Here is a 144179-nt window from a genome sequence, read left to right on the forward strand (position 1 = left end):
TACGTTGTAAAAAATATATTTCAACACTGAGTAATGTATTGCTTAATTAGGAGTTTAAGACTGTATGAAGACATTAGGCATTACTGTCAGACAATAATGCATTGCGAAATGGTCCTTTTGTTTATTCTTCAGAAATACCAGGAAACATTACCTAACCCAATTTAAAAGAAAAAAAAAATGAACATTTTAAATGGTTATAGATCTAAGGAGAAGTCTAATAATAAAAAAAGTTCCATTTATGGTTTTAAGGTACACATGCAATTTATTAAACTCAACTCAAAAGACTAAACCAAACAACATGTTTGACTGGTTTGGTGCACTGGCAACCAAGATTGATTTTGATTTTACATCACAATCAGACAGAAACTTACAACTAACAGGCGTTCACTTAAAATGTCACTACTAGCTCAAAACCATAAAGCTTACAAATTATTGTCCTCTGAATGGTTCAGTCAAGCCCTGCAATATTTCCTCTTTGCCTGCAAAAAAAAAAAAACCCAACACACCTCTTTCCAAACTCTTCTGCCTTTGGTCAGATTTGCATGAAATCAAGATCTTCATGACAAATGAATTTGGATCATCAAACTGAAATGTGACACTCCCAAATAATCCTACACCAAAACATTCACTCCAAAACTTAATTTGCCTTTTATATTGGTTTAGTTATTTTTAAACCATTGTGAAACATCACTGGGGGTTTGCCTTTATTTCTTTAAACCGCAACATACAAACCTTAGTGAAAATGTTCAGCACATTTAATTAATTTGTTAATAATGTAAAACCTTATAACGAACTATGCAACTGGTGAAAACAAACGTCTAGAACCAATATGGTGCCCAACAACCCGAACACATGAACACCACTGATAGACAAATGAAGGAGCAGATAAGAGGACAGAGCCATCAGATCTCCTGAGAGCCTGTGACGGGACAGCGGGACGGGCGAGAGTCACACGCCTGCAGCAGATCCTCCTGGCAGCGCACACAGATGTCCTGACTGTACCAGTCACGCGTGGCCAGAGTGTGAGGAGATGTGGAGCTGGAGCCTCTGGACACCAGGACCAGAGGAATCCTGAGCAGACAAACACAGCTTCAGTCTCACACACACACACACACACACACACACACACACACACACACACACACACACATCAGGCTCCTGCAGAGTTCAGCTCCAGGTCTTGACAAACTATTGAGTTTTTGCGTCAGAAGGTCCATGAAAGGACACGTTTACTGTTAAAGAAAGGTCAAGTTTCCTCTTGCTTTTATCTACTTACTAGATCAGCTGATTCCTCTGTATTTCTGTCATTATTCAAGTGTGTAATCTTGTGTAACTGGTTCAGCCGATGTGCTCTACTCACCAGACTGAGTTCCAGGACCAGCGCTCGCTCCAGAAGTTTCTCTGGCTTTGCTCGCCATCTTTCATCACGATTTGCTTGAAGAAGCTCAGAGGCAGATTGACGCAGCGCTTGGAGGGCAGACGCATCTGATCCAGGGAACACATGCTAATGAACGGCCGGATAACATCGAAGGATTCAATACAGGAGACTCCAGCCTACCTCTAGACAACACCCGGGACACACAACCCTGCCAACACACAGCAGAACGATCACAACACGGCTTCATCACACACACAATCAGAGAAACGAGGGATCTGACCTCCGACACACAGAGCAGACGTTATGCCACGTGAAATACAGGCTCCTCGTCGCACAGCAAGAACAAACCTGAGGACAACAGACTTTGAGACCACACGTTATGAGCTCCTCGATCAGGATTGGAGGAGTTCTCACCCGCCAGTCCTGATATCTCTCACACGACATCTCCGTCACATCTCCCTCCTCCTCAGAGCGGTGCATCTTCATGACGTCGACGATAGTGGTGAGAACAGAGCCCCTGTTACTGCTCTTCACCTTCGGCAGAAGACAGGAATAGCACTTTAATACTGCACACATATCGGTCCTTAAAGCTGCTGTAGGGAACTTTTGGCGCTCTAGCGGTTAATAAACAGAGCGGTTTGCGTCTTGCGGAAGAACATTGTAGCCGGATCTACTTCTCTCTGTTTATGTCTATGAAAAATCACAAAGGTACTGGGTTACTCCGCCGCGGTACCCCCGAAGCAATCTAAAATAGTCCGAATATAAACACTTATTATAGGTGCACCCTAGTGATTCAGGACAAGCCAAAAACACGGTTTGGAAAATGGATTCATGGTGTACTCGCTTATTATATTCATTTTTCTACATTTTGAACACAAACAAAGTTACGGACCGCAGCTCTGATTGGTTGTTTTCTTACCGGGAGCGATGGAGTTTCTGCAAATGGCAATAGGACACTGGGAGGAGCCAGAGGAGCTTGATTTATTCACAGATTATCTGTCTCATATTCTACTGTCAGGACATAATGACAGGTTTAACAAATATGTAAAAAATATATTTTTACAAAAGTTACCTACTGCAGCTTTAATCATTCAAAACTAAAAAAAGTCTTCATCCTAATGTGACTTCAAAAGATGAGGGAGTCTATTCAAACAGAGCCTTCTGATGAGGGGGTTGAAAACAGCATAGAAAATACCCTATTACTTAAATTATGATGTTAAAATCTTTCATAAGTGCAAAATAATAGGCAGTTCATGACTCGTTTACAGAAAAACACCAAAGTGTGACAGATGTGGGGTATTTTGCTTATATCTAAAGTGCAGAGAGTGATGTGTTCCACCACAGAGCACATCTCCATCACATTCAACACAATCGAGACAAAGTGACGCACCACTTTGAAGAGATCCCGGCTGCTAGCAAAGGATCTGGTCCGGCGCTTTCCTGCGACGAGTCTGAAGTCTGACATGACTGCACATTCAGATGAGACGAGACATGTTTTTGCGGGAAAATCCCCACCACATTTAAAGGAAACCCCTTTCAATTTCACATCAAATAACTTCAAAAGCAAACATTGAAATGAACCGGTTAATCCTCAAATTCTCACTACTGTACTAACAGGTGTTATAAATTAACTGCTTCATGTAACTTCATTAAAATGCTCTTTTTAATCTTTTATTTGGACGTCAGTGTGACATCTTTCCTCATTAACAGGATACAACGCAACTGAAATCAAGATCTGACCTGTAGAGACAGCATCCTGCGCATCACTTCCTGAAGCAACAGCTTCCTGCACAGACGGGGAAAACGGTTATAAACTGCAGGAATGGATTAATCTGCTTCAAGTTTGCACTGGTGTAAGTGCTGCTGGGACTCATACATCGGAGCGTGTCCTGTGAGGAGCAGGCTTCAGGAAACAGCGCTCTTCAGCTTCATTAACGCTCAGGCCATCTGCTGCTCCAAGCAAACACAACGCTCGGTCATTTACCAAACTCAAATAAAATGTACAGTTCCTCTGCGAACACCGTAAGATTAAAGGCCAGCGGTGTCTGTACGTTTATCGTGGAGCTCGGTGTTGTTGGCCAGGCGTCTGCAGCGGTCAGTCGAGCGAATCTCCTCCATCAGCAGCTCGTGCAGACTGATCTGCTCTTTGGGCTTCAGGCCTATCCTGCGCTCGGACGCCTGAGGAAGAGGACATGAAGAAGACCTCTATGGGACACAAATGTGTCCCTCCACCACAAAACCAGTCAAAAGGCTCAATATATTGTAATGTATTGAATCTGAATCTAAATAAGCGCTCCACTGATGTATGGTTTGTTAAGAGGACAATATTGGATTTAAAAATCTGGAATCTGAGGGTGCAAAAATATGAAGAAAACCACCTCTAAAGTAATCCAAATGAAGGTCTTAGCAATGCATATTAATCAAAAATTAAGTTTTGATATGGTAGGAAAAGATATCTTCATGGAACATGATCTTTACTTAATATAATACGATGTTTGGCATAATGGAAAATTGATTAATTTGACCTATCCAATGTTTTTCTGGCCATTTCTTCAAATATACGTGCGTTACTTATGTTAATGATAAATTTAGGAATAACATAGACTGATGAATTGGCACAAGACGACATATGGTCACACGGTGTCAAACGTAAGTTTCTTAACTTACAAACTCAAATTCTCACCGGTCGCAACTTTGGCCGAGCACGGATGAACTCTAGAAGAGTCTGGTGAGGGTCTGGTTTTCTTTGGCAGTCTCCTACATCCTAAAAAGACAAGAACACATTCAGATAACATCACTTCAGTGGAGTCCTAATCAATCTATGGATTTAAGGAGCTAAACGAAGCCTGACTGCAGTGAGCTGCACTTTGCGCAGTGAGTAGCGTCTGCTCTGGATGTCCCGCAGCAGCTGGTCGAAGGGAGGGCTCTCCGCAGGCCGTGGACATGTGCTGGCCGTCCGTCTCTTATCCAGCGGACGCAGAAACACACCTCTGCTCAACTCATCCACCAGATCCCTCCACGAGGACACCTGAGGGAGACCAACACAGGACTCGGTCACACTGCATTTGAGACGTGGGACTTCTGAGACACTGCATCCAGGACGTTCTCAGCACACTGGGATTCTCCGACTGCTTTTAAGGTCTGGTGACCATCATACACGATGAGATTTTCTATGAAATCCGCAGACTGGCTCTTGAGTAAACTTACAACAGATTGTAAATCTGGTCAATAATGCATTACAGTAATGAGAATTTTTTTTTTCAAAATGGTCATGAACTGTCAAAACATTAAAAAGTAATAATAGTGATGATTGCAGTGCTGCTTACCCAGTCTGTGGTCACTTGTGCAACCAGTTGTGTCTCTGACTCGAACAGGTTCTGCAAACTCTGTTGAGAGAGGAGAGCGTGGCAGAAGCTTAACTTTGATAACGAATAGCTCTTTGGGTTTGAGACTTTAGTCGTTGCAGCTTTACAGATCTTCATGCATCAAGAGCTTGTAACACTCCAAAGAGAAAGGAAACAATTGAAATCACATCATATGACCCCATTAAAGTCAACGTGAATTCCCTATCCGCACTAAAACTGCACAGAGGTTTGTGTTAGGATGCAGTGCTGAGTTCCCTCACCTTCCTGGACTGCTGAAGGATCTGCAGATACTGACACAGGTCAACGGTGTGTGAGAACAGACTGCAACACACACTCCTGTAGTGTTTCGCTGCCTGACCCGGATCACACAGGCGCTCCTTACAAACCTGTCCACAAAACAGGGATCAGGCCACTCGTGTCTCAATCATTCACACCAACGCTTCAGAGCACTTCAGTACGTGGATGACGTCGGCGATGCTGCAGATGGGCCGCCGGCGGCCGAGGTTCACTTTGGTCATCTGACACACCAGGATCTCCAAGGTCTCGCTCAATTCACGCTCCACCTGCGTCTCCAGACCCCAGTCCAGACTCAAGTACACCAGACGGCCCACGAACTCCACGGCCTACAGACACACGCATCAATCACGGACACATTTATGATTATCAGAAGAAAATAACAGCCTACCTGTTCCTCGGTCTCGATCACACACAAATTACCTACAGAAAGATGGTAAATTCAAAATTAACGGGAAATTACAAAATGGTCCCATTTTATAAAAAACACTAAACTAATTCACCTACACAACTATGCAGTTTTTACACCCAAATCACATCAGGGTTTAAAAAGCATTTAAAAAACGATTTCAATTTGTAGTATTTTAATTAATACACTCCCACACATTGACAAAGTGTGTCAACATGGAAATTATATATATACACCTCGATGTAGATATGGTAACATTTTGATTCATGTGGCTGCAAAGTTATACATAATCAGCAGAACAAGTAATTACTTGTTCTAATTAATAATGTAATTTGCTTTAATAGATGTTCTTGATTTCTGCTTTTAGACCGTGCTTGGCCCACAGATTTCAACTGTACTTCACTGTAAACGCATTTGTTTGCAATGAATTGAAAGCACCACGAATATGCACTTGAAGATTAAATCCAGCATTACTTTAAACGCAAATATCAAATATATTCGTAATTCCTAGAGTTTACGGTTAAAAAATGTAAACTTTCGCAGTGCACACCTGGGTCTATACCGTGCTCTTACCGGTGTCTGTACAGCTCCTCTGCCGCAGAGAGACGCTCCCGTCTCGGGAGAACAGCACCGCCTCAGCGGCCGGAGACGAGACGGTTCTCCGTGTTTGTTCAGCGGACTGATGAGAGAGTATGCAGCAGAGCTGATAACACAGAGCCCAGGCCTGCTCCTCACTCACTGGGTGATCCTGAACCTCCAGCATCTCCGCCAGAGACATCTGCTCGTGTGAACACCTGGGAGCTGTGCTCATCTCATACAGAGACAACTCCATCATCTCCTCGAGAACACGAGAGTTTCAGCTTCTCCACGGTCACTGCTTGAATAAAGATTACTAACACAACGACAAAAGCTTCCTTCAATATGTGTGCGTCACATTTCTTCTCTGTAATGAGCGTAATTAACTACACCTGAGAACTGAGTCGCTCTGATAACGAGTCGAATCATCTGTAATGAATCGGTTCGTTCAAACTGTGAATCAACCGGCTTTGTTTCCACCATAGACAGTAAAAAATGTTAAATCAATTATATTATACACAGGTGCATCTAAACAAAATAAATAAATAAAAAACTTTCTTATATTCTAGATTCATTGCACACACTGAAAGATTTTAAGAATTTTTTTAATTTTAATTCTGATGGTTATGACCTACAGCTTAGAAAATAGTATCTCAGTATCTCAAAAAAATTGAATATTTTCTTAAAGATCATTAAAAAAGCAGGTGTAATTATGCACTCAATACTTGGTTGGGCTGTTTTGTATGAATGACTGTTTCAGTGCGGCATGGAGATGATCAATCTGTCTCACTGCTGAGGAGTTTTGATAGCAGTCTTCAGCTTCTCTGTATTGTTTGTCAGATGTTACTTCTCTTCCTCTTCACAATACCCCATCGATTCTCTGTGAGGTTCAGGTCAGGTGAGTTCGCTGGTCAATCAAGCACAGTAATATCATGGTCAGCAAACCTCTTGGAAGGGGTTTTGACTCTGTGGACAGGTGCTAAAGTCCTGCTGCAAAATGAAATCAGCATCTCCATAAAGCTTGTCAGTAGATTGAAGCATAAAGTGATCCAAAATCTCCTGGTAGATGGCTGAATTGACTCTGGACTTGATAAAACACAATGGAGCGACACCAGCAGACGCCACGGCACCCAAATCATCTCTGACTTCAGAAACTTCACACTGGACTCTGTGCCTCTCCAGTCTTCCTCCAGACCTTGATTTCCAAATGAAATGCTAAATCTACTTTCTTCTGAAAAGAGGACTGTGGACCACTGAGCAACAGTCCAGTTCTTCTTCTCCTTACCCCAGGTGAGATGCTTCTGATGTTATTCTCTGGTTCAGGAGTTGCTTGGCTCTAGGAATGTGACAGCTGTAGCCCTCTTCTTGAAGACGTCTGAGTGTGGAGACTCTTGATGTGCTGACTCAGGCTTCAGTCCACTCTCCAAGTTCTTGAATCTGCTTTTCCTGACAATCTTCCCAAGGCTGTGGTCATCCCTGTTGCTTGTGCACCTTTTCCTACCACACTTTTTCCTTAAAGTCAACTTGGTAGCACTTTATTTTACAGTCCTGTTCCTCATGTACATACTATGTTATATTAATTACAATAACTATGTAATAACTAGGTACTAACCCTGAACCTACCCCTAAACCTAACCCTACCCCATGTAGTTACCTTGTGTTACCAGAACACGTACTGTAAAATGTTAGTACACGTACTGTAAAATAAAATGAACCTGTCAACTTTCTATGAATATATTTTGATACAGCACTCTGTGAACATCCAGCCCTTTCAGCAATGACCTTCTGTGGCTTCCTCTCCTTGTGGAGGGTGTCAATGATAGTTTTTTGGACAATGGTCAAGTCAGTAGTCTTTCTCATAATTGTGGTTGCATGTTCTAAACTAACCCAGGAGGTACCCAGTATTTATACTCAAAAATTAATCAAACTAATCAAGCTCAGAATGGAATATTCTAATTTTTTTAGATACTAAATTTGTAATTTTCCTAAGCCCAAATCGTAACCATCCGAAAAAAAAAAAAAAAAAAATCTTGAAATATTTCAGTTTGTGTGCAATTAATCTAGAATATAAGAAAGTTTGCTTTTTAAATTAAAATACAAAAAAATAAAGATCTTCTCCATGATATTCAAATTTTTTGAGATGTAACACAAAAAAATTGGTCCTAATGGTACACAGACCTGACTTCTGTTTCTTTCCCACACAACCAAGTTAAACCCCAGCAGGGCTCCTTTGTAAAAGAGATTTGAATATCTCAATGTGACATCACCTGGTAAAATAAAGGGTAATAATAAAAAAAAAAAAAGAAAAAAAAAAAGAATGAAATTCCACGATTATTATATATATATTTTTTTTTCTCATCAACAAAGTGAATTCCACTCACTCCAAAATTGTGAAAAAACAAAACCTTGCATACAGTTGTTTTCAGGTAAGGGGTTCTTGAACAAAACAAACCAGTTTTGAGGAATCACAACATTAAAAACTAGCAAATGAATCAAAATAAAATAGAAAGCTATTTTAAATTGTCAAAATATTTAATAATATTCCCATTTTTACTGTATTTTTGATCAAATAAACGCAGCCTCCATATCTTTCACAAACACTACAGATCCCAACTGGGGTATGCTAATACTTGGGGTGTGCCAACCACCCAAGCACCCTTAATTTCATTTTGTAGCGAAACATATTTAGCCTGCATTCAACTTCTATTTCCAGTGTTATGAAAGGAATACGAACCAACAATAAAGTTTGCATCTATTTCTGTCTATTATTTTATTACACTGTAATATATGTGAAAACATGAACCGTACTTTTTGCTCATAAAAGAAAAAAAACTAACCAATGAACCAAGCACAAATTGAGGTCATGTGACTGTATGCATTTTGGGTCTACTATCTCCATATCTCTGTTCTCTCACCCCACTTAACTGGAGCTTATTCTCTGCCCTCACAGGACTTATATACTCTTTCAGTTCCATCTGCATGAACTCAACTCGGAAAACAAGCTTTTTGGTTTGCGGCGTCCAATCACTGGAACTCTTTACAACACAACTTGAAGTTGCAGACCTTGGTGTCTGAACACCTTTAGATTCTTGATCAATGAGCTGAACAAGGAAGAATTTACTGTTTTGGATACAGTGTTTTGTGTTCTGCATCTTGGCCAGGTCACTTCTGTAAAATAGTTTTTTTTTAATCTCAGAAAGTTTAACCTGGTTAAATAAAGGACAAAAAAAGTAAAAGAAATAAACATGCAGTGTATACTGCACAGTTCGCAGTAAGTAAGTATGCTAGCATTCCATTTAGAACTTTCCAAGTGTGGTCTTTAAATCCATTCTAATTTAAGATCACTAAGATTTTAATTGGCATTTTTTTGTGACAAAAACAAGTTAAACATAGTACACTTGTAAAAATAGTTTAATGCATGTGATCCAGGGGCTAAATGAGTGAACACCGGTGCGGATAGTACTGAAATGCACAGTTAATTCATGATATAGCCTACGACATGGGGGTTGGAAGTACAAAGTCTGATTCTGTCAAGTTATTATATTGTAATACTACAGACATGATTCTATTCACATGATTAATCCAGAATTGATCAATATTAATAATAATAAAAAAGTCACACCAAAACAATGACTTACAAACACATCAAACACAATTCGAAACGTGATCTCCTCTAGTAGCCAGGAACAAAATACAGTATCATGATTAAAAAAAGAAAGAAAGAAAAAATGAACTTTCTGTACATGGTTATCTTGCTTAGAACAAAAGGAAAAAACAGCGGATAAAACAAGTTCAGAAAACAACAAAATAAGAATGTACAATTCACAGGTTTATTCATGTCATGATTACTTTGACTTCCTTCGTTTTGCCTGCGTGGGACTGGCTCCAGTGCTTGATTCTTGAAAGACAGAAGAAAGAAAATCATGTCAGCATTTATGGTAGCAGCAAATCAGAATGCTAGAATGATTTCTGAAGGATCATGTGACTGGAGTAATGATGCTAAACACTAAGCTTTGAAGTCACAGGAATGAATCACATTTGAAAATATATTTGAAATAGTTCAAGTAATTGTCCTGTTTTTGCTGTACTTTGGATCAAAACATGCAGGGTTGGTGAGCGGGAGAGAATTCTTAAAAAAAAAAAAAAAACCCTTAACCCTGACTGACTCGTGGTGTGTATATCGTGTATTTGCATCCATTTATATTGTTCTAGATGACAAACCTGCACCTTTTCCTGTGTTGGATGAGGCTGAGCCTGGCCTAGCTACTCTTTTTCTCTGTCCACTGTCGGATGCTTCCTCCTCAGGTTCCTTGTCTGTTCGTGAGCTTCGTCGACTAGGACCTTTTGCTTTCTCAGTGGTGGCCCTCGTATCCCTGCAGAAGGAAAAAGGGCAATGGGTATAAACAGAAAAAAAGAATCAATAAAAATGCCTATAGAATGCAGAATTGTTTTTATGCTGCATATATTCTCTAGTTCTCTTTGGAAATCAATTGTTGGTCTTAACACTGAAGAAAATGACCACAACTGAGGAATTCACACTTGCTGTTTTTCCTCATCTACCACAGATAACGTCCGTCCTGTTCATGACCGTTTTACTAAAACGGCCACGCTGCCCCGTGCACGGACCCGTGCAGGGAATCTACAGGTCTGCTATATACATACCTTGGGGCTAAGATGACGGGCGTCTTTCTTTTCTTTGCCCATCTGTTATAGAAGTGGAAAAACAGCGGTAAACTGCTTTGATGCTCAACAACATTTTTTTCCTCCTTCCCCATATTTGAGTAATGATCAAGAAAAATAATGATTTCATGAATCATCCATGATTATAGGGTTCATGAGGGTGAGTTCAATCAGATTATCCAATAAAATTAATCTCCTTGAAACACAATCAACAAATGGATTTATTTTAAATGAATAAAAGGAAAATGATGGTGAAAAAAAGATAATCAGTGTCAGAAAGTCAAGGACATTGCCTTACCCTTGCTCTGCTACAGTGGTAACCCCTTGTCCTGTAAATAGAGACAACTGAAATTAGTTTAGTGTTAAACACAGTGCATAGCGTTTTTCTATTTCTCAACTTCAGGCTTTATCCCTAGAGTTGCTCTGAGTTGAGCTGATACAAATCTGAACCAAAAGTGTTTGTTCAGACCAGGAGAAATGGTTCTGGTGCAGGACTGCATCACATAATCTTAAATTAGATTAGCATTCTCTAAAACCCAAAGTATACTTCAGTTTAAAAAAAAAATGTTAATTAGGGTATGCATACAGTGCATGTTACAGATATTTCATTAGCCTAATATGCTCAAAATAAAATTATGAAAAAAAAAGTGTCATTTTATTATTTCTCAGACAAAATGCTGCTCATTTCTTCGTGAAATTTAAAGTAATTTTTTTTAAAGTCAAATGAAAATAATTTGTAAAAAAAACACACATACACACAAAAAACTATTACCAAATAAAACAAATGAAAAATACAAATAAAATAAATTTATTCATATAAACAAACTAAGGCTTTGCCTGCGCTCTTTCCTAGCTTGGGTCTTCTTTCTCCCTTATATTTTTAAAGAAATATAATGTCCACACTTTCCAACAGAAGATGCACTTGAAGCAAAAACAGAATGATGCAACTACAGCTTTGTGAAATTATGCTATATAAAACTACATTAAAGCAGACAGGCTGAATGAGATGTAAAGTCACTCTCTGACAGCAGGTGGCGCTTAAGGTACAGCAGTTACACAGCATTTTTTCAGTTACCGCTGTAAACAAAGCAGTGCTGCATAAATTCTGCTTTAAGGTCCACTGAAATGCTTTGAATCACAGTGTTATTCTATGTGTTGAACTCATTTCAGCTGAAACGGAAAGACAGGGTGGGGAATATCAAGCAGTCCCAACCCCCTTTTTTTAAATAGCCAATAGTAGTAGTAATATATTTTTATTTACATTTATTTAATGCCATGTCAGCATCTTAGGCTATTTTAGAGATACCTGCAACTCTAGTTGAAAGAACTCAAAGACATCTTTTTCGGTGGCAACTTCCAGAGGGAAATAGCACAGTCACTGGACAAAAAAAAATTAGCCTGCATGTGTCATGCACCTGTGTTCATGTACTATATGAAATGTAGTGTACATTTGTTTGGTCATATGCATAAGTAAACTTTGGGGTTAAGGTAGTTCACATATTGCCAGGGGTGCCTTAACAAGGTTAGGATGATTCCAAGGGCCCTGATCATAAGGTACTAGCTCAGGGGGCCCAGGAACCATAGCAGTTCCCCTGCATATGACTACAATTTGCATGGGTAGAAAAAGATTTTCTTAAAAAGGTGTTTACCAGCTTGACCACATGAAGCTTGGTCTTCTTGTGGAGCTTCAGGATGAACTGTCAAGTTAAATAAAAACAAATTATTAAGATGTTAAAATCATTAACGTTTGACTAGACAACGAATGAATTTGCCTTGATACCATCAATTATTTACCTGAGATGCCAGGAGCATCTACAATTGCTTTTGTTTCAGCAGAGTCAGGTCCACTAGTCTCCACCAGTGAAGGCTGCTCTTCCCCAGAGAGCTGTGCGTTTGTTGCTGTGGAGGAGCCGGACGTTGTAGTGGGAGGTCCTGGAGCAGCAGTGGGTTCAGAAACTAAAACTGCAGGCAAACTAGAAGGTGGTGAAGAAGTAGCAACAGGACTAGATAGGTGAACCATTCCAGGGGTAGAGGCTGGTGGCGGCATATTAGATGATGCTGTAGAAGTAGGGACTGGTGAAGGAGTGGGCACAGGTTCAGGAGAAGACACTTTTGGAGAAAGTGCAGATTGCTGAGACACTATTTGAGCAGCTGGAATAGTCACTGGAGCAGTGGGCTGGAGTGCCGATACCATTTCAGATGTAACCGCACAAGAAGCTTTAGTTGTGGCAACATCCAAAGTCTTTCCAATCTGAGTGACAGGGGTCCGCTCCTTTTGATCATCGGAATTGCTTGAAGATATGCTAGGCGTGGTGCTTTTGCTTACAACAGTCTGGACTGGACTGCTTTTGGCTAACGATGTAGTTGGAGACAGGGGACTTCTGCCGGCAACAGCTGTAGCCCCTGGGCTAGAGCAAGCAGGTGGGGAAGCCAATAGCTGCTGAAAAGGTAAGGACATGCCATAATGTAACGCAGACTGCCCAACAGGACTAGATTTTGGGCCACTAGCTTCAGAGACACTCTCCTGTTTGGGACCTCCAGGTCCTGGCTGTTGAGGTGAGGGCACTACGTTTACATGGGGAAACTTATTTGTAGGTACTTGAACTTGAAGCTGCCCAATAACAGTGCGGCTCTGCTGAGTAGCAGCTATGCTGACAGCAGGCGAGGTTTTCAACACAGATGTTGATGCTTGCGCAGAGGGTTGTGATGTAGTTAACACTGGGGTAGGAGTAAGCTGGATATTTGCAGAGACTATGGGACCAACCATAGTGACAGGCTGAGACATGACATTAGCACTTGATGATACCGGCGTAGCTTGAAATATTGAATACACAGATCCTGCGATGAACTGTGGACGTGTTTGGGTAGGATTTTGTTGACGAATATCAGGAGGTCTTATGTTTTTATTTGGAACTGCCAGTACCTTGGATACAACAGCAGGAGGAACGACAGAAGCCGTGTTGGTAGCAGAGCTAATGGGATTAGAGGTTACAAAGACTGTGATCTGATTTTGTGGCGTTGTAACTGATGAGATGGGCCTTTGCAAAACAGTTTGAGATGCATTTGAGATGGGTATAAGGTTGTGATTTGAACCAACTGAAGGGTTGGGTATTGAAGTGAGACTTAGGAGCACAGTTTGGTTTGAGCTAACACTTGATACAGCACTGACAGACTGCAGGTTTGCACTGCTACTGGCTACAAGATTCGGACTTGATACTGAAGCAGGTTTAGGTTTCTGATCAGTTTCACTTGTAGACAAGGAGGTGGCAATATTTGTGCTCTGTGATACAAGAGGATTAGGTTGGTTCTCCTGAGCTGGTGGAGCATGAGGGCTTTCTTTCTGCACAGGTTCTCCACCCACTTGAGGATTATTTTGAGATTTCACGGACAAAGATGGGTTTCCTGTATTGTCTAATAGCTGATTCAGAGACGTTGGAGCATCTCTAAATGGTGTTACAGCAGAGCCATGGTCATGTTGCGGTGTTGTCCGAGGCTGTTGTTTATCTTCAGCACGCTGTTCAACCAAATTGCTAAGCTCTTGCCGTTTGGGTTCCTGAGAAGGCACCCGAGGGCTTGCCATTTTAGGAGTAGACTGCTCTCTAAACTGAACTGCCTGATTCTGCTCTGCTTGTGTAGTCACTACCTGGCCATCTCTAATTGCATCGGTACTACCAGGTAGGGTTTGCAGAGAATTTAAACTCTGTTGTGATTCTCCAGGTCCTGCTGATGGCAAAGATGCAGAGGTAGTTGGGAGCACTGAGTTGGGACTAACCATCACGTTCTGTGGACTAACCATCATTTGCTGTGGATGTGGAGGTGATGTCAGTGATGTTTTGGCACCCTTCTGTCTTCCTGGGCTTGGGGTGGCAGCTTTTCTATTTGAGGCAGGGCTAGATCGACGACTATTACTTGGACTAGCTCTTTTAATGTGCCCAACACCGGTCTGTTTGTCTTGTTTTCCTCCGGAGCTTACCATGCCACCACCTGATGGATAAGACTGTGGGCCATTATTGTTGCCACTGGTATTATTGTTGACAGGAAGATTTGCTAAGTTGGGTGGAGCCTGGCCAATTGCTTTAAGTGTAGTTGGGTTGAGTCCTTGCTGATCAAAACCTCGATTAAGATTTGGCTGCCGCGGTGGCAGAGGAATGTTAATTTTTGGAGGGAAAAGACCAGCGATTGAGGCATTCAGTCTCTCAGGGGACAGATTTATTTCAGAGGGTTCAGTACTAGGTGGACGGTTGGTTGGAGTTAAAGGGTGGTGATATGGCCGAGGACTGGCTCGGTTAGGGGTTTTAGGGCGGGAACTTTGGGAAGCTGCAGGAGCACTAGAAAAGTGAATATTATGGGAGCCAGCCATTGCTGACACTTGCTGGGACTGCTGTTGGGGACTTACTCCTGGCTGGTGGGGCACTGATAATGGCACAGATTTCATTAAATGAGTATTAGGACCTTGATTGGGAATCATTGGTTGATTTCCATTTCCTGACTGTTGACTAATTTCAAGGGGTCCCCGGTCCTGCATGCTATGGGTTCCAGGGGTTTCCTCTGATGGTGTTGGTTGTCCGACCTCTGAATGGGGTGTCCTTCTTGCTTGTCCAGTCAGAGTTGGATTTACCATGAGTGGCATTCCTCTGGCTTTATCAGGAGAAGGTGGAACACCTCCATGCCCTTGAAGATCAATCATTACAGGCATGTTGCCTGGCTGTGATACAGGCATTCTCTGAGATGGATCATTAGGATTGACTAAACTCTTTTGCATGTGCCCACCTTGCTGTAGTGTCATTCGATTTTTAGCTTCCTGATGCATTTTAAGCATCATCATCATTTGTTGTTGTTGCTGCTGATGTTGTTGTTGTTGCTGCTGCTGCTGCTGCTGTTGTTGCTGCTGATGCTGCGCCTGTTGTTGTTGCTGTTGTGGCTGTGACTGCAGTTGTTGTTGTTGATGTTGTGGTTGTTGTTGTTGTTGTATCTGCATTGACTGTTGTGAATGAATCTGGGTCTGGACATGATGGGGTCCTTGTGATGTTCCAGCTTGACCTTGAGGACCATGCATACTCTGCATCTGCATTTGTTGCTGTTGCATTTGCTGCTGCTGGATCTGTTGATGCTGTTGTTGCATCTGTTGCTGCTGTATTTGTTGTTGCTGCTGCTGCTGCTGCTGCTGTTGTTGTAACTGCTGCTGCTGCTGCATTTGCTGTATCTGTTGTTGTTGCTGCTGTTGTGGAGGCATAAACTGCATTGGCATTTGCTGTAATACCCTTTGATCTCCAGACTGACCAGGCAGACCTAAAGACAAAATGTTAAGTAAATAAAAGTTATGTAAATGTAAGAAATGATCAATCAAAAGGCATTAAATTGTTTACCTGGTCGACTAGCGAAATCAGAAAGTTTTGAGTTCGAGTCAATGCCACCCCCTTGGTCGCCTCCCAACCCTTGCATCTCTACTTCCTCCATTCCATGAGGCAGTGAATCCAGACCACTTAGACAGACACAAACTTTGTAATTCTATTCAACAGTGCAAAGTCATTTACTCATCTTCAGTGTAAAAAAAAAACCAAAACATAAATGTATAAATAAATAAATACAAATATTAAAAAGCTCTTACCACAGACTGTCAGTAGACTGTTGTCCTTCCTCTACTTTTGGCTTCTTCTTACGGGGAGGTTTCTTCTTTTTAGGCTTGACCTGGTTAGCAGCAGCAACCGCACCTGTTCCTTGCTTCCCACCAGGACCAAACTGGCTGGCAGAAATATCACTTTGGAGAAGATTTACTAACAAGGGACTGGTTAGTGTCACATCCTTGTTTACTGGAAATCCACCCACTTGCCCACACGGGCCGCCTATTGGCATCTGACCAGCAAACTGAGGATTGAAGGACATACCATGACCAGGAAAATGACCATTCCCAACCTGCATATGTTGAGAATTTCCCAACATACCCTGCTGTTGTTGTGGATTCTGCAGCTCTGGAACCATCTGTTGGCTGATATCAGCATTTCCACTACTATCTCCTAACTGGTGTTGATGACCAGCCTGTTGCTGCTGCAGCATCACCTGCTGTTGCTGTTGTTTTTGCTGAAGCTGTTGTTGTACTAAATGATGATTTCCCGGAAGTCGCATGTGAGACCCATGCATCCCTAATGCTTGGTTGGGGTTGCCATTCATTGGAATTTGCTGAGACTGTTGTTGTACCATTTGCTGATGGGGTTGCTGTAGCTGTTGTTGTTGCATTTGTGCTTGTTGTGGCTGCTGGTGTTGCAGCTGTAGTTGTTGCTGTTGTAACTGCTGTTGTTGTAACTGCTGTTGTTGTAACTGCTGTTGTTGTAACTGCTGTTGCTGTAACTGCTGCTGTTGCTGTAATTGCTGCTGTTGTTGTAAATGAGCCATTTGTTGTTGCTGATTCTGTTGTTGAGTCATTTGTTGCTGACCCATCTGAGATTGAAACTGCGGCATATTACCTTGAATATTAGGTGAAGGACCTCTCATTATCTGGCCTTGCATTACACCAGGTTGACCCTTTGGGCCAAAGGCCTGCTTGTTACCCTGTATCTGACTAGCTACAATGTGTTCCATCATAGCATTTTGCTGCTGTTGTTGTTGTTGTTGTTGCTGCTGCTGCTGTTGTTGTTGTTGTTGTTGCTGCTGCTGCTGCTGTTGTTGTTGTTGCTGCTGCTGCTGTTGTTGTTGTTGTTGCTGCTGCTGCTGCTGTTGTTGTTGCTGCTGCTGCTGCTGCTGATGTTGTTGTTGTTGTTGTTGTTGCTGCTGTTGCTGCTGCTGAAGCATTAAAGCCTGATGTCCCTGTCCTCCACCCAGCTGATTTTGGTTCTGCATGATCCCTTGACCTTGTGGTGGCATCATTTGCTTAGGAGGGGTCATTCCTCGCTGCCCGTTATTCACTGGCCTGGACAAAACAGTCTGGCCTCCTGTTTGGCTTTGTGCCATTTGACTTTGAGTGGAAGCTACAACCTGTGTTTGATGTTGTGATTGTGGTACACCCATCATTTGAGTCTGAAGACCTTGCTGAGGTTGTCCCATACTACCTCCTGAGGTGGTGCCTGGAGGTTGAGCTGGCATGCCACTGTGGTGAGTCAGTGCAGCAACTTGAAGGGGATTTGACTGCATATGATTTGGCACTGGGACCGATGACTGGACGCCTATAATGAGAATTCAGACTTGTTGAAACTCGATATATAGAAAGTGGACAAAACTTCATATTAGAGCAAAAGATTCAAAACAGTATTAAATCAATCCCCACATCTTACCAGTGTTTGCTATGCTCTGACTATTTTGTATTTGAGGTGTACTACCTGCTCCAGTGGTAGTAACCTGTCCTTGTCCGAAGTTCTGATTAACAGGAGCATTTTGGAACCCCACTGGCATTCGTTTGGGCATACCTGCAAAATATATAAATATTTAATTACAGGTAACCAAATTAATAACAAGACACACTCACTTCTACATTGAATTCTGAAAACACACCTCCCATTCCACCTTGAGGAACCTGTCCATGTTGTGGAATGCCCATAAAGCCGGGCTGAATGTTTCCTTGCTGGCCCATCACAGCTCTTCCTGGAGATCCAACACCTTGTGGGAAACCCTGAGGGGTTGTGGGACGCGGACCAAGTTGCCCCTGTCCCATCATTGGAGGTGTTCCAGGTGAGCCCTGTTGGAAAGGAGATGATGACGAACCAGGGGACTTGGCTGTGAGACTTCCTTGAGGGGCAGAGGAGGGAGGCAGAGGAGGCGGCGCTCTTGAAACAACTACACCTGGTGCTCCCTGAGGGACTTTGGGCTGAGGGGTTGCAAACTGGTTTGCCCCTGTCTGCTGCTGCTGCTGTTGCAACTGATGTTGTGCCATTGTACTGAAAACAGGTCCGGCCTGCTGGCTTCCAAATGGATATGGTGGTGGTGGATGATTGGGCGTCTGAACAGATGCCAAAGAGGGTTGACGCTGCCCCATTTGTGGCTGTGGTGGGGCTTTTCTCCAACCTGGTCCCATAGGACCTTGGACCGGTGGTGGTTGGAGAACCCCAGAAGGCAACTGGTTCCAGCCAGGGGGTACAGGCATCTGGTTGGAGGGGTTGAAAGGACCACGTGCACCACCTAGTTGGGCCATCTGAACCTGCTGTTGTTGGTGTTGTTGTTGCTGAAGTTGTTGTTGCTGAAGTTGCTGTAGGGCTGCTGGATTTAGCTGTCGATTTGCTTGAATGGCTTGCATGTGATGTCCTTGTGGGCCTAAGTTACTAAGTGGACCATGTCCTACATGAGGATGTTGGAGTTGTTGTTGCTGTAAGGCCAGCCCTGAAAGCATGGGATCCATTGTGTCTGAAAAAATGTGAACAGAAATGTGAAAATCATTACAGTACAGTATATCTGGCCAAACGTCCTTAGAATAAAAAATAAATAAATAAAAATTAACACAGAACATATGAAGCTCTATCCTCAAGAGTTCACTTAATACAGGCACTACAACTTCAACTTGAAACGTTTTGTTGTGCTTTTTCAACATATAGTTACATTTACATAGTGACTGATGCATGTAGTCATGAGATCAGAAGACTCACGTAAATCTATGGTCATGGGTGACATTTGAAATGCATGTTACAACAAGCTGTGAACCAGCTCTGAGTCGTGCCTGACAATTGTGCCTTCAATATAAATCTTAATACAGTCTGATTCAGAGAAAACAGAGTGTGAAATTACTTTTCAAAACAAAGTCCCAATGGTGCTGCAACTACTGCATTTGCCTTTATAGAGCAGTATGGAATATAAATAAGTGTAACTTTATCACTTCTTTGAACTAAATAATTGCCATTACCGGTCTGTGAAGGTGGTCTTGGTGCTCTTGGCTGCATTGGTCCAGCACTATTCGGTACCATTCCCTGTGCTGCCATATTAGCCCCAGGAGGCATCATGGACACCGAAGGGTTATTCATACGCATTCCAGCTGAAAAACAAGCATTTCTTCAGCATACACTTTCTTAATTAAATTATTAAGTAATCCTGAAAACCTTGATTAGTTTGTTCAGGTGTGCTTGTTTAGGTTTAGGCTGATGATACACACAACAAATTTTTGAGCAATTGTGTTTTTTATTTATTTTCCACTGAGAATGGGTAACAGATTTCTGTCTAGATACGTTAGATCTGTCGTGGGCCCTGTGTCTCACCTGGTTGCCCATTGATGCCAACATTAACCAAAGTTGCCCAGCAACATTGCTCAAAAAGTTGCTCAGTGAATCATCAGCATTAGAGAGAAACTCTGCAAGACAGGAGTTGAAGAAAGCCATTAAGTTAAGCACTTGTGCATAGTTACCCTGGCCCTGCTGCATAGGGAACACAACATCCATTCTCATCTGGCCAGGAGCACCAAGGGGTCCATTCACCCTCACTTCTTGACTTCGGCCCTGTCCAACCGCAACGTTAATGGCTCCTTCACCTGTATGAACCCAACAGGCCGATCAACAAATTGTGCCAATGACGTCAAGCATTAAAATCAGAGTTTCTACTGATATGAACAAGTTAAATTGAAGACTTTTTAAGACCTTTTTAATACCACCTTATATGAAATTTAAGACCTAACCCTGTGATGGAAATAAAATATATTACATACATTTATGTAATATTTAATGTGTTTAATGTGAAGAGAAAACAAAATGTCATTGGTGTCATAAATGCTATTTACAGTGAACTTTTCATATCAGCAGACAATATTCCATACAAAATATTCCCACATTAGTAAGCAATATTTTAATTAAATGTTCTTTTAATAAAATGTTTTTTATATTTACCTGTATTAAGGACTATTTTTTTTACCTTTTTAAATTTATGCATCATCTTTCATGCCAAATTCTTACAACTGACCAATTAATTTAATTTAGACTATAGGGCTGTTACCAGTCAAATAAATTTTTTTTTACAACTAAATTATAAATGCAATAAATAATGTTACGAGATTAATGTTTAAAATACATTTTTGAGCATACAAATAAGAATGTTGTGGGGGAAATGCATACTCTTAAACTACTAAATAATACTAAATACTAAACCACTCGTAAATTGCAGCAATTCACTTAATGAGTCATTTAGACCTTCATTCAACTGATTAGTTCAAAACGCTAAATCATTGCATATAAAACACCACTAAGTGTTGCTTGGAGAATGTGCAATACTTCTGCTGTGGTCTTTGTTTGGAACTATTTTCGCACGTGAAATAGAGCAAAACACTACACATTGTGTCTAAAATGTAAATTAGTTTGTTTTATTTATTTCTTAACGCCAATCCAGCATCTATGCTATATTCATAGTGAGAACCAGTTAACCCATACACAAGTTGATCCATACTTGTCTTACAAAGCCTTGTCTTTACTATGGCTGGTTGAGCTTCGAAGCTTCGCTAGTAATCAACACTGAATATTTGAAGCTTCAGAAGGAGGGGGCTAAACATATTCTTCTCTCTTATAAAAGCAAGAATCTCTGTGTCTGTCTGTCGGTTTGCATTTGTATTATCTCGAGAAGTGTTCATCAAATCATCTCAATTTCTGCATTTTTGTCTTCTCTTCCAGATAAACTGATTCATGACGTTCATGATGTTCACTCATGGTCGAGCCATAAGACTCTTTTCCACTATTGGGCAGAAAGGTTCTCTTTGCTTAACCGTTCCATTCCGTGTCGATCCGGGTCAGTCAGGACGGATACGGTTTCATTTTCCACTGTGGTGCTTATAACGGAGCTCTTTGGAATGCAATACAACTGCGTCAGTCATTGTCTTGGTAATGCAAGTGTAATATAAACAGTGATATGGACGATTAGCAGATATTTCTGTTTTTGGGACTCCTTATTCTGTAAGATTAGTAAATTAGCCAATTCTTTTTAAACGAAGGACTGCAGAAATGAGTACATCCTAGATTTAATTCAGGAAATATATAATATTCTAGCACTCAGTATGTCCTCCAGAACTTAAAGTATACTGTTCTGACCCTTCTTGGCACTGAGTGTTCAAGATCATGACAAATTTTCACATCTGTCCTGTTTAACTCCTGATGACCTCCTTAAATGCTCTGGTCTATAATGGGGAGTGTTGCTCAGCTGGTCTCTACAGAATCCCCCACAGCTGCTCGAGAGTGTTAAGACTGAGTGAAATACATGTCCACTGAAGGATCTTTACTTTGGGAGAATGAATATCTTCATTGTCCTGCTGAAAAAATGCCCAATAATGCAGGGAATGAGCGATTTTATTACATCACACAGTAGTGTATGAGTTCATGCCAGCGTTGATAAAGCACACCTTCAGCACTCATTCATCCCACTGAACGTCACTGTGGGTACCAAGCACTTCTCACTGTACTCCTCCTCTAGCAACACCAGAACATGTTGGATGCTTTAGGATCCGAAATGATTGACTTGGTCTCTTGAGACCAGAGTATGGATTCCCAGAAGTCTCTATTTTGTACACATGGGCCTTGGAAGAGGTTAAATGAGTTCATTTAGCTTTGGCTACAGTAGGTAATTCTAGTGGTGACAACTACCATGCATGTCACTTCTGCAGGCTGTGTTACTCTTTTCATAGCTTTTGCTGGCGCCGAGATGCTTGCATGTTATTTTTCCTGCTCTTTTTTTCTAGCAAAAATTCACTCATCACTAAATGAAAACTTATGAAGACCGGAGTATTTCAGGAGCCTTGTCACAAGTCCATTGTTTTTGAAAGCGGGTGCTACTTCTGCTATACTGTCACACTTAAAACAATCATTTGGTATTCCTCTTGTACCACTGTCCTCTTTTATGCTCAGAAATAAGTCACCAGGCAGTTCTCTCCCAAGACCTTCCACTGCTGCCAGCATCGAGTCCGAGTATGATTCAGTGGGCTATATAACACCTTTAACTGTTTTTAAAAGTTTTGGTTGAAAACACTTACCTGTTGATCAAAAAGAGACTTAAATCTATACACATTTTTATTTTTATTTAGTAACTTTTAGGAGGGTGTATGACGCATGAGGTCAGCTTTGCACATGCACTGCTCAAAAGTGACGCACACAGAAACGCAGTGGAGCGATCAAAACAAAACAACTGTTGGCACAAGCTACAATCAAGTGATTATTAAGTTTTGAACATGGATTGGAGCTTGAAAGATCAAAGACCATTTTTTATATGACTCCGACTGGATTCGTCTTAAAGGTGAAAGTCATATACACCTAGGATATCTCGGGGTTGAGTAAAACGCAGCCTACATTTCATTTTTGGGTGAGCTAACCCTTGACCCTTGAACCCGTGGTTCAGCCCGAGCAGCCTCAACACATCCGTACCTTCAATCTGCACCGAGAGGATGCCCAGATCCCGCAGCTGCTGCTGGTTGTTTTGAGCCAGGAGGCGCAGGCGCTCGGCTGCCTCTCGGGGGATGTTGAAAGTGACACGTACGCTGTTCCACGGCTCCACGCGCTCGGGTTCGAGCCTCTGAGTACCTTTATTAGACAATGAGCGGAGTACAGGAGCAATATAACTCAACTGACATAGAAACATAACATTAAAGACACCCAAAATATCAATGAAATAAAATTTGACTTTAGGGCTAGGTTTATGTTAGTTAGGTTAAAAATACAACCATGCAAAAAAAAAATTGACTACTAGTCCATACACTAAACACGGAGGAATGAGAGTATGACTCTATATTTATTAATTAAACATTAAAATTTTACATATAAGTCTAAACTTTTCAGAAATCCAATTTTCCAGCAGTAATGAACCATTTTCTTTTTTTCATACAAGTAATAATCATAGTTTGAAGCCAAATCTTGACCTAGTAAGAGCATATCAGGCATCCCGTGTAAGATGGTATCCAGCTTCTCCTGAAAGTCCTCGTCATTCATGTTCCCTTTGAAGGCAACAAAGATGGTGGAGGTTGTGGCAGGGCTGTGGGAGCCATCGTCTTCATCTTCCACTCCGGAGTCGTGATCCGTGAGCGGGACGGCTCGAGGGGATTGAGCATCCAGGGACAGCTGATGCGCCATGGCCCTTCACCAAAAGAGCTGCGTAGCCTCTGGAGACGGTGACACTGCTTAAAGAGGAACAACAACATCAGTCATCTGGGCCGGCTGATATGGACAAAAAAAAATTAGGATAACAGTTTTCATATTAGTCGATATCGATACTTTTCACGATAAATATCACATTTTTATTTCTTTCAAGTTCAAAGCCAGATTTTTGCATCAAGATGAAAGTTGTAGAAACCAGACCATTAATTTTACTTAAAATAAATATGCAAATAGAAAAATGTATATCTTAGTTTCTGCATGTTCTAACGAGTGACATTGTTTCAAATCAACAGATTTGGGTTGCCTTATAATATTAATAGTAATATCACTTTTTTGTCTCTTAGAAATGCACATTTGATACTAGGTTGAGTTAGGATGCAGAGGTAAATTTTTGTTCATTATCAAAATCAATAACATCTGTAAATATTGTAGCAACCTATGGTTCAATTTATTTTGACCAAGGTTTTTAAAATATATATATATATATATATATATATATATATATATATATATATATATATATATATATATATATATATATATATATATATTTTTTTTTTTTTTTTTTTAATTTATTTAGCATTGGTTTCCCATTGCAGCATACATTTAAATCATTATAAACACAGTTAAAACCACACATATAGCACCTCAATACCATGGCAAAAAAAATATAACTGTGTTTTTAGGCAGTCTGTTTGAATGAAAAACAGTAGTCTAAAAACATTGAGTATAAATGCACACATACTATAGTTTAAATCACAAATACGTACTATATTATTATGTATTTAAATTCAGTGTGAATATCCCAAATCTTGCCACAATGTCTTGGTGCAGTGAGTGTTACTACAGTAAATCCATGGTAAATGATGGCGATGTGTAGATTCTCGTTGCACACAGTGTTCTGCATGTGTAATTATTTAAATGCATAAATACAACTTAATTAGTTTAAAAAAATCTTAAAATAGCCTTATGTGAAATGTTTTTTCCCTTCAGAAATTCTGTGTATTTACATTTTTCTGGTTATCAAATGAAGGCATAAAACATTCATTTAATTTATCTTTTAATTATTTAAAATTAAGCAAACTTTATTTTTTGGTAAACAAAGGGGATTTACTATTCAAAATAAAACATGGAAGAAATGTTGTGTGACTATTCATTAAAAAAGTATGTTCGTTTCATTTTAATAGTAGTAGTAGTGGGCTATGTACATTCTGCTGAACAATAGTAATAGATTTCTGCCAAATACTTTTATTTTGACGGGTTTACCATTACAGTTCTGTGTATGTGATGTGACGCTAGTTTTACTCAAATCAAACGGTCAGATGCTCATGAAGTGACTCTCGGTGCAGTTCTGGAGATGTTGTTCATGTGTTCTCGTCTTATTTAGTGAGAAGACAGACGCTGAAATCACCGGAGCATCACGCGCGCTTCAGTGTCTGTAATAAACAAAGACGCGCTTCTGCTCCATTCATTAACACAGACACGCAGAACATGCAGGATTCATACCGGCTTAATATTTACAGATATTAGCCCATATAGCGATTTGATGTAACTGCAATGCCAAAGTTGATTTTGTGACACTGTTACTGTATGTTATTTTTAATGGGATGAACAAAATATACTTTGTGGTAAACAAACACTTGTGTAACATAAAAAAAATACATTAAAATCACAATTATAACCAGTGCACAGCAGCAGAGGAGCACTTATTAGCTGATTAGTTCATTTCTATTTTTTTTTTTATTATAAAATCACTATTATAGATAGGCGTAATTTGCGGGTGGGACATGTCCCCACCACTTTTTGAAAGTAATTGAAAAATATCTTGCGGAAGATATGTATTTAAGGGAAAAAAGATCAACAAATCGTTCTTCATTAGGTTTGGGAATTGCTCCGGTTCCATTAAAATCATTAAACAACTATAAAAAATGGAAAAATGCACAATACTTTTTGGGGAAGTCGTGGCCTAGTGGTTAGAGAGTTTGACTCTAGGGTCGTGGGTTTGAGTTTTGGGCCGGCAATACCATGACTGAGGTGCTCTTGAGCAAGGCACTGAACCCCCAACTGTTCCTCGGGCACCGCAGCATAAATGATGCCCACTGCTCCGGGGGTGTGTGTGTGTGTGTGTGTGTGTGTGTGTGTGTGTGTGTGTGTGTGTGTGTGTGTGTGTGTGTGTGTGTGTTCACTGCTGTGTGTGCACTTTGGATGGGTTAAACGCAGAGCACAAATTCTGAGTATGGGTCACTATACTTGGCTGTATGTCACGTCACTTTCAACTACTCAATGCTCAGTGCTGTTTATTACCTACTGTCAACTTAATTTAAAGGTAGGCAATATCAAAATCCAACATATATTACAGTATACAAATTTTCAGGTTCTGATTCTGGTTCCATTTAAATGAACTATTATACAATTTTTTACTATTTTACCTTCACTGAATGAAGGTAGTAAGTAATGTTGAGTAATGCTAGTCCATCAATCAGCATGTGCTTCAACTTTGATGTTTTTACACTATCAATAACATTTTGCTTTTCAAGCAGGATTAAACCGGTTGGCCAAATAGTCCCAAATTCAAATTAATGAACTATAAACTGTCATACTTATATAAACATTTATACACACTCTCGTTTCCGCTGCACGCGCTGAATTATAGTGACAGCAACTTGTATGCAGTAATTATGAGAACGAAATGTAGTAATTACACCACAAATGTTTTAACATAAACGTATTTTAAGCAAAAACCGTCCGGTTCCGATTTATGGCCGGTCAACCGTTGCATCCCTAGTCATGATAGCATTTTATTTAAAAAATGGAGTGCTTCCTTGTGCATTTTTCTACTCAGCTAGTTGCACGTTATATTAAATGTAATATCAACCATACTGTAATATATAAGCATTTGGCGCTCATGATCGCGCATAAAGCAGTTGCCTCAAAGCACCGGCAAAGTGATTCTGAACGTGTTGGGGGTAAAGAAGATATTTTAATTATTCATTAAAGGGGTCCTATTATGCTCTTTTACAAGGTCTTGATTTTGTTTTGGGGGTATACTAGAACAGACCCTCATACTAAGTTGTTCGAAAAACATATATTTTTCAGGTATTTTACATTATTACAACACCTCTCTCCCCAGTCTGGCATAAACGGCTTGAATAATTCTTGTATCAAATGAACGCCCCCCTTCTGAAATACGAAATGCACTGTGATTGGTTAGTTGCGCCAGTCTGTGCTGTGATTGGTTAGCTGTAGTGAAAATTACGTTTTTCCAACTCAGTCCTCTAGTAAATTAGGTTATTAAACAACAAAACTAACAAAACGAGTTGCACGGTGTCCCCCACCACTTTTCAAAGCAAAGTTATGCCACTGCTATTATAAAATATCAAAATCATCAAGAAATCAGATTGTGTCAAAATTGTACACTTTTTGTGTATGAAGTAACAAGTCACAAACTTTTCTTCAGTTTGCTACTAAATCACACAATCGCTGAAGTTCATCGGTTTCATATGCTAGAAAAATAATGCTACATTTAATTAGAGTGGAATATATACATTTTCTGCATATAAAAAGCAGATTTTGCACCTGTTACTGTTTTTTATGAAACGCTTGTGAATTAAATTAAATTATATTCCAGTTTTATATGTGCTTCTGATTACAGATAGCCTGGGTTTACACAAGATTTGTATTTTAAAGACAACCAGTTCGAAGGAAGAATAATTAGCTTTTTGGGTTAAAAGAATTTCTTAAAACGAAATTTGAATTGTATGACAATTAGAGATTAGACTGTACAGAAATTTAAATCTACATGTAACGCTAATAATATTCTATTCTTATTATATTATTTAAAAGCCCTTGCTACGTGTAAGGCGTTTAAGCTAACTGAGACTTGTTATAGCACTTATATATCATTGCTCTTTTGTTCTTTTAGATTGCTTCCACTGTCCTCATCTAAGTCGCTTTGGATAAACGTGTCTGCTAAACAAATAAATGTAATGTAATACACAATATACTCATAGTCACACAATCCTGATGTTGTTAACATTACTAATTTGAGAATAAAGTATAACAACAATAATAATTTGCAATGTTTGATGTGATACAATCTATAGATTAAATCACTATACGTTTTTTCCTCAGTTGGTCAGAACAAACGTGGCAGACTTGTTCTTACTTGTTCAGATGACAATATATGGTGAACAATCTTATTTGGATCATATATTCCAAGACGTAGGCTAGAATCTGTGATTATTAAGTATAGGATTGACAGTGGTGCGCGCGCTGGAGCCGTGCCAGAGCACGAACCACACAAGACAGATAATTCAGCAAACAGCTGCAACTGCAGGTTTTCAACAGAGACGGCGACAAAGAGGCAAAACTTACGTACTGCAGCTTTAATGGATTTTAAAGTGCTCACACTGCACACAGTCGCGGTCGTTTCCGCTGCACGTGCTGAATTAAAGTGACAGCGACTTGTTTGCAGTAATTATGATAACGAAAATGTAGTAATTACACCACAAATGATTTGAAGCACAATAGCACTTTTAGATAAAAAAGGCATTGATAGATGCCACTCATGGAGGTAGGGAAACAAAGTTCTTTATAACCGCAGGACTGCTTGTAATAAAGTTTTACATGCTAAAGAAAAGGCAGGAGAGCTGACTGTTTCTGTCCATGGTGATGTAGTTTACATCTTTTGCCACTTGTTTGAGCAACTGTGTTGTGCTGCGTGTAAGATAACATGGTGTAAAAATAAAAATGCACTTCATGATCAAACATTTAAGCGGGATACATATATTTTTTAAATGTCCAACAGGAGCACCACTACTGTATGACATCATTTCCTGTTAGGCTCTTGCTGCATGTTTTTATATTTGCTGGACAAAGATGTTTCAAAGATTAATAAGCAGTTTCCAAATAATAATAAATGATTACGCAAGGCTCCCAGGTTTAATCATTTAAATGAGTTTTTTTTGTTTTGTTTTTAACCAATACCTTAATTATTTTTTTATCACAATAAAGTTGCATTCCCCTAACATTTTTGCATAATTAAAAAGTTTATATTAAAAAAAAAAACATGCTTATCATGGAAGATTCAAATGTGCATATATGAACTGCATTATTAATAGTTTTTCACTTCACTGACCCCAAACATACTTCATACAGTATTTAATAACACACAATAATTCAATACAAAAGGAAACACTGACTGAACATGAGGTAACGTTACTTTCTGAGAAAAGCTGTAATGTAGTTTAAAGCTTTATAAAAAGGTACTGTATCAGTATAGAGCGGGTAAAACCATGACTCGTTGATAAAGTCCATGGTATTTAAAAAAAATATATTTCTTTGTTATGAACCCAAAACTACTCAACGTTTCTTTATCAAACAGATATAATCAACTGAAAGAACAACAACAACAACAACGATGATGAAATCGTGATAATGAGATGTCAAATACTGCCATCAGGTGCCTTTAGAAACACAGAAAAGAGTTTCACTGCAAACTAACCTGGAAACATCCAATACATAACCTCTAATAATATATTATTACTCTTGCGATTATCGATGACTTGACTGAAGAGCTTCACATGGGTTTATTTCTCTAGCATTAGCATTAGCAATATCAATATCAAAACAAAGACAAACCGCCTCATTTCATTTAAAGAAAAACAAAACAACATTAAGAAGACTTTAGCTCATGTGTGGTACACGCAGTCCTAACAATAACACTGCAGTGAATAAGTGAATAATCACAAGGAGTTTCCTTCTCTCAGGCGAACGTTAACTGATGTATTAGCTCTACAAACACAGTCAGCATCACTGCTCACTGCCTCGCTGATATCAGCCTCATGCTTCCCTGCAGCGCACGCGTTTACGTGTTAACTTCATGGTAATGTTTCTCTAAGGTGAGGAGGAGGTAAGATCTCACCGTTGTCAGTCCATCAGGAGCGGGTTTCTGCAGTAAACAGGTCTCTGCTAGCAGACGCTAAAGGCGCGTTCGCGAGGCGGCTGAGCACGTCAGTTCAACGCTGTGCGCGTACTCCCGCCGCCCGGGACCGCGCGCCCGCGAGAGAGGGTTATGATGATCACAGACTGTTGTGTTATGATAAAGTGTAAGGTTATGATCACAGAAATATCATCGTGCCAGAAAGATCGCTAGTAGCACAAAACAGTAGTGACTAAAGGGGCGGGGCGCAGTGACCGGAAGTGAAAGCGTTTCAAAGCAGCACTGCTCCGCTTCACTTGTTTAGGATCCTTGAAATATGTATATATATTTTTTTTATATAGAGAGTAATGACCAAGCCACTGAATATGAAAGAAGATTAATTTAGGAATTTTATTTTGTGGTTTATACATAAATATATTGATTCTTCACTTTAGTTTATTCATTTCAAATTTCTTAATGCAGATTAGTTATCACTAGTTTTACTGTATGCTTAATCGGCTTAATACTTTTTTTCTGAAATTGTAATGCAATGCATATATTCGGGTATTGTAGTGGGTTTTTTTTTTTCAAATGTATTCACTTTTGTGAGATTGTGACGTTTTATTATTATCATTATTAAGCTTACGTTTGAGCGTTTGACTCTTATTATAAATAATTGTATTAAATTTTATTCAAAACTTTCACTCATATGAAATATCTTTAATCCTTTCAGTTTAAGCACACGCAATGCATGGGCACGGGTTCATTACAAAATGAATAGGTATCAAGGACTGCTGCATGCTGAAATGAATGAGTTTGGAAATAATGCAAGGAAACTTCACTACATGTACATATTTATTCTCCATCGTGATCACTGTCATTGTTAAGCTACTAAACACAACAGTAGTGCTGTTATAGTGCAATAATATTCAATTAAGGCAGAAAATAACCAAATGTGCCCACGAACAGGAAGCTCACTTCACTTTTAAATAATCAACTGATCATCTCTCAGACATATGTGCGGAAACTTTAACTTATTTTACCGTTTCCACACCCAAGAGAAAATGTATTACAATTAAATAGGCCTACATCAACAAACTGACATCTACAATTCAACATAAAACTGTAAAAGGAAATAATCATGGCATATATTAAACTGCATCTGAAAGCATATTACTATTTTACAACAGCCGTTCTCTCAAACAATTATTAATTTTAGACCATCTCCTTAATGATTCCAGGATTTTTTGATCAGCTATTAAAATAAGAGCATTTTGTTACCACCCAAACCTCTTTAATCATTATATAATCGTTCATTCATTCGTAAATGGGAGCATTTACTCATGTAACATTCACTTCAAGTAACATTTCCTCACATTTGTGAGGACACTTCTTCATGAAAACTTCAAGATATTAAAAATACTTTAATTTGCCTTTATCTACCTCTAATTCGCACAAGGCATAATCCTACACAACCCTGACAGAACTAGTTAAAAATGAGGATACGCGTGACTGAATTTGTTCCTTATGATCTTATGAGTGAAGGAAAAGCAGCCAGCAGACGTCCAGCACACACAAAACACCTTCAATGCTGTTTGTTTGATGCTCCACATGAGTTTTTTTTTTTTTTTTTTTTTTAAGAAGTGTGCTCAGCTGGACTCTAGATGAAGGCTGATGACTGAATAAGCTAAATATGTTGATTTGTTTAAAATTTTCTGGTCACTACGTATTTTGCACTTTCTTTTGTGTCATTTCACAGTTTTAAATGGTTTACTGTAATTCCACAATGTGGAAAATATCAGTAATTAATAAAGAGTAGTAATAAATAAAGAGTAAGTATGTCCAAATGTTTTGACACATACTGTATTTAAGCAGTTAATAAAGCAGACTTGACTTGAACCAGTTTACCCAAAATTAAACCTCTCCTGAAAACACACTGACCCTTCTGATCATCCAAGAAGTAGAAAATGTTTTTTTCTTCATCAAAACAGATTTGGAGAAATTTAGCATTACAACCTTTGAGCGGTCTTTTACAATTTGCCATCATTGTGTGTGTGTGTGTTGCTGTTTTTTTTGGTGGGGTAGCAGGGACCAGCTCATTTCCATCTACTGGACATTGTCCATCTATTTTAGTTATCAGCTCTATCCTTGGAACCTCATAATCATTTAGTGCACAAATAAAACAGTAGCACAGAGAGTGTGTGTGTGTGTGTGAGAGAATCTAGGGCATGGACATGGAGAGAGCCAAGGCGTCAGTGCTGCGCGGGTCCTTCACACCGATGATCAGGTCATTGGTCCTCCGGGTCCCTTCTACCAGTGAGATGATGTCCACCTTACGCACATCATGACCCTTCTCCATCAGAGACTTCACATCCGCCTCAGCAAATTTAGCTGGACAGAGAACAAGAGAATTAAAATGGAACTCCACCCTCAAAATCACACATCTACAGTCAACAATCACACATCTACAACTAAAATCACACGTCTGCAGTCAACAATCACACATCTACAACTAAAATCACACGTCTGCAGTCAACAATCACACGTCTGAAGTCAACAATCGCACATCTGCAGTCAACATCTGAAGTCAACAATCACACATCTGCAGTAAAAAATCACACATCTACAACTAAAATCACACGTCTGCAGTCAACAATCACACATCTACAACTAAAATCACACGTCTGCAGTCAACAATCACACGTCTGAAGTCAACAATCGCACATCTGCAGTCAACATCTGAAGTCAACAATCACACATCTGCAGTAAAAAATCACACATCTACAACTAAAATCACACGTCTGCAGTCAACAATCACATGTCTGCAGTCAACAATCACACATCTACAGTCAAAATCACACATCTGCAATCAACATCTGAAGTCAACAATCACACGTCTGCAGTCAACAATCACACGTCTGCAGTCAACAATCACACGTCTACAGTCAACAATCACACATCTACAACTAAAATCACACGTCTGCAGTCAACAATCACACATCTGCAGTCAACAATCACACGTCTGCAGTCAACAATCACACATCTGCAGTCAACATCTGAAGTCAACAATCACACATCTGCAGTCAACAATAACACATCTGCAGTAAAAAATCACACATCTACAGCTAAAATCACACGTCTGCAGTCAACAATCACACATCTACAGTCAAAATCACACATCTGCAATCAACATCTGCAGTCAACAATCACACATCTGCAATCAACATCTGAAGTCAACAATCACAGGTCTGCAGTCAACAATCACACGTCTACAGTCAACAATCACACGTCTGCAGTCAACAATCACACATCTGCAGTCAACATCTGAAGTCAACAATCACACATCTGCAGTCAACAATAACACATCTGCAGTAAAAAATCACACATCTACAGCTAAAATCACACGTCTGCAGTCAACAATCACACATCTACAGTCAAAATCACACATCTGCAATCAACATCTGCAGTCAACAATCACACATCTGCAATCAACATCTGAAGTCAACAATCACAGGTCTGCAGTCAACAATCACACGTCTACAGTCAACAATCACACGTCTGCAGTCAACAATCACACATCTGCAATCAACATCTGAAGTCAACAATCACAGGTCTGCAGTCAACAATCACACGTCTACAGTCAACAATCACACGTCTGCAGTCAACAATCACACATCTGCAGTCAACATCTGAAGTCAACAATCACACATCTGCAGTAAAAAATCACACATCTACAACTAAAATCACACGCCTGCAGTCAACAATCACACATCTACAGTCAAAATCACACATCTGCAATCAACATCTGAAGTCAACAATCACACGTCTGCAGTCAACAATCACACATCTACAGTCAAAATCACACATCTGCAATCAACATCTGAAGTCAACAATCACACATCTACAGTCAAAATCACACATCTGCAATCAACATCTGAAGTCAACAATCACAGGTCTGCAGTCAACAATCACACGTCTACAGTCAACAATCACACGTCTACAGTCAACAATCACACGTCTGCAGTCAACAATCACACATCTGCAGTCAACATCTGAAGTCAACAATCACACATCTGCAGTCAACAATCACACATCTGCAGTAAAAAATCACACATCTACAACTAAAATCACACGCCTGCAGTCAACAATCACACATCTACAGTCAAAATCACACATCTGCAATCAACATCTGAAGTCAACAATCACACATCTACAGTCAAAATCACACATCTGCAATCAACATCTGAAGTCAACAATCACACGTCTGCAGTCAACAATCAGACATCTACAGTCAAAATCACACATCTGCAATCAACATCTGAAGTCAACAATCACACATCTACAGTCAACAATCACACGTCTGCAGTCAACAATCACACATATACAGTTAAAATCATACGCCTGCAGTCAACAATCACACGTCTGCAGTCAACAATTTCACGTCTACAGTCAACAATCACACGTCTACAGTCAACAATCACACGTCTACAGTCAACAATCACACGTCTACAGTCAACAATCACACATCTGCAGTCAACAATAATACGTCTGCAGTCAACAATGACATGTCTACAGTTAAAATCACACGTCTGCAGTCAACAATCACACATCTACAGTCAACAATCACATGTCTGCAGTCAACAATAATACGTCTGCAGTCAACAATGACATGTCTACAGTTAAAATCACACGTCTGCAGTCAACAATCACACGTCTACAGTCAACAATCACATGTCTGCAGTCAACAATAATACGTATGCAGTCAAAAATCACATGTCTACAGTTAAATTCACACGTATGCAGTCAAAATCACATGTGTGCTAAAATCACATATCTGCAGTCAAAATCACACGTCTACAGTTAAAATCACACTTCTACAGTCAACAATCACACGTCTACAGTCAACAATCACACATCTGCAGTCAACAATAATACGTCTGCAGTCAACAATGACATGTCTACAGTTAAAATCACACGTCTGCAGTCAACAATCACACATCTACAGTCAACAATCACATGTCTGCAGTCAACAATAATACGTCTGCAGTCAACAATGACATGTCTACAGTTAAAATCACACGTCTGCAGTCAACAATCACACGTCTACAGTCAACAATCACATGTCTGCAGTCAACAATAATACGTATGCAGTCAAAAATCACATGTCTACAGTTAAATTCACACGTATGCAGTAAAAATCACATGTGTGCTAAAATCACATATCTGCAGTCAAAATCACACGTCTACAGTTAAAATCACACTTCTGCAGTCAACAATCACACATCTACAGTCAAAAATCACACGTCTACAATTAAAATCACACGTCTGCAGTCTAAAAATCACACGCCTGCAGTCAAAAACACACGCCTGCAGTCAAAAACACACGTCTGCAGTCAACAATCACACATATACAGTTAAAATCACACGTCTGCAGTCTAAAAATCATACGCCTGCAGTCAAAAACACATGTCTGCAGTCAAAATCACACATCTGCAGTCTAAAAATCACATGCCTGCAGTCAAAAACACACGTCTGCAGTCAACAATCACACATATACAGTTAAAATCACACGTCTGCAGTCTAAAAATCATACGCCTGCAGTCAAAAACACATGTCTGCAGTCTGAAATCACATGTCTGCAGTCAACAATCACACATATACAGTATAAAATCACACGTCTGCAGTCTAAAATCACACGTCTGCAGTCAACAATCACACGTCTGCAGTCTAAAATCACACGTCTGCAGTCTGAAATCACACGTCTGCAATCAACAATCACACATTATAGTTACATTATATTTTAAAAATATTTCACAATTTTACAGTTTTTACTGTATTTATGACCAAATAAATGCAGCCTTGGTGAGCAGAAGAGACTTCTTTCAGATACATAAGTCAATACACATTTGGGCATTGTTAAAATAAAAATGAGTGTAGACTCTACACTATATTAGAGAAATGATGGAGAGCTTACAGTCCACCAGCAGGGTGTTGTTCTGGATGACGGGATGCAGTCTGCCATAGGACACGCTCTCACTCATGTTATTACGTGCAGACAAAACATTGATCAAAACCTGCAAAACACATCAGAGTATGGGTTGATAAACACTGATGCTAGGAGCAGAATGAAATGTGCTGGTGAAGATCCACACAGCTCAGTGATGAGTGCTGACCTGCGTGATGCCGCTCAGCGCCCGCTCGCCGTTAGAGGAGCCCAGCGCCACGTATGTGCCACACAGACCGATGGACGGCCGCACCGCGATCGGCGTCAGGAACGAGGCTGGCCTCTTGCCCGGCTCAATGCTGTTACGCTGAGGAGAACACACAACATCTTACAATCCTCACACACATCACTTAAAGAGGTCATATGATGTGATTTCAATGTTTCCTTTCTCTTAGGAGTGTTACAAGCTCTTGGTGGATGAAGAGGATCTGTAAAGTTACAAAGACTAAAGTCTCAAATCCAAAGAGATATTCTTTATTAAAGTTAAGACTCTGCCACGCCCCCCTAAAACACCTCGTTTAAACACGCCCCCACATCTCTACATCACTATGTGGGAAGATTTGCGTAACGCCGCTCAAATGTTCACACAAAGAAAGAAGGCGTGGTTTCAGTAACACAGTGTTGAAGCAGTCATGTCAGGGAAATGAGTGTGTATCTAGGAGAAAGAAAAAGCTCTTTATTTGGTTTTCCGAAAGTAGATGCATTCAGGAATCTTTAGGATTACCTACAACAGAGCAGCAATGCATTTTATGGACGACCGTTTCGTGTACCTAGGAAAGGAGATAATTCTGACTCTGCTACGACAATCTGGTGCGTCTGAATCAGCTACTGTAAGTATGTTTTGTTATTAGTTTAAGTATTTGCTATTGACTGTTCAAATGCGCAGTTTTGTACGTTGTGTGTGTGCGTGTCTGTGTGTGTGTGTGCGCGCGCGCGTGTGTGTGTTTGTGTGTGTGTGAGAGAGTGATGAGAGAGAGTGAGAGAGATAGTGTCACACAGTGGAGTCAGATTTAACTGTCCGTGGCTTGTGTACTGCAGACACATACGAGCTTCATCACCGTGTCTGTCACACCGCTCTGTTCTCCTTTCAGGCTTTAACTGATGGTAGAACTAAGAACATTATTAAAGCTGCGGTAGGGAACTTTTGACGCTCTAACGGTTAATAAACAGAACTGCTTGCGTCTTGCGGAAGAACAACGTAGCCGGAACTACTTCTCTCTGTTTATGTCAATGAAGAATCACAAAGGTACTGGGTTACTCCACCGCGGTACCCCCGAAGCATAAACACTTATTATAGGTGCACCCTAGTGATTCAGGACAAGCTAAAAACACGGTTTGGAAAATGGATTCATGGTGTACTCGCTTATTATGTTCATTTTTCTACATGTTGAACACAAACAAAGTTACGGACCGCAGCTCTGATTGGTTGATTTCTTACCGGGAGCGATGGATTTCTGCAAATGGCAATAGGACACTGGGAGGAGCCAGAGGAGTTTGATTTTTTCACAGATTATCTGTCTCATATTCTACTGTCAGGACATAATGACAGGTTTAATAAATATGTAAAAAATACATTTTTACAAAAGTTACCTACTGCAGCTTTAACTGTCTTTACATTTATTATGAAAGATGAAGCTCATGATTATGGAAAGGGGTGTTACATTTCCGTCGAGTATACAGTGAGACACTAACACAGGAGTGTCCAGTCCTGCTCCTGGAGGGCCAGTGTCCTGCAGAGTGTAGTTCAATACCCTTGCCTAGAAGTTTCCAGCAAAGCCACTGGAAGCAAACCTGCAACCTGTATCCAAAACGGCTAGTGCTAATCGACATCGCCATACTTACGAGACATCGTCGATATATGGTAATATCGTCATATCGCCCAGCTTTACTGTGAAGTGACCAGCAATCTGTGCTCTTTTTTTGGTCTGACTTTAAATTAGGTGGCTGTAACTACTATCTACTTGCATAAAAAATAATCACTATGTAGTTATTGTGTTCATACTGTATTGCAGAACAATTTTGCTGCTCTTGTGGTGGGATACAGGTGAGGTTTGGGACAGGTTAGGTGGTATGTGTAGGTTTAAGGGTGGGTTAAACTTAAAGGGATGGGTCAATGGTGTAGCTATAAATGTAATTACATGCAGGTATTTCCTAAAAATATAGTTAAAGTCAAAAGTTTACGTACACGTTGCAGAATCTGCAAAATGTTAATTATTTTACTAAAATGAAAAAATAATAGTTGAATTCATAAAAATGACCCCATTCAAAAGTTTCAAAGTTGAAAAATTCATTTAAAAGAAGTTATAGCAGGTAAAGAAGTTGAGAAGGTCATTTCATACAAGTATTTGGGTACAGTTACTGATGATAAACTAAGCACAAGAACGGTTATATTTACTGAGGAAGCCTGTTTTTTTTACCTGATTGAAAGCTGCAGAGCTGTGGGTTTTGTTGGGCCAAGAGAAGTCCAGCATCTGACTGTTCAGGAGAATCCCAGAGGGCGTCACAATGCGGCTTCCAAACGGCCGGTTTAGAGAGCTAGGAACAGAGGAAACATTCATTCAGTCATAATGCAGATTACAGTGGCCGTCCAGGAGCAGGACGGGAGATCCCTGGTACTGGATTTGCTCACAAGCACTCCATCACAGCCCTAACTAACACACCTCATAACAGACACGATCAAGTCATCGGTGCCCATGATCATGAGCTGGCTGGCCACAGCGCCCTCCTGCAGCTCGTATGACGGCGTGTAGAGCTCGGCCGCTAACGCCTGAGAATCACTGATCTTCTGCCGGAGCACAGCAGCCTGCTCTTTACTGTCAGAGACGGGACAGAAGACACTGTTGAAACACTGCTGCTGAAACAAACATGTTCTCTATTTCAGCTTTGATTCAATAATCACCTGAGCATCTGCGTCACCAGCTCAGAAACCGATGAATCGTACATGGGGTCTCCCAGTCCACTGGCTTGAGACAAAGCCATCTTCAGAGACTACATGTGGAGGAGATTAAACACAGGAATACTTTGACAACAGTGCACGAGCAGAAACGCTGTTGTGCACCAGTGTAAAAAGTCTTGAAATCAAACAAATGTTTACTGAAAAACATTCATTAACATTTATTTCAGCTAATCCCCAATGCAACATTTCTCATTTTCATTTAGTTTAACTTGATGTACTAAAAAAAATATAACTGAAATTAATTAAAACCATATGGACATATAAAAAAAACTACTTTTCACTATTCTTTTCTTTCCACTGACTTCCATTTATACACATGCAAAAGCAGGAGACAGGAAACGCAAGCTCGTGTGAAATTTAAAGTTCAAGTTCGGTGGACTCTGACCTGTGAATTGTGTGGGACTGATTCATTGATACTACATTGATAATACATAAAAACATCACCAAAGTAGTCCATGTGACATCAGAGGGTCCGTTAGAATATTTTGAAGCATAGAAAATACATTTTGGTCTAAAAATAGCAAAAACTACGACTTTATTCAGCATTGTCTTCTCTTCCATATCTGTTGTGAGAGAGAGTTCAAAACAAAGCAGTTTGTCATATCCGGTTCGTGAACGAATCATTCGATGTAACCGGATCTTTTTGAACCAGTTCACCAAATCCAACTGAATCGTTTTAAACAGTTCGTGTCTCTAATATGCATTAATCCACAAATGACTTAAGCTGTTCACTTTTTTAAGAAGACAATGCTGAATAAAGTCGTAGTTTTTGCTATTTTTGGAACAAAATGTATTTTCGATTCTTCAAAATATTCTAACGGACCCTCTGATGTCATATGGACTACTTTGATGATGTTTTTCTTATCTTTCTGGACATGGACAGTATACCGTACACACAGCTTCAATGGAGGGACTGAGAGCTCTCGGACTAAATCTGAAATATCTTAAACTGTGTTCTGAAGATAAACAGGTCTCACATGTTTGGAACGACATGAGGGTGAGTTATTAATGACATAATTTAGATTTTTGGGTAAACTAACCCTTTAAGATGCAGATTTTTCATACAGAGATAGCTCTATCTGCTTATTCTAATTATGCTCCGTAGCATTGAAACGAGCTTCAACTACGTTACATTTGTACCATCTCTTACGTCTAAAAATATTTTAAAGTCTGTTTATATAGAACAATGCATATGTTTTAATAACTGACTAGGATTTGTATTGTTTTTAGAAAATTGCGTTTTGTGATTGTTCATTGTGTGGTGATGTGTATATCTTTGTAACTTTGTCCTTTGCTGCATATCTTGACCAGGACTCCCTGTTAGAAGAGATATTGTATCTCAACAGGACCTTCCTAGTTAAATAAGTAAATAAATAAATAGTGGTTTGCCCGAGCATTGCAATTATTTCGCATTTACTAGAATTTAATCAATTAAATGGCTTTCCAAACTAATTTTTGCAGGTCTTGTGTGCAACATTATTTCTTCTGCATGGTTGCTACGTAAAAAGCTTTTTTCCCTTGAACAGAATAAAAAGATGCAAGTCTAAAATTACTTAATCAGAGTTAAAGAACAGAGTTAAAGGCATCTACTAAAGGCATGATACTCTGTAAAAAGCACAAAATACATGATACAAAGACCAAGAAGAATAAGAAATCGTATTATTACACAACATACATCACTGTTGCACTTTATTTAAAGCCATAAATCAACAGAAATGTGAAGTGAGTCGTGATGCTTGCAGCTACCTCAGCTATCCAGTGGTAAATGCTGCTCCTAGACACCTGGCTTGTGATGTTAAACCCCTCCAGGATGTTGAGAGCGGACAGCAGGGCGGCTCCAGCGTGGGGCGGAGGGGGAACAAACACCTGGTAGCCTGTCAGAGACACGCAAGGCAAAGCACTGCTCAACCTGGCCATTAAAACATCGCTGAGGTGCTCAAGACTACAGGACCTGTTGAACTTAATGAAAACCCAAGGCATTAAAGGCTTGAGGAAATGATTTTAACAGGCAACAGGAAAGTCCTAATTGTCACATTAACCCAGGCAGCAGTCTAGTGTACATTTATCTAATGATGTTTCCTTAAAGTAATAAGCCACGAGAGACCATTAAAGTGATTTTACAGCAGAGAAATGCATTCTTAAACCACTAATCCACAAATTTTCACCTAATTAAAATAAACCACTTAAATAAAACAGTACAAAACAAGCAAAACAAAAAACAAGTCAATCAAAACAAAAAAACGCCATAATCCATGTATGATTCGATCATTCATTTTTTAATCTAATAATGAAAGTAGAAAAAATCTGAAAAAGGCTCATTTTTTTCACCAGAAAGAAGCTCAAGGATTTGATCATTTTTCAAAGACAATTACATTTTGTAGTTATTTTGGACATAACGTTTCACAGAAATAAACATTGTACCATACGACTATAACTGACAGAGTAGCCCATTAAGTTATTTCCCCTCGATGGGGAAAAGAATCCAAGTGAAGATCAGTCAGTACTCATTATTAATTGAAACAATATTTAAACTGCTTTAAATATGACTGCTGCTCATTTCCTGTGCTCTTCGATACTGGTCTGCTCTTGACTGTAGTCGCGTCTGTCTGCTAATTATTGAGTTTATTTAACTCATCGTAATTTATTGGAACTGTGTGAACTTGTGTGTGTCTCTACTCATCTTAATTTTGTCCTGAAGGCTTATTACTTAAAAATATCCTGCTCGCACTTGGCAATTTAATGGCAGCGAATGGTGACTTTATTTATTTATTAATTTATTTTTTAAGCAGATGCATATCTGTCGTAAAATAATCCTATGCATCTCGTGGTGTATATTCCAAGCATTCTGAAGGTATACTGAGGGTTTGGTGAGAAACAAAGTGAAATGGCAAGTTATTATATTGTAACAAGGTGGCTGAATTTTGAGTATAATCGACCCATGGAAGGATTCTGTCCACCGATGTTGCTCCCAGCTACAATAACTGTGCAAATATCTTCCAATCTCCTGGTTGAGTCATTCAACTTGTCCATTAGACTGAAGGTGGTAACCTGAGGTGAGGCTTACGTTTATATCAAGTTGCTTATAGAAAGCTTTCCAGACTCGTGAAGTGAACCGATGTCCTCAGGTAGGCCATTGATTCTGAAGACATGGTAGAAAAGAGCCTGTGCTGTCTCCATGGCTGTAGGGAGACCCTTAAGGGGGAGTTAGTCAGCATGATTTAGAGAACCGGTCGATGATTACCAGAATGGTAGTGAATCCATCAGAGGGAGGTAGGTCAGTGAGGAAGTCAATCGATAGATATGTGGTTGTAACAGGCCAGAGGGCAGTTCTTTGGGGTCTTTTATTGGGCACAAATGGCTTGACTTAAGCAGTAACACCTCTACTCATTGGTGTCTACCAGAAAGAAGTTTGTAGCAGGTTTATTGTGCGCGAGATCCCTGGATGATCTGAGCGTAGAGTTGTATGAACCCATTGCATGACTCTCTGGCGAAGTGCTTGAGGTATGTAACGTTTGCTTGGGGAGGGTGAAGTCGGCTGATGGTGGTTCTTGCTGATGGGCGAGCTGAATTTCCTCCATGATGTCCCAAGTAACTGGTGCGATGATAACGGTTGGTGGTAGTATAGTTTCAGGTGTAACAGGAATGACAAGAGAGTCAAGACGTCTTGACAGAGTATCTGCTTTACTGTTCTTACTTCCGGGTCTGTATGTAACTGTAAAATGGAAGCGTGTGGAAAAGAATATAATTTTGCAGGTTGTCCGTGACGCTGGGAGAGTATAGCTCCAATGCCACTGTCAGATATGTGCACTTCGACCACAAAGGGGAGATTAGTGATGATCACCCATTCTCAGAGAAAAGCTGTCTTCCACTCATCCGGATCAGGTTGAATGCACTTCTTAAATCCAATATAATAAAAATATTTGCCTCTCCTTGTTGTTTAAGGGCTGCAGGAACCAGAGGGAGTGTGAGTAGCCGAACTTGACTGTTACTTCATTCAAACCTCTGTAGTCGATACAAAGATGAAGTCCACCATCCTTTTTCTCTACAAAGACGAAACATGCAGCGGCTGGAGACGATGAAGGGTGGATAAATCCATTGTTTAAGGCGTCTTCGATGAAACTCTACCATAGCTAGGGTTTCATTTTGGGTTAGCTTGTACACTTTTCTTTTTGGTGGAATGGTATTGGAAAGGAGATTGATAGCACAACCCTAGGGACGGTGAGGTGGCCTTCCCCTTGCTAAATACCTCAGCATAGTCATTGTAACAGTCTGGGACTTTAGTGGTTTGCTCGGTGACAGGGCTTTCAACACTGGTAGACAGGCACTGAGGTGAAATATCAGAGTGCATGCAATGGGTTAAGCTAAATTTGACCAACAGGTTTACTCACCATGATGCCAGGAAATAACTGGTTCATGGACTGATAGCCAAGGAAAACCTAGGATGATTTCATTTCTTGGAGAGTCGATTAAATAAAAGGAGATTTGGAGTTGAATGGGGTGAGTTTGTTTCATTATCTCCATTGGATGAATTATCAACTGCTTGGATCTTGATAATCATTCTTCCCGTAAGGAGTGTCATCAAAAAAGCACATCTCTGGTTATCAGAAGCAAACTTGTCTTTCTAGTAGACAAAATAAATTTCTACTTGTCAAATAAAACCTCAACATTTATCCGCTGAGCCATCAAATTGATCAGGCATGGCAAGGCTTACCATTTGTGGCATGGGTGGACGAAGTGAATGAATATAATGTGTCAAGTATTTATTGGTGTACTGCAGGCTTTCAACCAGTTGTTTTTGGTAGCCTTTGAGTACCTCGCTTTGATAAGAAAACACTGCTTGCAGCTCCGAAAATTCGGCTGGATACATATGTGGCAAAGTATTCTGTAATGGGGAGGCTGAAGACTAATGAGAATCCATATGCAGAAGTTTATTTAAAGGGAAATCCAGAATCAGCATCAGAAAATAGGCAGTTGTCTAAACACGGTCAATCATTCGGAATCCAAAACAGAGGGAAAATCCAATAATCAGAAGTAGAATCAAACAAGCAAGAAGTCATACACAATATCAACAGGCAATGGTACTAGAACGCTCAGTAAAGCAGTAAGACTGGCAATTCTTTGGAGAGATTGTTTGGGCAAGCTAGGACTGGAAGATATGGCCAAAAATTATATCTCTGTGTATTTTAATTTTTGCATTTGGATTTTAAAAAATCTGTATTTAATATCTATTTATTTCACTTACTTTCCAATGTTGTTCAACAAAACAATACATATTAAAGGCTATGAAAACAAATAAAGTTAAATGTAACCATGTAAGCCTTTATATTATGTGCAAAAAGTTGGTTAAAACCACATTTCATTCTAATATTGTAACATTACAATCTAAAAACAAAAATAAGACTTTTAAGGAAGTTAAATTCACTGACCTAAAAATGAAAATGAGAACAAAAGCACAGAGTTGTGTTCTATGAATATTCTATTGCAGTCTCTCTTTTTGGGTTTTCATGAGCTGTATGCCAAAATCATCAGTATTAAAACAATAAAAGACCTGACATATTTCAGTTGGTGTGCAATGAATCTAAAATATATGAAAGTTAATTTTTATCATTGCATTATGGAAAATAATGAACTTTTATCACAATATGCTAATTTTTTTAGAAGGACCTGTAATATATATAAATATTATAAAAGGTAATGACTTTTCGGATGTATTTAATTGTAAATCTCTTTGTAATCTATAATGACATTACATCTATTTCGTATTTTATCTATGTTAACCCTTCTTGGATATTAAGACAGGCACCTGCAAGTTTGGTCAAATTATAGATATTTGTGTGTGAACATACTTAAATGTAAGCATCATTCATGACCCCTTGTGTTTAATAAAATAATTAAGTGTCAGTGTCACACTGTCAGCTGATCAATGTGGAATTTGCCCCGCCCCTCCTGCACTCTGATTGGTTAGCTGACTAGAAAGTGACAGTGATGAGTGCAGTGTTTTATCCAAAGTAGAATGTTCTTCAACTCTCTGCGCGAGAAAAAAAACGCAAGAATGTTCTGCGTGAAAAAGACACTCGCGCTCATCAAGCTCCTGGCATTTTAAAAAACGCGCCACTACCATTGAGAACAACTGAAAAAATATGCTAGCCGCGGGTAAAAATGTTTGGTGGACACACGGCCTAAACGTAATTTTTGTGAAACTATCCCCAACAATTTTTTCAACTGAAATTATACCCCAAAATATAAAATAATAATATTAATTTCTTATTCATTTAATTGTTGTATAAAATTATTTCCCAATTTGCACTCATTTGTGACTGGGGTGTTAACTTTACGAGACAAAAGCTCATTCAGGGTTATTTCCCCCCCTATATCTAGTATTGTAAGGGCTGTCCTGGCCATCTTCACTAAAATCTGCATCTTAAGTGGCGAGTGACTTAACATCGGTCGGCATTATTTTAACGCGTGGTGGCGTCCCCCGTTAACTTATGGTAATTGTGTTTTAATACTGATACGGCAGTGAAAAGCACACAAATTCTGAACCATTTGGCTTTCGATAAATATGCCCTATTATGAAACTGATATAGGGTAAAGAAGAAAGGTTTCTATTGGTCTACTGTCTGGACTTTGGAGGCTTTGAAGGTCACCAGATGACTACATCTCAACTACTGCAGTATTTAAACATCTGTAGGTGCTGTTGAAAGCTGAAAGCGTGTGTTTACCCTGATAAAGGCTTTGCAGGGGCTTCTCTATGACAGTGGTGTAGTTTTTGAAGTCGTCCTCTGTCAACACACCTCCTTTAGCTTGAACCTGGCCACAAAAACACATAATATGATCTGTTAAATGCTGAATGATCTGTTATTAAACTCTTAAATAGCTAAAATGGTTTAAAAATAATAGCATATCACTAGTACTAAGATAACGATGGAGACGCACCACTGATGTCATTTCCTGTGTCAGGTTCCCGCTGTAGAACTCTGAGACTCCATTGGCTGCAATCCTGTCCAAAACCGCAGCTAAATCCAGCCGTTTGGTGAAGAGTCCCGCGGGGGGAGCCTGACCGTTCGGCAGGAACACGTCTCTGAACGCATCCGATACATTCTGCTCCTTCACTTCAGACAGCGCGTCAGCTGCGAGAGATCGTGCCAGTTAAACCACAGATATTACACGTACAGTCTTCCAGTGTACAGTGCGTGCTCTTCCAGCAGCTCACCCAGCTCATGCGTCAAATTGAATCCATTCCTTGCCACATCTGCGGCCATAGTGACCACGTCCTTCCAGACCATTCTAGAGGAGTGAGAAAACACTGATGATCAGCCATCGTTAACACTTATGCTGCGTTGGAAATCCTTTGTCTAGTTTGGTGTTCCTTGTTAAACTCTCATTGTAATGAAACACTTTTTATCAGCTTGTTTTCTTTAGCACTGGTTTTGTACTTCACTGGACTCATGCACCTCAGTGTGAAAAAATCATGCAATCCAATAGAAGGTGATATGGTTGGTCAATGCTTTCCTAATTAAACATCAACATGGATGCAACAGTGCATATTATAACAAATTCGTCAGGTTCTACAAGGTTCCTAGTCAAAATAAGCTGAGGTGTGAACCAGACGTTCATCTGTACCTCCCATAGAGCTGGTGAGCTTGGTGTAGTCCACTGATCATGCCAGGAACCGCCACTAACAGACCTGACTAACAGACAGAAAGACAGACACACATCACTGCAGAAACTGTGCTTGCTTTATTAATCCGCGTACAGTGTCATATGACGCACTTCCAGACAAGATGAAAGCAGATGAAGATAAACCTTTACCATTTGATTAGCGTGCAGCATCATGTCCTGGTGAATCCCGGAGGGAGCCGTCTCACGGAAGTCAATGACCCGGCTCTCATTCCTGCGCATGTCATGCACCAGCATCACGCCGCCGCTGGGAAGAGAATGAGACACATCTCTCACTGTTTCTCTTTCACCACCCACTAAATCCATTTCTCTAGCCCTGCACATGTGCCTTCCTGGAGTTCACCAGTCAATCTCCATGACCTTTCCAGTTAGAAGTGATTCACTGGAAAAGCATGTTTTTTCTGGCTAGACTTTCAATAGAACTCATTTAAACAATTACACCAAAAATGGACATTGCACACCATTTCACATTAATCTGTGACCAACACTCACAAAGAGATATCTGAAATGTGTCACAGCAGTCGAGGTGCTGCAGCAATGTACTGTACATAATAAAAAAAAATGCAATCTTTTATTTAAATCATGTAAATGTATTCTAACAGACCCTAAAATATAAGTTATAATAAGCAGAATATGGGCATCATAAATAGAGCTTTTCTAAATAAAATATTCAATTTTCCCATTAGAGTGGAACACTGTTTCCTTTTCTGTAATCTTCAAAGGGATATTTCACCCAAAAATGAGAATTCTGACCAAAACTTTGACACTTCGCAATGTTTTTTGTTCATTGAGACATGAATATCAATCAAGCTTTTTAATCCAAGTCTCCTGACGAGACACAATCACTTTATATGATGAACAGGTTTAATTTAGGCTTTTATTCACATATAAACATTGATCACATCAAGTATGGTAAGTGGGAGATAAACAGCACTTGCTTGATGCACAAGAACAAACCTTATTGCCTCCATTTACCAATTTTTCCTTTTAGGGTGAACCATCCTTTTAAAGGTTACCTTATAAAACATTTAAGAAAGAGCAACACCTAGTTGTTTCTTCCCATAAAACCTCCACCTGAATTACTGAGAGACCATCATGTTTCAAGAAATAGCTGAAGACACTTTTAACCCGTACGCACACACTCTGTACTTCTTCTCTTCTCTAACTCGCTTCCTAATCTAGTTGTCTAATAAAACCTGCTCTTCAACTGTTCCTCTTTTTGTAAGTGGCTTAGGATAAAAAGCAGCTGCTAAATACATAAATGTGAACAGACACCGCTGTGAAACTCGTACCCGCCGATGCCCGAGGTGTGGGGATGGATGATGCCCAGGCAGAGCGAAGCGGCTATAGCAGCATCAACGCTGGAGCCCTGTTTGGCCAGAACGTCAAAGCCCAGAGACGTGCAGCGGGCCACATCCGTCACCACCGCGGCCTGGTTATACACCTGAGGACAGAAGAGGCTAACATGAGGACAAGTTCTGTCCTGTAACACTCATCACCTGTCACAAGGTTCATTCTGTATTATTTTGTTGTGCTGTGTTCCTCCAGACCATTAGGGGGCAGTAGAAGCTCTACCATTTCTGAATAAAGGGATTAAGGATGCAGTAGAGTGAGTGGAAGATTCAGTTTGAACTCCACATGGTTTCTTGCTGAGCTGGTTTGAGATACATTTAGTTTGCTGTTCAACCGTAAATTTGATGTTTTATTTTCGTATTTGGTTTAATGCCTGCATGTTTACAACAGTACTGCTGTGTGAGTGCACAAATTAGCTGTTTTAATTTTGATGAATTATTGCAACTGCTCAAGGATTATACCCAAAGCATTCCCGGCCTCCTACTTCAAGGACTTCTACACTACAGAGATCATCTCATCATCAGATAAGACCGTTGACTTATTCATGCACTGCAACCATTGACCTGAACTGGTTTGGCTAATCTACAGTTTATGGGATATTCCCCTCTCAAGCCTTTGCACGTTCCCACTGGACATTGTTTATTTGTTTGTTTATTTATTTGTACGTCAGCCCATATGCACGTTTGTTTGTTTTTGCTTTGTAAACTTTTCTGGTATAGCAATTCCAGTCTTGAATAACTGGGACGGTTATAGTCCTTTTGGGAAAAAATATCCATCAAAATAATCTATTGGAATTTTTCTCTTTTTTTCACTTATTTTATCTTGCACCATCCAAAATGCATAAGTTGTAGTAAATAGCCAGGTTTTCAAACAAAGCTGCAAATGTGTGCAAAATTGAAATATCACAAAACATTTGCAAATAACCACAGTTTCCATATAATGAGTCCAAGAGAACAAAATAGTCACTTTCTGAAAAACTGGCACTAAATTTAAGAACAACAAAAAGTAGGAGAGCCCAATGAATACAATCATTTTCTTATATTACAAACCACTTGCACCTGAGCACGAGCAATTGAAACACAATAAATGCTGTCATTGATTTTGGAGATGGATGCTGCTGTTTGGTAAAGTTATAGTAAGTTAAAGTCCTCAATGGTCATATAAAACCACCCCCTTTTAAACCCGCTCGGTTGACAGCGAGCCGTTTCAGTGCATGTCTCTTTAAATGCTAATGAGCTCTGCTCATCTCTCTTCTGTGGAAGAGGAAAGGCCATTAGCAAATAATCAAAATAAATAATGTGTGAGGCTTCTGAACATACAGCTGGATCACAGACAGTGTGTCCCGATCCATTCGAGAGTTTTAACATTTTAGCAAGGCTTTGAGCAGGGCTTGAGCAATACGATGTCATATTGCTCAGAAAATCAAGACGTCTTGATAATTGAGACCATTTAGGTTTTTGAGGGATTAAAAAAAAAAAAAGTAATGAATGGATATTTATCATAGTTAATTCATGAAGAGCAGTGAGGGATTTCTCTTTTCCTTTGATTTACAACAGCGACAGACTGCAGCAGGTTTCACTTTAAGCGGCGCTGTCTCCCAGTTTTTGCAGTCATTTATGACTTTTTAACTTCTTTCAGACTGTGTTTACAGGTCACTCACCGATCACGGGTGTTTTGACCGTTTCGTGTGTTTTTGTTGCTGTACTTGCGCACTCTCTGAAGAGACTCTCTGTGTGCATGCATGAGCTGTGTGCCTGTGTTCACAGAGAATTAAGCTCTCTCTCTTTTTGTCTTATCATGAATAGTAGTGCTTCTCAGCACCTGTGGGTCTCCGAAGTAGATCTGCATGATGAGGGCCACGGTGACCCCTGTGGCGAAGGTCAGGCAGGCGGTGATGATGACGGTCAGCCCGTCCCGTGTGCAGGCGCAGTCCTGTGCCAGCGGGTCTCTGCTGGTCTCTCTCAGAGGAGACATGTCCCGACTGGCCAGGTCCGAGGCAGAGGAGGGCAGCCGCTGCAGTCGGGCCGACTTCAGGAACAGATCAGGGTCTGCACAGAGACGGGACAGGATTCAGCCGCTGTGAGGAGACCGTACTGTGATCAAACGCATTACCTGTGTCCTGCTCGCTGAGGAAGTTATCATCCTCCCTGCGTGATTTGAGCGTGTTGTCGGCTGAAGCTTCATCTTCTGGGAGTCTAGGGAAGCTGGTGATGCTCATGTAGTCCACAGGTGAGTACGCACCGCTCAGAGCCGTGTCCTTCTCCACCGTCACCCCTGCATCGGCTGCTGGAGTGTACATGATTCACCTGAAATCACCAACTGGAGTTCAGCACAAAGCTGATAGATCCACAGCACAATTATTCAGTATAACACACACAGTACTGCAGGGATGAGGTGTGTTTGTTGGCCAAAACCCGTAAACCAGTTGCATTCAGCACTTCTGGTTCCATCGTCCTTAAAGGACTCCAATCATGCCACTTTTTAACAAGATGTAATATAGGTTTAGCATTGGAGGGTTTTTGTTAAAAGTTAGCATTCGAATCATCACAATTAAAAGAACCAAAGACTTAAACTACTTCAGTCTGTGTGCACTGAATTTATTTAATAAACAAGTGTCACTATTTGAGTTGAATTAATGAAATAAATGAACTTGTCCATGACATTCTAATGTATTGAGATGCACCTGTACACAATGGGCAGCTGTGAGAGCATATAGTGACTTCTGTCTGCCTTCGTTTGACTGCATGTATTCGTATTCATTACTAGCTGACATGCAATCCTCTACCTTAAAGCATAAGGTTTTTTGCATTTTGTAAACTTCCTCTTTTCGTATAACTATGATGACTACTGGCATTGTACCCTGAACTGAATTAGTCAATATCTAATACAAAACAATCACAATCATCACTTCCAGTGTCACATTATAAATCAAGGCCTCCAAATCTTCTATTCCCTGACCGCAGTGAAGGCCTGGTGTGTTCCTGCATCACAAACAACAACAATCTGTCATGAAAACCAGTCGATATAAATCATAAACACTCCGTCATACCATACAGCGCAGGATGACGCTTCCTGGATTTAGGATATGACTGTAGTGTTCCAGATCAGCTCCGAGAGAGCGCAGGAGGATCCGTGTCGAGGGAACAGTGATAAATACACGCGTTATTCGTAACGATCACAATCAAAATAAAGCAGAGATGCGGTGAATTCCCCTCGGATCCGTGAAGGCTGTTCATACAGCAGCTGACTCAGTCTGTGCGTGTTTAACACGGATACACAGCACAAACCTGAGGAAGATCAGCTGACATCCTCAACGCCAAAGACGCAGGTGCGCGGGTGTTCACGCACACGACACGTTTACATCTTAATAGAACAAGACAAGATCTTGAGACGTTTCAGTTGTTTAACTATGCAACTTTAGTATTTTAATCTTACACCCCGCGTTAAAACGGGACGCAACGCCAAAGACGCCCGTCTGATGCTTCTGTTTACACCAGCACAATAGCAATAACGTTTTTAAATCCAGGGTTTTCATCATACTTACAGGTTTAATCCACAGTCCTGTTCCTTTGTCACATATAGAAGCTGAATTTGTGCATTTATTCCTTGATGAATGAATCTGACACTGCGCATGCGCGCTCCGGCTGAAGAGAAGCGGATCCTGCCGAGCAGGTTACTCCTCTGTTTGTGTCTACTTACTAAAGCACGAACAACACACACCGTGTTTCTCAGGAATATGGACGGTGTCGGTGTAATTGTTAATTTTACAGTTCAGCTATGTCTTATTTTTATAGCAACACAAACTGATTGTGTCTTGTTTGCATTCAATCGTTGTCAGGTGGAATATTTTATATACCACATATATTTACATATACAAACTATTTTATGTTTTACAGTAATTTACTTTATTCAGGCATTATTTCAAGTCTTTTGCATGAAGACAGAAGCATGCAGGTAAATAACGAGTCCAGATTGCAGTTGCATCCTGAGTGTTTATTGTAATTGTCTGGTACCTGCATTTCTGCAAGGACGCTGGAAACCCATCAGAGGATTTTGCATAGGTCTCTGGTGCCCATGTCAAATGGATGAAACAGTCGGCACATCATGAAAACCATGCAGAACAGTGAAAGGCACAATCACTATAGATATCATGATACACCAATCATTTTTTAATACTCTATTTGTACTTTGTTACTAAGGTGAACATCTCTTCTAATAACAATATGAGGAAAAAATACAAGCATATTTATTTTTGTAGTCTTTTCTTGTTTCATGTTTTCAGTCAACCCTTAAATCAAATAAATATCGCTATGAGGCCTAATGGATATCATTCTACTCCCAAAAGTTAAATGAATCATATTGAATACACACACACACACACACACACAGAAAAATAACACACGAGTGTACATTGCCCAGTTGTTGCGCTGAACAGCAGTGGTGGATCTGTTCAGAGGCCAGAGATCACTGAATGTATGTTCATTATGCGATATTGCCGTGTCCACTTCATCTAACATGTAGAACCAATGCAAATAGAAGACGAGCTTCAAGTGGACGATGTTAAGGACCCTTGTAAGGCTACAGGGCTTTGGATTTTCCTAGATACACCACTGACATTCGTACTGCACTCTCTGTGGAGTCAATATAAGTTTAAAAAGAAAACAAAGAAATAAAAGCATATTTAGATTTACATTATAGTTACATTATGTTGTTAATAGATAGATAGCCTACTACGATAATAGCTGTACAGATTTTGGCAGGTGATAGGAAAGACTACAAGAAGAACTCTTTAAATGATTCAACACTAATCTGACAGAAGAATAAAAGAAAATTGCATGTGAAATCAAATCCTCTTAATGCAAAAGAGCTCTATGGTGGTACTGACAACATGGCAAACGTTGGTTCCTATCATAAAATACCCAATAAGAACATGTGCTCAAGTTTTTGGAGCAACGTATGGTTAAACGATACCATGAAAACTGGAAGGTGATGTTTCAAAATTAAAATAATGCAAACACTGAACTGTAAATAGTTTGCAATTACATACATTTGAATGCAACTTTACCTCTTAATGTAGCTTTTTTTCTCCAACTCATGCATGTTGGCATCTCATTCAACATTGCAAACGAAACAGCATACAGCTAAATACCATGATTCTCCATACAACGTAAGACAGTGCAAACTTCTCAAAGTCTCAAAATATGTACAAACAGTCATAATTATATATTTTAAGCACCATTGTTAGTCTATTCATTACTGAATACACATGTAAGATAGATCACAACGTGGTGGATGCATTTCCTGTAAATGTGCCGAGAGTATTCGCTGACTATCAAGGAAGAGCACATTTTAGGATTCAACGTATGCGTTCGTGTGAGTGCATGTGTGCTGGGTCCAGCAAAAGAGAGACGCTGACCCAGCAACCGCTGACAGACATCAGAATACAATAAAGATGTCAAGCACATTCGTATAATCAGTATTTAAGAGGTATGATGAAATGCACATAATGACATTATCTGAAAAACGGATGTTTTGAGAAACTGAGAAATGGTCATGGGAGACGTTTTCATTTGTTGTCTCTGTGGTCACAGTGATTTCACACACAGTGAAAGCATTAAGTGCTGGACAGGGGAACTTTCAAGCTACACTGAAAGCTTTGCAGTGGACAAGCATATGATTTTTCTTTCTTTCTTTCTTTTTTTTTTTGTGGAGCATCAGGTCAGTCTCACAATAACTTGTATAAACATTGCATCCCAAAATCTAAAGTAACTATATTTTGCAGATTATGAAATTCACCAAACAGTAATCCTGCATGAAGCAAATAAAGAGTCACAATCGATACTATCCTGCACATTCTCTAAGCAATTATATCCACAGTCTACGGCAACCTCTCGTCAGCTCTAAGCTGATCTGTAAAGACATTGCACATTGCCCCGATACTCCTGCGATTGCTTCCTAATAGATTAGATGTTGACAGGGAAGCTATCATGTCATGTTTTACGGAAATGCTAAATCGCTATATCCCTAAAAGATAATTGAAAAAGAATAATTAGTCTTCTTAGTAATATGTTGTTGTTGTTATATGAGTACTATCCATGATGGACTCCTCTGTCAGTTTACATGAAGGCTCGTTTTCTAAATCTAGTGAGCTAGATACCTTGAGAAGCTGCCTCAAGAGACATAAATAAAAATATATATTAATAGAGTTTGATGGTAACATGTTGCCTTTTTGGTACTAAACGAATGACTAAATACACAAGCGTTTTGATGCTTACAGTTGATTCTAATAGAATTTAATGTTAGCATGTTGCTAAGCTAAGGCAAGGCAATGCTCTAATAAGCTCAAATGATCATAGCACATCTAAATATTGTTTGTAAATATCTATTTATAAATGCACTGGGGTATTTTTTCCCATTCAGACTATGTATAAAATTGACAGTGCCCACTTTCTCCACCATCTAGAATTGATTTCTTCTTTTTCTTGGAAGGATTCGGCCTTGTTTAGGTTTACTAGGTTTAGGAGCAGAGGTCATTCAAAAGCAAGCAATTAAATGAAATAGTTTGGGAGTTGAATTACTTTGGAAAGTTAGCACCACTATGCTGAAAATCAGGCAGCAACATCTGCTTTGAAATGACCTCTTAACAAACAATTCTGGCTAGATCTGTCTTAATCTGCAAACTCTCAACTGCATGCATCTGCTAACTATTCTTGCTCGCACTTTATCTACATACTTTTCATTCTTGCTGTCTTAAAGAGAACTTTTCATTGCTGTAGTAGCTTTTTGTTCTCTTAGTGTGATGTGATCTCAGGATCTTATTTCTATGAAGCATTCAGTGGTTGGATTTTTGACAATTTAACCTGATTATGTTTCAACGAATAGTGTCAATGTACCTAAAGTGTCACTGTTATACATTTAGAGGGATGTATGTCCTTTTCAGCTACACACCCAGATAGGGAAACTGATTTAGGTGTTATTGGAGGTACATGGCCATTTAAGCGAATACATTAATCGTCTTAGAGTAATTGTGCTTGGTAGTGGGTTTCCAGATAAGAATGAAAAGAGGATAAACTGGCTTGTGCTCAAAGACAAACCTGATTAATATGAAAATGAATAACATTATGGACATAACCAGTAAAAGCAAAAGGAGAACTTGAGAAGGTAGGGGATTCGTTGGGAGGTGTGGGTTATAATGCCCTCAATGTAAACTTTAATGCATCAGTGGCTGAAGTTGCGCTGGCACGGTTGGTGCAGGAAGGAGTTGCGGGTGTGGGTTGCGCGCCGTTGCACCTGTTCACGCACACGGTTTTGGCGCTGCATGCGGTTGCGTGCCAGTTGGCGACGCTCAGTGCGGGCTTTGGCCCTCTGGACCCTGGAGACCTGGGTGACTTTGGCCAGGGCCCCTGCCTGTGCGGCTGCTCCTCGGGTCACTCGTGTGGGCATGCTGCTCCTGGTCATTACGGGTGCTGCTGATTCAGACATCCTGCTGGAACAGTGCAGATAGGAGGAGGAATGGGAGTGTATATGAAAAGAGAAGATAAGATGGAAGACAAAATTAGGACCGTGTCCAAGTTTTCTTATTCAGTCAGGGGTATCCAGTCCTGCTCCTGGAGAGCCAAAGCCCTGCAGAGTTTATCTCTAGTTCGCTCCAACACACTTTGATCAGCTAACTCGGGTATGTTTAACTGGGGATGGAGATCAACTCTGCAAGAGGCCAATGAGGACCAGGACTAGACCCTCCTGGTGTAAGTGCTGACATATCCTAGTTCCTTTCCTGTTCCTGAAAAGCCAATGTCCTGCAGAGTTTAGCTCCAACCAACCCCAACACAAACATGCTTGCCTAAAGGTTTCAAGTGAAGATTGTGTTTAGTTGGTCCAGGTGTGTTTAATTAAGGTTGATAAACTCTGCAGGAAAGCGGCCCTCCAGGAACTGATTTGGACACCCGTCTTACAATATTTATTACCTACAGATGTTGAATGCATTGGTTTATAGATGTACAACAACAGTAATTAACAGCTAATTTAAGTGGTTGGTTTTTTCGGTTAGGAATGTCTGATCTTCATGATAAAGAGAGTATTATGGCAGTGTACATTTAAGAGGCAGTGTTCCCAATTCTGTAAACAATCATCCACCAGGTGGTACCATAATTCGTGAATTTCTAATAGGCTATGTCTGAAAGCAAAAAAAATCAGGCAATGGATATGCAGACAGCATTTTCACATGAAAGTACCCCCATAATTGATTTTGAACAGGTAGCTTAATAATGATCTACAACATACAGATACTCCGATATCACCAGACTCTGGTGATAACTAAGCAGATTTTTAATAATAGTAGTACAAATTACTTGTTAGAAATGACATCAAATGTGGGAAAGTGGGTCAAAAACATACTTTTAAACAAACTGACAGCCAACTACATCTTTCAGGCACCATATATATATTTTTAGCTCAACTGTCACGAAATAGAATTCATAAAATCGTGGGATATCATAGACAGTGAAGGATATATCTGAGCTGCCTTTAGAAAACGATCACATGAAGGTATCACAGCAGACTGGATGTGACTTGATAATTGGATTCGGACATGCCTTGTTGCTTTCTTATCTCTGTATGCTGGCTACGTCTTTCAGATGTATTACCATATTATGTACTAACTAGGCCAGGTCTAGGTAACTCTGGTCCTTGAGATCCACTGTCCTGCAGAGTTGAGCTCCAACCTTGATCAAACTGACGTGACTTCAGCTTTCTTGTAATCCTGAAGACCTTGATTAGCTTGTTCAGGTGTTCGATTAAGGTTGGAGCAAAACTCATAAGCTGCATTTCCGTTACCCTTCAAATACGCCTATTGGAAAGACGTCAATTTTATGAAAGCTCCCATATATTGCAAAAAAAAAGTTTTTCAGGAAATTGGAAAAATGATGATTTCACAAAATTGCAATGGAAACGGTTATTTCGCATTTTCACATGATCATTTTTTATGTGCTATGATCTCAAAGAAACCCCTCATACGTGGCCGCTCTCAAGTATAAGGGGCTTTTCTTGTCATTAATGCATGGATAACCTCTTTAATACAGTGAATTACAGCTCCGACACGGCCACTGTGATTGTGTTCATACGCAGCCGAGGCATGTTTCAGAAGTATCCCAAAAAAGGGTCTCTCTGCGCTGCTTCTCTTGAAATACACGCCTACATCTCCTTCGATTAAAAGTAAAGTCTATAACGGTGGCTGCAATATATGTAAACCTACCATTAATTATTGTGAGAGGAAAAAATTTAAGTTTTGGTCACATAGCATGGAAACAATTCAAACGCAGTCATTTTGCAGTGTTTTTTTAATCAATATTTATATAAAATATTGCAAAGGTTTTGCCCAAATCTGTAATGGAAACGCACCTATAGAACCCCTGAACCCAATAAAATGTCAACACCAGCAAGCAATAAATCAAGATTAATCTAGGGCTGTCCAAACTTGGTCCTGGAGGGCCTTCAGAGTTTACCTTCTGCTTGACTCAACACACCTGCCTGCAAGTTTCCAGTTTTCCCAGTAAGACCTTGATTAGCTGGTTCAGGTGTGTTTAACTGGGGATTGGAGCTTGCATGCATCTCACTGCAGAAAAGAGCGTAAACAGAAGTGAAATGTACCTGACACTGCCGGCCAGGCTGGTGGTGCTCTCTTCCTCCGCAGGGAGAGGGCCAGCGGAGACGTACACAGACATGCTGGGGTGCTCGATGAGGAGGTCCTCCATGGGGCTGGCCTCCGCCGTGGCTCCCTCTGCAGTAAAACAGGGCGGAGGGGTGACAAACCAGCTCTCATCCATGCTGCAGGAACATGATCCCTGCTCTCTTAACAACACATTCACTTCGACTGACTCAAGGTGAGAGAAGGAGGCGGGATCAGGAGGGGAGGGAGCATGTGCTGCCTGTGTCCTGCCTGCTCTACTCCTGCGGTTTCTGCAGGTGGGAGGAGAGGGGCTGCATATCTGAGATGCATGACATTCACTGCGGGGACGGCCACATGCCTCTGGCCCATCCTCACCTTCAGTGAAGTAGGAAGTGATAGAAGACAGAACAGGGTGTGTTCCCAGAATATGAAAGGTTTGGTTGAAGCCATGCGAATGGGGGATGCCAGTACCATGAGCACACATACCAATAAGAGGAATTCATTCAAATATGGACAAATGAGAAGGGATACAAAAACAACAGAAAAACATAGAAAATACTACCATTAGTTGCTTTAAGGCCCTTTTAAATTATCATGATCTATTCATCATGTACTACTAAGTCACAACAACCTGGTTCCAAAACCATAGCATAATGGCAGTCTGAAGAGAGGACGAGGTCAAATTTACCGAACCTCCCATAGACGCTAGATTAGAAACACCCTCCCTTCAGCATTAACTAGTTTTTTGTTTTGTTTTTGTCATTTGATGCAAATGTAATACAATACAAAGAATAGTGTTATAAATGTACATACATTTAAAAATACAAATTTGAAAAACTTTAGAGGATTCATGATGCCGTTTAAGCTTTCCATGGAGACGGCTATTCATGCTTTCATTACCTCTTGCCTGGATTATTGCAATTCCCTTTATTTTGGTATATATGTCCTAAATGGCATGCTTACAGGTTGTTCAAAATGCTGCGGCGAGATTCCTGAAGGGAAGAACATTTTTATTTATCATGCTAGCCCCTTTCTGAGATCTCTTCACCGGCTTACGATTCATTTTAGAATTGAGTTGAAAATTTTATTACTGGTGTGTAAATCATTAAATGACTTGGCACCTTCTTACATGTCCGATCTACTTCAACTGTACTCTCCCACCAGAAGTAAACTCCTGCAGATACCCAGAACACGGCTAAAATCGAGTGGAAAGCGAGCCTTTGAAGTGGCTGACCTGACACTGTGGAACAAGCCCAGACTCTATATTAGATCGGCTTCCACTTTGTCTGAGTTCAAATCATGTCTCAAAACGTATTTATTCTCTATTGCTGTTTGTTTATAATGTTCGGTTTTACTGTTTTGCTGCTATCAGTGTATTCAAACTTTTTTAATTTGATATTTTCTGTACAGCACTTTGGTCTTATAACTGTGTGCACTATAAATAAACTAAACTTGAACTGATGACTGTTGAACGTGTCAACACAGTTATGTATAAAGGGTCCATGGGACACAGTATTGCTGCACTTACTTGACCATTGGAGACAGTTGGGAGGGACTATCACAAATAATGGCTAAAGAGGGGGATTGTCACGGGAATTACACACTTCAAGCCTCAGATCCCAGGGGTTGATACATTTACCTGTTTAATCCAGATTACTATTTCAGGTAGTTTTACTAATTTAGGGATATGTAAGTGCCAATAGCCTAGTAGCTATAGTACTGAGGTTCTGGAGCACACATTGGCGCTGGCGCTGGCTCACGCAGCAGAGATAACATGGGGGATCTAGTATTTCTGAATTGTATTCATACTCATATTCATACTACAGTGAACATATTTAATGCTTTCAAATCACATGTAGTACCTGATAGACAGTATGCGATTTTGGACTATAGGTCCTTGCAAACTTTTTCATATTCACAATCCTTTCCTATTAAAGTTATGTTATGGATGCGAAAACCCCCCAAAAATCGAACCTGATGCAAATTGTTTTATGATGGATGAAAGTTTCTGTGGCAATGTGTAAACATGATTGCCACAACGTGAGGTCGTGTTTTTTTTTTTTTTTACAGGAATTATGGACTGTGTGCACTAACGTTATGATGGTAGTTGAACTGAAATTTAAAAAATATGCTAATTTCGTTGCTTTTTATGTTCACCATTAGCACCATTTACATTCTGTACATGCTGTATGGCACATTTTGAACTCAACGACACATGAAATTGAGCTGTGCAGCTAAAAGTATTTATATTTACATTCAAAGAGTTTGTTTTGGGCCTTAGAGTATCACATCTTTAGCTTAGCAAAATGCTATTTTTAGCATTTGATGATTGATGTGGGCTTTGCCTGAGGATTGCTATTTGCATGTTATGCATACATGACTGTTAAAGCAGCTGGTGGCTATGAAAAGCATTTCAGACCGGGCTCCATGGTGTTTGTGATGATGCCTCACAAGCTGCCAGTTAACTGGGTTTTGGAACCAAGCCAATGTTTTCCAAATAAATAAAGATTAATTCATTACATTCAGTAGATTTTTGCCTTTTTACTCTGACATACTCTTCAAATTTGAAACTAACTTAAATATAATTATTTTCTTGCCTTTATTTTGTTAACCGTATAGATGTAGGTCCCATTAAAGGCAGTGGGTTTTGTGGTTTGTGATGGACACTCACCGTGCAGACTGACCAGGAGCCATCCCTCTTCATCAGCCTCAGACACACAGGGCTTTGGTCCCTTCAGATCTGGAGTAACTTCTTCCTCGCTTCCAAAGAACAAACTGGTGAACCGCTGGAACATGGCTGCCTCGGAGGTCAAAGGTCACAGTTTTTTTTTTCCTGAGGGATAGGTTTTTTTTTTTTTTTTTAAATAGCTGTTTAATTAACTAAAGAGGCTAGTTTTTTTGTATTTTTTCAGTGATGTAACAGATGGCAGGTTGATCACAGGTGTACTGGCCTTTTTTGAGTCTTCAGAGAAGGCGCAATATAATATAAGGTCTCACTTGGTGCAGAGATCTACATTTGACAAAGACAGAAATAAAGAAGAACAGAACTGGTCAAGAAAACCATATCATAAAATAAAACTAAAAAAACAAACAAACATAAAAATAACATGTAGCAACCGTATGAGTACTGTTACATGATGGGGGAAGTCGTGGCCTAGTGGTTAGAGAGTTTGACTCCTAATCCTAGGGTTGTGGGTTTGAACCCCAGGCCGACAATACCACGACTGAGGTGCCCTTGAGCAAGGCACCCAATCCCCAACTGTTCCTGGGCTTATTAATAATTTACACACACACATATATATATATATAGTGCTGTCAAGCAATTAATCGTGATTTCTTTACATAATATGTGTGTACTATATATATTTATTATGTGTATATAAAAACGAGCACATGTATACATTTAAAAGTGTTGTTTATATATTAAATTTATAAATAATATAACATAAGAATATAAATGTACATGTAAATATTTTCTAAATATATACTGTATATGTGTGTATATGTATATGTATAATAAATACACACACAGAGAGAGAATTGGTGTTTGGGGTGAAAATATACTTTATGTGAAATATAACCAGTATCTATCTGTCTGTCTCTGTTCATCCATGTCATCAATTACATTTCAATCATTTTAAATTAATTGTTCCTGTAGCTCAATAAGTAGAGCAATGAGGGTTCGATTCCCCAGGAACACATGATAGGTAAAAAATAGATAGCCTGAATGCACTGTAAGTCGCTTTGGATAAAAGCCTCTGCTAAATACATAAATTGTATTTAATTTAATTTTAAATTAACGTATTCATTTATGTAAGAACCTTATGATCCTATTTGTTTTTGCATCTCATTCACTGAACTGGGAAAAAAAAGTCCCAATGGCTCCCCTTGCAGGCGAGCTTTAACCACTCGTCAGTGGGCGGGGCTTCAGATGCGCAGCCCTGCGTGGGGGTGACGTCACAGGCGCAACTGACACCGCCCTCGAAGACTAGCGGACAGAGTATGAACAACAGCAAGGAAGCAGGGTCATTTTGACAGAAATCAGCAAAAACAACCCCGTTTATGATCTATGGCTTTAGCAACAAGATATAAAAACAGCCCCCCCAAGATAAACCGAATGCATTCACCAAAGACGTTTCACGTTTACGTTTAATTAAAATGAATTTATCGTTCGTCTGACAGATACTGCTTGAAAAACAACACCGAATCCTGTGTTTACAGATGAATCCAAGGCAACCGTGGTCATATATTTTTGAAAAACGGCAAATAAAAAAGCATAACAGGAGTATTTAATACTGAGAGAGAGAAAGAGAGAGAGAGAGAAGGGTGAGGGTCACAGCAATGACAGATCGGATCAGGGTATTACCAGCTCTCAGATCACTCATATAACCACATCAGCTCTAAAAAACCACAATCTCTTCAGTGATAGAGCTGCTTTCATCGAGATCCGACGGTTTGTGACGAGGTGCTTGTCCATAACGCTAAAGATCAGAGATCAAAAACACTGCAAACAAAACGTTGACTTGAACACAATATTGTAATGAATGCGATTTTAAAACCACATCGACTGGCCTCGGTGTCTGCTGTGAATGCGATCTGTCACGAGAGTAATGATGATGATGTCGTATGACAGGAATGACAACAGAATAAAGCACCGTAAATACAGACCCATTTATGGAGCATCTACAGTTTTTGGCAGCTCTGCGCTTGATTTCTTCGAGGCAGGTCTAAACTAGTCCAGCTTCAACAGACGGACTAATAAATTATAAAATAGAAGAGAGGCAGCATCTTACCTGTCTTAGATGCAAAATTATTCAAGTTGTAAACGCGACGACCACACAATAAAAAAACACAAAAATCTTAAAGCATAGCTTTAGGTGTTCTTTTTGTATGAGGTAGTAATTTCACAAAAAAAGAAAAAGTGCTTCTTCTTAGAAGAAATCTGCGTGTAAATGTTGTTTTACACGTCGCTTCAGCCGTAGCATCTGCAGCTTGTGTTTGTGTTTGATGTTATTGCTTCGCCCAGCTGATCCGCAGATCACAATACAGACCGCGTACAAACAGCTGATTGAGTGACGTCACGGCGCTCGTAGCAACGGCCTGGCCCCGCCCACTGCGGCCGCTGCACCAATCAGAGGTTTACACCAGAGTGAAGCGGATAGAGTGTCCTCGACGTCATTGTAGTTTAAAACATCGCTTATGAAATCGAATAAGTTTACACCTAGCCTTAAAGCGGACAGCTTCTAGAATAGCTTGCGTTGTTTTGTTTTGCATAGAATAATTCTGACAAAGAATAAGGTTATTAGATACACATCTCTTCCATCTTTATTTGACCCTCTAACTTTAGCACTCACTATTCAAATTTTATTATTTAAAAAAAATCTAACTAGCTTTCTAATCTTGTTTTATTCTGTCTGTTTTATCTTCATTTATTATACAATTAACAAAAAACAAACAAACCAAAAAATACCTCTAACACAAGCTTGCTCTGTTCTATCTGTTGTCTTGTTATTTATTATATTATTTAAAAGCCCATGATACGTGTAATGTGTTAATCTAACTTATTTATCATTGCTCTTCTGTTGTATTTGATTGCTTCCATTTTTATCATTTGTAAGTCGCTTTGGATAAAAGTGTCTGCTGAATAAATGTAATATAAATGAGATGTTTCAGCTTTGCTAGATAAAAATAATGATATTAACTGTGTAAAGTCGTTAAAACTGTAGAGTCAGAGTTGTGTTTATGGACTGATTTCATAGGCTTTATATTATATGTAACCCTGGACCACAAAACCAGTCAGATGTATATCGTATATGTCACATTAATGTTGAATAAACAATCTTTCATTGATGTATGTTTTGTTAAGAGGAAGATATTTATCTGTATGGAACATGATCTTTACTTACTATCCTAATTATTTTTTGGCATAAAAGAAAAATGGATAATTTCGATACACACAGTGTATTGTTGGCTATTGCTACAAATATACCTGTGCTGTGACTGGTTCTGTGCTCCAGGGTCAAGGTCACAGATTGTCATTGCCTTTGGCTTGTCTGAGATGCCTGTTTGAAACATGTCCCTGGTACTGCAGGTAATATGATGGTGTTATGTGAGCTCTGTCTCTTTAAACAGGGTTTTTAAATATTGTCTGTCCCTCCCTCTCCACGTTCCTGCTATGGGGCGGGACTTAGACAAGATCAACCAATCACAATTCCTGGTCTGAAAACTGACATGTCAGCAACCTATGGGTATTTGGAAAGCCTTTGAAGTTTGACTGGCGTTTTCAACCTTCAGGATCTTTAGATAGTAACTCGTATTATTCTTATTTGCATATTTGTTCTAACACTGCAGACATGTAACAATTGTATGGTAATTACGCATTACTAGACGATATTAGCAATAACATTTTTTAATTGAATGTATTTTAGGATTATAGGAAAGACACATTTATAGATCAGGATATGGTAAAGACTTTTTAAGTGGCCTCTTTTGATTTGGGTCAGTTTATCTAGCAGCTCAAAATCCTAGTAATCACTTAATGTGCTTGTACCTAATAAAACATTTTAGTAACAGAGTGTGTGTGTGTGTGTGTGTATGTATGTATATATGTATATATATAAATATATACACACACACAGGAAACTTTTACTAGTTTCCATTCACTGCTATAGAAATTTACCCAATTATTACATCTTTTGCATCTGCGATAAAGGTCCTATCGTCTGTGAAATGTGATTTGTAACCATTCCCACAGTCCATATTCTAGAGATGATACTACTACATATATCAAAACAATGACACCTTTCCCATAATTCCTGCCCTTATCTGAGTCACTGGTGACTGGTCTTCTACACCCTGGATGGGGTTGTCCTTAATGAAATAAGAACAATGAACTTGGACATGATCCTACATAAAGCTGCTAGAACAATAATTAAAATGAAAACTGAATGAGCAGAGACAAAAGCCTCCAGCCTGTGCTTTTATCTCACACCTGCCCTCAGAATCAAACAGGTATGACATGTGATATTACATATTGAGCAAGCAGTGTGTTCTTGTCATTAACTGGGATGTTTTACAAGCATAAATGTTTACACACACACACAAACACACAGAAGGACTCTCCATAAACATATTGATTTTATATGTAATATAATAGGTCCTGCTATTGCTAATGATAATATGCACAACAACACATAAGACAATTACAGATTAATTTGAATTTAGGGAGGCAGAACTACAATCACATAACTACTGTATTTAATATTTCTCTACATATATAACACATCTATCAGATTTTGTCATCCATAAACATACTATCATACACACGGGTTAACTTATTACTTTCATAAACATCACATAATATGAACAACAAATGTCAATATAATAATCATTCATGCCACCTGTATAAATGTGTATTTATTTATATTTGTATAATTGATTCCACTCCATTCATTACAATTCCATTTCTCCTCTGAGAAGAAGAACCCCTTAAGCCCCTGTATAGTTTTTAAAAAGTTCTCTAACTTTCTTGGTATAGTCCAGTAAAGGATTAAAAATCAACATTAAAATACAGTGTGTTTCCTGAAGTCTGTCAGGATTATGGACTGTCTGTGTTGTGTCCGTGACCCAGTTTCCCCATGTATGATTGTGTTCACCTGTGCCTCATTATCCTGTGTATTTAAGTCCTAGTTTGTTCTGTCTGTCTCTGTCAAGTCTACTTTGTTGTGTTCGTGTGTCTTCTCCAGTTCCCTGTGTGGATATACCCAGTGTTTTTGGATTTATTAAAGACGATTTTGATTATCCACGGCTCTGTGTTCCTTCCAGCAGCGATCGTGACAAAGATAATGTGGTTCTCAGCCTTTATGCCCCCAAGGACCCCCATAAGGAAATATTCCAGGGCCCCCACAAGATGTTGACCTCAGAAAAGCATAAAAGTGATTCAGAACAGATTTTGCAATTGTAGTAAATTCCAATTCATATAAAACATATGGGAGTGGAGTAACATATCTAAAATCTGAGGAGGAAAATGGGGTTCCTCTAATGGTTCCACATAGCACCTTTTGACACCATTGGCCTTAAAAGTGGTTCCTGATTACAAGCCAGTGAACCACGTTTTGTGCTATTTAGCATCATTTTACTTTTAAGTGTATATTAGCATCATTTATTGCTTGTTTTGGAATCTGACGAGTCACTTCATCCAGTCTCATTCTGTTAATTCAAGATGCACTCTTCAATCAAAAAGGAGCCAATTCTTAAATTGGAAATTTCTCCCAACCCTTGTGAAAACACAGTGGTTCCTTGTTTCTTTCACAACATTGCTTTGTTTCTTTAAGCAATATCAACTTGTGACTCAACCAATGGCGTGACTTTGGGGTGGAACGAGTGTTTGGAAAACCTGTTTGGAAACCACTATTGCTGCAGAAACTTCACACCACAGCTTTAAAGGGGTCATGAACTGCCTTTGTTTTTATTTTGTACTGTTCTCAGAGGTCCCCTAATAATGTTATCAAGATTTTTGCATCAAAAACATCACAATTTATAAGTAATAGGCTATTTTCTGTCCTGTTTTTGTCCACTCTCATCAGAAGCTCTGGAGGAAAGTAGACTCAGAAGTAAACGCCACTGCTATGATTGACTAATATCTGAGTATGATTGACAGTCATCCTTCACAGATAGACACAGCAGTGATTTAAATTAAAAATGCATACATTCTCGGTACATATCAAACGATCTGTAATAACAGACAAAGCAATAGTGATCATCTTTTAGTTTCAATCTTTCTGAAAATCCTGCATTGAAGTGTGCCTTGTTTGTAAACGAATCGGCGGGAACAAATGAAGTGAACAAAAGAGCAAGTTCTTAATGATGCGTTCTGGATCTTCTGAAACTTACAGGATGTTTTTATGTTTTGGTTTCTAAGTTCATGACCCCTTTCAAACATTCCTAGAGACATCAGATTCTTGACATGCATACATTCTGTACTTGTTTCCCAGCTATTTCCTCGAGCGTTTGTCTGGCAGGTGTTTTTTCTGAGTGGGTGAAAGTTCACTGTGCGGCGGTGTTATATTATGAACTCCAGCAGCCTGTACACAACACTTGACTGGAGTGACTGACTCTCCTCGCTCTTCATGAGGATCACACAAACCCAAGCCTCTTATACTGGTAAGAAAATGCACATTTAGTTTGTTTAGTAACTAGCTTATGAGGATTTGCAAATAGGATCCTAAGTGGCTGTGGAAGACTTTCCCTGCAGATGGCAGATAGCAGAGAGATAGACGGCTGTTTTGAGCACAAACACAACAACCGCTGATTTTACTGTAGCTCTCTACCCTTGAAATTGCCTTCATGGCCTTCTTAACCTTTCCAGCTTCCTCACTAAACCGGCTGAAGTGCTGGAGGAGGAGCCAGATGAAACTCAAATACAGGACAGACTCTGGGGAAACACATCAACACAAATGCCTGCGAGAGGACGATCCTATCTCTTTTCATTCAGTCACTTACACACCTGAGTTACATTCAATAGAGGATCTTCCTTATTCAACTATGTTAGGAATTCAGACTATGTATTTTGTAATTTAAACAAACGTCTTGGCTGTTTGGATCAGCAGTCATGTTTAGGATCCGGACATAATATGTATCTCTTTGTTAATCTCAACTGACTGTCACCTTTAAAGAACAGAAATGTTTGTAGACCGAGAGAGTCCATTAGAAGCTGTACTTCATGCCCATTTCTCTCTCGTTTATTGGTAATTCTTGATAAGACTGAGGTCATTTCTGGGGCCTGCTGGTTGTCTCTGCTCTCACTCTTTATCTGTAGAGTTCACATGGAGCGTTTTCGGTCTGAGAGGGATATGATGACATGCGGTAATCTACTGTAGCTGCAAGACTTGCATGGTGCTCTTAAAAATAAAATGGCAGATAGCTCTTTGAACAAGTCTTTGAGAAATTTAAATTTTAAGAACTCATGTTGTTCCAAACATGTATGAGTTTAATTTCTTCAATATAAAATAAAATATTTTGTAATTTTCTAATTTTGTCTAGTTTAAGTTCCAAATTCTAAATGGTGCACTCTTGAAAAAATTAATCTCAAAAAGCTTTTTTTCTTTTTCTTCACAGCAATGCCATAAACATAAAATTTCAGAGAACAGTTCTCCCACATGGCATATATATATATATATATATATATATATATATATATATATATATATATATATATATATATATATATATATATATATATATATATATATATATATATATATATATATGATTTATTTATTTTTTTGTGGCCAACATATATTTGAAATATATACTAAATATATGTTACAAACAATGAAGCTCACTGAAATATATATATTTGAAATGGAAAATTTATTTAGTTTCAACCTTCATATACCAAAATACAATTAAATATTTAAGGGACATGAAAACACATTTCCAGACCAGTAGCCTACATTTAGGCTAAATACAAATGTGGACGGGCCTACTAGAGAACAAATGTAGATTTATAATCATTTAATCATTCTTAAAATATGTATATATTAATATTGCATTTTTTGGAGCATTTTTAATTGTTTTTGACAATTTTTTCTATATTTTTGAAAATATGTTTTAAATATAATTTCAAAAATATACAAATGGCAAAAAATGTAATTGTAACCTTTTGTAGAATGGAACATTTCCATAAAGGTTCTTCATGAAGCGATCAGTTCCAATAAAGAACCTTGAGTATACTGTATAGGCTATTGCTAATAAATATTTAAAAATCTGTTTATATTCATATATTTTCAGTAGGGTTTTTTATCTTTTTTTTTTTCAGTTCAGTGCTCTTTACAAGATATATTTGGCATAAGTATATTTCAGACGGAAAAAAAAAATAGCTTCATGTGCTGTGGAGTCCAATATTGTTTTCTTCAGTTTAACATGATAAAAAGACAATAATAAAACTGTCTTTGAGTTACACTGAATGAGGGAGCTGGGTCAGTTCTAGTAACCGGAATATCACAGACACTCGAGGATGGGGTTTTTGACCTGGGCCTGGAGCAACACTCAAGCCACCACAACACCATAATAAATACAGGCTACATGAATATCATAAAGAGCATAGATAATATCAGAAGATGCTAAAGTCTAGCTGGATTTACAAGAGCTCAAGTAGTAAAACAAAATCCAGAAAGGGAAGCAAGCAGAGTAGACTACAGAGGAAGAGTGAAGAGACATTTTATTATCTACTGCAGCATTTGCATTGAACTCTGAGTGCTGAGACTCGAGTAAACAGCGATGAGAAAGACTCGCTTGTGCTACTCCTGCTGCACTGTTGTCTCCGCTCGGGGTCCGGCCATCCGATGTGTCCACACGACTGGAACAAACCATCCCAGAGGAATGCCCTTGGCAGGAATATGAAGCACACAGAGGACCAAAAGAACAGCTTGGACAGCACTGACTTCATAAAAACATATCTTCCTGCTCTTATCATCATGCACGATTCATCAGTGCACATTATTCTAACAAAAAACTAATAAAAGTTTGTCTTCCTAATCTTTCAGCAAAATGCAATGTAATGTTCCCGTGGGACTGACGTCAGCAACTATTTGTCTTCCCCTCCCGTCCAAACACCTGTCATATAGAGACCACCTTTCATTTTACAACTAGATTTGAGTAATGAAGCTGGCTCATCAGTGTTCCTGCAGATCACACACATACACACTCAGCACACTGGCCGGTTGATGGATAGTAAATAGAGGTGCTTACATAACCTTTCTCTGTCCCGTCCTAAAATATCCTGCCTGGGCCTGTGTCTCCTCTTACCCGCAGCCTTCGCCTGCTACGCTTGGAGCAGAGGTCGTGTGAAGAGACACCACAGGCCTGCGATCAAATACAGTGAGCACAAAACCTGCAGGTGAAGCGCTGCTCTAAAGGCCTCTACATTTCTAACATGACCAAACTTTGCTGAAGAACCTGTTGCACACAGACTATTACATGGCTTTTTCTTCAGTTCTTTTAGTATAATGTTACAGTGGTCCACAATTTAGCTCGAGCTTCACGTGTCTTTTTGTTGTGAAGTCTTTACTGATTTTTGTACAGTAAACGTAAAATTGACGTTAGCAACAAATTAACACAAACGTTTACTGGACTGGAGCAACATTTCCTGGTTAGCCATTTTGTGACAAATCAAATTAAAATGTATTTATCTGTTTATCTCTCGGTCATCATTGTATGTATTGAATTAGAGCTTTGAAAGTATTGAGTATTTAAATATACTATTGCAAAAACGCATTATTTGACATATAGAGCAATGACTGATATTTATATCTGTTCATGCAAGTGGTCTGTAAAAAGAAAGAAATAAAAAAGAGGTACTTTTTCTCCTCAAGTATGAGCTCCATGTTTTCATTATATCATACTATATGAGCTATACTATATATAATAAATATATCTAGTTTACTATTATTTCATATATAAGGCTTTAAAGGGTTAAAAACACTGTTTATTTCTGTCAGTTATACAAGGTGTTATTGGCCCGAGGCCTAGTTAAAGCTGCAGTAGGTAACTTTTGTAAAAATATATTTTTTACATATTTGTTAAACCTGTCATTATGTCCTGACAGTAGAATATGAGACGGATAATCTGTGAATAAATCGAGCTCCTCTGGCTCCTCCCAGTGTCCTATTGCCATTTGCAGAAATTCATCCGCTCCCGGTAAGAAACAACCAATCAGAGCTGCGGTCCGTAACTTTGTTTGTGTTCAAAATGTAGAAAAATGAACATAATAAGCGAGTACACCATGAATCCATTTTCCAAACCGTGTTTTTAGCGTGTCCTGAATCACTAGGGTGCACCTATAATAAGTGTTTATATTCGGACTATTTTAGATTGCTTCGGGGTACCGCGGCGGAGTAACCCAGTACCTTTGTGATTCTTCATAGACATAAACAGAGAGAAGTAGTTCCGGCTACAATGTTCTTCTGCAAGACGCAAGCAGTTCTGTTTATTAACCGCTAGAGCGTCAAAAGTTCCCTACCGCAGCTTTAAGTATAATAAAAAATAAATACAATTCAAAATTAAGGGAAGTATTGTGGCACTTTATTGATGGATCCGATAGGAATCAAACAATAAAATCAGAACCAGTCACCTGCAGTAACAATAGTAAAGACTATTAAAGAAGACAACATGTGTCAGTACTCACAGAGAGTCACTTCTAGTGCTGCCAAAGGGAAACTGCAGGACAGACTTGAACAGAGGTGGGTAGAGTACCCAAAAACTTTACTCAAGTAAAAGTAAAAGTAATTCTAGAAATATTTACTCAAGTAAAAGTAAAAGTACTAGTCTGGAATAGTTACTTGAGTAAGAGTAAAAGAGTATCGGATAAAAAATCTACTCAAGTAGTTAGTTACTAGTTACTTTGGGTCATATATACGGAGCCTATTTTTATTTAGATAGGCTATATAGAAAAAATTTATGTAATGTATGTGTGTGTGTGTGTGTGTGTGTAAATGTATATATTTCATCAGCCTTTACTCCAATTTATGTAATTTGTTATAAAACCCTTTCTGTTTACTTAAGTAACAAATATAGGTGTCATGCCATAACATATTTTTAATATGACTGACTTTATATTAAATGTGAATTTAACATTGAAAGTTAATGTGATATAAATATTGCTACTAATCTTTCATTGTTCAGAAAGAGAGCAAATAACATTTACATTATTAAAGATCATTTTCACTGACAGTGTATATTTCAATCACTCTCAGAAACTCCCATTACAATCACTGAAACTGTTAACACTGTGAAATCAATATCTTAATTATAGATTCGTACACACATCTGCACTTTGTTGTTTCTGACGAGAGAATTCGCCAGAAAGAGGTATTCAGTGAGTGAGCGAGTGAAGGAAGCACCGGCATTTCAGCGATGACTCATCGGAACACTTCTGATTGGCCACTGCATTCAAAAGCTCAACAGAACCGTGTGTGATTGGTTAATGCACAGTGCTGTAAAAACGCGTCTGTCTCTGGCTCAGCGCCAGCAAGCGACCCCGGATCTGAATTTAGCAGCTGATGATATGACTCGCTGAACTTACACGCACCGGTGTGATTGTATTAAAATTAATAAAAATCTTAATCGGATATTTTTTGTCTTTTGGAAGCTGCATTCAACTTGACTCCCCTCTGTTATAAGCCACACACGTACAACAAATGTCACAGTGGTATCGTGTACTGTAATCGAATGTAGCCCAAGTTATTACCTGTTAAACAGTAGACAGCACACGCGTTCATCTAACAAGGATCTCCATCGCAAGCAAATAATAGCCTTTGCAGATTTGCTTTCAATTCAGTGCAGTTCCATAGCCACGTTTTCAACGCTGCTGGTATTCTTAAACATTACAACTCTGAGTGAACTGCTTCAGATGCTCAGCGCTTGCGGCAGGGAGTTGAACGACTCATTCAAACTGATTCATGAACAAATTCACTCGTTTGCCAATTGGTTCGATCAAGCCTTTGAACAGAGTTGACTCAAAAGAATGAATCATTCGCGAATGGGCATCGCTCATTGCCCAGAGAAAAGTAGACGGCGCGTTTGGAATTAACTGAAGCATTTATAACATTTATTGCATTAAGATAAAGTAACGAGAGGGGCGTCGCCCACAGTAACGAAGTAAAAGTACAGATTTTTCCCAAAAAAATTACTCAAGTAAGAGTATAAAGTACCCATCTTTAAATATACTCCGAAAAGTATTAGTTACCCCGAAAAATTACTCAAGTAAATGTAACGAAGTAAATGTAACTCGTTACTACCCACCTCTGGACTTGAAATCATGTGACAAAACCTGAAACTAAAGCTAAAGGTGAACTCTTTGGCCTGAAAGGAAAGCGCTATGTTTGGCAGAAGCCATATGAAGCAGCTTCCAGGTGACACCATCCCTGTCGTGCTATGGGCTCGCACTTTGAAAGGAAGAACCACAAGTTAGTTTGCATTAAAGGCTGCTTTGCATATTTTGTCATTAAAATCTCAAATGCAAAGGACACATAAAATTGAGGTCCAAACCATTAAATGTCTTTTTTATTGTTATGCCAGTAGGTGTTGAGTCATCAATCATCCATTCAAGCAGTTCATTTAAAAACACCACCGAGTGTGTTTTCTTCAAATCCAGAGCAATATAGACTTGTGTAATGACCACATCTACCAGCAGGTGCAAACCAGAAACAACCAGAAACCCTGAGCTTCGACTCTTCTCAGTAGGTGTGGACTTAGTAGTGTACTAGTATAAACTATCCAACTGTACCTAAGTAAATATAAAGATAGCTTCATAGTAACTGACTCAAGTGAAGCTAAAGCAGCTCATTAGAAAATTACTTGGTAACACTATATTTCACTGACCTTATTATACATTTTACTATTACTTACCATTATAACAACAACAGTAATATATGCATGATTACATGCAACTAAACCTAACCCTATTGTAGAAAAAAGGGATTATTCATTTAAATAAATAAATAATAATACCATGGTACTTTTTGGTACTCTGTTGGAGGTGGCATGTTTAATCTGATGTTTGAAGAGTTTAGGTAAGTCTATCTTTGGAAAACCAGTAGCCTAATTAGCATAACAGAGATGTGATCCGAGACCCCTAGGTGGGGACGGGGTGAGGCCCTGATATACTTCAAACGAAGTTCGTTTTCATTCTTCGTTTCAGGGGAAAAAGAAGTTTGAAAAGGCTGGGCGACAGTATACTGTTAATGAACTTTTCAACACCCCCGTACTGCTGGAGGCGGGGTGTAGATTAATGTAAACGTGACTAGCTGTAGTTTGTTTACTACGCGTGCAGAACAACCACCCAATAAAGCATTACAATAATCTAACCTTGAGGTCATAAATGCATGGATTAACATTTCTGCATTTGACATTGAGAGCATAGGCCGTAATTTAGATATAGTTTTGAGATGGAAAATGCAGCTTTACAAATGCTAGAAACCCGGCTTTCTAAGGAAAGATTGCGATCAAAAAGCACACCTAGGTTCCTAACTGATGACGAAGAATTGACAGAGCAACCATCAAGTCTTAGACAGTGTTCTAGGTTATTACAAGCAGAGTTTTTAGGTCCTATAATTAACAGCTCTGTTTTTCAGAATTTAGCAGTAAGAAATTACTCGTCATCCAATTTTTTATATCGACTATGCATTCCATTAGTTTTTCGAATTGGTGTGTTTCACCAGGCCGCGAAGAAATATAGAGCTGAGTATCATCAGCATAACAGTGAAAGCTAACACCATGTTTCCTGATGATATCTCCCAAGGGTAACATATACAGCATGAAGAGTATAGCGGCCCTAATACTGAGCCTTGAGGTACTCCATACTGCACTTGTGATCGATATCATACCTCTTCATTCACTGCTACGAATTGATGGCGGTCATATAAGTACGATTTAAACCATGCTAATAAAACTAATAGAGAGATACACCCATGATCAGATGATAAGAGCAGATCATTTGTAACTCTAATAGGGTCTAACACACATGTTGTTGGTTTAGATGTTTTAACAAGTTTATACAATTCTTCCTCTCCTATAGTAGAGAATGAGTGGAACTGTTCCTCAGGGGGTCTATAGTGCACTGTCTGATGCGATACTGTAGCTGACGGCTGAATGGTTGCAATTTTATCTCTAATAGTATCGATTTTAGAAGTAAAGTAGTTCATAAAGTCATTACTGCTGTGGTATTGGGAAATGTCAACACTTGTTGAGGCTTTATTTTTCGTTAATTTAGCCACTGTATTGAATAAATACCTGGGGTTATGTTTGTAAACAACAAACAACAAGCGCTACTCTACACTGCTCAAAACACATGTTTGAATCATCATTGGCAAATTATTTAAATATAAAAAACATACTTACAGGCTGTGATTCAGAAGAGCCGGACTCTCCTTGCAGAGTTGGCCCCACTTTATAGAAACAGCCTTTGGGTACAGACTCATTGTACAGTTTCAGGAAACAGTCCTGATCCTCCATAAAATGTGCTGCACACATCTGAATATCTAGGTTGAACTGTTCTGGATCAGTGTTGTAAATACAACTTCACCAGTGATTTCTAGTTGTGTCCTCCTTTGGAAGACTGAACAAAGTAGTTTCACTTTCACAATGAAGCACAGCGTCTCCATGACATGGCAGCAACAATACTACAGCGAGAATCAAAAGTTACTCCTTCTTTCTTTGCGTGAACATTTGGGCGGCATTATGCAAATCTTTCCACATAGTCATGTGGACATGTGGGGGTGTGTTTTATGAGGGCGTGGAACAGTCATAAATTTGATAAAGAATATCTCTTTGCACTTGAGACTTTAGTCTTTGCAACTTTAAAGTTATATTCTTTATGAACCAAGAGCTTGTAACACTCCAAAGAAAAAGTACAATTTTAGATCGCATCATATGACCCCTTTAATATATGCTGACGCACATATTATACGTTCTGTGGGATCGCAGAGCCAAAGTCCGACTCAGACTGCGCACGCAGCCGCGGTTATCCTGCCTTTGCATATTTATAAAAGCATATTCACATTGTCTAAATCCTTCCCTATTGGCTTCACCAGGGCTGTTCAAATCTTGCAGTGGAGGGCTAGTGCACTGCAGAGTTTAGCTCCAACCCTGATCAAACCCACCTATCTGGGATTTTCTAATGATCCCAGAGACATTGATAAACAGGCTCAGGTGTGTTTGATCAGTGTTGGAGCTAAACTCTGCAGTGCACTGGCCCTCCAGGGCAAGATTTGAACAGCCCTGGCCTACACTGTGCACAATGAGCATTCACTGTACAGGAAATACTACACTACTGTGAACACGTGACAGATCTCCTTTGCTTATAGTCTAGAGACTGGGCGCTTTGGATTCTAGAGAGCATCTGATTGGTCAGAAGATTTGACGAGAAGCTGAAATGCGAGGGGACGTCAAAAAAATTGTCAATCGATTTTGGCAGAAGTTACAAACTGCAAGCTTTGAATGATTTTATCTTCAAAACCCGAATTTTCTCATTGTTTTTGGAGCACACTAACAGTAAGACTAACACATTGATACTACACCCCCCCCCCCAACCCCCCCCCCCCCCCCCAAAAAAAGGTTAATTTTAATTTCATGGGGACTTTTAAAAGTAGACAGACAGACAGGCTAATGTTTGACCCCCAAGTTCTCCCGTGCTAGTTATAGTACGGGGTCTAGAGTCAGATTAAGATCAAAGTGCAGAGATATAGAAAAATAGAATCTGGAATCTGAATCAGCAGGCAAACCTTTAAACCACAACAGGGATTAAAAAGGCGCAGTTCCTTTACCCCCCTAAAGACGACAACAGAAAATGATAAACACTTGACAAACAATGAAAAGAAACCGTTAATTATTTTGGCATTTGTGACCTCTACTGGTTGGGAATGTCATGTACAGTCACAACATTGCAGTGTTTAGTTTTCTCCTGAAATAATTTTTTTTTTTTTTATTGATTTACAATGACTTAAGTTTGACGTGACATACTAAAAAGATGCTTTTACTTGGCTTATCTTTTCATTTGCAATGTTAACTAAAGAACAAATGAAAGGACTCCCAAACCATTGAGAGTGAGGAGTTGTCATCATAGTATATATATTTTATATAATTGCTTCTATTGTTCTCATTTGTAAGTCGCTTAGGATAAAATCGTCTGCTAAATGAATAAATGTAAATGTAATGTTATATCATATAAATATATTTAATTCATAAAAAGTAACATATTTTGCTTAAAAATATACATGCATGTGTGTGTATTAATGTATGCATAATAAATATACACAGTTCACACATATACCTATATTACATAAACAATAACTTTAATTTTGGATGCGAATAATCATTTGACAGCACTAATATATGAACTGCTGCTTGTTTGGATCATGATCACTCTGGGTAAATTGCCTATTTCATTCACTCAGTATTTAAATAAGCCATCTGTATTCAAAAGGAAGTGTTTAAAGTGTTTTAAAATTAGATTTGAATTAACCAGCAATAAATTAACTGCTAACAGCCAAAGAGCCTTTTAGTAAATGCCCCTGTTTTTAAAGTCTCAATTTATTAATTTGATAGGTTGTCATTTGCATGACAATTAAAAACAAAGGAGTTAAATGCAGTTTTACAGTTGTCCTGTAGATGGCAGTGTCAGAAAGAGCCAGAGAGAACCAAGAGGTCAAGGGTTGACTGGTTAGCATGACTGTATTAGCCCCTTCAATATCATCAATTTCTCTGTGCTTTAATGGACAATCAAAAGTAGTCACATATTCTAATTGAATGGATATTTGCATTCATCATATTAATAACAAAAACAGATTTTTTTCTGTGCATTAAATGCACTTATATTTCCCCCTGCCCTGTTCTTGTTGTGCTACTACTTGTTGTAATGTGATCCATTACTGTAGCTCATTACTACTGCCTTGATTTCTCCCCCAGTGTTTGCCTGGAGATATTCTGTCCCATAAGCAAAGCCTTTCAAACTGTGAGTCTACTTGTGTCCAGCACTGGTACGAGCCAGGAGCGTGTCTCTGAGATCAATGGGAGGCTAACGGACAGACCTCTGTGAGTAAAACAGGTGCCTTCACCTCACACCGTGCAGATATCTGAGGTGGTGACATCGAACCCCAAAAATGTTCATGACAACTACAGCACACTATTTGAATGTCATCCTCACAGGAAATGCAGATGGACAAGTTCCCAAACCAACAAGTAAATGACATTTAAGTTCTGGGAAGAGAGAACATCCAGCATAGCGCCAGTGATACTTGACTTAAAAACAAAGAAGGTCCATAACTGTGTCATGTCTATGTACAAATCATTACACAATGCCATTCCAAAGACCTTTTATGAATGTTGTTCACATTTTCATAAGCTTCTAAAAAAAGGGAACTCCCTAATCAAAAGTTTCCCTTTCTTTGGTCTAAACTGGTTTCTGAACTTTAGTTTTGTAATTACTCCTGTGAAGGCAGTGTTTTCTTCTACATGTGGCTTATTTTCACACACGGTGAGCGTCGCCCAGCATCCAGCCTCGGCGGTCATCTGAGGACGCTGGTTTGTTTGTGTTCGAGCCGCTCGTGTTTTGATTGAGCTCGAGTGCAGAGGAACAGCAGACTCATCAAGGTTGTGAAGTGAATTCACCATATGTTTCAGCTTAAACTCCAGAGGGGTGTTAAGTAGTACCTTATCTTGCTCATGCTCCTCTTTAACACCCCACACCCCCTTCCCCTTCACACCAAGCGCTCACTGGCTCTCAGTCATTAACCTTTTCAGCTTCAAACAGAAGCCTTAACATCTTTAATATAGTGAAATGTCCACAGATTATAACACCAAGAGTGAAACGCCTAAAGAGTATTTAAAGAGAATTGCCTTTTATCATTTTAACAAAAAAATAAAAAAGCCGGTATGAATTCTGTAAAAGTACGGGTTGAAATGAACAATTAATATAAAACAATGATAGATTCAGGAAGACAAGGCATTTGATTGTGAAATACTGTAAATATGCTTTTTGGAAGTAAAAAGAAAGAATTACCTTCTAATTTACATGCCATTCAAAAAATTTAACTAGTGTGTAGTCTATCTCCTGTAATGTTACTCACAGTAAAATATTAGAATTAGTCAAATATTAAAATAGTATTCATATTTATAGTTTTCAAATGATGTGTTCTGTTCATTAACTGGGCAAAATAATATATATTATTATTTTTTATTTTTTAATTGTACAGCTTCCACATTTAAAGCCTTTTATCACTAAAATAATTTATATAATATATAGGAATGTTAGTCTGTTTACTAACAATTCAGCATTTACCTTGTTTATTTGACTTGAATCACAGCTATACAAGACAGATTTCTCTACTCAGTGTCTCACAGCAGCAGTCATCCCTGTTTCAGTCACACACACACACACACACACACACACACATACACACACACTGATCTGGTGCTGATGAGGTCACATGACTCAGGCAGGGCGAGTGCTGAATGAAGCTGGAGCGCTGCTGGGTGTAAATGCTCTTTTCATGACTGTGCTGAGTGAGTGTCTGTCTCTCCGGAGCAACACAAGGAAAACATCTGTTCTCAGCTCGGGACATTTCTGTGCTTTATGTGCTCCCCTGTGTCCAGGTCAAGAGATCACGGCACCCTGCTCACAAAACACAACCTGTGGCTGTTTTCTAATGTGCACTGACACAGCAAACTATGTGATCGCCAGTTCAACACTAAACATATGTGTGAGATGTTTTGGACAGAAAAAATGAGCTAATGCTTGTACTGCAGTCAGAAAACAGACAGTGCTTCACATTCATCATATGTGTTAGTGTCCTGCATTGAAAGAGCAAATAACAGAATGTGATGTGAGGATGGAGCATCAGAGGAGCATTCAGGACAGGCACTTTTGTTCAGAGAAGTGGGTTAATTTTTAGTCGCACACCCGCTGAGCTCCTGATGTCCTGCGGTGTCCATGCTGGAAATAAGTCTGATGTGTGTCCTCTGACCCCGGAGATGAAGGACAGATAGCAGCTTGTGCTCCTCATTGTTAAATGGCTTGCATTGTGCTTTGTGTCAAATTTAAGCGTGTGGATTCTGCCCTTTGTAGGGGTGACCGGGGCAAGTTGTCACACGCTGAAATTGTACAAGGCTGTATTTATCGTCTAGTCACACAAAAGCATTTTCAAAAGCAGTTTTAAATGTTGGTTTTAAACTGTAGACTATAATAAAGGTACACTGCAAATTATTTTACTGAGCAGGCTAGTAAATAAAAGATCGGACTGCATGTCTAACAAGAAAATAGCCAAACATCTGATTTGACGTTTAATTCGGAGTATTAGGGTAACTGTTGATCTCCTTATCCAATCTTTTTTAGTTTAATAGCCTGAATATAAATGTTTTGAGGATGTGAGCTGGATGCTGTGGTGTGTTTCCCGTGGGCATCCTCCAGGAGGCGGAGTCAGTCAGTGGGTGTTCCAGGGGGCGTGGACAGAGCTCAAGCCCCGCCCCCTCACACAGCCTAGCCTCATTTAAAAGATTCGTCTGGGCAGAATGGCAATAACCTTTCCATCTGCTCCGAGCTCAAAGATTACTGGACATCTGAGGCAGACTGGGATTCACACAGCAGCTTCTCCAGACACTCAGTCTAGACTTCATCTAAAGCCTTCGCTGGAGTTTGGGGAGGATCTTTACAAAATGCCACGGTCATTTCTTGTCAAGAAATATTTTTCCAACAAGAAGCCAAACTACAGTGAACTGGAGAGTCAATCTGGTGAGTGTGCCGAGAGATATTTGTTAATGTTACCGTATACAATATCAGTAGACCTATGTCAAATTAAACAGCTTACGTTTAGTCAAAACTTAGTGAGCAAATATATCAGCATTTTCATATTTCCAAACTTGTTACTTTTACCCCCAGTTTCACAGACAAGACTTAAGCCTAGTCCTAGCCTGAAGTGTACGTCTGAGCTCAGCTGAAAGAAACTTGCACCAACTGAAATTAAAATATATCAGTGCCTTTGTTGCACACCTTTAATGTTTTAAATGTTTTATTCTTTTTAAGGCACATTTATGAAAAATACTTAAATGTCCTATTTGAAATATGGCTTAATCCTGGTTTAGGCTAAACCCTGTTTGTGAAACTGGGCTGTTGTTATGTAGGTTTTATAACATAAGGCGACATTTCTTTTCTTTTCTTTTCCTTTTTTTTATTTTATTTAGCATTTTTCACTTTTTCAATATGCCATCTACACAAACTGCAGTATGTAATTGAACTAACTGCTAAAATGCATCAGCTGTAGTATTTCAGAGTATTTACTTTGATTAAGATATCTCCAAAAGTGAGTCATAGCTTCCTATTTGGAGTATGAAGCAGATATTTGGTAGTTGACCCTGGGCCATAAGGGTCAATTTTGTGAAATTGAGATTTATGCATAATCTGAAAGCTGTATAAATGAGGTCTCCATTGATGTATGGGTTATTAGGAGGATAATATTTGATCATGATACAACTATTTGAACATCTGGAATCTGAGGGTGCTAAAAAATCGAAATCACCTTTAAACTTGTCCAAATGAATTTGTAGCAATGCATATTACTATTTTTTATATATTTAATGTAGGAAATTTACAAAATATCTTCATGGAACATGATCTTTACTTAATATCCTAATGATTTTTGGCATAAATGAAAAATCAATCATTTTGACCCAATGTATTTTTGGTTATTTCTACAAATATACCCCAGAGACTTAAGGCAGTTTTTTTTTCTTTTTGCTCCAGGGTGAGTGTGTTTTTGATAAACCAGAAGGAATGAAAACAGAGAAGTTTTACCTCAAACAATATTCTGAAACATTTAATGTAGTCCAGCAAACATCTAAACAGGCATCTTGTCTCTCCTCAGACCAACGCTACGCTGTCTTCCCACAATGCTTCCCTCTCGATGACTTCCCCACTAGAGAAGGTGATTCTGTGGTGCCCACCCACCCCTCCATGCTCGTGTGGACCACCAGTGCCTTACCCCTTACCTTCACAGCGGTGTCACCCAGCACCCCCTCTCCTCCCGGGCCTCTGGACCTGAGCTCTCAGTCCAGCTCCAGCAGCAGTGGAGAGGAGGACGACTGCCGTACATCTGACCCTCCCAGCCCGGACCCCGCCGACCGCTTCCAGTGCGCCCACTGTGGCAAGACCTGCAGCAGCCCGGCCGTGCTGTCTCTCCATCAGCTCACACACTGCACCGCCGGCCCACAGACGCTCACTACTGCCGCAGGAGCCACCAGCACAAGCACCAGAGCGGCCTTCCACTGCAAGCACTGTCCCAAAGAGTACAGCAGTCTGGGTGCGCTCAAGATGCACATCCGCTCCCACACGCTCCCCTGTGTGTGCACCACGTGTGGAAAGGCCTTCTCCAGACCCTGGTTACTGCGAGGACACATCCGTACACACACCGGTGAGTGAGCTGATGCACTGAGGCTGTTAGTGGTGCATGCAAAGTCAACACTTGAAGGCATAGTTTACCTTCAGTTCAGTGGTCACCATTGACTTGCATACTGTTTCTTCATACTATGGAAGTCAATGGGGACCAGAAACTGACCATCAAACTTCGAAGTATTGAATTTAGGTATGTAACTCAACTCCAAGCCCCAAATAGTGCAGTTTATCAAGAAGAGGCGTGCTATTACTTTTCCAAGCCAATGGATTTAGCATTTGCATTTAGCAGACAATAAAACTGGTGATAAAATCCCAAAAAGTATATATAATGGAGATGAAATAATAATTAATTTTATTCACTTGTTTAAATTAAATTATAGGCACAATTAAAACCAGGGTATGGATTACAGCTTGGTCGCATTCTAACTAAAATGAGGGAACAAATCAGTATAACATGGACGCAATTTGACCAAAACCAATAAATGAATTAATAAATCAATAAGCACAAGTTCTTATAACATTTCTTTTTTTTCACATCATTTGGGGCTCTGTAATTACTGCATGATACTAGAAGGATAAATGTGAGGAATGTGGTGAAAATACCTTTAAAAGTGACAAGGTCTATAATACCTGTAGAAATAACACCCCCATTCTTGTCAATGGCAGTTGCTTGGCTGGTGCATCTATCAGCAGGGGCTAACCAAGTAAAACCTTGACTGTCTGCATAAAGGACTCCCAAAAAGACTTTAATAGAAAGGATTTTATAGAAACCTAGGGATGGACTCTTTTAAGCAAACACCTAGCTAAACCCAACCTAAAATAAAAACAAAAAACAACATCCTATCAGAGCGGCATGAGTTTTGAAGGTTCACCTTTTCTTGCAGAATCGTATTGTCTGTATTGCCTGCAGTGTTTGGAATAACGGCGTTTAAAAGAACGGCGTTAGGTAACGACGTTATTTTTTCAGTAACGCAGTAATCTAACTAATTACTTTTCCCGTCGTTACAATGCCGTTAACGTTACTGAACATTAAATGCGGTGCGTTACTCTGCATTGATTTAATAAACTGTGCAATCCGAATGGACCCCTGGCTCACACAGCGAGTGAGCAGGTGGGTTAATGACGAGATAAGCGATTGTGATTGGCTAAGGCAGAGTCATGTGTTTCATGGTAGCCAATCAGAGCCAGTGTTTTTACACACATGCCGGCACACGCGGCTGCGCCAGCGGCGCCAAACACATACACACACACACACACACACACACACACACACACATGCAACAGCTACACAGAGATTAGCAGCAGAGATGGCGAGTCAGGAGCAATCCGATGAAAAGTTGGCATTTTCAAGGTGAAGATATAAGCACTACTTCAAATTCATTGTGGTCAAAGAACGTGCATGTAATGTGTGACACACATCTACAAAGCTAGTGGCCAAAAACACTTTTCTTACAAAGATAATACTTGAAGTGCAGGCTAAAAGTCTTGCTGTCTGTTGACGTGCAATAAATATTGAAAGTTATGTACCTGTCTGTTCTACTCATTTCAACTGACTTGTGAAAACTGAAAAAAAAAAAAATTCTCTGACATGTAGCAATATATATATATATATTTTTTTACAGTAACGCAAATAGTTATTTTCCCTGGTAACGAGTTACTTTTATTATAAAGTAATTCAGTTACTAACTACTTTTTGGAACAAGTAGTGAGTAACTATAACTAATTACTTTTTTAAAGTAACGTTCCCAACACTGATTGCCTGATATAGAGTTAAACTGTGTGTATGCTAAAAACTAAATGATCTCTCTCTTTTTTTTTTAAGGTGAACGTCCCTTCTCATGCCCCCACTGTAACCGTGCGTTTGCGGACCGCTCAAACCTGCGCGCTCACCTGCAGACCCACTCCGAAGTGAAGAAGTACCAGTGTGGAGCGTGCTCTCGTACCTTCAGCCGCATGTCCCTCCTGCACAAACACACACTCTCCAGCTGCTGTCCGTCTGCCTAGAGCCCATCTCTCCATGCTGAGCTGGGACGGGTTTCAGCCATAAGTGAATGTTTGAGATAGAGAATGCTGTTTTTGAAGCACAAAGTGCCTTATATTTGCTTCCACAAGCCAAAGGAGAGATGCTATCGTTCTTCCAGTGTTAGTCTTACACACATTCACACACACCTTGTCTACAGTAACAGCCTGTTAAATGTAGACTGCAGATTTATGTCGTGGGAGGGGGGCCACAGACTGGCTCTCGGTGGATTCCCAGGATGCACCACGGTGCCGGCTGGTCCGGGACTGTGAGGGGGCAGCTGCTATGAAGTGTGTGTGGTGAGAGGTCATCTCTCACCCTGATCTCCACAGACGTGCAGGGATGTATGGGGACAGCTGTTGCAGCGCAGGCCTGTCCACAAATGCATTGGCTGTGTCTCTAGACTGATGGGTTTAATGAGAAGTTCAATTAGACTCTGCAATGTGTCTCTGTAATCAGAGCTTCGATGTATTATATCAGCTGGCATTTCCTGAATAAGGTGTCAACAACACAAAAAGAAGGTCATTGGGTTTTAGATGTTGTTCATGTACAAAGTTTACTCCATCTGAACTGAAGGGAATCCGCAGGATCAGGAGAAAGGTCTTCCATGAAGCCTATTTTTTCCAAAGCCACAATGATAAATGAACCTGTCTGTCTACATATTGTTTATATGTTGGACGTATAACACAAACCAAATGCTATGCAATCTTTTTAAGCAAAGATGTGTTTTAGTGTATTTCCACTTGCTGTTTTTTTTTTTTCAATAAATAATTAATAATTATAATGTTCTTTGTTTAACAGAGAAGTGAATTTGTGTTTAGGAAGGAATAGGTTAAAGGAATAGAAAACATGCTCTAGTATGAGTATTTATGAGTCAAACAGGCTAATATTTGGTCGGATCTTTCTTTCATATCATTCATGCATTACATCTCTCCACGTTTAACGTCAAAGCTTGCAGAATTTTAAAAGACCGTTGAAAAAAGAAATGTGAATTATTCCTTGAATGCATGAACGTACATCCAAGGGTCTCTGAATAGATACGGTGCAATAAATATAAAGCGTCCCTGTCTAGACGCAGTCAGATATTTTGAGTGATGGTCAGAACACCTGCACACACTTTTTCTGCTTAGCCTAACGCTAATACAACACTAACCCAGTTTAGCTGACACATGGCCAGCAAATGTTCGCGTCTGAGACACTGCAGGTGGAAAAAGACCAGAAGGGAGGCAGGAGACTTAGAGGAGCACCAGAGAAATGGGCCAGTCCGCACCATTAAGACCAGTGGATCCAGCTCTTAGCTCCAGAACCTCAATCTGTCAAACAGATAGATACGCCCCCCCGAGGGGACTCTTAATAAATGTGGGACATGCCGACATTCTGTGCTTCCAGTGCAGCCAGAGTTTTAGGTTTTAGGTTTTGTAACCCTCCTCCGCAGCTCACCCTTTCTCTAGGAAGCTGAATCCACAAAGCCCTTGTGACCCGCGCTGACGCCAACCAGTCTTGCTAGAGTAACGATGCACTTCCTCTGCTGATTTGGAGGCTCAAAGCTGTGGGATTGTGGTGGGAGAAGCTAGCTGTAGGGGCGAGGGCACGCTTAAAGGGATATTCCAGGCTTTCTATCGAAAGTATCTGCGGCAATCTCTATCTACAACATCTGTGACCACTAAAAATGCTGTGCTCCTTAAGTACAGAGCCCAATACATGACATGCTGGAAAATAAATAAATAAATAAATAAATGGGGGCACGAATTAAGAGTTTATTTCAACAGTTTATTCATTTGTTCTCTCATTTTCCTTAAATTGTGGCTTTATTGTATTAATCCATACTCTGATTTCGTTCAATGTTGTTTTCATTTGTTCTCAGTAGTGTGAAAATGTAATCTAGATTACGTAATAAAATCCAAAAATGTATTATTTGTAATTGTATTATATTGCATTTTAAAATGCCAAGAATCAGATTACAGTTACTTTTCATGGATTACATGATTACATATTATTCACACAAGAGCAGTAAATGATTCATAATTAATCGATTCACCCAGTTCTCCCCAAAAATCCCAGTTTGGGAAAACCCTGGTGTAAAGTGTTTAATGCACTTCACTTCACTGATATCAAATAATGGAATATATTTTCCTTTTCAGTATGATACTTTTAATAGTAAGTGTTAAATAAAAAAGTAATCCAAAAGTAATCTAAAAAGTAGATTACAGTTTTCATCATGTAATCTGTTTTCAGCAACAGACTATAATTTGTAAGTAATCTACCCAGCACTATCCCTTGTTTTCATGAAATTGTGGCCATGTTATCAATTTTTTTTCCCAACATGTCATGTTTAGGGCTCTGTATTTGAGTTTAAAACGTTTCTTACATTCAGTGTTTCATCTCATGGCCATTTGAACACTTGGTTACTTTTGAATGATATGTGCCAGGATAAACAACAGGGATATAGTGTAAGCTCAGAAGGCCTATAATACCTGGAGAAAGCTTTCAGGTAACACTCCCAATTCTTGGCTGGTATTACCAGCAGGTAACCAGTAAACCCTTTACATAAGGATTGCATAAAGGACTGCTTACTTGAGTTAAATGTTACCAACAGGAAAAAAAGAAAGAAAAAAGTTTGCATTCATCCAGCAAAAGAGGTTGTGCCACTTCAAAAAGACGATTTAGACAATTTTGCACTGATACAACATTTATGTACAGAACAAATATAAATAAATTAATTAATAAGTACACAAATTATGTTGCCTGATAGACTTATTAACACAAACTTAAGAAAAAATCATTGTCAGTAATTAAAATAAAGCTGAAACATAAGATGTAAACATTAGCTGAGAAATGTAAACTGAAAAAAAACTAAAATAGTTTTAAGTCATTTATTTTATTTTTATGTAAACGAAAATTGAGTTTAAAATATTGAAACTGAAATACTAAAATGAGAAAAACCTAAGTAAAAATTAGTCAAAGGTATATAGAAATATATATATAAAAATAGTAAAAATAACAAAAGCACACACAATTACTAAAATGTTGACTAAAATTGAAATGAAAACTGAAAACATAAACAATAAAGCGTATTCAAAATAAATTATTATAATTAATGATAACACTACTGTATATATTCAACACATCTGATGTGTATAGTAGAAATGACAAAAAACGTAACCAAATTACTACACATTAAACTAAAATTACAACAAAAACACAAAAGCTAATTAAAAATATCAATAAATACTGTAATAGTATAGAAATAATCCTAAAATAACTGCTGTAAACATTTTCTTTTTAAACTGAGTTATGAGTCGAATAGTTTTCTGTGGTAAATATTTGAGTTACTCATTTAAGGTAGTTTTCATACTGTGTCAAACTGTGTATGTTTGGGTGTATGTGGGACGACATGCTCAGATATGATTGGTGCTCAGTAGACAAAAGTAATTTGGGCTCTGGGTTTTTGATGTGGTGGAGACACACATGGAGGATTGAGCGTCCCCTCAGACCCTCGGAGTCATGTTCACACAGAGATGACAACTGTGTGTGGGCGGCTGGATGGATGTCAGAGGGGGATGCCATTGTCTTTCGACCCTTGAAGCAGAACCAATCTGCAAGAATGCCCCGTAAAGTAAAAAAATGTCCCCTAGTACCTGTGAGCGGGAGAGATAATGTGTCTGTAATTGACGCGGGTGCAGTGTGGTTTGAGTTGCTGTCTCCTCTTTTTTCCTGCTGGAAAAAACATATCTGAGGGCCCTTCAGCTGCATATATTTTATATCTGACAGTAATGAAGACCACATTTGTCAAAGCCTGTATTGCTGCATGAAGCATATAATTCAAGCTCATTTGAAAGCCATAAGGTGCTAATAGAAACAGTGTTACACTGGCCAAAATACTCCTATAGTTGACCTAGTTTAACCTCACTTTCTCCTTTCACTTGGTCTTTTGTTCCCTCCTCTCCTCTCTCTGGGCTGAAGGAGCCCATCGGCCTCAGGAAACGGTTTGTCAGTCACATATAAACACTGGCCTCGCTGCAGCGCTGATAAAAAACATCTGAAGCATCTGGATAGAGAGAAGCGTCCTGCTAGCTGCAGCTGAAAATGACGGGAATAGTTTTGGCCAGAAATAAAACGTCTGTCATCATTTACTCATCCTGAGGTCGGTCCAAACCCAAATGACTTTCTATGAAACACAATTGGAGATTAGACAGAATTTCCCTATTTTCCACAGAGTGGAAACTAAGAGATCAAGTTCCAAGAAGCGCCATAAAAGTATCATAAAAGTGGTTCATACACTGTTTTCCAAGACTGAGAGGTACTGGTTCAAATTTACATTATTCACTGATAATTTTTTACATTATTGACAGGAAGTCATTAAAACAGGCTAAAACCAATGACATAGTGACATCAATCCTGCCTCACTGTGTCTTCTTGACATGTTTCATGACAAACATTTCACGACAATTTAAATGTATGATAGCCTTGTAACGTTATAGTTGAGACTTCTATAGTTTGAGTTTGACCATGGGCTGAATGACATGATTTTTTATTTTGGGGTGAAGGAAGTCGAGACCAAGACATGAAAATATGTTTTTAGACTTGGACTCGAGATGGACTACACACTGTCATGTAGGTTTGAAGTGATAATTTTTTGGGTGATCTCTAATTCTCTAACCTCATGTGTTTTGGGGCATTTACACAACTCTGAGATCAGTTTTAGATTTGGAGACTCGATAGTTGAAGTGGGAGAACTGGTCATAGATATTCAGTGCGAGGGCTCTAGTCTCTGTGTTTGGCTGTACATTGACTTTAAAAGGGCATATTTGAGGAGTGATGTTCGTGTCTTTTCATGTCTGAGGTGGAGGTTTAGAGAACTGAGTCACAGGGATCATGTTTGAGCCAGGAGCTGTTATGATGGTTTGGATTACTAACAGAGTTCTGGGTGACTGTGCTCTTGTGTGGGGATTACCCACATACTTTGGCTTCCAGCTTTCTTTCTCCAACTTTGTTTCTTTCTTTTCCAGATGTAACTCTTCCCTTGAAGCCGCCACTGTTCTCTTCATCTGATTGGTCTCCTCCCTTTCTGTTTCCTCAAATGTTCCCCCTCCTCATGATGAACATGAATTATGTCCTAGCAGGTACATTTCTGTCATCATTTACTCACCCCCATGTCATTTTTTTAAACCTGTATGAATTATTTCTTCTGTGGTGCACAAATGAAAAATGTTTTAGAGTCCGAATGTGATTCAAACTTTTATGCTCCCAAAAATATATTGTGAAATTAATTTAAGCAAGTAAACTAGTATCTTCAAACTCCAGACGATGTCGCCATACTCTAAGACTACATTAAATATAGTGAAACAAACATCAAATGTCATGTGGTTTGGTCATGTGATGTGTGAGAACCAATGAGATTTGATGTTTGTGTCGCTATACTGAGCTATTCCAATGTGGTGACCAACTCAAATATCATACTTACTGTATTCATTTCAGTCTAAAGCTTTTTGCACACTGAGTCTAAAATTTTTGTATTCATTTTTTTGTATTCGTCATCGTATTCGTCACCGTTGGTCCAATATGTATTAATTAACCAGTTGAGAAAAAATACACAAAACAATACAAAATGGAGTCTTCAGGCAGAGAGGGTGATTTAGTTGTCCTCTCTCTTCTCGGGTAAAAGAGGAAATATATTTTGGGTCCATCTAATGCTGAGATTGTATAGAGAGGAAGGAGAGTGTCCCCTCATCAAGAAGCTGCGAGATTCAAAGTTTACTACAGGATTTTAATGCTTTGGTAGCAATACTAGAGCCACATATTTAAAAGAAGACCACCAATTTCCATGAACCAAATCTTCCTCAACAGAGACTGGCTGTATGTCATTGTGTGTCATTGGAAAGGTGCGTGCCAGACATTGAAACCAGTGTACAATTTTGGCTTTCATTTCTACAGTGGCTCTGAATTGTCAAAACACCCCTGAAAATGCTTGCTATGGATGTGAAAAATGCAGAAAATCTTTCCCAATCCAATTAGTATTTTTTTGTATGATGGACGAACGTTTCGGAGGCAGTATGTAAACATGATTAACACAACGCAAGGTCGTATTGATTTTTTTAACTGTGAAAATTTCAGACTAGTGTGCAGTGACCTTAAGTTTTTTGAGCTTTGATCATCAGATCCATTGCAGTGGTTCTCAAATACATTCCCAGAGCCAGCAGGTTTTTGGGGGCTACATGAATATGGTTGTGGACCACTATCTTAGCAGGGAGCTAGGATGCTGGAGCCTATTAAAATATGCTTTGATAGTGCAATTTAAACTTGCAATTAAAAAATGCATAATTCATCCAGGCCTGTTCGTCGAGATCTACCTTCCTGCAAAGCTCAGCTCCAATCTGGCAAACCACCAGTCAATTAGGATCTCCAGGAATATTTGATAATTACAAACAAGTGTGTTGGAGCAGGGTTGAATCTGAACTCTTTACACAGGAACAGGAATGAACTCCCCCGACCTATGCCATCCAGGGCTGAGCTCCATTTTTGATGCCTTTTCCTCATTGACTACATCTTATTGACTTGGATGTATGTCATTGATTTCGTTGCATGAGTGCACACTACTAGTGGAGCCAATGCAGTGGGCTGAATTGGAAGCCCTTATGAATTTGATGCTTCTTTCTATGTTTATTAAGGTATGCTTGGTCTGTTTTAAATATTTAGAAAACAATTAATACACTTTGCAATGCACTTCAAAATGGGAGCAGGAAGTGCTTAGGTAGGTTTGTGAGCGTGTGTCGAAAAGCGAAGTGGAACCCTAAGCTTCAGTCCTAACCCTGCTCCAACACACCTGGCTGTTGTTTTCTAGTAATCCTGAACACCTTGATTGTGTTTGTTGGGTTTGATTAACTTTGGAGCTAAACTCTGCATGAAGGTAGCCCACAGCTTCAACCCACCTGCATGGAAGTTTAGTGAACCAAAGAGTGTGTTTAGCTGGTTCAGATGTGTTTAATTGTGCTAAACTCCAGAAGGCGGCTCTCCCGGAGAAAAACCCCTTTTCATTAGTACCAATCAACATGTGAGTGAAGGAGACAGGCGGTAAGTGTGGTGGTCCAACAATTTAGATTTCAGCAACCTTGAACAGAGAAAAACAGCTGTTATACAACAGCAGCACACTGAAGTCTGGTGTTCGTGGCTTGCAGCCCAATTTAAGAATCTCTGCAAGAGACAAACAAATTATGTCACATTCCCAATTACAGGGAGACTGAAGAGAGGGCAGGAAATTAGATGCATGTGTAACAACACAAGAAAGGAGAGGAGGGAGAGAGAAAACATTTAAGAGATGGTAAGGAAAGAAGAGAAGCATTTACAGAAGAGTGAAAGGTCAAGAGTAGCATTTCCTGTTTATGTTCATGAGCAGTGATAAACAGCACGGTAACACGCAATGCCAATAGTGTTGTATTCATTGTGCAACTGTATTATGACCTAAACGTAAAGGTGCATTCAGTATTTTTTTGTTAGCATTTGCATTGTTGTTCTTTTCATATTTTAAGTAGCGTCTACAGTGAGTGTGGTCTGCACAATTATTAATTTTCTTAACTAACCAACTAACAAGAAGCAACTTGTGCATTACTATTTTCTCTGTCAGCACATCTTTTCAACCTTGTGTTTTGCCGTCTTCTGTTGGTCACTTCCCTCCAAGTGTCCCTCCAATATTCTTAAATCTGTGACATTTTCCAGTCCACCAGATGTAAATAAAGTAGTAGCGCACCTGAGTATCACAACAAATGGCATGATTTCATTAATGGCGGCATCATAAACTGGGTGTTCTCATAGACCGCTGCAATGCAAGCATTGTAAAACATTGTTTTTCTGTTTTGTACTGTGAAATCGGAGGCATAACAGAGAATATATTTGCAGTGTCTCTGACTGTGCCACAGGTATTTGGGGCCGCAGGAGGTACTTTGTATGATTTAAAAGGTGCAAGGTGCACTTTTGTTCTGCCCTGAGACCTGCAGCACTTTACAGCTTTATTGTTCTGCCACTTGTGTGAGGCAGAGGTCAAGGAGACCGCCGTGAGTGTTAAGACCCTTTTCACACTGCAGGTTGGTCCCAGAAAATTAGCGGATTTCCTTCTGTGTGAACGCAAACATGTCCCGGGATTGATTCCAGCATCGATCCCGGGTCGGGGACCTAGAAACACTGCCGGGTTCAGTCCCGGAACGAGCTCTGGGTGAACAAAAGCCAGTACCAATGGCGTGTGATGGTGTGTGAACGAATGCACAGGGTCCGGGAAATCAGTGGCAGTGTGAAAGGGGCTGAATCCTATCAGTTTCTTCCAAGATTAATTTATCTGACCTGTGCTATCCAATGATATTTTAATAGCTCTCTATGTTTATTTTTAAATCTTCAGAAATGAAAGTTTCTTTGAGCTTTACTGTGAGCAGCAGTCTCTCTTGGGTGAGAGTGTTTAGAGAGCTGGAGGTCCCAGCACAGAAGGCACAGACAGGTGGAGGGAGGCGAGACAGAAGGTGCCTGTGACCTCTGGATGCGGTCAGGTGGGTCCACACCTGTCTCCTAACTTAGACTAAGATTCCAGTTACATAAGACAGAGACACCACAGATATACAAAGGGAATGTTAAGGGATCATAGAGACACTCTCAGTCCACAGAATGTAAAAGAAACTTTTAGTTTTTTCACAAGGGTTATAAACATGTCAACAACACACTCAATCAGTTGAGCCATGTGTCCTATAATATAACATTTAGGCAAGATGTACACGCTAAGCATGCATCCTACTTTCATTGTGTTTCCAATACATGCAAACACTCCGAGATCAGTGAGCTGTGACAGATTGGGTTAAGGTCTACTGAAGTGTCTCTACAGCTGTCACGTTGTAATTCTAGAGATCAGTCCACCTGAGGAACACCAGCAGCACCCCTTCCCTGGCCGGGACGTCGTGCTGAAGGGGGGTTAGGCACGCAGCTATGTGTGGATGTGCATTTAGACAAAAAGGTTCATCCATGGGACCGTGAAGCACCTTTATTTTTGGTAGTGTATTGGTGTAAAATCTGAATTGTCTGTAAAACACTGCACTTTCTACACTGTAAAACATGAACAGTGCATTGCAAGTAATTAGGTGCAAACACACATATTAAGAAAACCCAGGGAGTTACAGGGAACAGTGTGATGTAGTAATGTATTGTCCTTGAGTGGCTCTTTATTTTCTTTCGAGGACTTCATGTGCAGTTTAATAATGAGTGCTGAGATCCTAAAATACCCTTTGATCCAGACCATGAAGGCCACATCAGTGAGCCAAAGCCAGCACACATCTATTAGAGGCTTTCTAGCCCGGACACAGCACGTGTGGCGCAGCATGTGTGGCATTAGAAAAACTACGTGTAACTGTATATTACATACATGCTGTACATTTGCTGGAAGTAGATATTCTGCGTGTGTCTGATAGGCAGGTTGTTCTCAAATGGTTTTGCGTCAGGATCCAGATGCTACATTGTACATCAACCTGACATGGTACCAAAATTGTTTATCAAACACAATGTCATGTATTAAAATGGATTAATAAGACCCACAGATGGAAAAGAAAAAGGGAAAATTAGCTAAAATATCTCTGTGGAGCTCCTGGTGTTTCAGGCATGAATCCCAAGAACCAAATTAAAGAACAAAAAAAAAAAAAAAAAAAAAAAAGTTAGCAGGTTTTGTCAATAGAGTCTCTCTTTTCTGCACATGGACACACACACACACACACACACACACACACACACACACACACACTTGAGTCATTACTTTAAAGCTAGTTTTTGTTGGTTTTGAGAAAAACTCCCTCCCACAGAGAAAGCCGATAGAACCCCCCCCCCCCCCCCACACACACACGCGCACACACACGCACACACACACACGCACACACACACACAGAGCGCAGCAGCAGTGGTCGGGCTCGGCTCCAGAGACCCCCGCCTCCAGACGTAAGTCTTTCCAGATGTGCTCACATCCGTCCCACTGCTGAGAGGCACCACTAAACACACACACACACACACACACACACACACACACATATTTAAATGAATGTCAACAGTGTAAAGGACCTTAATAAACATAATAAAAATGCAAATTATATTAGTTGGTTTTCTTATTAATATGTCACACAATATCACAATTAAGTGAACATTGGTCATTTCAGTAAATTATAAATCATTTCTCTACTTTGGTTTGTGTGGATGTTTTCCCAAAAAAACTGGGGTTAAAAAAGAAAGAAAAACTGGGAGTTTGTTCTGAAATATGTGTTTCTTCATTTTTTTTCTCTATTAAATGTTTCAAAACAAAACTTGTTTTTAGAAATATTGTTGGCAATCAACTAACAATTTTTTTACTTTGTCCTCAGTTTTACTCTTTCAGTCTTTTGTAAAACCCCTTTAACTAACAAAACATGTTCTTTAATCACATCATCCACCAAGGAAAAGACAAACAAACATTCCTTCCAGTTTGATGTTAAACTACAGTAGAAGATAAAACCATATTTCAAAGACAACACGTTAAATGTTAAAACAAGTCCTACTTAAAAGCACACTTAAGATCAACTAACTGCATTTAATATAAATGTAAACTATAATACGTCATTTATTGCAAATAACATGCATTTAAAAAATACATTCAGTTCACACTTAAGTGTATTCTTTTGAAATATATTATTTCTATAATAAGCGCTGTAATAAGTACACAAGAACAAATGTTATACAAACTGCATTACAACAAACAAACACACGCTATGACTTCACATCTACTGAGAGACAACATTTCTTCTAGGACAACACAAGCAGGTTCATGTGTTAATGTAGTGTGTCTCATGCTGTTTAGGTTGTTAGCGTTACTGGTTTTCACAGCAATGCTAATAGGCTAAATACAGTCTTTCACTGAGGTGCCAAATGAGCAGCAATACATCAGGTTCAAAAAGGTGTGTGTGTTTGTGTGTGTGTGTGTGTGAGGGGTGGGAGAAAAGTGTTGTTACAATCAAGGAGTTATTGTCTTCAAAAGCCCCCCCCCCACCACACACACACAGTTTAAGGACCCTCATGTCTCAACAGGTGTTGGTAGAGAGACCCTTTTAAAAGGAAAGGGAGAGAGGGAGCATCTGTTATAAAGACCTCCCATGCAATGTTTACAAGAACAGCACACTACAGAACTAGATTTCCATACAGAGCTATAAAGACAGATGAATTATTCAGAAAACTGAATAGAAGAAAAGAGCCATGCTGCTGAATGACACCTCAACAGAAGAAGGATCTCTCTCTCTCTCTCTCTCCTCTGACTCCTTTCATGAGATTGTGGAGCCAGAGAGACTGTGACCCCCTAATGAGTGAATGACACACACACACACACACACACACACACATAGTTTTATGAGGGCTTTCTCATAGACATGATTTTACATTTCCTGTATCTTCTATCCCCTAAACCTAACCTAGTTCACATATTTGGCTGTGCTTGCGACCAGATTTAAACCTATTTTAAAACATTAATTTTAGTGACATAAACTTTAAACAGAAAAAACATTATGAACATTTTATTTTTTTTATGTACCATATTATTTTTTGAAGCATGCAGTTTAGGGTTGTAAACCAATGAGCCTTTGAGCAAATGACTTCTCCACAGCTTCCCCAGGGTCTGTTTCTGCTATTAGTGTACTGTGAGCATTTCAAGAAAGTGCTGGTTAAACGACAAGCATCCAGTAGGAAGAGAGACAGAGAGAGAGAGAGAGAGAGAGAGAGAGAGAGAGAGAGAGAGAGAGAGAGAGAGAGAGAGAGGGAGGCTAAGATTAGGGTAATCAGTCCATCAGAGAGATTGATGGAGAAGACATGCAGAGTTTAAAGAGGAGACAAGCGGATCTGAAGTGAGTAATCTGGGGAAACAGCAAGTGCAGTGGAGCAGGGGCTTCTGGGTAAGGCACCTTGCAACAGCTGCTCTCAATTATCCACCCAGGGGTCGAGGGACACATGGGGCTGTGGGACGGGGGTCAGACACCACTGGCGCCAGGAGAAGAGCAACAGGTCAGGAAAGAGGGAGATTATAAAAATACTAGCAGGCAACTGGCCCCGAAAAGAGCAAACAGATACCGTGTGTGGGGTTCTCTGAGGCCGTGCCCCAGCGTTACAGAGGAGGAGCCGAAGGGTGGACATTTGATCTTCACTTCCTGTAGAAAACTAAATATAGAACCGAGAGAATGAGAAAGACAAAGAGAAACAAACACAGAGTGACAAAATACAGTACAGTCTTCAAAATGAAGGTGCTTCACGATGCCATCTGAAGAACCTTTCTCCCAGCATGTTCATGTTCTGGGAATGTTTTCAGCGGCCAGTTTTAATTTAGTTCCCAGAAAGTTAGGATAACATTCTCTAAAAACATTCTAAAACTGTCTGTTGATAACATTGTTAGAACATTATATCAACGTTCTTATAAAGCTTCCCACCACACTAGATGGGGCTCAGAAGTCAAATGTTGGTTGAAAGTGAAAACCCAAACAAAGTGTAAAAATAACTCCAAAAACAGTATTACCAACTTCACTTCTTATAAACAAGATTGACTTTATTTCTTTCATAAATGTAAAGAAGTTCTTATAGAGATTAACAGAGGTGTTGATGTATTATTGAAAATAATGGTTTATTTTGATGTCACCATTATGGTGATCAGTACTAAGGCAGTATGACTCTTTTTCAATGCTACTTTTTGTTTAACTGCTGTAACTATATTACGGCGAAAACAGTGAGCATTAAAAAATCATCAGATTACGTGGGTTACTTGCTGATGTTAAAAAATCTCATCATGTAATGATCTGGTCAAGTGGTATTATCTGGAGTATAGTCTATGCTACTACTTTACTGTTAGAGACCATAGCAAATATGTTGCAATGCATAGGATCCTGCAGATTTATATCATATATGTATATTTGTCTATTCTTTTTAAATTACTTTGTTCATGAACCTCTTTGTAATACAGAAAGCTCAAGAATTAGAGTATGAATCTCAACAATGGTGACATGCTTCATGCCGCAATGCATTCTGGGTGCCATGGATGAGTTTTCTATGACGTACCCAAAATACATTGCTGCATGAAACATGTCACCATTGTTGAGAGTCACACACTTAATATTGATGTTTGTGTGATAAAGAAAAGTTTTTTTTTTTTTTTCTCGAAATCATATGTTTTATATTCAGCTTGGTCTCAGGCAGTTGACCCATTGAGTCGCTTTAATAAATAATACGCAACTGATGCCATACATTAGATTGGGTGAAACCACGTATGTGATATCATCAGCAAGCAACCAGCATCATGCACATGTCCTCTTGCTGTTTTTGCCATAATAAAGATTACAGCAACTAAAAAACAACACTGACAAGTCAAGTGTCAAATTGCACAACTAAAGCCAACACTTACCACCATTATGGTGACATCAAATCAAACTATTACTTTGAAACAGATATCAACATCTAAACCTCTGCTTAAATCTTAATTAGAATGTTAGGGGATAATGTTCTAATAATGTTATAAATAAACATTTTTAGAATGTTTTTAGAGAACGTTATCCTATCTTTTGAGAGAATGTTCTGGGAACAAAAATAAAAACATTGTTAGAAAAATGGTAATATTCTTAGAACATTGTTAGAACAAAAAAATTCTAGCTGGGCTGTTTCACAAAAGAATCTTTGTGGTGAAAGAATGTTCTTCAGAAAGAGATGGTTCTTTAAAGAACCTTGGACTGAATGGTTCTTCTATGGCATTGCTGTGAAGATCCTTTTAAGCATTATACATATATATATATATATATATAGACTGTCTTCAACTCAAATTAAAATTATTTAAAAAAACAAGTTGGGGTCCAACCAATACAGACCTCTGTTCAATTATATATAAAAAACTGAATGGAAAGAAACATACATTTTTCTAAACATCTCCTTAATTGTGAAGGAAAGACATGCGATCCTAACCTTTATCTCTATACTGAAATCTAGACTAGTGATTTATCTTTTTTTATATAGTCAAAATATTTGTGTCTGGGACATCGAGAGCTGGAGACTGTCGTGAACAATGTGAATTTTTAAAGGCTTGGCCTAAATGTGTGATATGAACGAACAGTGCTTATAAACGCCTGTGTTGATTCTCAGCTGAGAACAGTAGAGGTTTGACTCAGAAACAGTATTTCTTACATTTCAGCTTTGGGTCGGTCCTCAGAGAAGTATATAGTTCCCTCTGCTGGACTACTCTTGATATGATGGGGTCAATATTACATCCATCCAGTCTCAGGCAACACATCCCAAAGATTCATCTGCCTCCCTGTGTGAAATGGGACAGAGACTGGGAATAGGAGGTTCTGGCACTGTGTTTAAGGGGACTCGCACATCTGATGGCCAGCAGCTGGAGCCACTTTAGCAGGATTTGATCACTTTTCACTAGCCTAGCATTTTTTGGTCAACCTGACTTGTAGATTAGCATCCACTGTTTTGATAAAAATGTGAGAAGTAGATGACAGATTTTTTATTGTAATTAACATGAATTTAATTGTTTATCCCAGATTCAGATTTGATATGATTAATGTATGCATGCTTGGTAATTTTGTTTCTCTTTGTAAGTTGCGATCAAAGTGATTATTAAGTATAAGGAGGATGATTATATTGTTATTGTAAGTTGGCTAAATGTATCACTACACCCAAATAAATCAAACATAGTACATTACATACATAAAACATAGTTAGCTTACCTTTAGATTTTTCTCTAAGCTGGCGATTCCAAGCCATTGCTCTAAATCTGCAGGTGAAAAGTCTCCAGTAAGATCCAACATTGTCCAGATGCTGAGTCAGATTAGCTTTATGCTCTATGCTGGCAGAATGAGTAACTGTGTGTAGAAAGTAGACTAATGCTTCAGAGATATATTAGTTTTTCTGAATGAAATGTTTGCTAAACTCTGAATCTCTCTGGCTTGCTTGGACAGGACATGTGGTGTTGTCTCTGGGTCTCCTGCTGTACAGGACGGTGGAAGACCAGTCTGCTCTAGAAAATAATACAAGGTTTGATTCCACTGCTGCTCAAAAGGTGAGGCAGTCACACTGTTAAACACACACATGAAGACTCTGTGTGATATCATGGAGGTCTCATCAAATGCAAATTCCTAAATATGAACCTGAAAACTGAAAGACACAAACAGCTAAACATGATTGTTGCCAGTTCTGAATGGCTGGTAACATAAATATTTAGTAGCCAAACTGGCGGGTAAAAGCAAGTTCACAAGCAATATACAGATATTAAAAGAAAAACAACAACAAACACACAAACAAACAACCCCCCCCCACAACTTTAGTGCAAAAAAGGAACAAAACATAATTTAATTTGAATGCAAAAACATAATGTAAAAGTAGCACACACACACACACACACACACACACACAAATTCACATTGATATCATATTTATCATATACATTTTTTGTGAGAATAATTACTGTTGTACTACAAAAAGGAAAACAAATATTATTAAAATAAGTATTAAAAAAATAAAATACATTCTTATATTTTGAATGTTTTTAAAATGATGTTCTGATTAATTAGGCCTAACCTGATTTTACCAAGTGAGACATGTTCCTTGGACAACATCGTTGTTGACCCTGGAACAACATTGTGATTAACCAATCAGATTTGAAGAACCAGTTTATAGATTTTGTGAAGTTTATGCTTAAAATCAGTGTTTGGTGCTTGTACATCAGTGTCATTTATCTATCATTTCCTCTGATTTTAGGGATTACTCATGGTTAAGGTTAGGTTTAGGTGTAGGGATATGGTTAAGAATATATTTTTGGAGTAAAATGTTGTTCCAGGGTCAACAAAATATGTTGACCTAGGAACACATCGGACTTGGCAAAATCAGGACGTGCATTAATTAGTCAGATTGCATATGTGGTGAGAAAGGGAAGAAGATCAAGTTTACTCCTTCTTGCATCATATGCTCCATCCATGTGCATTACTGTCCAGCCCACACCACTGCAGACACTGTTTGACTCTCTCCGACAAGATGATGAACATGAAGACTTTCATCTCATATTATAATGACTTTAATCTTCAGATGTTTATATTGATTGCTCTGGTTTGAAATAATTGATGCTATGCATAAATAAAGTATAAGATTACCAGAAGAAGAGACTGAAACGGGTGACGCGACTCCACTCCTTCCACTGTAGAAAAGTGTGTCCTCATGAAATCCACAAGAAGATCCAGCACTTTCAGCAGATTGTAAAACCCTCATCACAGATGTCACTGCCTTTTTTTTTTTTTTTTTGCATGCATGCATCATTTCTAATTCTGATAAATAGTTCTCTTGATCAAAGTTTTTCTGAGTCATTATTTTCATAATCCAAACTGTTGCTTACTTTGGACCTTTTTGGATCTTTTGTGTTAACTTAACCAAACATTAGCCATGTTTTTAGCCCGCTGGTATGATTTGCCATAGATTTCGTGCAGTAAACGGCTCTTGTTAATATCCACATTCTGGAAATTATTTCTATCTGTAGTCTTTACAATCAGCACTGCTACTGGAATTCATCAAGACAATGAAGGAAACTATCTGGAAAACTCAAATACTGAATTAACATGTTTTGTTTTTGTAGGACAATTTGGACCTTTTTATGAAGTGGGAGCGCTTGGGATTTCATGACACTTCAGCGTGTGGTCTCATGCTCCAAGCGGTTCTCACTGCAGCACAAACTGACCGACTCTGGCAGTGGAGAACGTTTAAAGCTAAATGATAAATAAACTCAGAGAACAAAACAAAAAGATGATTATATTCATTTTCTGAAGTAAAAGGTAACACTTCAATAATTTCTTAAATTTTTCTACATATAGTTTGAAGTTGTATTAATCAGAAAGTTAATAATATTGACCAAGTAGTTGTTTTAATTCCCAAGGAAAATAATGTTAATGTTAAAATAGTGTTATTTGACTGTGGAGCTGTCACTTAACAGTCAAGTTCTACGAAGTAGTAGAAATCTGATAAATTCACTTCTGGATTTGGATTTTCTTTGTTTCCTATTGTGGCCAGGTGGTGATTTAAAGCAAAGAACTGTGTAATATGGTGATTTTGCATTTATTTGGATCTGTGTCATCTCCAAGTTGTGCATACACTATTAAGGACCACTGAAGACAATAAAACCAACTCTTCGGAAAAAAAAGTTAATTGATCAAATTCACAGTGCTCAATATTGGCGATTGTCTTAAAGGGGTCATATGATGCTGCTAATAATAACTTTATTTTGTGTATTTGGTGTAATGCAATGTGTTTATGCGGTTTAAGGTCTATGCCCCGCCTTTCCGAGGCACGTCAATTTTACAAAGCTCATCGTTCTGAAAAACGAGGTGTGCTCTGATTGGCCAGCTATCCAGTGCTTTATGAATGCCTGAAAACCTCAAGCATGTGACGGAAATGTTACACCCCTTATGATGACGTCTAACAGGCCAGCAGCACAAGACTGTTTGTGCACATCCCATCATCGGTTCTCTTCAGCAGTTCATTCAATATACTGTTAGGAGTAACTGAAATGATTCAGTTTGACTTGGTGAACTGGTTCAACTGGTTCACTAAGAAGAAGATCCAGTTAAATAGAAAAGTTCAACAATTTCTCCATCTTCAGTGACTGGACTTTCACATGAGCTGCTTTTAATGTTGGTGAGCTACATGTATATCCTCTTTGTTGTGTCAGAATAGTCGAATGCACCTCAAAATCGTCATCCGATCTACATAACCGTCTCAATCTCTGAAACTGACCCTATGGAATATTCTTAACCATGGAGGATGAAAGCTTTCTCCTTCAATCAATCAATCACCTTTATTTATATAGCGCTTTAAACAAAATACATTGCGTCAAAGCAACTGAACAACATTCATTAGGAAAACAGTGTGTCAATAATGCAAAATGATAGTTAAAGGCAGTTCATCACTGAATTCAGGTATCTCATCTCTGTTCAGTTAAATAGTGTCTGTGCATTTATTTGCAATCAAGTCAATGATATCGCTGTAGATGAAGTGACCCCAACTGAGCAAGCCAGAGGTGACAGCGGCAAGGAACCGAAACTCAATCGGTGACAGAATGGAGAAAAAAACCTTTGACCTATGACCCTTTTATAGCAATAACTGTAGGTAACTGCAGGTAAGCTGAAAAAGCTCAGTTTGGAGACAGTTACACTGAAGATCCTAAAGGTCCCTGGTTCGATCCTTGGTTTTGGCAAAGCTTTGGAGAGTTGTGACCCTAAGGTTGTTGGTTTGAGTCTTGTGCCAACAATACCATGACTTAGGATCCTTTAACTGTCACAGTGTCTGGGTTGTTGTTCCCTGGGGTTCCACTAGATGTCCTCCTTTCTCACAGTGTCTGTCACCAGATCACTTCCTGTTCCCTTATTTGGTCACCTTCCTCCCTGTTATGTAATTGATTGTCCCCCACCCTTCTCTTGTTCCCTCATTATCCTTCTGCTACTTATACCCAGTCTGTCTTAGTCTGTGTTACGGAGTCCTTGTTTAATGTCAGAGTATTATTCATGTCCGTCAATTCTTGCCTTGTGTTCGTGTCTTGTTTATGTGGATTGATGTTTTGGTTTCAACCCCTGCCTGGACTGTTTACCCCTCTGGATTATCCCTTAATAAACGACTTATCTGCAATTGGTTCCCTCTCTATGTTTGCCATAACACCGATCGTGACATTAATGGATTTGGATATTAAAAGCATATTGGTATGTTATGTGTATGCCAGGTTAAAGAGATGGGTCTTTAATCTAGATTTAAACTGCAAGAGTGTGTCTGCCTCCTGAACAATGTTAGGTAGGTTATTCCAGAGTTTAGGCGCCAAATAGGAAAAGGATCTGCCGCCCGCAGTTGATTTTGATATTCTAAGTATTATCAGATTTCCTGAGTTTTGAGAACGTAGCGGACATAGAGGAGTATAATGTAAAAGGAGCTCATTCAAATACTGAGGTGCTAAACCATTCAGGGCTTTATAAGTAATAAGCAATATTTTAAAATCTATACGATGTTTGATAGGGAGCCAGTGCAGTGTGGACAGGACCGGGCTAATATGGTCATACTTCCTGGTTCTAGTAAGAACTCTTGCTGCTGCATTTTGGACTAGCTGTAGTTTGTTTACTAAGCGTGCAGAACAACCAACCAATAAAGCATTACAATAATCTAACTTTGAGGTCATAAATGCATGGATTAACATTTCTGCATTTGACATTGAGAGCATAGGCCGTAATTTATATATATTTTTGAGATGGAAAAATGCAGTTTTACAAATGCTAGGAACATGTCTTTCTAAGGAAAGATTGCGATCAAATAGCACACCTAGGTTCCTAACTGATGACGAAGAATTGACAGAGCAACCATCAAGTCTTAGACAGTGTTCTAGGTTATTACAAGCAGAGTTTTTAGGTCCTATAATTAACACCTCTTTTTTTTCTGAATTTAGCAGTAAGAAATTACTCGTCATCCAGTTTTTTATATCGGCTAAGCATTCCATTAGTTTTTCAAATTGGTGTGTTTCACCTGGCCACGAAGAAATATAGAGCTGAGTGTCATCAGCATAACAGTGAAAGCTAACACCATGTTTCCTGATGATATCTCCCAAGGGTAACATATACAGCGTGAAGAGTAGCGGCCCTAGTACTGAGCCTTGAGGTACTCCACTTGTGATCGATATCATACATCTTCATTCACTGCTATGAACTGATGGCGGTCATATAAGTACGATTTAAACCATGCTTATGCACTTCCACTGATCCCAACAAAGTGTTCAAGTTCATGCAAAAGAATGTTGTGGTCAATTGTGTCAAACGCAGCACTAAGATCCAATAAAACTAATAGAGAGATACACCCACGATCAGATGATAAGAGCAGATCATTTGTAACTCTAAGGAGAGCAGTCTCAGTACTATGATACGGTCTAAATCCTGTCTGGAAATCCTCACATATACCATTTTTCTCTAAGAAGGAATATAATTGTGAGGATACCACCTTTTCTAGTAGGAAAGGGAGATTCGAGATTGGTCTATAATTAACTAGTTTTTTAGGGTCAAGTTGTGGTATGTTGATGAGAGGCTTGATAGCAGCCAGTTTGAAAGTTTTGGGGACATATCCTAATGACAATGAGGAATTAATGATAGTCAGAAGAGGATCTATGACTTCTGGAAGCACCTCTTTTAAGAGCTTAGATGGTATAGGGTCTAACATACATGTTGTAAGTTTAGATGATTTAACAAGTTTATACAATTCTTCCTCTCCTATAGTAGAGAATGAGTGGAACTGTTCCTCAGGGGGTCTATAGTGCACTGTCTGATGCGATACTGTAGCTGACGCCTGAATGGTTGCAATTTTATCTCTAATAGTATCGATTTTAGAAGTAAAGTAGTTCATAAAGTCATTACTGTTGTGGTGTTGGGAAATGTCAACACTTGTTGAGGCTTTATTTTTCATTAATTTAGCCACTGTATTGAATAAATATCTGGGGTTATGTTTGTTTTCTTCTAAAAGAGAAGAAAGGTAATCAGATCTAGCAGTTTGTAATGCTTTTCTGTAGGATATGTTACTTTCCCGCCAAGCAATAGGAAAGTTTTGTTTTCCTCCAGCTGCGCTCCATTTTTCGGTCTGCTCTCTTTAGGGTGTGAGTATGCTCATTATACCACTGTGTCAAACTGTTTTCCTTAACCTTCCTTAAGCGTAAAGGAGCAACTGTATTTAAAGTGCTAGAAAAGAGAGAGTCCATAGTTTCTGTTACATCATCAAGTTGTTCTGAGGTTTTGGATATGTTAAGGAATTTGGATACATCAGGAAGATAACTTAAAAAGCAGTCTTTTGTGGTAGAAGTGATGGTTCTTCCATACTTGTAACAAGAAGTAGAATTTACAATTTTGGCCTTGCAGAATGGTGTTTCAATCAGTACATTTTCTATAGACAGAAGTATTAAGATGTTATGATGTTATTTTTTTTTTCTCTCATGAATCTATACATCTATAATCTGTATCTCATAATGACCAAGTGAAAACTGAAAAACAAATAAATAATTGAAATCACACATTAACATAAGTATTCAGACCCTTTAGTCAGTACTTAGTTGATGCATCTTTGGCAGCAATTACAGCCTTAAGTTTTTTTTGGGTATGACCCAAGCCTTGCATACCTAGATTGGGGGATTTTCGCCCATTCTTCTTTGCAAATCCTTTCAAGCTCACAGCATGAGGCTGCTACCAGAACACTTTACTTTTTGGATGGTACTCTGCAGGTGATGAGCAGAACTGGTTTCCTTCAAACATGATGCTTAGAATTGAGGTTCATCATACCAGATAATCTTGTTTCTCAGAGTCTGAGGGTCCTTTAGGTAATTTTTTTTTTGTGTTTTCATGTGTCTTCATTGAGGAGAGGATTGAGTTTGTCCACACCACTATAAAGCCCAGATTGGTGGAGTGTTGCAGTGATGTTTGCCCCTCTATAGGTTTCTTCATATATGATCATGGAGCTCAACTAGAGTGACCATAAGCCTCTTGTGCCGCGTTTCCACCGAAGTTACAATTTCTGTAATTATTCTGAACAGCTGCAGAAATTTACTTAGTTCAGGGAAATGTGTGACGTTATATATACAGTCGTTACAATTAAGCGAAATATTATATAAATTTGCCTTTTTTATTTTCATTTTAACATATAGAAATATTGTATACAGACAAAAGATTACCTGTTAGATTTACCCCAAACGAATTACATTTTATGTTTAACCACTAAAGAGACATCAGAGCCAGCGGCACATATCAGAAGGTCTATCCCAGGAGAGGCTGCTCTCTGTGGATACATGAGGACTGAGCTCCCGCTGATCACGTGGAGCTTACCGTCTCCGAGATCGGCGAAACACATTTTTAAATAGGCGCTGTCTTTATAAATAAACCACAGATTTGAGTTTTAAACAACTACATTCTTATCTGAAATACTTTTAAAATTACATTTCATAACATAATAACAGTAATATTTTGAAAATGATCCGAATAAATGGTGGCTGAAATCACAATGCTGCGTGAACTCAACCAATCAGAATGTTTAGCACCCAAGTCCCGCCCCCGAAAGTTCCGGAACTTTGAAAGTAACACCTCGCCAGCAGGGACTTTCTGAGGGGCAACTTTATTTATTTCCCGGTTCCTGCAGTGGAAAGACACCGAGTACCAGCTCAAAGTCCCTAGTTCCTGGCTAAAGTTCCTGCGGTGGAATCACGGCTCTGGTCACCAGTCTAGACAAAGCCCTTCTCCATCAATTGCTCATTTTGGCTGGGTGACCAGCTCTTGGAAGAGTCCTGGTTGTGCCAAACTTCTTCTATTTGAGAAATATGGAAGCCACTGTGCTCTTGAGAACCTTCAGTGCAGCAGAATTATTTTTTGTAGCCCTCCCCAGATCTGAGTAGTTACAAGAAACATGAAAGTGACATGACATACAGCCAAGTATGGTGACCCATACTCAGAAATCATGTTCTCCATTTAACCCATCTGAAGGGCACACACAGCAGTGAACACACACATAGCGGTGGGCAGCCATTTATGCTTTAACATAAATTATTAGCAGTTGGGGGTTCCGTGCCTTGCACAAGGGCACCTGAGTCATGGTATTGTTGGCCCAAGACTCAAACCCACAACCTTAGGGTCACAACTCTCCAAAGCTTTGCCGAAACCAAGGATCGGACCAGGGACCTTTAGGATCTTCAGTCTAACGGTCCCCCAACTGAGCTTTTTCAGCTTACCTGCAGTTACCTACAGTTATTGCTAAAAAGGGTCATAGGTCAAAGTTATTTTCTCCATTCTGTCACCGATGGAGTTTCGGTTCCTTGCCGCTGTCGCCTCTGGCTTGTTTAGTTGGGGTCACTTCATCTACAGCGATATCATTGACTTGATTGCAAATAAATGCACAGACACTATTTCAACTGAACAGAGATGACATAACTGAATTCAATGATGAACTGCCTTTAACTATCATTTTGCATTATTGACACACTGTTTTCCTAATGAATGTTGTTCAGTTGCTTTGACGGAATGTATTTTGTTTAAAGCGCTATATAAATAAAGGTGACTTGACTTGAACTCCCTCTGAGGAAGCCATCACTGTGATCCTCAGGAGATTCACCCTGAATTTGACTAAAACACAGCAACAGTCAGACACAGTGCAGAACATATATAAGTATGTCATAGTTTACTATAATTCTCTCACCTCTTGACAGACAGTGTGTTGTGTTCCTAAAAGAGACTTCTTTTGGCAGCCATACTGCACAGTTTAAAAACTACATGCAGATAGTGAATAACAGTGTTAATCACCATAGAGTGTGCTGTTGTTTTGCTACTACAATGACAGTGGCACACTGAAGTACTTAGTTGATGCATAAGTTGTTGAAGATAAACCTTGAAAAGACTAACAACTATTTAGATACAAAATATAGCTGCGGTACTTACTGTGTGCTTCTCACTTTAAAATTGAACACCATTTGGAAGATGCTTTTCGTATCACATTGCCATAAATCGGTTTGTTCCAGTCCGTCAGTCACAGAATGATCTGGAGATGGACTCTTAACGTTCCAGTTTTAAAACTAGTTTCATTAATTAACATCTATGAACGGGGTGACTTTATGAAGGAGTTGCACTTACTGTAAAAAAAAAAAAAAAACACTTAACAATAAAATGAAAGCATAAGTTATATTATTATTTATAAAAAAAATATGGAACATTTTTGTTATTAATACACAGTATCACAGCACATACTATTAGCCAGGCGTGCCAAGACCTGTTCTGGAGATCTGCTTTCCTGCAAAGTTTAGCTCCAACCCTGATCATGTTTGTGAAGAACACACCACTAAAGGGCGCCAGTGATCTTATGTGATCATTCAGTTCTGCTGTACTTGAGTATGAGGCTGAAATGGCTCTTGAGTGAGTGTACAGTATATAGCGGTTACGTTTCCTCTGGTGATGAAGAACTGAGAAAGAGCTGGGTTGTTTCTTTCTGCCACAATTGTCTTTGTTTTTATTTGCGTCACATAAGTGGACTCGGTCAAACCTCGAAGCGTTCTCAGGGAGCACATTGAAAATAAACTCTCATGCTGACAGTCTAAAGCTTTTATCAGTGCTCAAATCTTAAACCTGCAAAATCATTTGAAAAGTCCAACCTATATCTTACATTTCTGGCTGTATATTATGATGCACATGACTCCTCTGATTTACACAAATATGATTTCAGACTCATAAACAATGTACCTGGCCAATGTCAATGTTTATATACACTGATGTGAGCAATGACTGCATTCAGATTAATACAGCCATGGATATAATGTGGTGAACTGGGCTTGGGCAGCTGATATTTGCAGGAATCTGAATACTGGGTTGTCATGTCTTTACATGGCATCATGTTATGACTATCAGTAAACATCTCTTGTTTTTACGTAAAGCTGTGTAACGCTTTGTTGTAAGCATAAAAAGCCTGAATCTCCTTTGAATTAAAAATATTATCCGTTGTTGTTTTATGTACATTTAAATATGAAACGTGTCATTAATCATTACCTTTATGATTATAAAAAAAATCATTAAATCATAACTTTAAGAAGAGTATTCTTGAGACGACAATAATATTTATCTTTTCTGCTCTAAAACAAATTTCAATAGTCTTTAATCTGTATTTTTAATCACTGTCTTCTAAAGCAATTTACCCTTAAAAGGCTAAATATGACCAGTCTTTGTCCTGTGAAAATTGATGCCTGCTCTTTTTCATGTGGTGATTCAAACATCGGTTTGCTTGCCAAACTCTGAGCATGTGTTTGTGTGGACACTGAGGATAGAGAGGCTTCATTTATCATATAGACAACGGCACTTTGTGCAGATGATGTTCCATGTACTGTCATGTCATTGTGTACAATTTAGTGTATTATAAGTGTATAATAATAACAAGAAGAAGAAGAAGAAGAAGAAAAAGAGGGTCAAAAGCCGGGAAAAAGAAAAAGAAGAGAGAGGATGCTTGGTGGTAGATTGGGGAGGGAAAACAGAAGATAACCAAGAATTTAGGCACTTTTTTGATGAAATAAGGGCCACTATTGTGGACCATGTTCTTAAACATGGTCTTAGAATGGCAAAAGTGGGTTGAAGTTGTTGTGGTGCTATTTATATAAATTGTTTTGAGGAATTAATTGACTTGAAATGAGACTGAGATAAATTAAATGCTAAGGTTTAATCGAGAAATGTACCAGTGCCTGAGAACACAATAACAATTAAAAATCTATATTATATATGATCCTCTCATTCAAGTTGATATCATGCTTGAATGACAACATCTAATCCCCAGATATATATATATATATATATATATATATATATATATATATATATATATATATATATATATATATATATATATATATATATATATATATATATATATATATATATATATATGAATAATAACAGAGAAATAATAATTATGAAATATTTACTGCTATTGTGTAAAAGAAACAATACCTTATCATGTAATACATACAAAGTAACTGCTTTTGATCATTTTAAAACGTAACATAATCCAATTACAAGTACTTTGGGATCTGATTAATCCAGATTACGCATAATCAGTCACAGTTATTAACATAAATGATTTAATGCTTAAAGTCCCCATCCTAATCCTTAATTTCAGATACTATCACGATAGGTTAATTCTCCTTTTGTGTTTACAGACAAATCATCAACCATCTTAAAGCTGTTTTACCCATGAAGGTTTATTCTTGTCTCTCTGCCAGCATACTTAAACTTTATTTAAATTAAAATACCAAACAAAATAATTATGCTGAATAAAATGTATGTGTTTGACACCCAAAAAAGATTGTGCAAGAGAAACTAGGAATTTGAGGGAAGCATCTTTGCTTCATCTTTTTTTAATGGGGGGAATATAGGGAAATATAAATATGAATTTGTGACATTCATAACAATGTTCCTTAGAGTGCTGTAAAATAATAAACTATTTGCTAGATACAGGCAGGCAGGCAGGCAGGCAGGCAGATAGATAGATAGATAGATAGATAGATAGATAGATAGATAGATAGATAGATAGATAGATAGATAGATACAGCTGTGCAACACGTACAGAAGTGGTAAACATGGCTGTGTTGTCATCTGAGTTTTTTGTTTTATTTGCAGCCCATAAAAACATGTGGTCATTACAGACACTCTTTGTAGAGCTTAAAAGAGTGTGTGCACATGCATGTATTCATGCATACTGGCATGTACATATTTATTTGTGTTTCTGTAGGGTTGTCTGTGTGTGTGTGTGTGTGTGTGTGTGTGTGCTGGTTGGCAGGTGTTGCATCAGTTTCTTAAACTCTTGATTAGTCCCATATGTGAATCTCTATTGCTGGAACATCATCATCGCTGGGAAGCTCTAGTCTAGCATATTACCAATGCTCAAAAATCACCAGAAACACACTAAAATCGCCGGGCTTTCATGATTAAAAATTTCCCCCTATCTTTTGGCTGGATTTGTATAATAAATTTGCTCTTTGTTTGCTTATCTGTCTGTTTGTATTTTAACTTTTTATGCATGGTGGAATATTTGAGAATAATCAGCAGTATAATATATGACAAATACATTAGGATTCGGATGAGTGAATATATAATAGACAATTTATTAAGGCATTTAACAGATGCTCCTATGTAGAGAAACTTACAAAACAAGACTATTTCGATTAACCGATTGAAAGACAAGCATTAAATTGGAAACACTTCCTGTGAATAAATAAATCTTTAATTCATTCCAAGAAGTTAAGCAATATTTAACCCAAAATCAATATCATATCATTATTATTCATGTCATTCCAAAGCCTTCTGTGGAACATGCATGAGAAATTATGAATAATGTTCACGTTTGTCATAAATTGTAAAAAAAAAAAAAAAAAAAAACATGCAACCTTATGACGATTTTTAGTGAATAACAAATGTATGTGTTTATATGTATAATTGATTTACTATTCTGTTGATTGGCAGTTTCAGTCTTTCAGTACATCTTGTAATTATGTCATGACAATCATGACAAAGGGATTGGTATGGTAATGTACATAACAATGTTAATGTATTTGGTCTTGGCAGAATAGATCTGCTATGCTGCTGAGGCATAGCAAGTACCGAGACTTCAGTCTGGTCTGAAGCTGGAGTCAGCCCATCAAGAGTCACCACACTCAAACATCTTCAGGAAAAGGGCCACAGCTGTCACATTCCTAGAGCCAAGCCACTCCTGAACCAGAAAAAAACATCAGAAGCATTTCACCTGGGGTAAGGAGACAAAGAACTGGACTGCTGCTCAGTGGTCCAAAGTCCTCTTTTCAGAAAGTAAATTTAGCATTTCATTAAGCTTTATAGAGATGCTGATTTCATTTTGCAGCAAGAATTTAGCACCTGCCCACATTACCAAAACCATTTCCAAGTGGTTTGCTGACCAGGATATTAACTGTAAGAAGCAGAGTCTGAGACAGAAGATTAGTAAAATTAGACATTTATTGTCACAGAAGAGCAATGAAAGTGAAGGGGAGATTGAAGGTGAGCAGATCCGAAAGGATCCAGTTACTTGAGAACAACTGGGGGAATGACAATCTAATCCCCTCTCAGGAGAATCAATAGGCTGACAGATAGGGTGATGGGGCACACACCTTAGTGCAGATGCTGGAGGAATACTTGAAAGAAGACCAGATGAGATATTCGCTGGAGAGGAGGTCAGTAGACTGGTAAGTCAATGAGTCGATGCAAGTAACTACACCAGAGGCAGATTTCACTGTGTAGTCACGAGATCGAACAACTTGTGAGACTGAGGTGCGTGCTTAAATGTGGTGGTTAATGGGTGAGTGGATTACCAATAGGTGCTGGTGATTAAAACTCAGGAGATGGGATGAGCTGTGATTGACTGGGGAATGAGCCTGACAATATGTGACCGTACCCCCTCTTCCACGGCCCTCTCCTGAGAGCCGAATACCCCGACGGCATGGTGGTCTTCCTCTACCCTGTGGTGCTGGACAATCTGGATGTGTTGTAATTCTTCAAGAAGTGCGGGCTCTAGGATGTCATCTCTAGTGACTCAGGAGCATTCTTCGGGGACCATAGCCTTCCCAGTCGTCCAGGTATTCTAATCTGCCACCACGCCGCCGGGATTCCAGAATTTACTTGACCTTATAGATGGATCCTTCCTCCAGGGGTAATGGCAGAGGGGGTTCCTCTGTCTGGTCAGGCTCTGTGGAAACAGGAGAGTGAAAGGGTTTAAGTAGTGAAACGTGAAAGGTGGGGTGAATCTTATATTGTGGTGGAAGTTGAAGTTTGTACAGTAGTTGACGGGATTGATCTGTTCCAAGATTGTGAAAGGGCAGACAAATCTGGGACTTCGCTTCCTACAGGGCAGGCGCAGCCGGATGTCCCCGGGTGGACAGCCTGACCTTCTGACCGGGTTGGTAAGTGGGGGTTGTCACTCTGCGAAGGTCGGCTGTCATCTTCTGCCTGAGCACTGCCCATTGAAGGTGATGGTGGGCCTCATCCCAGACTCTCTTGCTGTCCCGGAACCAGTAATCGATGGCAGGGACATCCGAGGGCTCTTCTGACCAGGGAAATAGAGGGGGCTGGTAACCGAGTATGCATTGAAATCATACATAGGAGTTTTGGGCATACTCGGCCCAGCCTAGGAACTGGTTCCAGGAGTCCTGGTGGCCACGGCAGAAGGTTCTCAGAAAGCGACCAACTTCTTATATCTTATTTACTTGATAGCCAGAGGAGAAAATCTATCGATTATGACTAGTATACAAGTGTTACCGTCAGAGGGGGGTAGGTCCATTATAAAATCTACTCCTAGGTGTGACCAGGGACGGTTGGGAATCGTCATCGGAGAGTGTGTGCCAAGGCTCTGAGCAGATGCCTGCGCGCACAGGTGCATAATTGCACGTGTTCAGGCAGTGTAAAGAAGCCCATTGCCAATCTAACCTGTGCAATCCGTCAATAAAGATTATAAAGACAGCGATGTGCAATAATTCTTGGCAATTGTTTGTTCACATGTTTGTTGCAGAGCGGACCATCAGTGTACGCTTTCGGAAGTATAAATGGAAGAAGTCCGCATCAGCGCTGGCCGTTTCCACGTATGGATTGCTCAGGCGGAAAGTATAACACAGGATTTACAATCGCAACTTCATTGTGCTGTTACTACATTGAGTCGTATTTCCCAAAATTGTTTTTTTGTTTTATTTATGGGGAGTAGAATTATTTATTTATTTCAATGAATCTAATCGATTAGATATCATAATATTTAGGCTATAATATTTTAAATCAGGTTGGTTTGTATTGGTGACGTAAAATGTAATTTATATGCGTGCGGCCCGCGAGACTTGTACTTGGACCATAGTGCGGCCCGGTGGAAAAAAAGGTTGAGAACCACTGGGGTAAAGGGTATAACTTGCCAGCAGGGAGGTGACAGGAGCTTTTGGAACCTTCTCACATCTTAAGCCATGTTTGGCCACCAGAAGCGGTCTTTTACAAGCGAGAGAGTGGCATCAGCCCCCATGGTGGCCAGTGCCCAAGGAAGAGTTTGTGGTGTGAATGAATTAAGTGTGCCGTGTTTGTGGTATACAACAGTGTTCAGGAGGGCAGCCCGGCAGAGTGGCGGGATCTTTTCTGATTCCTCTACAATCTCCTCAGAGGCATGGATACGAGACAAGGCGTCGGCTTTGATGTTTCGGGGAAGGGGCCTATAGGAAATGGTGAATTCAAACCTGGTGAAGAATAAGGCCCATCTAGCCCGGCAGGGATTTAGGCATTTAGCTTCTCTGAGGTATTGTAAGTTCTTGTGGTCAGTTAATACGGTAAAAAGGTGAGCTGCTCCCTCTAACCAGTGTCGCCACTCCTCTAAGGCCAGTTTAATTGCCAGAAGTTTGTGGTTTCCGGTGTCATAATTCTTCTCAGCCGGACTGACTTTCCAGGAAAAGAAGGAGCATGGATGGAGTCTTGGTGCGTTCCCCTGCCACTTAGACAGAACTGCTCCCACTCATGTCGTCGAGGCATCTACTTCAACCACAAATAGGAGCTCTGGGTTAGGGTGAATTAGGAGTGGAGCGCTGGTGAATGCTTTTTTAAGGTTGTTGAAGGCTTCAGTGGCAGGTGGGGTCCAGGACGGAGACTTGGGCTTGCCTCGAAGAAGGTTTGTTATAGGGTTGGTGATGGTGCTGTAATTCTGTATGAAACGGTGGTAGAAATTGGCAAAGCCCAGAAAGCGTTGAAGTTCTTTGATGGTGTTGGGTACTGGCCACGATGAGATTACCTCTATCTTCCCCACATCCATATGGATGCTGGTGTGGTCAATTACATACCCCAGGAAGTGGACTGAGGACTGGTGGAAAGTACATTTCTCTGCTTTTGGGAAGAGTTGGAACTGTCTCAGCCATTCTAGGTCTGCTCTGACGTGCTGGTGATGTTCGGCTAAGCTCCTGGAGTAAAAGAACATATCATATATACAATGATGAAGTGGTGAAGGTACCTCCGGAGCACCTCATGCATAAAATCCTGAAAGACTGAGGGGGTATTGACAAGGCCATACGGCATTACCCGGTATTCATAGTGGTGTCTACAAATGCTGTCTTCCACTCACCTCCCTTGTGGATTTGGGTGAAGTCATACACACTGTAGAGGTCTAAATTTGGTGAAGATGGTGGCTCCATGGAGTTGTTCAAGAGCAGCTGGGACGAGGGGAAAAGGATAACGGAACTTAATAGTGATTTTGTTCAGTTCCCGGTAGTCAATGCAGGGGCACAAGCCTCCACCCTTATTTGCCACGAAGAAGAAACTTGATGGGGCAGGGGAGGTGGATGGGTCTATATAACTTTGTTTGAGGGCTTCTTCGACATACTCCTTCATGGCCTTCTTTCTGGGCAATGATAGGGGATACATTTTACCAAGGTGAGCAGATCCGTAAAGGAGACTTGAGAAGGATTGGAAGAATGATGATCTTATCCTCTTTACAGATAGAGTGGTGGGGCACACACCTCAGTGCAGATGTTGGAGGAATACTTGGAAGAAGACAAGATGAGATATTCTGGAGATATGGAGATATTCATTGGAGGAGAAGAGATATTCGCTGGAGAGGAGGTAAGTAGACTGGTAATCAATGAGTCAATGCTAGTAACTAGACCAGAGGCAGATTCCACTGTGTAGGCACGAGATCGGACAACTTGTGAGACTAAGGTGCTTGCTTAAATATGGTGCTGGTGATTAAAACTCAGGAGATGGGGTGAACTGTGATTGACTGGGTAATGAGTCTGACCGCTTTTTGACAATTATTGTGCTTGATTGGCCAGCCAACTCACCTGACCTGAACCTCACAGAGAATCTATAGGGTATGAGGAAGATAAGTAGCATCTATAAAAGCAACCTGGTGCCTCAGCAGTGCCACAGGCTGATCACCACGCTGCGCTAAAGCAGTAGTTCATGCAAAAGAAGCCCCATCCAAGTATTGAGTGCATAAATAAACCTGCATTGGAGATCTTGAACGTACTGCTTTGTAAATCTTTTTTTGATTGATCTTTGAGAAAATATTCAAATTTTTTGAGATACTGAATTGTTTATTTTCCTAAACTTTAAGTCATACCATCAGAATTAAAACAAAAAACTCTTGAAATATTTCAGTGATTTTGCGCAATGAAAAACTTTTCCATGATATTCAAATCTTTTGACATGCACCTGTACTTGTAGTTTAAAAAAGATGTTCCTGTTTGCTTCTGATCAAAGATCCCTTTTTGCCCTCATAATGTGAGACTGCATTTCTAGATATCTATTCCTAGATAAAAGGGAATGACAACCAACATTTAGAAATCATGAAACAACGCAGAATGTTTAGAGCATTTATAGATGGATTAGACGGCTTGCAATTAATATATCATTAATTTTTTTTTAAAAAAGGATTTCCTTGCACTTTCCCACAATCAGTATAAACAATTAGAATAGACAAACAAATTCAAATCTGACTAATCCAAACAAAAATAAAAAATAATCCATTACATAAAGCAATAAACACATGCATCCACAAACACAAACATTTGTCAAATCATTTCACTATCCAGCTGTACGGTGAACCTTAGAGTAGTCAGTTCCTTTTGAGACTGAGATGACCTAGTTTACCTGAATTCATGCTGAATTTGGAAATTGATATGCTTTAGAATGGACTGCCTTGTGAGAGTGGTTCTCAAATGCTTTTGCATCAGGACCCAGACTTTACACAGAACATCAACAGGCTTCCCAACACAACAGACCCACTGTAAATGTTGATATAACACAAAACTTTAGTTTCTTTCATGCAATTGGTGATAAAACAGCTCAGTGCACTAAACAGGTCAACATAAATCATATTTATCCCAAATGTGAACACAAGTGTATTATAGTCTAGGTTGTATTATTTTGCTATCCTTACTATGTATGATTTTATGTTATGTTATTTGCATTTTGCATTGTTTTTGCTGGCTGGACACAACCATATCAGAACAGATCTGCCACCCATTCATTTATGGTTTGAGACTGCACCAGTTGACAATGACTGCCTATAGGAACAACACAATAAGAAAGAATATGTGAACACACACAAACAGACAGACAAAGAGGAACACTCTCTCACGCCTGGATGCCTTCAAGCCAAGGAACATGTGTCTGTGCAGAGAGAGACAAAGAAGAAATCAAGGAGCGAGAAGATGAGGGGGTTAGAGCTAAATGTGGAAGTGTTGAGAATAACTCAAGAGTCAATCCCACAGGGTGGGGGTCATGACCCCAAAATGGGTAACATGTCTGTTCTGATAGGTATATAGATAACTATCATAGAATAACTATAAAAATGCATGTTTTTACAGTTTGACATGAAACGTAGCCACATCTATAAAAAGATTTGAACAAATATTAGCTTGCACTTTTGTTTTTATATTGTTGTTGTTTTTGTTATCCATACTGTCATGTTAAAAATGTTAAATGTAATTGGGCCTGTGCAGTTCATTTAAATAATTTTGGATTTTTTTTTTTTTTTTTACTAGGGTGGGCCTTGATGTCCTTTGTAAAACATTCATCTTGATGGGAAAATCAGGTGTCTCCAGATATAAGCTGAGACGTATGGGTATGTGTTAACAGAGACGCTCACACATCCACAACTGAGGTGAGAGTTAAATGGAGAAACTGTGATTATGTCAAATGATAGTGTGTCCTAAAATAAGCACTCATTTGGGTGTCTGTGTTTGAACTTGATAAATGAGAAGACACTGCCAACACGTGTATGCGTGTTTGAAGTCATATAATAAAAGTACACTTCAATTGTGTATTGCAAAGGGAGTAGGACAAGTTGCAAGCTGAAATCTATTTACGCTGAGGGATTTGTCAGAGACCTGAACCCAAAGCTTGAGCAATAGTAGTGATGATGCTTGCCTGAGCACACCACAAAATGCTTACATTCTTTATTACTGGGAGAGAACTATAATCATGTCAATGTTTGCATCAAAATAATGTCAATAAAACAAAAAGAATACTATCCCATAGTGCTCTTCTAACAAGCATTATGCACATGTGAGAACGAGTGTTTGTATGTCAGTAATGACGCAGTTCATGAGTTTGTTGCCATTAGAGTGAATCACAAAGGATTCTCTCATCATCAGTACTTTAATTCATCTTGCACTCTTAGATCATTGACAGTCACTGTGATTAAGCACATGTGTTGTTGTGTGCATCAGCTATCCTGTGTTGATCATGCTGTCAAACTGGTGTGGAAATAAAGAGGCAATGAAAGCGTGAGAGACAAATTACAGCTCTTGCTGAGTCTGCTCTTAGTTTGGGCTTTTGGGCCACGTACACAAGTTTTGTGAGTGAATCCCCTGCAGATCTGTGAACCTACTGCATATGTTGGAAGAAGTGAAGAATTGTGTTTTATGTAAAAATCGCATGATATTTGAATAACGAATGGCTGGTCACCATGTTTGGCAATATATTTAGTTCTAAAAGCTATCATAATGCCTGGGTTTTTGGCTTTGTTTTCCAATTGAAATGCTCTCTACAGCTCTCTTGCAGTATATGCATTTGTGTTCATCTTCTTGCATGCAACAATTGGTTGATTATGTACAATGCCTGCATACTATTGGTCAAACTACTTTTGATAGTTTACCTTCAGCAAGTATGATAACAATATTAAAACAAAGCCAAAAATCTGGATGTTTCAGGCATTTCAAAAAGCCCTACTGAGACTATTGGATGAGAACAAAACTTGAACTGAATTTAGCTGGATAATGACACTACTGTCTTATGTAGAGTGGCTTTCTAGTTGGATTGAATTTGTCTTGTAATTAAAGAAATGTGCCACATCAACCACATTATTCAACTTGAGCTGAACAATGATACTGTTGTCTTTAATTGAAGCAACTATTAATGAATCAAGACACATACCCCTGTTTCACATGCACTTTTTATATCATAATCATTTTATTTTTTAGCAGGCCATAGGGGACATCACAAGCAATTTATCATACAAGAATCAACAGTATTGCAATGCAATTTAATGAGCTATGAAATTGTGTAAGAGAAATAATTCCTGGTATTTACAAATGATCTCTTTGTTTTCCTTTGAATTTGAACTGGACTGAATTTAGTTTTTCCTGGCTAATAAACAGTTATTTGTTAATTGTGCAGATTTGCGTAAGTTTCTTTCTGTACAATAGATCCCTCCATAATTAACATTTTAGTGAATAAATAGAAAAGATTAATGCCAATATATGCAAATAAATTGTTTGCAAAATTGAACTGTATCAACCAAATATTGAAACAGGTGAAACATAATCTAAACTAATTACTCATATGGAAAAAACTTGAATGAACAAGCCATGAGTTTGATTAGTTTGACCAGCTGGAGGGGCATTAAGAGAAGAGAACAAAGCAGCATTGCCACCAAAACCATGATTTCTTTGGGCATATGGCACATATTGTCCAAAATTCCTGAGACAATACTAATATTAAAATCATTAATTCAAGTCTGTTCTGCGAATGCTTTTGAGTTTTCTTCTGTGCTTGAATGTTCCTGTATCAGCAAATCTCAACAATGTGTTTCAGGGTTTCATGATCTTTTAAAGTATGTGTGTGTGTGTCTATGCACAATCAATTATGGGTATGTTTCATCATCCAGATGAAAGGAATCATTCTGAGAAATAGCTGTTTTAACTATTATATTAATCAAGAGAAGCAGGCATGAGAAAGCTACAAACTTTTATGTCTAAACAAGTCACACTTGTTCCTGATTCCGATTATGTGAGTCATTTTCTTTCTATTTTATGCACTAGCTGTTTAAACCAAAATTTAAAACAGATCGATTGAACCTGCAAACTTGGACTGACAATTCACAGGCTCACAACACATAATCAGTTGCAGACAAAAACATCACTATTTATGCTGTAGCCTGAAGCAGCAGTTGCAAATATTCACACAAACAGATGAAAAGAACATATATGCATCTCTTTGTGTGTGTGCGTGTGTGTGTGTGTGCTGTTTCTCTAACCTCTTTAAAATCTGTTTATGTCTACTAAAACCAGTCTTAATCAGCAGGAATTTTCTTGGAGTTTTTTAATAGTTTTCCAGTACAAGCAGTCCAGTACACATATCCAGTACAAAGTTTTGCTGAAATATTTAACAAAATAAGTTTAAAATCAATAAAATCTGAGTTTTAGGCTCACTTCAAGCAGCAATATAACGCTATGTCATTTGGCATCTCAAGTAAATGCAACTTGATTTAAGATATGTTAAGATATTTTTAGGTTGTGAGACCTAAATTTGTGTAATTACAGCCTGGTTGATCATGTGACAACGTGTAATTAAAGATGATATGTTATAAAAAAGAAATAAACGTGTGCCTAAAATACCAGTTGGACCATTAACAGATTTTCATCCCTAGTCAGAGCAGATTTGTATAGGGTGATATTTATCTTACTTTTGTGATGTCTTTTTGTTATTGAAACCATTTTTAAACAATATTCTGGTCTGCTAATTTGATTGGAACAGTGGTGATATTACATATTCAAACACTTTTCTGTGTAGAGATTGAGTGCTTGATTCTGCTCTGGCTTTGATTAAAACTATTCTCGTTGACAGAGCGAAAATATACAAAAATATACAAAATAGCTGGCTACATTGTGTCTGGTCACATCGACGTTTAGATATCAATATAGATATACTGTATGTACTGTATATACGTCTGTGTTTACACTTGACATTAATATGTGATCACTGTGATCTGATCAAGCAGATCGGATCATCAGTCAATTAGAAAATGGCGTGTTTACATCATCAGTTGACTTTTCTATCTTGATAACTGATCGGACCTGTCTTTCCTGCGCAGTATTTAAAAAGGTCTACACAGAATGGTCCAGTACAAAGTCAACCTGAAGTGGTGGGTTTTCTTTTGAAAAGCATTTTCAGTCGCGGGACATTGTACAAATTAAAGATAAGTGTAGGAGTCTCACCAGGGCCGTAGCTGGGGTTTGCGGGGCCCCGGTGCAGGTTGTTTGAAAGTGTTTAATTTGTATGTTTGTTCTATTTATTTATGTGTGCTATTTACAGAAGTTTTTTTTTTCAAGTTTGTAGGTGTCCAGGTACAGAAAACGAATTATTAAATTAAAATAGCACTGCACAAATAGTCTTCAGTGTAAAAATCAAATATACAATCAAACCAAAATGTATTCATCACATTATCACAGTTTATTCGCTATAGTTTAGAAAATGGTAATAAAATATGACAAGAACTCAGAGTTAAACTGTCAGAACAAATGAATCTTGTGAATAATGTCTGATAACTTTGATAGAAAGGTATGTAATGGTGTCATTATGGAAGACAAAGTAAATGCAAGTAAACTCTTTATTGACAGAATATAATGAGGAAAGCTCCGGCTGACGGCGGGTGGCACAGGGATCTCGATGGACAGCACTGGACAGATGACATGGTGAGTAGTGTGTGCTGGTGAATGACAGTGATAGATCCAGACGATGACGTAATCCACTGAGAAACACGGAACCGGAACAATGACCCATAACACTGAAAACGCAGAACAGGAACGGGAGTGAGACAGACATGCAGCACGGAGGACCTCAAACAACGATCTGACAAGAGAGATGAGAAATGGATGAGTATTTAAAGGTGAGTGTATTAGCTGTAGCTGGCGCCATGAGTGAGATCCGCTGGCCACTGATCAGATAATGATGATGATGATAATGGTCATGCCCACTCACACACACCCACACACATGTAACAGACTGACAGTCGCTCCCAGCAATCTACAAAATTCTCACCAAAATTTAAACACAAACTGGGGTCCCCTGTCGGAAAGCACGTCTGTCGGGAGGCCATGTAAGCGAAAGACGTGATCTACGATGGTCAACGCTGTCTCCTTGGCTGAGGGTAATTTGGCCAAGGGAATAAAGTGGGCCACCTTCGAGAACCGGTCCGTCATGGTCAAAACTCCCGTGTTGCCCTGAGAGGGCGGGAGGGCAGTAATAAAATCTAGTGCAATATAGGACCAGGGTCTCGAAGGGACTGGCAGCAGTTGAAGTAACCCATCTGGGGGTTGATTGGAAGTCTTATTAGTGGCACAAATCGAGCAAGCCAAAACAAAACTGTGAATGTCACGAGCCATTAATGGCCACCAGAATGGTTGCTTGACCAAAAACTTATTACGATTAACTCCTGGATGACAAGCCACATTGGCACAATGGCCCCACTGAATGACATTGTACCATAATCCCTCCAGCACAAATAACCGATTCTGTGGGCAACCGGGTGGAGGCATTACCCCTTACTAAAGCCGTCTTGACCTTCGATTTTCGACCTGTTTTTGGAACCTGGACAGTACGAGAGAGTAAAATCAAAACAACCAATTCAAAGTGCCCCCTGGGGGTGTCAAAAGCAGTCTTCCATTCACCCCCCTACCTAATGCAGACTGAATGATAAGCATTACATGTAAATCCAATTTCGTGAAGATCGACATTCCCTGCAACCTCTCAAAGGCTGAAGACATCAACGGCAAAGGATAAGTATTCTTTACCGTGATGCTGTTCAGTCCCCGGTAAACAATACAAGGTCGCAGAGAACCATCTTTCTTCCCCCAAAAAAAGAACCCCACCCCCGCAGGAGAGGAGGAAGGGCGGATGAATTTAGAAGCTAGAGAATCAGAAATATATTTCTCCATAGCCTCCCATTTCGGAACAGAAAGTGAATATAACTTGCCTATAGGCGGAGACTTACCTGGCAGTAAATCTATGGCACAGTCATAGGGACAATGCAGAGGAAGAGAAGCAGCACAAGACTTACTGAACACTTCCTTCAGGTCAAGGTACTCCGCGGGCATGTTAGACAAATCCACTGCTTCCTCCTGAAACACAGACATAGAAACAGACGGACAGGCAGACACAAGAGAAGTCTCATGACACTTCTTACTCCAGGCCAAGACAGATCGCAGTTGCCAGTACACTTAGGGGTTGTGATGGATGAGCCAGGGGTGTCCAAGAACTATGGGTGTAAGAGGAGAGTCTAGTATATAAAAGGAGATCATCTCAGAGTGGTTGCCTGATGTGATGAGGTTAATATCTCCAGTGGTGAGTGAAATGGTAGGAAGTTCTTGACCTTTGAGGGAGTGTATAGCGATCTTGTGTGTGAGTGGCTTGAGGGGAGTCTGTAGTTTGTGCGCAAGTGTATGGTCCATGAAATTACCTTCAGCCCCCGAGTCCAGAAGTGCCTGACAGTTGTGAGTGTGCGCTGACCATCTCAGTCTTACTGGGAGGAGCGTAGATGTGGATGAGGTCTTCACGGTGGAGATCCCACCCGATAGTAGCCTCATACTTACTATCAGGCTTGGCCTTTTACTGGACAGTTGTAAGCTTAATGGCCTGCTCCACCACAGTAGAGACAAAGACACCTGTTCTTCTCCTGCCAGGAAAGCTGAGCTCGCCCTACCTGCATGGGCTCGTGATCATAGACGGGGCTGACCACGCCCCCGCCGGTGACTCATGGACCAGCAGCTCCTGCAGGATCCGTCACTCTACTCGGGACAGTCGTGCATATACTCTCTGAGCCAACTCAATCAATCTGTTAAGGGATGTCGGAAGATCCAGGGCGTAGATCTCTCTCTGGAAGCAGTCAGCCAACCCATGCAGGAACATGTCCAACTGCGCCGCCTTGTCCCATTGACACTCTGGCGCTAATGTTCTGAATTCGATAGAAAAGTCAGAAACCGACCTCTCTCCCTGTCACAGGTCCGCAAGTGTTCTGGTGGCCTCTCTCCTGGCAATGGCCCAATCGAATACGCGTGAAACGAGACGCAGCATGGATCTTGGTTCTCCCACACCACAATCCCCCATAGTGCCGCTCTCCCAGTCAACAGCGCCAACACAAATGTGACCTTGGCTCATTTGCTGTTGAAGGTCCTGGGTTGGAGAGAAAAATGCAAAGAGCATCATGTTAGAAAAGCTCTGCAGCAATTGGGTTCACTGGAATATGACTCTGGAACTGGTAGGCGGGGCTCTGACTGGGAGGGGCTCTCTGGTGGTGTGGGGGGCCGGTGTCGGCCGGTGTCGGCGATGCAGTGGGTGCTCGCAGGAGTTCGGACACTTGAGCCACCAAAGTCTGTACTGCGTGACACGTGTCGTTGAGATTCTTCAATCAATAAGATCAACCACATTCCTCCAATAACTTTTATACATACATATTTTATACAGTCTATGGTCTAAGCTTATGGGTCAGTCATGTGATGAAGAAATGACTCAAAAAAACAGATGACTCGATAGATGAACTAATCAATTCCGACTCAAGACTCGGTAAAGCCTATAGGTCTGTCACGTGATGAAAGGACGACTCAAACCCGAAGACTTGTCAGATAAGAGGTAAGGTGAACTAACCATAGACTGAAGACCCAGGTAAAGAATTAATTCATATTTTCTATTTATTATAGCATTTTAGTTTTTTATTTTTGTAGTGTGATCAATGTTTGCGTAAGTACTATTAGACATGTTAGGGAAGTAACACATAAGATTTTAATTATATTTGATAAAATGATTGAAATGACTCGAAAAAAGATTTGTCCATTATGCTGAACGAGACTCAAAGGTCCGAGTCAGTAAAATTATCCGAACTTCCCATCACTAATGCAGACGCATTGGCCGGATTCCGTTTACATTACACTGAGATCCGTCCTCTGGACGAGGAAACGCTGATTGGATAACATTCCGATCAGAAGTGCGTTTACACTTCGGACAACATCTGAATACAATGTGCATGTTAATGCCAAGTGTAAATGCAGCCTAACGGACATGGTTTCCCTCAGTCCTGCTCATTGCTCACTGGAATAATTGCCCGCACCTGTTTGTAATCACCAGCTAATCAGGGACTCTGGCTGTGTTCAAAAGCTAAGGCAGTTGAATTGTTGTCCTGCTGCACTATCACCCAATGATTATACTACAGACAGCATATTTTTTTTAGCTCAGCTGTGTGAAGGATACATCAATGCTGCTTTCAGAAATCAGATAAAGGGATCTCAGGCTCAGCCAGATCTGATTCTTTTGTATAGCTGTTTACATTTTTGTTTTAAATGTGGCCAGTATCAGATTTCCCGTCTGAAAAGAATATGGTTCTGAACTGAATAGCATACACAAAAGAACAATATGAACAGGTTTGCCAGGTTTTCACAACAAAATCTGCCCAATTGCTTCTAAAAACTAGTCTTAAACTCTCCCAATCGCATTCCGGGGGAAAATATTGCATTAGTGTGGTCGATTCAACCCATGAAGTTGAAAAAAAAAAAGAATCCTGCGGCAATGGTGAAAAATATAGCCCAAATCTGTGGGAAAGCAGAGGACCTGGCAAATTTCGGTATGAATGATCAGACTGCAGTCGCATTGCAAAACATCTGGGCCCGTATTCACAAAACATTTTATCTAATTACTAAGAGTTTTTAGCTAAGAGTTTTCTTTAAAACCTATTCACAAAGCTGCTGAGACAAACTTTTACTAACGAATAGAGAGAAGTCTTAACCTAAGAGTAAGAGCGGGGTCGACCTCATTACAATGGATGATGTCAGCATGCTTACTAATTATGCACACAGTGTTTGGCTGATGGGGAGGGGTCTTTGTCAGATGTTAATTCATAGAAATATTACAGAATACAATGTTAATTACCACATTAAAATAAAGATTTTAGAATGCAGGCCAAGTGTCACTAATTAACCCTTTAACTGTCACCCCGTCCCGTATACAGGACACCTACATTTACTTCACTATATTACAATTAAATCTAATCTAATCTTGACAAACTATATATCGTTGGAAAGTTCTAAGACTCCCAAATATTTATTTTACCAATGTTTTTTGTTAAAAATTAAGTAGGAAAAGTAATAGATTATTTTATGACAAGAGTTCACCCTCAAAAATCTAAATTATAACAGGAGTTTTGACCTTTGTTTAAAAAAAAGCCTTTTTTTTAATTTTATTTTTTACACATTTCAGAAATCATCAGAAATCTCAAAATCCATGCTTTGAAACCCATTTTAAATTCAAACATTGTATTACCATCTTAATGGTACATCAAAATCATGTAACAAAGTCAATTTCAGTCACAAATTATAAAATTGTAGGTTTGTATCATGCACATTCAAGTCTATCTTCAAAAATGTGAATGACAGTTAAGGGGTTTCAAATAATATACTATATATGTATATGAACTTCCCATCACTACTGGTGATCCGAAAACTGATGCAAGTGCTTCTTGACTCGAGAATGAGTCAATGTTTCGTTCGTTATCTGGCTCGGCTCGGTGTTCATCTTCAGTTCTCTCTTCACAGCAGTTCAGTCAGTGTACTGTTTGAGTCAATGAATTACTCCGGGATATTGGTTTGTTTGAACTCAGAGGGAGTGTCAGACACATTAAAAAAGTTAACAGCTTAAGTCATTTGTGGATTAATGCGTATTGGAGACGCAAACTGTTTAAAACGATTCAGTTCGATTTGGTGAACTGGTTCAAGAAGATCTGTTTACATCGAATGATTCGTTACTACTACAACGTTGGTGATGTTTTTCTTACCTTTCTGGACATGGACAGTAGACCGTACACACAGTTTCAATGGAGGGACTGAGAGCTCTCGGACTAAATCTAAAATATCTTAAACTGTGTTCAGAAGATGAACAGAGGTGTTATGGGTTTGGAACGACATGAGGGTGAGTTATCAATGACATAATTTTAATATTTGGGTGAACTAACCCTTTAAGTTAATCAAAAAAAAAAAAAAGTTAATCAAAAATCTCTGTTTAGAAAGTATATTCTTAAGTAAATTGTAATATTGGTGTCCATGTAAATGCAATGACTGCCATGATGAAAACAGATCGGAGTGTGAACAAAAAATAAAAATACATGCTCAGTAGAGAGGATGTCACACACAATTATTGGATTCATATATACCCTATTACCTTCCTGCCTCCATAGGCTGCCTGCAGGGGTTGCATTTTTCAGCTTTGGGACGCAGCCTCCATTTAAACCCTGTCATAACCACAGCTTTTGGTCTGACCTCATCGGTGCTCCTTCTGTTCATCCATCACTTGTCCTGTCCTTTCCACATCTCCTCGTCATGGATTAACCTGCAAAATAAAACTGTTTACATCCAACACATCATATTCACATTCATATGAAAGAGCAAACTCCTTGAGTCCTTCATATGCAAATCCCCAAAACACATCTGAACATATAAACTGCATGGCCAGACAGATCTTTTACTTTTTCTTTGCGGGTTAGATCCTGAGGGCTACCAATGCTGTCCTTTCAGATGACTTGAATCTATTAGAGATACATTTTTTCATTCTGGCTGAAAAACAACCTGACCACAAATTTATTAAACAGAACAACTGACATCTTCTGCATTGGAGAGCATTTAAAGATCTGCTCATTACATTAATGCTATTTTATGATCTGGTTTCCCAAATAATTAAGCTAAACTTAAACATATGTTGTTGATTCAATTTAGTAAGGACAAAAATATATTGTGGCTTTCCTCAAAGAGATTCCGATCAACACAGAAATAGATGATGGTCTGAGAGAGTGATTTTTTACATTTATGTGTGTGAATTATGCGTTGAAGCCTCTTATAATTGGATTTAGTTTCAGATCATTTATTATCAGCAGTTTACCACAGCTCGTGCGATAAAATCATATATGCTATTTTGAGATTTTTTTTTTTTTTTGGGTGTAACGTCTAAGCGGGAAAGTAGATTTGTAATTGCTATATGGGTTGTATAATTGTGAGTTACCATCTATCTTAGCTGCAGTGAACAAATTGTAGTTGAATAAATTCTTTGCTCAAGGATGAGATGGAATTAGAGTGGATAATTAGCAAGCAGTAGAAGTGGACAGATAGATGCATACCTCCACAGTCCACACATATAAACAGGTAGTGGTCAGGTCCTGGCTCTCACAAGGCTGAATTCAGTGGTCAAGACAACAACTGGACACAACTGCATCTACATGCTTCATGACCGCAGACATACCTGATTTAGCAAATGATGGCAAGATGAAAACGAGAGAAAAACAGTGGACAGAAAACAAAAACAGTGACTGCGGCTAAAGGTGCATCCCAAAAAACAAAAATAAAGCAATGTGGAATGTTGGACAGCGTGCACTCAACTGCCTCAGCTTTAATTACACAGCACAGGGCTCTGACCATGATTCACACAATAACCGTATAAAATTCATACATTACACGGTTGAGTACATATCATAAGTGCATAGTGCATCATTTGGGATTCAGCTTTAGTTACGATGATTAGAAATGTAGTCCGTCCAAATAGGTGGCAAAAGGCCACATTAAAACTGTCCTGTAAACTTTTTACTATTGTTTCAGATGTCTTTTATGTATATTTTTAATCTTTATACACTTCTTCCAGACCCAGACTTTTAATTGTATTTAAATTTCATCATAAAAACAATAACATGTTGAGAATAATATATATATATATATACTGATGATTGCTTCTTCAATTGTGTTCACAGCAAAAAATGTAGGGTACGTACTAGTTACTGTAGGTCTACTTGTAAAGGTAAATTTCACTTTTTAGAGTGTCATTTTCAATTTAGTTGTAATTTTGGCAAATAAGGAACAATTACTTGTTATCTCAGATATAATTATCTGAAAATAAATTAAAATTAATTGTTACCTCAGTTAAAATTGTTTTAAAATCTTTGGAATGCCATATCTTTCTCAGCTTTCAACCAAAATAAATGAAAAAAATAAATAAATACAAACACAATTTGAGATGTGCTGGAAATGCTCATTCATTTCAGAAATAAATAAATAAATAAAAATGCCTGATGCATCTAGACATGTAATTAACAGTATGGTGAGGCTGTAAATAGTATGTCCCTTTAATTCACAAGTGTCCATATTTCAGACATAGCCAGATGCAAAAATAACTTCTAACATTGTCAGGGTGACAATAAGGTCCTAAAAAAAGGTAAAAAATAAATAAATAAATAAAAATAACATGACCTGTTCCAGTGATATGTATACGGTTTCAAAGAAATAAACTTGCTCTGTTAATACTATCTCAGCTCGGGATGTAACCGCTTTAACCCATGCCGTGTATAATTAGCTGAAGTGCCCGGAGCCTCGTTTAAACGGCGTGGGTGTGGATCCGCCTCTCTCTGAGCGTCACCGCTCCCCGCACCTTCACCGATCCGCGGTGTTAAACACTGCGCGCGCCGGTGCTGCTGGCACAACAGAGGAGTCCGCTGGAGCGCATCTGTCTCGGGTTCAGGAGCTTCGACGGTGAGTTCCTATTTTAATAACGTTTATTAAAACGCTGAATGTAAATTAGAAACAGACAGTGTAATAACTTGCCAATTAGGCGGAGACAGTTCAATACAGAAGTAATCCTTATCTTTTCACGATGTTGTCACTGCATTATTTAAAGCTGTATGAAAGGCAAAGCAACAGTAGTATTTTTTTATTTTTTACCTTTTCTAACCGCGTTACTCCTTTAAAGCCAACTCTTTAAATCAATAACACCAGCCTAATCGAAATACTTTACTCTTATAATTTATTGCATTCCTCCTTTTTAATGCAGTAATGGTACGACATGACCTTTTCCATTGCATTACTCAGGATGCATATTAATAAAACTGCAAACTTGCTGATACATAACTGGGTCATTTTAAAAGTATACTCACACCATACACACCATTTCATATACAGGGTATTATATATAATAAATAGCACAAGTAACAATCTTTCTTATGCATGGCAGTACTCAATCCATAAATGCAGCATAATTTACTTGTTTACAATTACAAATTTCACCTATTTTCTTGTTCAAAATAATGTCATTTTCAACCTTCAGGACAATAGTATTTTAACATTGTTAAACACAATCCTAACCTCTTGGCTTTTATTGATTATGATGTTTCTTGTTGCATATCAGGAACATCCTTCTTAGCGCTTCATCTGAAGTCTTTCATTGCTGGTCAGTTTATTAGTTTTCAGCTCCAGAGAGATGCAGCGGTAGTGTCAGTTAAACTGCATAGCAGACAGTTAATAACTGTACATCCATGTTTAAACATTTGATTGGTGCTTTTATTCATAAAGAGTTGCAGTGCAGTTTATATTATATATAAATAAAATAATTCTATTCTAGTATCTGAACCCTTGACTTACCAGTCAAGCTAATAGATCTAACTTTAGGAAGTGCATTATTTACACTTGGTACACATTTTTGCTTATTGGATAGCTATATTAACATGGCCAAAATGCATCTGCTTGTTCAAGCCACATATGTAAATTTTACTCTTCCCAACATGCAGCAGTCAGCATTGCCATTCCTGTGATGAGAGTAGTCAGGAATCCCTCTTCAGCAAGCAAACATCTGTTGTCTTTTTTGGGCTCCTGTTTGTAATTTTCATTAGCCGCACCAACATTTTTAGCCCTACATTATCATTACCAGAAGTAGAGAGAGTATAGAAGTCCAGTCTGTTGTTCTATGACTATTTATTTGGTGTTATGAAACATTGAAACTATCTTTAAGCCTCACCCCTGAACTCTTGTCCCTTTACCTTCAGGTAGAGCAAGATGACAAGTCCTCCATCATTCTTGTTCGGTCTGACCGCATTGGCTGTGGTTGTATCTTTGGTCTATAGTGGTGCTTCTATCGCAAACAATGAAGATGACTGCCTTTTGACACCGATAAAGATCCCAGTGATCCTGGACCAAAGCACAGTGAAGCTCCAAAGCCCAGAATTCACTGCAGAAAACTTCAGTGAGCCAGGAGTGATGTGTGGGATCGAGTGCCAAAGAAAGCTGCCAGAAGATAGGCCTGCGGAGCTGGAACGACTCCTGTCTTACGAAACCGTCTACGAGAACGGAACACGCACTTTCACCAAAATACAACTGGAAGAGGTCTCCGAGCTAAGAAACGCATCCTCTTCTGTCGTCTGCAATGCAGGACACCTTAAACGCAGAAAACGGCAGGTATACGGCATGGACGGCCGCTTCGTGATCACAGATAAACAGTTCATCACCAATTACCCCTTTTCTGCCTCAGTCAGGCTCTCTACAGGCTGCTCAGGCATTTTAGTTTCTCCAAAACACGTATTGACTTCTGCCCACTGTGTCCATGATGGCCAGGTCTATCTGAAAGGGACCAAGAGGCTGCGAGTGGGTGTCATGAAGCTTCGCTCCAAACGCAGGGAAGGACGCCAACGAGGAGGCAGGAGGAGAGGAGAAGAGAGGAGAGAGAGCCAAGTGGGAAATGAAGAAGATGTAGCCACTGAAGAACTACTTCATAGACAACACGGGAGGAAAAGGAAGAACCGTGTTAGACGTGAGACAGATTCGGATCGGTCCAGACCACCGGTGTTGAAGTGGACACGTGTCAAACTAACACAAGTGCCAGCGGGCTGGACGAGGAGAGCAGGCAGGGAGATCTCAGCTGACTATGACTACGCCCTTCTAGAGCTGAAACGACCCCATAAGATGAAGTTCATGGAGTTAGGCATAGTTCCTGTAGTCAAGGACATCCCAGCTGGAAGAATCCACTTCTCTGGTTTCGACAATGACCAATCAGGGAAAGTGGTGTACCGCTTCTGTTCGGTCTTAGAGGAGTCCAGGGACCTCATGTACCAGTACTGTGATGCTCAGAAGGGGTCGAGCGGAGCCGGGGTGTACGTGAGGCTACGAGATCAGGGAGGAAAAGGGAAGTGGAAGAGGAAGGTAATTGGCGTGTTCTCTGGACACCAGTGGGTGGATGTCGATGGGATACAGAAGGACTATAACGTGGCGGTCAGAATAACACCCTCCAAGTACGCCCAGATATGCCACTGGATCCATGGAGATGCCAGTCGGTGTAAACCGGCCTAAAATAGGCCGACGAGTCATGAAGACTGCTGGGACAGTCTAGATGCAAACTGCTCATGTTTGTTACCCAACTGAAATTCCACAGCATCTTTACAGGAAACGCTATTTTAACAAGATGAATTTGGATGCTGTGTATTTATTTTTGCTTTCATTGCCAAAATTTGAGACTGTAGCCTTTGTAATGTCATTCTCAGGCCATGTTTGTGTTAAAAAGCCAAAGTCACTAGCTGAGGCCAAGTAGTTAACTACTGGAAACGAAACAGCCTGACATTCAGTATTTTGTTTAAGTTCTTGAGGAGTTCACCCAAATATGAAAAATAAGACCAGCTGCATGAAGAAGAGCCTATATTCCATACGAGAAAAGTACATTGTGATTCATACTACCTCTGAAAAGATATGGGAGGATTATTTGCTAGCAATAAGAATATGGTGCATAGCATAAATCACTATGTAGTAGCTTAGAAATTCAAAGGGGATTGCTTGGTCCAACAGTATTTGTATTTATTTAATATTGAATGCATTTGCCTAGTAAAGTCAACCGAGTTAAAATATAAAAATACAAAAGTATACACAAACACACTTTTTTTTCTTTCCCAAAACACCAGAAACAAGATTCCTTTTTATGCCATTCTGGTTTATTATTTTTTTGAAATGACAGAACAAGGAACATTTGTTACATTACACATGACCAACAGCCATGCTAATAGCAAAACATAAGTAACGCAATCAAAGTGCACATTCTACACTAACAGCTCATCAGATGGATCCAAATATAAATACAAAATCTGAGCGGAGTGACTCTAGAACCAGCCAATTGACCTTTAACCCTCCAGAGATCCTGATTGGACAGCATCCTGGTAGGAGGGCCCGCCCTCTTTCTGGTCAGGGAAGAGCTTGATGAGATCATCGATTCGGAGGATGGTGATGGCTGCCTCTGTGGCGAACTTCAGACTCTTGGTTTTAACCATCGTGGGTTCATACACTCCCGCCTGCTTGTTGTCTCTTGGCTTGCCATTTACCAGATCCAACCCGATCCTAACAACACACACACAAACAGGTTTAAACAGAGGAATCCAAACTGCATTGGCTCTCAGCTTAATCCATAATAACCCACATCGCTTCCAGACGGTCTGCACAAATCCCATTCATCTACCAAATCAATTCTAAAGATATTTTAGGGAAGTAAACCACAAGCTTACTTCTAAACAGCAGAGTTTTTACTCCTGATTGTATGTTTGCTGTCTGACAGCGCAGTCATATTTCTTCAAGAGCTGAAGAGTGTGTGATGAGAAGAGAGCAACACTAACCATTTGAGGTTCTTGCGTTCAGGGTTGACCTGAGCCTCATTGTGGAAGGCTCTGAGTTTGGCCACCAGGTCGGTGGAGTCTTGAGCGGCGTTGACTGCCAGAGTTTTAGGAATGACGAGCAGGGAGCGAGCAAATTCAGCAATAGCCAGCTGCTCACGGGAACCCTAGGTCAAACACACAACAGATTCAATAGTTCATTCATACACACCAATTATTAAAAAGCACAGCTGCTGTATGTTAAAGATTTGATCAGTGCCCACAATATTTTCCCATTTATTCCCTATTCATTTCCTCAGTATGTAATTCAGTAAGAGCTAAGAACCAAACGAAGCAGATTAAAACACACAACTTTGTAAAACACAACATTAAATGTGTTGCAGTATATGGCTGTCAATTTCTTTTTAATTGTAAATATTCGTCAAACTTAATAATAATAATCCCCATTCTAGTTGTGCATCAGGCTGCCTTATCAGAGGTGATGACGATGATAGTGTCGGTGCATTTTAATGTTCCTCATAGCTCCTCCGGTTGAACACTGGATGTAGTGCTGCCGCGTCGGTTATTCAAAAGATCACGGGGAAAAAAAACGACCTCGATGCAGAGATGTTTACTGAAAGACTGAAACCAAGCCATTCACACAGAACGCATATTTATTGCATTATTTTTCTAGAGGGACATCTATCACTGTTGCACACCGTTGTGTTTAGAAAGCCATCTAAAATGCAAGGTTTTCCCCCATCCCACTCCATCTCATGTATTTAAAAGAAAAAGTACTTCTTGTGATTGGTTTTCTGTCCTTTGTATTAAACTATTCATTCATATGACGAATGCTGTTTTGTTTAAAACTGTTAAAGCAAATTAATTTCTTATATATTGCTTTGAAAAACATGCAGTAGTACTATTTTGCTCGATGCGCCGCCCTCTTGTGACCTCAGGAGAGAAGCCAGATGGTCATGGACCTCAGAAGTGGAAAGCTGAGGTGAATCTCTACAAACCTATGCTGGTGAAGGGTGTTCTGAGCGGTCTGTACCCGTAGTGAGGTTAATGTGTCTCAGTGATAATGTGTCATGTTTGTTCTGAGCAGGACGGACGCAGCTGTCAGCAGAGCTGTTGATCTGTCCCTTCCCCTCTCAGGACGCTCACTGTCTCCCACGCGTATAACTGCACACGCCATCACACAGGCACGGCAGCAATTATAATGGGAGTGTGCATGCTTCCAGTCACACACAATACAGTAATATATATAGTACTGGTCTTAACAAAAATAAAAAGGCTAGATTGTGCATTTATACATCAGCTATTATTTAACTGTCAGTTTATTACAATGTAACATTTCACCTAAAAACAGAAACATCAAGAAAGTAAAGATCCCAGCAGGCAGCTGAAGGCTTGGGTCCTCACCATGCTTGTGGCGTAGTTCTCCAGATAAATGGACAGTGCAGCCTCGACAGCGCCTCCTCCTGGTACCACAGATTTGGACTCCAGCACCCTCTTCACCACACACAGGGCGTCATGCAGAGAGCGCTCCATTTCATCACACATGAAGTCATTCGCCCCACGCAAGACGATAGAGGCAGACGTGCGTGCCTTCGTGCTGAGAGACAGAAAAAAAGCATTAAAAACAAACCAAAAACAAATGTTTTCTCTCTCCTCGTGATTTTAACACTGCTGTACTTCTAAGGCTAGTTAATCAAGTGTGTTAAAGCACATTTCCCATCACACCGGTGACTGAGTTTCACTTTAAACGTGTTTAGGCTTGATGTCTTAAGTGTTACTATTAATTTGTTTCTCATTCTTTTTTTCTTCTGTATTCAAAAACATTTAAAGGATTTTTGTGGAGCAAGGGGAATTAAAACAATTCTAATACGTGTAATGTTGGAAACATTTGGTTTTATTTAATGGTATTTTACGGATCGGAATGTAATAAAATACTTTAAACACGTTTTTTTCTCTTTCATCAATGCATTTTGGACCATGTGCAACTTATTTTCCAGAAAACCCAGTAGGTAATGTGTTGAATGTCTCCTCTTAAGATTGACACCGATTATTCAGAGACACGCAGGACTGTGGGTCTGTATGAGCTCTGGAGCGGTCAGAGTTATCAAGCTATCAAAGGTGATTGGTGATATCAGGCATCAATTCAATGGTACAGGTTCTGCTGAAGGAAGAGGAAGATGCTCTCACTTCTTGATGAGGATGAGCTCGTCGTCACACACTCGGTCCTGCACCACCTCCTCAGCCTGACCCAGCATGGTCACCTCAAACGTCTCCTCTCCCTCCAGGTTAGACAGGGACGAGCACATTGTGGCTGTAGGGGAAAAACCAAAACAGAGAATAAATGACCTCTGTATTTCAGGAACAGAAGGCCTCGCTCTAGGTGTAGACTAAAGCATGTGCAGTCGTCTGACCCCCAGTAGCTTTGGCGATGCGTTTGAGGTCCCTCTTGAGCACCCTCCTCACAGCCATGGCTCCGACATCTACAAAGTACTTCAGACACATGTCATCAATGCCCCCGGTGGTCAGAATCACATTCGCTCCCGACGCCAGGATCTTCTGAATGCGCTCCTTCGTGATGTCCGACTCCCTGAGAAACAGATGATGAAAGATCGGCGAAACTGATGAAAATGATCGACTGATCAGTCACAGCTCGAGACATCAATAGCCCTAACTGAGAGAGGACACTTGTTTGCATACAAACTGCCAAAAAAAAAGGTAATTACTTTTTTTTTTTTAAGTAGGTAAATATGCTTAATTGTAGTATAAAAAAAATAAAATAAAAAAAAACTTTTGAAAATAATAAATCTCATGTCAGGAGGTAAAATTAAAAGCGGTTCCAATTAGTTCATATGACGCTCACGTGTAACGGGTTCACCTAAATACAGAGGTTAATAGGGTCTAAAATAATTGTGCTCAAATTACTAAAACCACATACAGAGTCAAATAATTATAATGTATTTATAGCGTTAATACTTAGTCTGATATCAAATCAGTGAAAAAAAAAAAAAAACAACATTTATTTTTTCTTTTAATTAAAATGGGTTTCAGTAGTAATTTTCAATGCATCTATAGTTTTTATTTTTTATTTCCTTTACAATTTGGGTTAGATATATAGTTAAATTATAGTTATAGTATACTTTTTTTTGCTTCAATAAGTAAAAATAAAATAAAAACAATAAAAACTTTTCAGTTCTCAGCATCATCACTGCAGTCTTCATTGTCATATGATCCTTCAAAAATCATTATAATATGCTGATTTACTAACTCGAGATACATTTCTGATCATTATCAATGCTGAAAAAAGTTGTGCTGCTTCATATATGAACTTAAAAAAAAATATATTTTGTAACATAATAAATGTCTTTAATGTAACTTAATTAAAAAAATTCTGAATAAATATTCCTTTTGAGCCCAAACCTACAGTGGTATAGATACATGTTGTACAGCCCAAAAGTAAAACACAGACGTGTGTATCTGTGTGTAAGAGAGGCTTTGGGCAGACGATGCTTTATCCCACGCGTATAACTACACACACCACAGATGTGTGGCAGCAATGTAAATGGGAAGTTTCTTTGTATGTGTGTGTGTGTAACAACGTGCCCTCACCTCTGTCTGATCTGGTCCAGTTTCTCCGGATCGTTGATGACCACCTGAACACCCATCTTCATCTTGGTTTTCTGCAGGCTGAAGTCCAGACAGGCTATCTTGGCATTGGACACACGCTTCACCATTCCTGAACGATACAAACAACATTTACAAACACACACATACTGACGTACACTGTGCGATGTCAGAAACAAGCCTGACGTGTGTGAACAGACCTTGAGATCCGACAGTGCAGTTCAGAGCGTATCCGTTGACCAGGAAACTCTCCTTCTGGCTGCGTCCGTGAGCCTTCAGCACATTCACAGAGTTGATGGGATAGCGAGCAACACCTTTACCATCAACAAACTTCACAGCCAGGGCAGCGTCCACCACCATATTAGCAAAAAAATCTGAATCACTGACAGAACGTCAAGGAGCTTCATTTCAATCGATTAGTCAGGGTCTGAGAAACTCTTAATGAAGTTTAAAACTCTGAAATTAAATACAGACTCGTTATGCAGCCTTACTGAATAATACAATCATAAAACATTGGATGCTGTGACATGATTTAGACAGTTAAACGCAAAATATTATGAAGAAAATAATAAAAACTAAAAATACTTTTAATAAGCAGAATCTCTAATAAGCAGAATTTGTAAATAGAGGCTGCACACACACACACAAACGTGTGAAATTAATACAATTTTAAATATAAAATGTAATATTTATATAGGTAATTATATTAAGAAGATATATTCATGCATATATATGTATAAATAATAGTAATATACACACACACATACAGGGGCATCTAGAAAAATTAGAATATCATGGAAAAGTACTTTATTTTTTGCAATTTAATTCAAAAAAGCAAACTTTCTTATATTCTAGATTCATTGCACACACAGAAATATTTTTAAGATTTTTTAAATTTTAATTCTGATGGTTATGACCTACAGCTTACTTGGTTGGGCTCTTTTGTATGAATGACTGTTTGATGATCAATCTGTCTCACTGCTGAGGAGTTTTGATAGCAGTCTTCAGCTTCTCTGTATTGTTTGTCAGAGGTTACTTCTCTTCCTCTTCACAATACCCCATCGATTCTCTGTGAGGTTCAGGTCAGGTGAGTTCGCTGGTCAATCAAGCACAGTAATATCATGGTCAGCAAACCTCTTGGAAGGGCTTTTGACTCTGTGGACAGGTGCTAAAGTCCTGCTGCAAAATGAAATCAGCATCTCCATAAAGCTTGTCAGTAGATTGAAGCATAAAGTGCTTCAAAATCTCCTGGTAGATGGCTGAATTGACTCTGGACTTGATAAAACACAATGGAGCGACACCAGCAGACGCCACGGCACCCAAATCATCTCTGACTTCAGAAACTTCACACTGGATTCTGTGCCTCTCCAGTCTTCCTCCAGACCTTGATTTCCAAACGAAATGCTTAATTTACTTTCATCTGAAAGAGGACTATGGACCACTGAGTAACAATCTGTAGCTCTTGAGTGTGGAGACTCTTGATGCAACGACTCAGGCTTCAGTCCCCACTCCAAGTTCTTGAATCAGCTTTTCCTGACAATCTTCCCAAGGCTGTGGTCATCTCTGTTGCTTGTGTACCGTTTTCTATCCATCTTTTTCCTTTCCAATCAACTTTCTATGAATATACTTTGATACAGCACTCTGTACTTATACTCAAAATGAATCAAACTAATCAAGCTCAGAATGCAATATTCTATTTTTTTTAGATACTGAATTTTAAATTTTCCTAAGCTGTAAGTCGTAACCATCAGAATTAAAACGAGAAAAAAAAAACGTAAAGAAAATATTTTAGTTTATGTGCAATGAATCTAAAACAAAAGAAAGTTTGCTTTATTTAAATAAATTAAAAAAAAATATTAATCTTTTCCATGATATTCAATTTTTTTTTAGATGCACCTAATATATATATACATACATACACACACACACATATACACACACACAAGCACAGTAGCATGAAACAGCTCAACACAGAGGATACACTCCAATAATCTTAGAGGACATGGAGGTCTTGGCAGCATTGATGAGGCACTCTCTGCCCAAATCATCAGTGCTGATGGTCAGGTTCTCATTGATGTATCTGACTGCCTCCCTGTGAACCACAGCAAATTAGACCATTACATTTAGATGTCAATCATGCTTAAACCCACCAGACTTCTCGTGGCACAGGAAGTGACTCTTACTTGCAGGCCAGTCTGTATCCACTGATGATGGAGGTGGGGTGGATCTTCTGGTGGACCAGCTCATCTGCACTCTTCAGCAGCTCAGCCGCGATGATCACCTTCACACACACACACACACATGAGTGGCTCTCACAGTAACTCATATTTAATCAACACTGTGTGATGTACTGTCAGGATGTGGAAGCGGCAGAGAAAGACCTGCACGTCCCGTAGTTTATGACAGGCAGTTTCTGTGTCCTGTTAGCATAGCCACACATACGGATACTGTATGGATGGCACTATAACAGGAAATGTTTCTTATCCGAAACATCTATCCAAAGCAGCAAATGTCTCACCACTGATGTTGTGCCATCTCCGACCTCCTTGTCCTGCAGCTCTGCTAGCTCACAGAGGACCTTAGCGGCCGGGTGCTCCACCTCCAGCAGCTTCAGGATGGTGGCTCCATCATTGGTGATGGTCACGTCCTGAAACACAGATGCTAAACATGAGAAAACAAAACCGATAGGAACATCCACACTGCATTTGCCATCTACAAACTATTCTAATGTCCCCTATAAGACATTAAAGGGATAGTCCACCAAAAAATGAAAATGCAGTCTTTAATTACTCACTTTCATGTTGTCCCAAACCTGCAGGACCTCCGTTCATCTTCAGAACACAAATTAAGATATTCTTTGATGTTTACATTCAGATCAAAGCGTAAACAGCACATCTGTGTACACAAGTTGCTTACGTTGTTTACTTATTTGTGATGCTCTAAAATAGTGCTATAAACTTTTAAATGAAGTCGTTATTTTTGTTTTCTTTGTGTACAAATAGCTTAGCTCCGTAATTATGGATTTACAGGGATTATATTACCGATGTCCTTGCTACGTTTCTGGACCTGGATCATGTAAGGATCCTTTCTGTCTATGGGAGGGTCGAAATTTCTTGGATTTCACCAAAAAATATCTTAATTTGTGTCTTGAAGATGAACGGACAACATGAAAGTGAATAATTAATGACTGAATTCTCATTTTTGGGTGAACTATCCCTTTAAGTACACAAGATCTGAACATCACGGGTTACTCTGACCAGAGTAGAAACGTCTGCACTTACACCGATGTCGTCCACCAACATCTTGTCCAGGCCGACGGGACCGAGAGAGCTCTTCACGATGTTAGCAATGGATGCAGCGGCCATGACTGCAATGCAACAAATAAAATTAATTTTGTATACCAATGTTGTCGGCACTACAAGAACGAAAAACAATATATTTTTGCATTCCAACACACTGCTTTTTAGAGCATTTTCTATGTAAACATGCTCTACATGGATGTGTTTGAGCATTGCACTCACGTCTTTTGCAGCGTTTTGCAATTAACACTGCATTAGATTCTTCTATTAACATACTGCATAGAAGGCACTATGTTTGGTTTGTGACCACCAACCATTAAAAAAAAAAAATTCTATATTGATTAGAATTAGTATACAAAAAGAAATACACTTATGCAAATTTCCACGCAAATATTGTGAATTTGCAAAAAATAAACTGCGTAAATATGTATGCACCGTACACATTTTAAACTACGTGTACAAACTATTTTTCCTGGAGTGAGAAAAGTAAAGTGAACAACAATTTTTTATGATTTCGATATAGGCTACACATATACAGCACTCTCATTAAAGGAGATAAACACTTAGATTACAATTTTACAAACAACAATTTTATTAACAAACAATTTCCTATGTTTTAATGACAGTGAGGAGTGCTATGGGTGCACAATAATTCATCTTTAAACTAAACTGCAGATTAGACTTGTGTCGTTATTTGTTAATGCGATATATCACGGTAACAAATATACAAAATATTGTTATCGTGGGAACTTCTAAATACTGTGAATATATATTACAAGTTATCCAGAATGTTTAATCCATTTTAAGAATACTTTTCCCATCAACTGGTCAAAATGCCCAACACTGCTGTATGTTGCCTGAAAGAGCTGTACACTCCGATGTAAACAAGCACGCATGAGAAGTACACGAGGAACACGTGAGAGATGCGCTGAATGAAAGCACATTCACTCTCTGACAGCAGATGGCGCTAAACTGTAGAAAATGCAACCTTTACTCTGGAAACCCCATAAATAAAGCAGCTGCCCTGCTTTCTAAAACGTATTTAAATAATTTTAAATAGCCATTCAGATTTGTGTATTTGCTATGATGTTCATCACAGTGCCAAGTATTTTGACCTAATAGGCTATTTTTTTCCCATTTTAATCTGGATTAAACATACCACAGATATAGTTCGAAAGTGTTTTGATTCTTTATTGTTCGTTCACACTTTACACTGGGGCTTCATAAATCTTAGGTATTCCAATTTTTAATAAAATGAACTAAGACTTGTATTTATTTTTTTTAAACAAAGATAAATAACTTCTGTAGCAAATGTAGCTGTTGCTCATTGTGAATGTCAATGGTTAACTAATGAGACCTTACTGTAAAGTGATACCTATTCATCTTTTTTAGCTCTTTTGCACTTTAATCTGTGTAAAACTTTCAATACTTTATTGTATTTAAATGTTCAGTTATTTTTGTTATAAGAAAAAAAAAATAGTTAATTTAACCTGTTATACTGTATTACTTCCATTTATTTAAAACTACATTTCAATACCGTGATAAAAGCATGAGCAATTAATCGCAACAGGAAAATTTGATACCAACATGTCCCTACGGCAGATCTCACGTAATAAGAAATATTTTAGCAAGAACAATGATTTATGAGGTGAATAAATGTAACCTTTAATGTACGTTATAATAAAATAAGTCGACGACCCTCCATCTGAGGATTTGAAACAGGTCCTTATAAGGCAGCAGGTGTGGCGTGAATCACACAGAAGCAGAAGTCCTCAGTTACCAACACTAATATTGGCATCTAACGTTACATGTGCATTACATTAGACCTCTTTCTTCCAAGTGCATGTACTGTGTGGTGAAAGCAAGGGTTTTAGACAGACTTCATTGGTAACACGCGCTCAGTGGCGTCACTGCTCCTGCAAACAGTAACGTTATTAGAGATGCGACACACTGATCTAACGTTACCGGCTCATGGCCCACTGTCCCAACGGAATCGATGTGTTAACGGCTGAAGAAGACAATGCTTAAAGCTGAAGAAGTATTTTGATGTAAATCAAGGATTATACTCTGATTCCTGTTAGCCGCACGTGCTGCTCGAGACACCGGGCGCTCTTCCGGAATAAACACCGTCGCGTGCGGCCCGTTCGCCGCGACTCCGGGTTTTATTGAGGGCAAATATGAGCGGATCAAGACTCACCGTTCTGAGTCCTGACGGACTCGCCGGTCGTCCTCTGGCCGAGCACGGTTAACGGACCCTCTGTCATGGACATGTTGGATGAAAGAAAAGAATGAAGACGCGCGCTGTGGATTATGGGTAGCGTGAGAGCGGGAGGGGCGCGTGTGGAAGGTTCCAGATCGATCCAGAACAGCAGCTTTTATTTCCAACTCAGACACACACATGAGGCACTGAACCGATCCAAAGACTAGACTCTGCACATGTATGCGTAAAAAGAGCTCTAAAGCCACACAGATGAACTCACAGACTGTTAGAGATGTAAGAACTACAGTTCCCTGCTTTAATGCGGCAATTCTTTCGATGGTTTAGTTAAAGCGTTTATTAGGACTGAGCGACCTCCAGTGGTTTGGCGGAGCAGCGACGGTTATTTAAACTGTAATGCGCTCAAAACATTGTAGCTTTAATCTTTTTCTAAACATTTCGACTTTATTCTCGTATTCCGATTTTATTCTAAGAGTATTTAAACGTTATTCTCGTAATATTATTAATCTATTCTCGTAATTTCGACTTTATTCTAGAAATGACTTTAATCTCGTAATATTAGATTTTTTTTTTTTTTTATGTGCCACTAAAACGCTGCGATAAATGTTAATAGGGCAGGGGGCCCGCAAATGTGTTTTACCTATGTCACGAAAAGAGATAAATCCAGCCCTTGAAATGGCCATTTGAAGCTGCATTGAAACTGCAAATCCTTTTTCCTCAAAAACCTTAATTTATTTTCAACTGAAGAAAGAAAGATGTGAATACCTTGAATCGGTGTTGCCAACTAAGTTGCTAAGGTGGATTTGTTGCTTATAGTTGCTAAATGATGTCACTGCACAATGACATCATTACGTAATCATAATGCTAAATTGTCTTACCAAATAAAATCTCAGCAAATATATATTTTATATGTGCTAATTTTGATTTGTTCTTAAAATAATATAATATTATAATACAATATTTAAATTTAAATAACAATTATTATTAAATAAACTGAATTATTGTTTTACATTTGTAAGTGGTGTATTAGTTACTATGCTAAGAAAAATCTGTAAATTAGGACACGATCTGTTAATATGAAGGAATTTTCTGTATTTTATTTTTCCAAAAGGTTATTTTTTTATTTATTTTTTTTTACCTGCATTTTTAATTACACATTGTAATAATTCGTGTTTTCAGGTTACAGGGTTGCAATGTATAATGTCCTGGGAAATTACTAGTACTTTTTCCATTTTTGCAGATATATTTCTTGCACTGTACTAACTGATCAACAATCGAAGGTACAAGCTACTAACAAAGTGTATCATAAATGAACAAATTTTAAATTATTACAATTACAACTTTATCATTTGAGTCATTTATCAAAAGTGTCTTAAAGTTGCCAAATAAATTTTAAAAATAGCTAAATTTGTTGCTAGGAGATTTTGAAAGAAAATGTTGCTTGGGTTGTCTGAAAAGTTGCTGAATTTAGCAACTAAATTGTTTAGTTGGCAATACTCTCTTGGAGATTTTTATTCTGGAAGTGAACTAATCCTTTAAACTCCATTGATTTGAGGCAGATTACTGCCACCTGGTGGGAAATAATAAAGATTATATTCTGAAGGTGTTTGTATAGCTCTGAATATAAATTGCCAGAAAGGGGGCTCCCTATACAAAAAAGCAAGCACTTAAGATTTTAGGACTGAATCATTATTTCAAGTAATTTGTATATTCCTGCAATGTTGTATGTTTTGTAACAATTCTATGAACAACTAATGCAGTGTATGTACACGTACATATTTCATAATGTCAAAGAGATTCATCAGCTCAGACTGTGAAACACTGGCCTCCACAGAGTCCTTATCTTAACCCCACCTAAAATGCTGGAGTCCACTTCACACTGCCTGTCCAAAAACAGTTGCATGCTTATATTTTGTTAGAAAGCCTTTAGCTTTGATAACGTTGTGCATTTTCTTTGTGGCATTGTTTCGACAGTGTAATGCAACATCGCAACATTTACATTTTTATCAAAGCTTGCATTCATTTTTGGCCAAGTTCTTGTATTGATATAGGAGATTCAAGCCACTCTACACAGGCAACTCCAGCACATCCTTAAGACTTTCAATGGGGTCAAGCTCAGGACCCTGTGGAGGCCAATTCATACATGAAAAGTATTTCTTTTTTTTGTGATCAACTTTTTTATTATTATTTTTTAGCAACAGACATATAAATATTTTTACAATCTGAAAGAAGAAGAAGAATAAGATAATGTTTTTTTTTTATAGTCATTCCTCTCAGGAATCCAAGTGCAGCTGTTTTAATGGGAAAACATCAAATTCTCCAAAGCTTTTCACTAATTTTAGGATTCAATTTCATATTTGAAATCAACAAAGAAAACTCACAAACAACATTTCATAAATATTGTTACTTTTACTCAAAATAGCAACAGGGATGTTTCTAATGCTGCTGGAGTATAATTATACAAATAATAATTATAATAAAACAAATATTATATATGATTCTGTTACATTGAAGTGAATAATAATAAAAAAAAAATTATATATTGATATTTAATACTAAGGCAACACTTTACAGTAAGTTTTCATTACTGTTATTTAATGTATTAACTAACATGAACGAACAATGAACAATATATTTATTATGGCAAATCCGCGCTGTTTTACCATGCCTGGAAGTCACTGCTACGTTAAAAAAACTGCTCCAATACCTCACACGATACATATGGGAAACATAGGAACAATGGAATACAGTTTTTAGGTTACACCAAGTGCAAAACAGCGGTATTTGGAGAAGCTCTCAGGCATCCAAAATATCGACCCATATGAGCTCCCTCCAGCCGAGTGGCACAGAGACCTGAACCATTTACCTCCGTGCACACATATGGACATTGGGAATTATCTTGTTTTTGGTCTAAGTTACTACACAATGCAGGAGTTTAAAAGCCACAAGTCTTTGGAAAGTTACGAGGCTTTCTCCTGTGGCTGGGTCCATCTACAGCAGGTGATGAAAAC

The 144179-nt window shown here is 39.1% G+C and overlaps 7 protein-coding genes across 15 annotated transcripts; 2 read left to right on the forward strand and 5 right to left on the reverse strand.

The window, feature by feature from the left end:
• Positions 1-242: 242 nt before the first annotated feature.
• On the reverse strand, positions 243-6424 carry zgc:114123 (uncharacterized protein LOC569174 homolog). 2 transcript variants are annotated; one of them, XM_052593746.1, is made up of 16 exons: positions 6020-6424; positions 5429-5460; positions 5202-5366; positions 5004-5129; positions 4705-4764; positions 4230-4406; positions 4062-4142; positions 3430-3556; positions 3255-3328; positions 3119-3164; positions 2769-2845; positions 1793-1912; positions 1659-1726; positions 1559-1586; positions 1361-1485; positions 243-1071 (listed from the first exon to the last, which is right to left on the reverse strand). In XM_052593746.1, exons 1-16 carry the CDS (start codon positions 6279-6281, stop codon positions 903-905), a joined length of 1737 nt encoding a protein of 578 aa, XP_052449706.1. In that variant the 5' UTR covers positions 6282-6424; the 3' UTR covers positions 243-902. The 2 variants fall into 2 exon arrangements, with proteins under 2 accessions (XP_052449706.1, XP_052449708.1); XM_052593748.1 differs by lacking the exon at positions 1659-1726 and having other exon boundaries at positions 1727-1912; positions 6020-6379.
• A 2991-nt stretch (positions 6425-9415) lies between these two features.
• Positions 9416-29926, reverse strand: ncoa6 (nuclear receptor coactivator 6). 5 transcript variants are annotated; one of them, XM_052593733.1, is made up of 15 exons: positions 29654-29926; positions 23496-23753; positions 23005-23160; positions 20019-20141; positions 19524-19652; positions 18185-19030; positions 18013-18099; positions 16311-17859; positions 16069-16184; positions 12497-15991; positions 12352-12399; positions 11001-11031; positions 10685-10726; positions 10244-10395; positions 9416-9920 (listed from the first exon to the last, which is right to left on the reverse strand). In XM_052593733.1, the coding sequence occupies exons 2-15, from the start codon at positions 23704-23706 to the stop codon at positions 9868-9870; spliced, it is 7038 nt and encodes a 2345-aa protein (XP_052449693.1). In that variant the 5' UTR covers positions 23707-23753; positions 29654-29926; the 3' UTR covers positions 9416-9867. The 5 variants fall into 5 exon arrangements, with proteins under 5 accessions (XP_052449693.1, XP_052449691.1, XP_052449690.1 ...); XM_052593731.1 differs by having other exon boundaries at positions 10250-10395; positions 17968-18099; positions 23496-23750; positions 29654-29925; XM_052593730.1 differs by having other exon boundaries at positions 17968-18099; positions 23496-23750; positions 29654-29925.
• A 566-nt stretch (positions 29927-30492) lies between these two features.
• LOC128011404 (glutathione hydrolase 7) lies at positions 30493-51342 on the reverse strand. 2 transcript variants are annotated; one of them, XM_052593744.1, is made up of 16 exons: positions 51188-51342; positions 49756-49949; positions 49465-49691; positions 47583-47734; positions 46423-46537; positions 46234-46301; positions 45824-45897; positions 45547-45740; positions 45333-45420; positions 40357-40484; positions 38554-38642; positions 38315-38467; positions 38072-38189; positions 35824-35961; positions 35625-35724; positions 30493-32041 (listed from the first exon to the last, which is right to left on the reverse strand). In XM_052593744.1, the coding sequence occupies exons 2-16, from the start codon at positions 49940-49942 to the stop codon at positions 31872-31874; spliced, it is 2001 nt and encodes a 666-aa protein (XP_052449704.1). In that variant the 5' UTR covers positions 49943-49949; positions 51188-51342; the 3' UTR covers positions 30493-31871. The 2 variants fall into 2 exon arrangements, with proteins under 2 accessions (XP_052449704.1, XP_052449705.1); XM_052593745.1 differs by lacking the exon at positions 51188-51342 and adding an exon at positions 50693-50950.
• Positions 51343-51615: 273 nt separating this feature from the next.
• On the reverse strand, positions 51616-62396 carry LOC128011409 (tumor protein p53-inducible nuclear protein 2). Of its 3 annotated transcripts, none has more exons than XM_052593755.1 (4): positions 62101-62396; positions 59979-60317; positions 57289-57418; positions 51616-55129 (listed from the first exon to the last, which is right to left on the reverse strand). In XM_052593755.1, the coding sequence occupies exons 2-4, from the start codon at positions 60100-60102 to the stop codon at positions 54862-54864; spliced, it is 522 nt and encodes a 173-aa protein (XP_052449715.1). In that variant the 5' UTR covers positions 60103-60317; positions 62101-62396; the 3' UTR covers positions 51616-54861. The 3 variants fall into 3 exon arrangements, with proteins under 3 accessions (XP_052449715.1, XP_052449714.1, XP_052449713.1); XM_052593754.1 differs by having other exon boundaries at positions 51616-55126; positions 57289-57682; XM_052593753.1 differs by having other exon boundaries at positions 57289-57682.
• Positions 62397-79347: 16951 nt separating this feature from the next.
• snai1b (snail family zinc finger 1b) lies at positions 79348-85131 on the forward strand. Its single transcript, XM_052593752.1, has 3 exons — positions 79348-79592; positions 80722-81267; positions 83071-85131. Exons 1-3 carry the CDS (start codon positions 79373-79375, stop codon positions 83250-83252), a joined length of 948 nt encoding a protein of 315 aa, XP_052449712.1. The 5' UTR covers positions 79348-79372; the 3' UTR covers positions 83253-85131.
• A 42853-nt stretch (positions 85132-127984) lies between these two features.
• Positions 127985-131290, forward strand: LOC128011407 (inactive serine protease 35). The gene is made up of 2 exons (XM_052593750.1): positions 127985-128146; positions 129433-131290. The coding sequence occupies exon 2, from the start codon at positions 129443-129445 to the stop codon at positions 130727-130729; it is 1287 nt and encodes a 428-aa protein (XP_052449710.1). The 5' UTR covers positions 127985-128146; positions 129433-129442; the 3' UTR covers positions 130730-131290.
• A 49-nt stretch (positions 131291-131339) lies between these two features.
• tcp1 (t-complex 1) lies at positions 131340-141435 on the reverse strand. Its single transcript, XM_052593749.1, has 12 exons — positions 141148-141435; positions 138933-139018; positions 138170-138298; positions 137835-137932; positions 137633-137743; positions 135852-136033; positions 135637-135763; positions 134442-134617; positions 134218-134341; positions 133435-133627; positions 132034-132197; positions 131340-131761 (listed from the first exon to the last, which is right to left on the reverse strand). The coding sequence occupies exons 1-12, from the start codon at positions 141218-141220 to the stop codon at positions 131548-131550; spliced, it is 1677 nt and encodes a 558-aa protein (XP_052449709.1). The 5' UTR covers positions 141221-141435; the 3' UTR covers positions 131340-131547.
• Positions 141436-144179: the final 2744 nt, after the last annotated feature.

This window comes from Carassius gibelio, chromosome B23 (assembly GCF_023724105.1).
Source record: "Carassius gibelio isolate Cgi1373 ecotype wild population from Czech Republic chromosome B23, carGib1.2-hapl.c, whole genome shotgun sequence".
NCBI classification, from domain to species: domain Eukaryota; kingdom Metazoa; phylum Chordata; class Actinopteri; order Cypriniformes; family Cyprinidae; genus Carassius; species Carassius gibelio.

Coding starts and splice junctions, on each gene's coding strand:
- LOC128011407 (XM_052593750.1), top strand. CDS start 129,443: ATGACAAGTCCTCCATCATTCTTGTTCGGTCTGACCGCATTGGCTGTG.
- zgc:114123 (XM_052593746.1), bottom strand. CDS start 6,281: ATGATGGAGTTGTCTCTGTATGAGATGAGCACAGCTCCCAGGTGTTCA. Junction 3,165..3,254: donor CTCACAGGACACGCTCCGAT/GTATGAGTCCCA, acceptor CCGTCTGTGCAG/GAAGCTGTTGCTTCAGGAAG. Junction 1,727..1,792: donor AGAGATATCAGGACTGGCGG/GTGAGAACTCCT, acceptor TGTTGTCCTCAG/GTTTGTTCTTGCTGTGCGAC.
- ncoa6 (XM_052593730.1), bottom strand. CDS start 23,706: ATGGCGCATCAGCTGTCCCTGGATGCTCAATCCCCTCGAGCCGTCCCG. Junction 23,161..23,495: donor GCCTGATATGCTCTTACTAG/GTCAAGATTTGG, acceptor TGTCTAATAAAG/GTACTCAGAGGCTCGAACCC. Junction 10,727..11,000: donor ACCACTGTAGCAGAGCAAGG/GTAAGGCAATGT, acceptor CTTCTATAACAG/ATGGGCAAAGAAAAGAAAGA.
- snai1b (XM_052593752.1), top strand. CDS start 79,373: ATGGCAATAACCTTTCCATCTGCTCCGAGCTCAAAGATTACTGGACAT. Junction 79,593..80,721: donor TGAACTGGAGAGTCAATCTG/GTGAGTGTGCCG, acceptor GTCTCTCCTCAG/ACCAACGCTACGCTGTCTTC. Junction 81,268..83,070: donor ACACATCCGTACACACACCG/GTGAGTGAGCTG, acceptor TTTTTTTTTAAG/GTGAACGTCCCTTCTCATGC.
- LOC128011404 (XM_052593744.1), bottom strand. CDS start 49,942: ATGTACACTCCAGCAGCCGATGCAGGGGTGACGGTGGAGAAGGACACG. Junction 47,735..49,464: donor TCTACTTCGGAGACCCACAG/GTGCTGAGAAGC, acceptor TTCTGTCCTCAG/GTGTATAACCAGGCCGCGGT. Junction 38,190..38,314: donor TTGATCGTGTCTGTTATGAG/GTGTGTTAGTTA, acceptor CTCTGTTCCTAG/CTCTCTAAACCGGCCGTTTG.
- LOC128011409 (XM_052593753.1), bottom strand. CDS start 60,102: ATGTTCCAGCGGTTCACCAGTTTGTTCTTTGGAAGCGAGGAAGAAGTT. Junction 57,683..59,978: donor GCTCCTGGTCAGTCTGCACG/GTGAGTGTCCAT, acceptor ACTTCACTGAAG/GTGAGGATGGGCCAGAGGCA. Junction 55,130..57,288: donor AGCCTGGCCGGCAGTGTCAG/GTACATTTCACT, acceptor GCACTGTTCCAG/CAGGATGTCTGAATCAGCAG.
- tcp1 (XM_052593749.1), bottom strand. CDS start 141,220: ATGTCCATGACAGAGGGTCCGTTAACCGTGCTCGGCCAGAGGACGACC. Junction 138,299..138,932: donor TGTTGGTGGACGACATCGGT/GTAAGTGCAGAC, acceptor TCTGTGTTTCAG/GACGTGACCATCACCAATGA. Junction 134,342..134,441: donor CATCGCCAAAGCTACTGGGG/GTCAGACGACTG, acceptor TTTCCCCTACAG/CCACAATGTGCTCGTCCCTG.